The sequence below is a fragment of the Malaclemys terrapin genome, chromosome 7 (genome assembly GCF_027887155.1).
Source record: "Malaclemys terrapin pileata isolate rMalTer1 chromosome 7, rMalTer1.hap1, whole genome shotgun sequence".
In the NCBI taxonomy this organism is placed as follows: Eukaryota; Metazoa; Chordata; order Testudines; family Emydidae; genus Malaclemys; species Malaclemys terrapin.
The window spans coordinates 95,152,372-95,296,550 of record NC_071511.1 but is presented as its reverse complement, the minus strand read 5'-3'; the positions used below and the strand labels follow the sequence as shown (position 1 = coordinate 95,296,550).

The window sequence follows — 144,179 nt, the reverse complement described above, 5'->3', positions numbered from 1 at the left end:
ATCCAAGGCCAGCCAGCCATCTTAACTCAGCACTAGCTCATTAATCTTTAGATTACAGTCAAATCTCTGCATAGATGATCAAGAGGCCAAATATGAAATCACAGCAGTGATTTCTGGGCCTCAATATACACTTTAAGAAAGAAAACTGTGCACATTTGTTTATATACATGTGTTGGGTGGAGAAATGCTGCTCATAGTCACATATTTACACACAACAAAGTAACAAGAAGGACTCAGTGTACACAATACTGTTCAGCCATAGTAACATTAAGCGCTCAGTACAGTACTTTGAGAGCTATGGTAGCTCTTAAAACAATTTAAAAAAGTGGGTAAGTATCATTACCATTTTACCACTGGGGAACTTGAGAAATAGAGACATTAAGACCTACATTTGCAAAAGCACTCACTAATTTTGGGTGCTGCAGTTTCTGGGTGCCCAGTTTAACCTGCCTAACCACTGACTCTTGATGATGCTTTCCTGAGAATGTCTGAGCTTGCCCTGCTGATGTCATAAATTAACCCCCAGTTGGGTCTCCTGGAGTTTAGGCTTGAGGGAATTTATAGGAAAATTGACTCTGACTAATTTTCTGAAATTCTTGGATGAATGCTGAAATCCCAGAGGAGCATCTAGGGGAAGGGAAGCAAACTGCCAAGTGCTTCCTTTGGTGCCATGAGAAAAACTCTGGGTCTAGGTTGACTTTTCTAGTGTGGAGCCACCAACTTCACACTGACATGGTGAAAAGGCCAGCCCTAGTCCCAGAACTTCTAATTCATTGGGGGTGGCAGAGAAGGGAGCTGGTCCCTCCATCCCGGAGACCCAGCTGCCTAGAGCAGTGCCTAGAGCAACCTTTCCAGAATACGGTACCTCTTCCTGGAGTCTGATTTGTCTTGGTACCCCAAAGTTTCACCTCACTTAAAAACTACTTGCTTACAAAACCAGACATAAAAAATACAAATGTGTCACAGCACACTATTACTTACTTTCTTATAAATTGCTTACAGTACTTTCTCATTTTGTCTGTATGAAATTTTAATTTGTACTGACTTCACTATGCTTTATCTGTAACCTGTTGTAAAACTAGGCAAATGTCTAGATGAGTTGATGTACCCCCTAGAAGATCTCGGTGTACCCCCCAGGGGTATGCGTACCCTTGGTTGAGAACCACTGGCCTAAAGAACAGGGAGAAAATCCCACTCCTGGCTCCCTGCTGTTGGCTCACTTTCCATTAGAAGAGAACAATGTCACTCCAGAGCAAGAGCTCAGCTCTGCCCAAATTGGGAAGGGAATTGGTTGCCAGCTGCCTGGTCAGTTCTGGACTAACTAGAGAAGACTGCAGGCTTGGGTAGAGAGTACACCATGCTATTTCTGCTGCTGGGAGCAGGCCCAAATACACCCTGAACTTTGTGCTAAAAGGCTGATCCAAGAGCAAGCCGGGGACTCAGCCACAGCCAGTTGCAGAAGCCCTGACCAGCATGGTGACTACTGGGATAGATGTTTGGGGATACAGCAGGGACTGGGATTCACCACTCTGAGCTCTCACCATACCCAAACCTGAGTGACCACCGCAAACTGTTTTGGGACAGAGAGGGGAACTGGGGGACTGGTTGGAGTCTATCGGGTAAGATATTAGTACTTTGTGTAATTAAGCATGCCGGACTCAGTACATTGTACAATTATGGGATGGTAGGTATGACACCCCATAGGAGACTCTGAATGGTCCCTTTTACCAACTGAGGTTTTGGCCCTGCCAATCTAAAGTCATTAACATTATATCTGAGTGCAGTATTTGTTTATGGTGTTAATTCCTGCCTCCCCAGAAGTTGGGCTTTGGGAGGCAAGTGTGGTTCTCCACCTTCAAGCATAACTTGGAATTTGGGGTCCACTCAATTAACCAGGGTGCCCACACCACACTAGTAATGATTTTAGACTGTTAGTCACTCTGCTGGCACCTGCTCCTATATTTGCACTTCAGATAATTCACCAATGATCTGTAGGAGAGCTTTCCCTTTTAAGAGAAAATGTGGGAAGTCTGATTTGTCCTGTTTGGTTACTGAGAGGAAGCACTTATTTTCAGCTAGTTCTTAAAGGTTTGTTTCAAGGTTCCATAAAACACCTACTCTCCCCAAGAAACAGACAAGTAGTTGTGTCTAAGAGTCCCAGGTCTAAGGCACGGTACCATTTTGTAAATCACATTAACCACCATGAATATGCAAAAACTTTGAGGAAAAACCATGACTGTGTCAAATGCAAACTGAGCTCTCCATGAGATAGAAATCCAACAACTTTTAGTTTCCTGGAGAGATGCCTTAGGGAAATAGCTAAACAACAACAGGAGGAGGTCTTGAAAAGCAAAGGGCATGTTAAGCTGCGTGGAAGTAATTTTAGGCTGTAAAAATAATTATCTATTTCTTTGTGCCTAGGGTCAGAAGGAGATACATCGCCTTCCTATGGGATTTTTTTATAGCAGAAAACTTAAGAAGCAATGTGGAGCTCAACTTTGTTCTTTAGGAAATGTGTGAAACTTGGAGAAGGACATAGGGAAGCTGAATTTAGCATCAGGTGATGCTGAACTTTAGTCACAATCTTATCAAGTCTGCTAGAATAAGAAGGGTCTTAATCCTGATGATAGCCTCATGGAAATATACCTTGGAGATGGGAGCCTCAGGAGTAGCTCTTGCTAGGGCTACCACCCTAGAATTTTCTCTCTAAAACATCTCAGGTCATAAGGACTGAAGTGTCTGATTTGTTGAGCTTCACCCTTAGATCAGCTATAAAATGAACCAAAAGTCACTTACAAGCTGTTATTTAGTTGAACAGCTGAGGAAAGATTTTTCTCTTTGAGTCTAAAAGATTAGATGGATTTGGATTCTACAGTACCCCTTTGGTCACCCTTGGTCATCTTGGTGTGGTCACATGAGGCTAAGGGTGGGTGGATGGGGAAGAGCTGATTTCATGCTTAGCTGCTACTTATGTCCTTTGCTACTTATGCTGCTTCAAGAAGCCCAATAACTAATAGCTCTTCCCACATAACCTCTTTTATATGGCTGTGGGTTAGGAGCTGGCGCTGGCTTTTGAGGGAAACTTCCATGGGGGAGAATACCAGGTGGGAATATCGTCTCTGGAAATAGGTTTCAAGAAAAAGCCTTATGTGGCATCTTCATCTGTCCCAGCTATACCTCAGATCTGAAGTATCTGATCCATAGCTGGACTGGTTGGTGTCATCTGACATGCAACCCTCAAGTCTCTGGCAGTCAGGGGTGGGCTGCTAGCCCTGGCAGAGAGGGTAGTCCAGTTGGTTTTGAGTGAGATCGGATTCACAAAATGGACACTGTGACAGTGTACCCCATAAAGTTTCATGGAAATATGCTTATGAATGTATATATATAACTGAAATATGTTTTATGCTACATATGCCATGTAACATATCTATGAAAAGGTTATGATCTACTGAATACATTCCTCCTCTTTGTATGCATGTGTCATTTTTGTACTTGAAGTTAGGAATAGTGGCTGTATATTTGCTTGATTTCTAAGTAGCCTTTGTAAAGCAGTTGGTCAGGTTCTTGAGAAAGGAATGTGCAAATTAAGTGCCCAATCAAGAAGCACTTAAGGGACAATGGATCTTGGGAGGCTCCACTCCACATAAGAAGTCTACATGAGGACGTTCAAGGTAGCAGGTAAGCAATGGCTGCTGCCTGTAAAAACTGAGTCATGCATGGACATGTGACTTGCCCATGTTACTCCAAAACTCCATCTTGGAGCTGGACTTTGCATAGGAGAGACGAGGCACCCCAAGAGAAAGTCTATTTAAGCCTGTGGGAGACCCTTCCATTTGGTCTTCAGCTGGCTAAAGAGATAGCCTCTCCACCCCCAAGGATACCTGAAAGAAACTGGAACAAAGGACAGTAACTACAGGGGGTGTGAGTGATTTCTGGACCCAGACTAGAAGGAGACTAGTCTGTAAAAGGAAGCTTACTGGGTGAGGTTTTTATCTATATTCAGTTTTCTTAGACATAAGAAAGACATTGCATGTTCTATTTTATTTTGCTTGGTAATTCACTTTGTTCTGTCTGTTACTACTTGGAACCACTTAAATCCTACTTTCTGTATTTCATAAAATCACTTTTTACTTATTAATTAACCAAGAGTATGTATTAATACCTGGGGGGAGGGGGGAGACAACCAGCTGTGCATATCTATCAGTGTTATAGAGGGCGAAGAATTCATGAGTTTACCCTGTATAAGCTTTATACAGGGTAAAACGGATTTATTTGGGGTTTGGACCCCATTGAGAGTTGGGCATCTGACTGTTAAAGACAGGAACACTTCTGTAAGTTGCTTTCAGTTAAGTCTGCAGCTTTGGGGCACGTGGTTCAGACCCTGGCTCTGTGTTGGAGCAGACTGGCATGTCTGGCTCAACAAGACAGGGTGCTGGAGTCCCAAGCTGACAGGGAAAGCAGGGGCAGAAGTAGTCTTGGCACATCAGTTGGCAGTTCCCAGGGGGGTTCTGTGATCCAATCCGTCACAGACACAATCTTGGCTTTTTCTTTGGCGTGATGAATGATGAGTCTGACTACGCATTTGTTGCCCAGAATGCTATTGGAGAACTCTGCTGAGCCAGGCAGAGCTGACACAGGATCTATCCTATCAGACATTCACCCAACCTGGAGCTGCTCACCAGAATGTTTCTGCTGATGCACTGGGCCATCTAGGTATAGCAGCCAAGATGAGAGTGGCAGAGCCCATAAGTCCATTTTAGCACAGCACTGAACAAAAATAAAAATGCACTTTGTGGTGTCTGATTGGGACATATAAACAGCTTGGTGTCAATGTATTAATCATAACATTAACTGGAACTTCTGTTATGTTTTAAAAAGAACAGGAGTACTTGTGGCACCTTAGAGACTAACAAATTTATTAGAGCATAAGCTTTCATGGGCTACAACCCACGAAAGCTTATGCTCTAATAAATTTGTTAGTCTCTAAGGTGCCACAAGTACTCCTGTTCTTTTTGAGGATACAGACTAACATGGCTGCTACCCTGAAACCTGTTATGTTTTAGGAATGTATTAGTCATATCTTTAGAAGTATTTAATTTGCTGGTTTTCTTTCTTAGACAATAAAAAGGAGCTTAACGTTGGTTCAAGAACCTATGGGGGCAGACTCAGAATACTCTTGTAGATTAAATCTTTGAGAGATTCTATGAATTTAGGTCCTTTCAATCTTCAGTGGCATCAGGGCTCTAAAATTATGTCGTTAAACTAGTAAAATAGTACTTTACATTAGAACTGTGAGATTAAATTAAAAGTTAAAACTATGGGGCATATCCTCAGGTAGTGTAAACTGGCATAGCTCCACTGCCTGTTCCAATTTAAACCAGCTGAGGATCTGGCTCTTGCTATAAATATAAATAGCTGACTTGGCTCATAGGCTGCATTTGCCACGGTAGCACAGTGAATCACAATCGGTGAAGCTGACAATATACATGACCTGAGCAAGCTTCCCAAATTCCATGCCAATGTATAAAAGGCATTTGCTGGCTTAAACAAGGACTAAATAGTTTAGAAGATACTTGATGGACACCCACCAAGACAGAAGTGTTTAGTGGACAATAGAATGCTATTTCAGACTAAATGAGAGAGAATTTGCACAGACCCCTTCACAGAAGTGGAACACCACGGTCCAGCTTCACTAGGCCCAAAGACCAGTGCTGCATAGATGCTCTGAACAAGTAATATTTACTGACAGTAAAATGAAGCTCTACCTTTTCAACCAGTACTTTCCCACATTCTTCTCATACCACCCCTCTGAACTTTGTAGAGATTCTGTCCACAGATTGTAAGCTGTTTTTCACTAACAACCAAAAAATATGACAAAGTACTTGGTTCAGAAGTTAAACCTTAGACATAATTGAGAACTATGATACCATAACTACACTGTGTATCTTGAAAAGTGACCTTCATTTAGAAATGTAAGGGGCCGGCAGCCACCTTTCCACCCTACTGATATTCTGCTGGTAGGATCCAATCCTCGCAAAAGCAAGGATCTCCATCTCACTTTTGACCCTTGTGTGGAAGAGACACTTAAGGCATAATTTCACCATAATTCACTAGTTGTCTAGTTAGAGTCAACTAATGTAAAGTACAGATATATAAATGCAAGATCTAGCACACCAGAACATGATGTTTGTTTATGACACTCCCAGGACATATGGGAATGAATCAATGATGCAGCTTTTAAAAAAGGTTACTTCTCAGCAACCAGAGCTCTCTAGATGTCCTCTCTCTGCTGATCCTACCACAATGATCACGAGCTGTATGAGCGCCTATTCAAACAGCTGGCTACAAGAGAGGCATGTGGCTGTTTGGCGTGGAAAGCCTGGGAGGGAGGGAGGAGAAGCGGAGCTGAGCGGTGTGCTCGTAGGAGGAGGAGGAGGCAGCGGCGGAGCCGAGGTGAGCTGGGGCGGGGAGCGGAGAGTGGTTCCTCTGCGCCTCCCCTTACTTGCTGCGGCCCCCCTACCCCAGCTCACCTCCACTCTGCCTCCGCCTCCTCCCAGGAGCATGCGGCAGCTCCGCTTCTCCTCCCTCCCTCCCAGGCTTGCCGTGCCAAACAGCTGATTGGCGCAGCAAGCCTGGGAGGGAGGGGGGAGAATGGCGGCGGAATGGAGGTGAGCTGGGGCGGGGGGGCCCCGGGGAGGGCCGCAGCAAGTAACGTGGGTGCAGAGGAACCGCTTGCGGTAACACGAATTCAGATATAACAAGGTAAAGCAGCCCCATCCCCCGGAGTGCTGCTTTATTGAGTTATATCCGAATTCGCGTTATATAGGACCGCATTATATTGGGGTAGAGGTGTAGTCAGTTTATAGATGAGCAAAGTAACCAATCTTAACTAAATCATATGAAATTGAAGAAAATATTTAAATCAGTTACTTAGTCTTGAGACATGCCCACTACAAATATTAATTTTAATCCAATTAAATCACAGTATTTCTCCACTTACCAATGTTTAGCCCCTGTCTCCTTTCCAGGAACACGTTCTAACCATCTGGTGAGTAATAGGAGAACTTAGTATCTTAAGTTACAACAGCACTTCAATATCACAATAAAATCATTACACAAGTTTAAATTTAATTGCTGGGCAGCGTCTTAGTTAACTTGCTCTCACCAATCCATGCTGAAGTCTGGGGGAGGTTTTCCTTGGTTTCATTTCTTCTTGACTCTTCTGTTTTTCTTTTCTGTCAGTGGCAGCTTGTTCGTAGAGAAGGACATAAAGAGTTGTGGAGTGCTTGCTGTCTAAGCAGTGTAGCAGAGGGGATGTGTGTATGTGAGGGGCACTCACTTCAGAGTTTTATACTCTTCTCATCCTTCCTATTTCCAAGAAACACATCTCTTTCAGGCACGTTTAGATTCAAAGTTGGATGCTGTCACTCCTTCATTGGCATCATGGTTGGCTTAGTTCCTGAATATGCAACATTTCTAATTGCTTTTGTTCTTCTTGTGGCAGGAAAATATCAGGTAATGTTTAAAGTTAGTTTTAACTTCCTTTTTGTTCAGTACATTTTGTGAGATATTTTAAAATTTTATTAAGGTTTGACATGAAATGAAATTCTGTTTTCCAAGGTCCAAACTTCTCAAATCAGTCAAATCAAATAACTCATACAAAGTCTTAAGCTTTAATAATTAAAAAGTTGATTCTTATAATAATTTTTGGAGAGAGGATTCTTGTCTTCTGGAGTTGAGTGAGGGTTTGCTTGTGCACTGCCAGTAATTAATTAATTTGCTATTAACATAAATATTCTATACTTAAAAGGCTTCTTACATTAGTAACTAGGTTAGCATTAAATGACATTGCTATATTTGTACATAAAACATCCTACTACTCATATAACAATATCAGGCAGTTATTATATGAACGGTTGCATTTAAATACAGAATATTTGCAAATATGCATTTAAAGAGAAGCTTATGACATCTTAAGCATTTGAGAAACAATAAAAGATTTCACTCAAGTGGAAATATGAGTTGGAAGTAATCAGTATCTTCTGTAAACTAAGATTTCTCTTTGCAAAGATGAGGGCTACAAGACTCACTTTTATGACTTGGTTTATAGCTCTGGTAACACATCCTAAGCATTACTTCTTTTGGAGTTTTTTGAATAAAAATATTCTTGCATTCTTTTACACAGCAAGGGCTTTTCCCCTCAAACAAATACACTACAAAAATCTATTTTATTGAGATAAAGATCATATCTACACTAAACTGATATCTTATACAAGACAGATGTGTCCTAGTCTTTGATAAGACACGCTGATTGGCTTGTTTGCTTTTTGATCAAATGGTTTCTAGATTTATAACCCACGATTTGCAGTATACAAATGTAATTTGTAATTACAGACCAAATATTCTATACAAAGCCTGAATCACAGTAATTACCTTATATACATATTTCAAAACATGGTATACAATATTAAAGTTAAATAGAAGTTATAAAGCTGCATCCCACAGTCTGTGTAAACACACTTGGAATAGTAAACATTTTATGACTAAGGAAGGGTTATATTGCGAACATTTGCTTGTCCTTGGGAGACAAAAAGCATAACCTTTTTGAATTTCATTGATTAGTCTGAGCACTTTGTACATAACTAGCTAAACATAATATATATTCTTATATTTTCAAGTATCCTGGCTATAACATACTTGTAACTTGTGGCACCTTTGAGACTAACAAATTTATTTGAATAAAGACTGGGAGTGGATGGGCCATTACACAAAGTAAAACTATTTCCCCATGCTTATCTCCCCCTCCCAGTTCCTTATATCTCCTTGTCAAGTGCTGGAAATGGGCCATTTTCATTACCACTACAAATAGTTATTTTTCTCTCCTGCTGACAACAGCTCACGTTAACTGATCACTCTCCTTATAATGTGTATGGTAACACCATTGTTTCATGGTGTGTGTGTGTGTGTGTGTGTGTTTTCCTTCTGTATTTTCCACTACAGGAATCCGATGAAGTGAGCTGTAGCCCACGAAAGCTTATGCTACAATAAATTTGTTAGTCTCTAAGGTGCCACAAGTACTCCTGTTCTTTTTGCGGATACAGATTAACACGGCTACTACTCTGATACTTGTAACTATATCTCAATATTCAGTAAAGGCGGAAACAAACTTGTAGAAACCTAAAAGAAAAATAAGTTATATTCATTTTAATATAATTTTTGCATCAATATTGAGGGTTCTCTCTCACAACTTGTAACCCTATAGTGAAAATAATAAATGATATTTAACATATACTGTACTTGAGTTTAAATTATAGCCAAAGAATGTATAGGACCATCTTGGATTACACAGTAGCAGAGTACAGTAGCCACTGATGGATAGTTCCACGCTTTTCACATATTAAGTGTATGATTTAAGGCTAATAACCCTGTGTTGTATATTAACAGCCTTTTCATCTTCTTTATTTGATAATATAACATGCTTTTAGACAAAGACATTAATTAAAACTTTGCTGTGTATATCACATGTTGACTTTGGAATCTAATTCATTTTGATGCAATGGTAACTCATAACCTAGGGTGTAGAAAGATAATCATACACTATGCTCACTGGAATTCTCTAGATGCCTTTGGCTTTAGACCATTTGCCAGAAATCGAAGTTGGGGTGGACAAACTTGTGGACAGTAAAATGGAGGTGGAAGTATGAGATGGCTAATATGTCACTTTTGTGTAACGAATATTTTATTTGCTTGAAGGACAGTACTTCGTTAATGTCAGTAATTAAAACCAAAAAGATTCAAAGAGAGACACAGTCCTGCACAAATTTAAGTAATCTGGAAAAGTGGTTGCAGGCCTAAAGATTGGTATAAATGAAGTTGGTTGGATGGACATTCTGCAATATGAAGGCTAGATTGTCCTTGTCTAAAATATAAAGGAAATTCATACTAATAGTATGTCTAGGGAGGCATGACTGTTGCATGTGTAGACATAGCCGAGCTAGCTATGATCAAGCTACTTCATTAAAAAAAACAGTGTAGCTGCAGCGGCATGAGCAGGAGGAGTGGCTAGCCACCTGAATACAATCCTGTCTAGAACCTTAGCTATTTACTCTCATGGCTATCCCATGCCATCACAGCTCCGCTATTTTTAGCCAGTTAGCTTGGTCACAGTTAGCTCAGGTATGACTACACGTGTTGTCCCAATGGCAGCGTAGACATATCCTAAGTTACTGCCATCCATTGTAATAACACCAACAATGCTTTGATAGAAAACTTGATTATTATTGCACACTGTATTCCTTCAGGAATGTTGGAACTTAGTCCATCTGCAACACATTCAAAGAACTTATGACATTTCCAAAACTTTGTAGAACACAATTAGACAACAGCTAAGCTGTTTTAGGAGGGTTTACCAACAGAGGCTTCTTCCAGAACTAAAGAAATGCCAACTCTAAATATATATTGTGCACCCATCACCAGACCTTAATTCTTAAATCTGTACTTCTCACAGTAAAGTGCTGTTCTCAATCATCCAAAGATGAAAAACAGAACCATCCACTCTGGCTGCCGGGGAGAGCGGAGCCCCGGCTGGCTCGCCGCCCTCCCCCTGGCACTCTGGCCGCCGGGGAGAGTGGAGTGTAGGAATGTGTTGCTCCCTAATCACAAGCCTTGAAGAACGGCAAACTGTTCCCTTAGCAATGAGGCAGGAGTGACCTTGTTCTAGCGCCTATGTTTGAGAAACTTATTTGGCTGATTTGATTGTTTCCTCGCAGCTGGTGTTCACGCGCTCAAGAGATGGGTTCGTTATCTTATGTGCATGTATACTGCCTGGCCTTTCTATGCGCAGGAATGTAACCACTAAGAAGTGTTGTAAACAAAGCAAGGAGAGAAATAAAAACCCCAGGAAAAGTTTTCCTGGGAGGCTTTTTGCAAGAGGCTTGTAAAGCTCTCTGGCTACCAACAAACCTGGCGTTCTGTTTCCTGCGTCGTCACCACAGCGGAGCGCTGGCCGGGCTCGCCGCCCTCCCCTGCCGTGCTGGGGGGGGGGGGGGGGGGGCGGTGGGAGGCTTTTTTGCTTGGGCGGCAAAAAAGCCAGAGCTGGCCCTGGAGATAAGGCACTACAGAGACTACGTTTGCGCCACAGCTCAAAGAGCCAGGAAGCGATGGCCTCAGCTTCTCTTATTGCCCAGGCCTAATTGTTACTGAATGGGGTAAAATCAGGAGTGACCTTTGTACAACTGGCCACCACACACACGCAGTCGCCCCTTTGCTGACTCCCAGGCATCCTCAGTGGTGTGTGCAGTGGGAAGGAAGAAGTTGTGTGGCAAGAGCCTGCCACAAATGTGGAAAAGGGGGCAGCATTTGGGATGAAAAAGGACAGTTACCTGTTCCATAACTGACGTTCTTCGAGATGTGTTGCTCAGGTGTATTCCACTATAGGTGTGCGTGCTCGCCCCGTGCACCGGTGCCGGAAGTTTCTCCCTTAGCAGTACCCATAGTGGGGGAGCACCGCTGCAACCCCTGGAGTGGCGCCGGTATATCACGCCATAAAGGGGGCCGCGTGCTCCCCTCACCCTCAGTTCCTTCTTGCCAGACAACTCCGACAAAGGGGAAGGAGGCCGGGATGTGGAATACACCTGAGCAACACATCTCGAAGAACGCCAGTTACGGAACAGGTAACTGTCCTTTCTTCTTCGAGTGATTGCTCATGTGTATTCCACTATAGGTGACTCCAAGCTATACCTGATGGAGGCGGGTAGGAGTTTTAAGTCTTAAGTTTTAAGGGTTACCCGGGTGGAGTACTGCCCTACCAAACCCTGCGTCATCCCACGTTTGGGAGACGATTGCATAGTGCGAGGAAAAAGTGTGGACAGAAGACCACGTAGCAGCCCTACAGATGTCCTGAATAGGGACGTGAGCTACATAGGCCACTGATGAGGCCTGAGCTCTCATTGAATGGGCCTTCACTATAGGAGGCGGGGGAACCCCTGCCAGGTCGTAACAGGTGCAAATGGACGAGGTGATCCAGCAGAAAATCCGCTGAGTGGAAACTGGTCACCCCCTCATGCGCTCGGCCGATGCAATAAATAGCTGGGGGGACTTCCTAAATGGCCTGGTTCTGTCCAGGTAAAAGGCCAGCGCTCTGCACACATCTAACATGTGCAGGTGGCGTTCCTCATTAGAGGAATGGGGCTTAGGGCAGAGGACCAGGAGGAAAATATCCTGATCCATGTGAAAAGCCGAGACTACCTTCAGCAAAAATGCGGGGTGAGGGCACAGCTGAACCTGGTCCTTATGGAAGACCGTATACGGTGGTTCAGAGGTCAGGGCCCTGAGCTCGGAGACCCGGCAGGCTGAGGTGATAGTCACTAAGAATGCCACTTTCCATGATAAGTGGGACCACGAACATGTGGCTAAAGGCTCGAAAGGAGGCCCTGTGAGGCGGGAGAGCACTAGGTTCAGGTCCCAGAGCGGGACTGGGGGTCTGGCATAAGGGAATGCCCGATCTAACCCTTTTAGAAACAGGGACGTCATGTGATGTGAAAACACCGAAAGGCCCTGCACCAGGGGGTGGAAAGCTGAAATGGCCGCCAGATGCACCCTGATCGAGGAGGGCGCCAGCCCTTGAGTCCTAAGGGACAGGAGGTAATTGAGGACAAGCTGGATAGATGCAGACGACGGAGCTGAACCTCTATCCCTCGCCCACATAGAGAACCAATACCATTTGGCCAGGTAGGTTCGACGTGTGAAGGATTTTCTACTCTCCAGCAGGACCAGTCTGACATCCTCAGAACATCTCCCTTCCTCCTCATTCAACCACGGAGCAGCCACGCTGTCAAGTGGAGTGGGGCCAGGTTGGGGAGGAGGAGACAACCTTCCTCCTGGGAGAGGAGGTCCGGGCGGAGCGGCAGCCTGCGAGGGGGGCCCGCTAGGAGTTGTAGTAAGGTCCCGTACCAATGTTGATGGGCCCAGTCCGGGGCTATGAGGTTAACCCGCACCCCGTCTGACTTCACCTTCTGTAGGACCCTGCCTATGAGGGGGAAGAGCAAGAAGGCATACAACAGGGGCCCCAACCATGGAGAAGGAACGCGTCTGATATCGCTCTCTCGCCCTGGAGCAGAATCTGGGACACAGGTGATTCTGGGCGGTGGCAAACAGGTCTACCTGGAAAGTGCCCCACTGTAGGAAGATCCACCTGGCCACCTCCCTGTGCAGGGACCACTTGTGCTGCTGGGAGAAAACTCTGCTCAGCTGATCTGCGAGCGTGTTGCTCTTGCTGGGCAGGTAAAAAACCTGCAGGAGGATGTTGTGGGCTATACAGACTCCCACAGGAGCTGGGCTTCCTGGCATAAGGCCCGGGAGCACGTGCCCCCTTGCCTGTTGACATAATACATTGCGGTGGTATTGTCCGTGAGGACTCTGACCACCTTCCCCTCTATGCGCTGGCGGAAGGCCACGCACGCTAGGCGCACTGCCCTGAGCTCCCTGACATTTATGTGCAGGGTCAGTTCCTCGGGTGACCATATACCCTGGGTCCTGAAGCCCCCAACGTGGGCTCCCCAGTCCAGGTCTGAGGCATCCGACACTAAATCTAGTGAGGGAGGGGGATCTCGGAAGGGAATACCCTGAAGCATGTTGCTCGGGAGAGACCACTATTGCAGGTCTGCCACCACCGTTGGTGGCACCGTGACGACCTTGTCCAGGCCGTCCCTGGCCTGGGAATACCGGGAGGCCAGTCAAAGCTGAAGGGGTCTCATCCTGAGCCTGGCACGTCGCACCACAGAGGTGCATGCTGCCATATGGCCTAGGATTTGAAGGCACACTCGTGCCGTAGTTACCAGAAAAGCCGTGACCGAGGCGATGAGAGTTTTGAGCGTCTCGAATCTGTCCCTTGGGAGGGAGGCCGTGGCTACCCGGGAGTCTAACAGCGCTCCTATGAAGTTTATGCACTGAACCGGGACTAACGTGGATTTCTCCTTGTTTACCACTAAGCCTAGAGCTGCGCAGGTGTTTAGCAGGAAGTCCATCTGCTCATGCACCTGAGACCGAGACTTGCCCTGGAGCAGCCAGTCGTTGAGGTAGGGGAAGATCTGCAGCCCTTTCCTCCTGAGGTGGGCCGCCACCAACACCATACACTTTGTAAAGACCCTGGGGGCAGTAGAAAAGCCGAAGGGGAGGACCGTAAACTGGTAGTGGTCCTGACCCACCAGGAAACGGAGGAAGCGCCTGTGACTCTCAAAAACGTGGATATGAAAGTACGCATCCTGGAGGTCTAGAGCCGTAAACCAATCCCCCGGGTCTAGGGACGGGATAAGAGAGGCCAGGGACATCATGAGGAATTTGCAACCAACCAGGAACTGGTTGAGATTCCCAGATCGAGGATGGGCCGAAGTCCGCCCTTCGCCATCAGGATGAGGAAGTACCTGGAGTAAAATCCCTTGCCCTGGAATTCCCGAGGTACCCTCTCCACAGCTCCCAGGGAGAGCAGGCGCTCTACCTCCTGGCTGAGGAGGAGGGCATACTCCGGGTCCCCGGCCGGCTACCGGGACGCGGGATGGTGGGGAGGGGGCGAAACGAACTGCAACCTGTACCCTTGGGAGATGGTGCTGAGGACCCATCGGTCCGATGTTATACGGGACCATTGCAGTTGGAAGGCAGATAAATGGTTGGTAAAACTCAACTTTATTAACTGGGCGGGGGGTACCCTGGCAACAGGCCCAGTGACGCCCTGCAACGAGTCAAAAACGCCGTTTCCCTGGCCTCTTGGCCTTCGAGGGCCCAGGTCATGGGGCCGAATGGGATTGGCGTTGGGACCGACGCCTCTGCTCCCTCTGCCTCTTAGGCGAGGGTTCGTATCTGCCCCATGCCGTGGGAGCCGAGGGCTGCAGTCTGGGCTTGTCCTTGGCCGGTGGGACATACAGACCAAGTGTCTGCAGGGTGGTGCGGGAGTCCTTCATCCCGTGCAGACGGGTGTCTGTCTGGTCTGCAAATAACGCTTTGCCATCAAATGGCAGGTCCTGCATTATAGACTGGGACTCCACCGACAGCCCTGACAGGTAAAGCCAGGATGCCCGCCTCATGAAGATAGCCGTGACCATCGAACAAGCTGCCGTGTCAGCTGCGTCTGAGGCGGCCTGGAGAGCTGCTTTCGCTACCGCTGTACCCTCGTCAAGCAGCGCTTTGAACTCCTTCCTGTCTTGCTCTTGGAGGGAGGGCTCGAATTTTGGCAAAGAGCCCCACAAGTTAAAGTCAAAGCGACTCAGGAGGGCTTGGTGGTTTGCCACCCTGAGTTGGAAACTGGCTGAGGAATAAACCTTTTTGCCAAACATGTCCAGGCTCATGGGCTCCTTATCCTTCGGGGTCAGTGCGGGCTGACTGTGCCGCTCATGGTGGTTGACCGACATCACCATCAAAGAGTTTGGAGAGGGGTGGGTGTAAAGATACTCATGCCATTTTGTTGGCACGAAGTATTTATGTTCCGCCTTCTTAGAGATAGGCGGGAGGGAGGCCGGGGTTTGCTATAGGCCCGCGGAGATGTTTGCCACCCCCTGGTGAAGTGGCAGTGCCATGCGGCCCAGTGCCAAGGAGGAAAGGACATTGAAAAGATGGTCCGATAGTTCCTCCATTTCCTCCGCCTGCAGGTGTAGGTTGGCGGCTACACGCCGGAGGAGCTCCTGGTACGCCTTGAAATCCTCTTGAGAAGGAGGAGGCGGTGCCGCTATGGACTCATCGGTGCCTGCAGGGTGACTGGGACGGTCCTGAGAGCATCGGGCGGTGCTGGTATGCCACAGTCCACGTCAGGGTCTGGTTGCAGGGACTGCCCTCGGTGCCGAGGCAGGGATGCAGAGTGGCCTTGAGATGCCCCAGCCACGAAGCGGGGCCTCGGTGGTGCGGGCGCCTGGGGCTACGGTGCCCACTGTCCTTGCCAGGGTGTCCCTTGCCACTGCGCTGCCTGGGGTCCCACCAGGGTTATCTGTTCCTGGGGAATAGTGCGGCCCGGGGAGGGGCATCTGGGAGCCGAGGCAGAGGTGGCCGAGGATTGCACGGTGCTGTAGGAGTGGCTCGACTGGTGCCGTCCCCGTTGGCTCCTGCCACGGGACTTCGACCTCAATGACCAATAGGAGTAGACGTCGGAGGTCGTATCCCTGGACTCCCTACGGTGACTCCGGGCGCAACGTTGCGGTGCCGGCGAGTGCCGGGATGCATTCTGAACATGACGATCATCGCGATATGATCGGTGGTGCCGTCGGTGTCGAGATCCGCTCTCACTCGACACTTCCCATGCCTGCACCTGCTGCCTCTGTGGGTCGAGGACGACTCAGGCGATTCACTCCCAGGCGACCCTGACAACGGAGTGGATGTATGTCTGGGGCTATGGGAGGGCCCGGCAGACCAGACGGAGGTCTCCACGACCGACATAGCCGGTGAGGGCTGGGAGCCCAATGGTGGTTTCCCTTGGGACCGGGGCCTCACCTCGGATGGCCCGCTTGGTCCCGGCATGGCAAGGACGTCACGCGCCACCTGGGTTGCCTCCGGCATGGAGGGGACCTGTATCAGCGGGGAGGTATGCGCAGACAGGGCTGGACTGCTCTGCTCTGCACGAGTCGGAGGTCTGGGCCCCGACGGGGATCGTGGGCTGGCCAACTCAGATCCAGCCTCACCCCTGTCCTTCTCACAGTGTTGCTGGGATTTGCCCTGCTTCTTGGCCGGGAAGCGGTGCCGACTGGTGGACGGGGCTTTGCTCCGCACCGATGACACGGTACCCGGGGCCGGGTCGGGTCGGCGCGGCGATGCCGGGGCCAATGCCGATTCCATAAGGAGGGCCTGGAGATGGATCTCGCGTTCGCGTTTAGTCCGGAGCTTAAATGATTTGCAAATTTTGCACCTCTCACTTATGTGAGACTTGCCCAGACAGCGAAGACACTCGGCGTGCGGATCGCTTCTGGGCATGGAATCGCGACAGGAGTTGCACGACTTGAAACCTGGGGCACGGGGCTTGCCCCGAGCCAGGCTACTAACTAGAGAAGCTGTCTATTGACGAACAAGTACCACTAAGGCTAGAAGCGCTGCAGCCAAGGCTGGAGCACAAAGTTCCGACTACCTTCACTGGCGGCAAGAAGGAACTCAGGGTGGGGGGAGCACGCAGCCCCCTTTATGGCGCGATATACCGGCGCCACTCCAGGGACCGCAGCGGTGCTCCCCCACTACGGGTACTGCTAAGGGAAAAATTTCCGGCACCAGTTGTGATGTTATTGATATAATCTGGGACCATATAGAACATGGTTGCAACCAAAGTCCTGTAGTGGCACCACATCTTGTATAAAGGGGGGGGTCAAATGAGGTGTCTAAGACAAGGTTATGGTTTGCTGGTTATGATTATGCTGCCTAGCTATGTGTATCAATTTTGTAGTTGAAATTATAAATATTGGCTCTGTACTGTCTGTATTTCAAACTTATGCTATGCTTTTGGGAAACCTCCCAGACAAGTGGGTGTTAGCTCTGCCTAGCCTGCTTGATGGCCCATTAAGGACCATCAGCTATACAATTGACCCATGGAGAGAAGGCAAATATGCCTTGTAACTCAGCAAAGTATGCAGGAACTTGCCCATGTGACTCCAGACTCCATTTTGCTGTAATTTTCCACAGTAAGAACAAAGAGGTGTTCTTACACCTGGAGAAAACTATAAAAAGGCTAATTATTTTTTTAAACCCAGTTATACACTAACTCCCCACTTAATGTCCTCTTGCTTAACGTTGTTTCAATCTTACGTCCCTGCTCAATTACAGAACATGCTCCATTTGAAGTTGTGCAATGTTTCGCTATAACGTCGTTTGGCTGCCTGCTTTGTCCAAAGCTGGCAGCCCCACTATCAGCTCCCCTACGCCCCCCCACAGCACCTCCTGCCCACCGGCAGACCCCGCGGATCAGCACTTTCCCCCTCCTCCCCCCGCCTCCTGCCCCTTCCTCCCCTGCCTCCTGAACACCGCAAACCAGCTGATTGCCATGGGCAAGAGGTGGGGGGAGAAGGGGGGAGCCTGCACGCCGAGTCCTCGCTCCTCCCCCTCCCTCCTGCCCCCTGAACATTGTAAGCCAGTGGATTGCCACAGGCAGGAGGGAGGAGTGAGAATGTGGCGCACCTCCCCCCCCCCTTGCCTCCTGCTCGCAGCAATCACCTGGCTTGTGGGGTTAAGGAGGCAGGGGAGAGAGGGGGAGGCTGCACACCATGTCCTCGCTCCTCCCCCCCTCCCTCCTGAACGCTGCAAGCCAGCTGATTGCCGCGGGCAGGAGGCAGGGGAGGGAGGGGGGAGGAGCGAGGACGCGGCATGCGGAGTAAAGGGGGGGGGAGAAGAGGTGGGTTAAGGGTGGAGGCTTGAGGGAAGGGGTAGCATGGGCAGGCCGAGGGTTGAGCCCCCCGCCCCGGGTGCTTGCAGAGTAGGGGAAGCGGCCACTGCTGTTGTGCAATGTGCTTCTCCTAGCTGACAGCACTTCCAGCCTCCTTGCCTGCCTCATTGTCTCCAGTGCCAGTGGGCTGTGCCTGTGTGGGGTAAGGCAGGGGCACCTCCCAACTATAGTACTGTACTGTATAGCAAAAAAAAAAAAAAAAAAAAAATCCCTGGAACTTAACCTCCCCCCCATTTATATTCATTCTTATGGGGAAATTGGATTCGCTTAACATCGTTTCACTTAAAGTCGCATTTTTCAGGAACATAACTACAACGTTAAGTGAGGAGTTACTGTACATAAGAGTGGCCATACTGGGTCAGACCAGAGGTCTATCTAGCCCAGTATCCTGTCTTCTGAGAGTGGCCAATGCCAGGTGCCCCAGAGGGAATGAACAGAGCAGGCAACACTTTTGGCCGTCACATATCTCTGGGCAATGAGTTCCACCTCATTGACTGTGCGTTGTGTAAAACAATACATCCTTATGTTTCTTTTATACCTGCTGCCTATTAATTAGGTGACCCCTGATTATGATATTTCGTTTTATTATCTATCCCTTTCCTAAGGATTCCAAACATTCTGTTAGCTTTTTGGACTGCCACTGCATACTGAGCAGACATTTTCAGAGAACTATCCATGCTGACTCTAATATCTCTTTCTTGTGTGGTAATAGCTAATTTAGACCCCATCATTTTGTATGTATAGCTGAAATTATTGTTTCCAATGTGCATTACCTTGAAAGGTAAGGTTGCACCAGAATATTTCCCTCTACTCAAAACTGTGAAAAGTTAAAGGAAAGTCTCCTGCATTCCTTGACATTTTCAGATTGCATACACCACCACTGATAACAGAGAAAAGCAGTATCTACCCCAACTTCATCAAACTTGTGCTCTAGCACAAAACCTTAATAACAGACCTCATTAATGTTAAGGCAGAATAACTTCTCATTTGTATGTTACACGTGGCAGATGTGGCAATCAGTTGATAGAAGAGCCTGTGAAACTGCTGTTAAGATTTTGTGCTAGAGCACAAGTTTGAATCGGGGGGGAGGGGGCATAGAGGGGGTTTTTAGTTCTCAGATTATAGTCATAGTTTAGAGTCAAAGTACTGTATACACAAGATGACCTTAGACAAAGTCTGGTCACACATCTACGTGATCTGGCACCACTTTCTTAGGGAGGAAATATTTGGCAGGAAAATGAAAACAGACTCCATTTGTTTATGCCACTCACTACAGATTTCTAAACATACACATCAGTGACACTAGAAACTAGCTATGTAAGCAAGTACTGATTTATAATGGTGAAGCATCCAAGCAAATGCAACTGAACTATTAATCTGTATATTTTTATACAATTTTGTTTTTCTCATTTGTAGGGTCTTACCAAATTCACAGCCATGAAAAATGCCTCATGGACCGTGAAATCTTATCCTCCCGTGATATCTGGCTATTGTAGGGGTGGGGCATGGCTGGGGGCACCTACCATGCACTGGGCTCCAGCTGCTAGTCCCAGCCCAGTGGTTGCCCACCCATAAGGCTGGCCCTCCCCCCCCCCCACAACTGACAACACCCCCATACCCTGCGACCCTCATTTCTGCTCTACTATTTGCGGTGGTGCTGGCTTTACAGCTGGGCACTGCTCAGCTCTGAAGGCAGTGCCCCGCCAGCAGTGGTGCAGAAGTAAGGGTGGCAATCCCACAACCCCCTATAATAGCTTTGTGACACACCCCCACTATCCCCTTTTGGGTCGGGACCCCCATGATTACAACACTCTGAAATTTCAGATGATAACATCTGAAACTGTGAAACTGACTATTTTTAAAATCCGATGACTGTGAAATTGACCAAAATAGGTTGTGAATTTGGTAAGGCCCTGTTCATTTGTATAAAATTAGATACAATATACTCTGTAATTATTATTTAACATTAGTATTGCAGTAGTTCCCAAAGACTCTTTTTGCTAGGTGCTGCCCAAACACACAGTGAAGGGTTTGCTTACAAAAACAGACCACTCCTCCATCTTCTCCATTTCGCTCCCTCCCATGCATATGTTGTAGAATGAGATATTTTTCGATCAAACATTTTCTATGGCTATGAACACCTTAAATCTGTGAATTCGGCTATATTAGTAACTATTACACTGTAACACAGTCATCTTACCATCTTCCTTTTATAGTCTTTAGATAAAGCCATTGTATTTTAAGCAATTGAAGCAGGGCCGGATTAAGACCTTTAGAGGCCCTAAGCACTGAAAAGATTATGGTGCCCCCGATATGTAATTCAAAATAAAAACAATACTATACCATAAAATAAAATTTTATTTTTGGAAATGACACAAAACTTACATGTACTCTGAAATTAAAATAGCTTCTTTCTAGATTTTCTGATCGCAAAATTCTGGATAAGTTCATTGAAGCTGACTCGACGAAGCATGTACGCTTCCATACACAACAGGGAAAGTGAATCAAGTCTGTCTTGACACATTGTTGTTCTCTGAGGGTTTTTTATTCTTTTCAGCTGAGAAAAAGAGCGTTCTGTGGAGCAGTTAGTAATCATCAATGTTAGAAAAATACGTAGTGCGATCTCTACATTTCGAAATATACATTGTATTCCGTCTTTCAATATTGTGTCATGAAGATCAATGTGACTGAATTTCATTTTTCCTGTTTCATTAAACTTTGCGCGCATATAACAGTGGAACTGCCGTACTTCTCCACAGAGATTCATGTTCAAGTCAACTAGCTTTTGGGAACCTTGTGAATATTGTTCGTCAGATAAGTCCATATTCTTTAGAAAAGAAAATCCACTTGATACTTTTTTGTACACTTAACCTCTCCTCTTCATATGAGCTTCAAGAGGATCAATTATAGCATAGTAAGTAGATATGCGAAATTTGTCTCTAGGATTCAATGCTGTTTCTGTTGCACTATCATTTGCTTGTTTTTTCCTGATTCGCTTGTGGGACTGGGCTTCTTTGTAGGTAGTATCAGGCAAGATATCTTTTGATATGTCTTCAAATCTTTCGAAATCATTCCTCAAAGTGTGTAAGTGGTCTGCTAATAATTGACAGAGGTCTGCACAGGTTTTCAAATCCAATTCTTTTTCTTGGAGAGTTTGACTTGTGTGGTAAAAGTATTGTAAAATTTCATTCCACATGGTCAACATGAATACAAACTCTAATTCTTGCATCTTGTTTGCAATGTTTTTTGCCTCTTGTATAGTTTCTCCCTTGTGTGACTGATCTTCAGCTATACTTTCTAACGCATCCACAATCTTTGAGTAGGACTCCAGAATTGCACTTGTTGCCACTGCATGTGCCTCCCAGTGAGTATTAGAAAGAGATTTCAACACACGATCATTGCCCAAATATGTTTTAAGAATTGCCCATCGGTGTGTGGAGGCAGAGAAAAATGTATGAAGTAACTGGACTGTTGAGAAAAACCTTACTGCCACCGGACAACTAAAAGCTTCTTCTGCATTCCTTGACAATGCCCTGACATGTTGGTAGCATTGTCATAAGATCGACCTCTGCACTTTGAGAAATCTATTTTGCAAACTTGGCACAGATAATGCAGTACTTGATTTGCCATTTCTTCACCAGTGTGGCTTTTCAAATTGAGGAATTTTATAAATCGTTCAACTGGTTTTCCATCTGTGGGAGACACATATCTTAGTACAAAACTCAATTGATCAATATGTGAAAGATCAGGTGTAGAGTCGACAGAAACTGAAGTACCCAGCAGTACTTATTTCATCCACAATAGCTGAACGAACTTTGTCACTCATTAGACCGATGAGTTCATCACATATTGTTTTGGATAAGTATGATGGGTTACCTTTGCCAGCATTCCCATATTTTGAGATACGGCCTGCTAAAAATGGGTCAAAATGAGCCACAAGCTCCAACATCCCAAGAAATTTCCATTCTGCAATGATCCAAATGTGTCATTTGAACCCCGGAAAGGCAGACCACATTCAGCTAATGTTTGAATAACACCTATAACACGCTGCAAGACATGTTGCCAGTATTCACGCTCCCCTTTAATTTGTTCTTCCAATTTGTGTGTCAATCCAAAGAAAGAAAAAAAACTAATCAAGTACGTATAACTCAGAAGAATATATCAATAATAAAACATAAATTTATTGCAATACATGACAGGATCTGATTTCCTCGTATTATTTCGATCTACATTAGTAGGACACCCTTCTGGTTTAGGTGGGGATAAGTAATAAAAAGAGAACAGAAAAACGGGGGAAGTGTGTGTAATGGAGTGTAAGGAAGTCTAACAAAGTTCCGATTTTTCCCATGATGACTACTTCAATGCTTTTTTAAAAATATAAAATATCATTTAAAAAAAAATCATTTTTTTTGGTGCCCCCTGCTTTGCTAGTGCCCTAAGCACATACTTAGTCTGCCTATTGGGTAATCCAGCCCTGAATCAAAGTAAGAGTCTGAGTTAGCAACTGGAATGCTGTGTCTCCTGTGGGGGACTCTTTTGCTAGCCATGGTGGGAAGTTCCAAGTCAGTAGGTGGTGCATGATGCCCTGCTGTGTATGGTGCAAATCTCCATCTTGTTACCACTTGGCTTGGTGACTAAAAACTGTTAAGAGCTTAGAATTTTCACCAAACATTATGAAAATGAGATCCAGGAGAGAGAATCCTGGTGGATTGGTCAGATAGGTACTCAAAAGGTACCAACAGAAAAGGAGAAACCATCTTGGAAAACAAATATCTTAATCATTAACATGTCCTGATGAAAAATCTGGCAGAGACTCTTGCAGGGGGGGAAAAAAAACCAGCAAAACCAAAACCCTATGCTCCTATATTCTCCTGGCCAGAAGATCAGCTTTAAGAGTCAAGATCCCTCAGAACTTCTTTAGGTGTTCCGAAGGAGATTCTGAGAATGTATTTAGAACCACTGAGATAGAACAGAGATTCTATTCTTCCTCAGCTTTAATAATAACCCAGCCAGCCAAAAAATCTCACCACTTCTTGCTCAGAATCCATAGAAGAATGCTCCGTTTTGCTTTTAAAGCCACACTAGCAGCCATTTGGACCTAAAGAGAACTCATACTCAGGCAAAAGTGTTAAAAAATTACATTTTTAAAGGATTTAAATTTATATCCTTGCATTATGCTGTTAAGGGGCCCAGATTAACATACAGGGAATGTAGACTACTTATGCGCAAATAGCTTGTGAAGACCCCCCTTCTATAAAATCCTCCTAGATGAGTTTCACTTCATAAACCAGGCCAACTAACATATTTGAACACAGTATTCATGGTGGACTGGATCTTAGGCCAGAATGTCCCATTTGAAGGGAAGAATTAAAGAGTGATCTAGGCAGAGATTCAGCCAGTCTCATAACCAAAACATTGTTGGCTATCAGGAAGACTCGACTAATTGTGTGCTCATTTGATAGAGAGGTAGAACAGAAGGTATGCTGGGTGAAACTTCCAAAAAGAGAACACCCGTATTCCTAAAACTAATGGATCCCGGAGAAGACGACATTTGTCTTTATGTTTGACCATAAAGCCATCAGACTCATCTGACACCATTTGTGGCAAATTAGGAGGAATGCTGACTGGTGCATTTCCTTCCCTTGTTTAGTTCTAGAAGTCTGTCTGCTCTGGAGTTCAGAACCCCTAGTAACCACGGGGAATACATAAAACTCCTTTTTGCTGAAAAGAGGATTTGGCTACCATGCTCTTACATTGTGCTCTCTGACCTACTGGTTATGATACTGGAGAGACAAGGGGCAGGTGAAGTAATATCTGTGATTGGACCAACCTCACCAATCTTGTCTCTCTAAATTCTTGGGGCCAACACAAGTTACAAATGGTTATGCTAATATCTGTTTGAATCTTTCCTGTCTAGAACTTTGGACCCTAGCTGAAGTGGTAAATTGCCTACCAGCTGTACTACTTTCTAGACAACTGATCAGGAGAATCTTCTCTGTCAGCAGCCAGCAGTCCTAGATTACAGGGTGGCCTAAGTGTCTATTTCTACTAGGCTCATGTCCATAGTGAGTACCATCAATTGAGAGGATCTAAAAGTGACCAATGGTGAAGATTAACAACCTGCATTCACCAGATGAAAGACACAATGAGAGGGCTGAGAAGCCAAATTTGGCAAGGTAAATGAAAGCAGGTACAGGATACTAGGGCTAAGCAAGTCATCTGCCATCTCTCCCTCTACAAAGTGATGTCAGAAGAGAATTGCTCCCCCCGCATCTCCATTTGCTGGAAGGAGGATTTATACCTACTGGCTGAGCGATCATAAAGAAACAGCATATTTAGAAAATAAAACATTTCTTCATTGTATATAGACCTAAAAGTTAAGTCACAGTTAAGAAGGAACTCTGATGTTTATAATAAATAGTTCAGATATTGGTCCCTGATGTCCCCTGTGTGCCACTCAAGTAGTGCAAAGGGGATGGAAAGATGGCTTTAACAGCTGGTTGGAAATTATGCCTGCATAAGGGAATCCTCAGGCAGCACAAAGCCAGAGAACCTAGTTCTATAGTTTTTGCTCCTTATCCTTATTTCCCCCTGGTTTAGGGGTCACTGTGAGACTGAGAGGCGATATGGCTGGAGCATGATAACATCTGAGCCAGTTTCTATCACCACAAATTAGAACAGCCCTGAAGCTGTGGGATCAGGATTGTTCCTCAAAATAAGGAGAAATAGGTTCAGGATCAATACTATTTTACATTCTTGTGTTTCTAGCATGGTATGCATTGCAACATTGGTAGTTCAAGATAGAATATGGAATATTATTTTAGGGCTTTTTGGTGAGCATCTCTGTATTAGTAAGTCAAGATTTCTTATTCATTGAAACATGCAGAGATTTAATAGAAGATTATGAATTGCTAGTGCAAAGAAAATGTTTCAATGGAAAAAATACTGCACTTCAATAGGTCAAACTCGGAAATTGAAACGTGTTTGATTTAATGACTGCACAATTTCAATACATAAAAATAGATACCCAGTAATGAACAAATGTATACAAACCAGATTTCCTTAGGTAATGTACAAAAAAATTGTAGAGAGAAAAAATGGGGGGAAGGTTTCATTGGATTACATTGCAAGACAACAAAATAAAATGTAGTTGAGCAAACAATGTTAAATGAGGAGATCAGAGGCTTATTTCATAAATACTGTGCAATGCTTTCATTTAACAAATACAAAAATTACAATTATTTAACTTAATGTCAGGAAATATAAAATGTAATTCAATGACAGTTCTCTAGTTTATTTAAAAATGGATGCAAATATAATAGCTTTTAAAATTTTGAGGTAATATTATACAGTAAACCCAAAAAGCTTTTAATAATTAAAACTAAACCAAGGCAAAGTGCAATTTTGTGATAAAAGATTAAAATGTAAAGCTTTTATCTTAATGATAGGCAGAAACAATGCTTCAGTTATTAAATGTGGGCTTGAGTCATAAAAATATTGACTTATGTGCATTTTTACATGAGAAACTGTATAGCTATTAATTCATAAACAAAATGCATAAGACAACTTTCCATGAATCACCCCCTTTAGAAACAAACATTTTGTTTCCAGTTTACTTAATAAAAATATACATAATTCTGATTTCTAAAATACACTCACATTTTTGTGCTTATTAATATTTTACCCATTTAAAATGTTTCTTTAGTTCAGGCAGTACAGTGATGAAGCAGTGTGATTTGTTTAACTGATTCATTTTACATTTTCAGATTAAAAATATAATTCTAGAGTTGTATTTTTAAAAGCACCAATTACTGGTCTAAATATGCTCCCACTGAAGTCAATGGTAGTTTTACCACTGACTTAAAGAGGAGCTGAGTTAAGCTAATGCTGAATGCTTTCAAAAATCCTACCACTAATCTCTATTCCTAATAAAATAAAAATGGTAAAATATCACTACCTTCTTTAAGGATCAGAACAGAATGAAATGTGTAGTTATTTACTACAGGATTAATGGCATTAAGGTTACAGGGTAGCCAGATTAGTTTATTAACCAACGTAGAAATCTGCTGGTTGTATGTAAGTAGTATAGAAAGGAAGAAATAGCCAGAATAAGAAAAGTATCAGAAAAATTACTGTATATTTTGTTATTGCAAATAAGTTCTGTTGCAAAATCTATAGAACATACAGTAGGTATTACTTGATGTAAAAAAATACAATATACTATACTGTATGCTGCTAACTGTCTCAGGTTGTGAATAAAAATGGATTTGTAATTATGCCTGCATTTTACAATCAGTTTCTTCCCCAGCTCCAAATTTGCTAAGACTTGCAGACAAGAATATCTTTACATTTACTTTATTAGTGTGCAGTGAAAAAAACAAAACATTGTCTAAATACTGACCTTCAAGTTAAATGAAAGCTACAGCATTTTGATTTGTTCTTGTTTTCACTTTTGTCATAGCTTACTCTAATAAACTTTTAGTAAAAGATTTCTAGCATAAAGTTGTTGATCAAATGACAGTATGGTTCACAAGTTAAAATTTTAATATTTTTCCATGTGATGTGGATATCACTTATTTCTGAAGTGATTCAAAGAGATTTAGAATTTACCTGTCAACATCCAATTTCTTTAAGTAAGCCATGGTTACAAAACTACAATATCTACAGTCAAACTGACTAGTTTTCTGCCAATTTCATAAAATGAACATGCAGGTTGTTTAATACTTAAAGTTTGTCCTTGAGTCCAGTTATACTGAAAATAGTACTTTTAACATCCCTGTACAAATCAATTCTGTTGATCTGTAAAAGCTGAATATATAACATCTAAAACTGTGTATTTGTAAAAATAAATCTTTAGCAATTAATGGCACTATCAAAATCCTATTTTTCCACAGGCAGTTATTTACATGCTTTTTAAATATCCTACTTAATTATTTGATAACGAAAGCCAGAACATTAAAACTGTATACATTTTATCCAGGCTAAAATTGCTTTATGTCTCAATATGAAAATATGGCCCCATGTCTCACATGAATGGCAGTTATACACTTTGCTACTGCGTGTATTAATTAAAGACATTCTGCCACTTGGCTTACCTAATCAAGAAACCTTTTGTGTTTCCTTTCCCAGTGGAACATGCATCATGATGCAAATTATGATTAATTATAAAGTGCTCCAAGAATAATCAGAGACAAAACTGTAACCTGGAATTTGTCACCTCTGTCAGCTTTCTTCTGTCAAGTAATGCAGCATTCTGTATTTTATGAAAATTACTTTCTGAAAAAACAAGCAGTAAATGTATTGCCATACAGCAAAAACAAATGCACTTTGCATTTAATTAAAAAAAAAAATGTTTTAAATTGGATAAGACTGGCACAGGATCAAGAGACAGAAACATGAAAAGCTTAAAGGCACAATAAGAGGAGAGTGAGTGCTACATAAAAAATCCTGTATTTTAAATCTTTCATCTTATTCTAGACCAAAACCTTCTGTATTTGAAATTCCAATGATCAGCTTCTGCTTCAGTTCTTTTTTGCTCTTGTAAGGAGGGAGGCAAAGCTGGTTGAAGCAGGTGTGGGCCACAGGTAACCTAAAAATATTTAAAAAATAATGCACCATTTGTTTTTAACAGAAATATAATAGCACTAGGATATTACCTGTATGCTTTTAATTTATGTGCATTACTTTTACAAACCAACACGAAGAAAGTGTTACTTACCTCACAGTAACTGGGGTTCAACATGTGTTGTTCATATATATTCTATGGTTAGTGCCCTTGAGTTTGGATTCTTTTTGTCCAGCAGTGTCCTTGTGCCTCCCACCTCAGTGCACAAAGGGTGAGGAAACCCCAAATAACCCTCAGACTCTTTGCCAATACAGAATCCAGGTATTATGAGACTCTGTAGTAGTGAGGAAGGTGGGCTGTGGAATATAAATGGATAACATGTGGGGGAAGGGATAGCTCAGTGGTTTGAGCATTGGCCTGCCAAACCCAGGGTTGTGAATTCAATCCTTGAGGGGGCCACTTAAGGATCTGGGGCAAAATCAGTACTTGGTCCTGCTAGTGAAGGCAGGGGGCTGGACTCGATGACCTTTCAAGGTCCCTTCCAGTTCTAGGAGATAGGATATCTCCATTAATTTAATTTAATATTTAACACATCTTGAAGAACCACAGTTACTTTAAGGTAAGTAACAATTTTCTTTTTGGTTAGTCGTCCATATATATTCCATGGTTGGTGACTCACAAGCAGTGACCTATAGCACAGGAGGTGGGTGCTTGGAGTCTAACAATAAGATAGCTCTGCCAAAAAGGAGCATCAGATCTTGATGCTTCATCTATGGAGTAATGTTTGGTAAATGTATGCATGGAATTTTGAAGTTGCTTCCCTACATATTTCCACTATCAAAATGCTTCTTAAAAAGCTGCAGAAGCTGCTTAAACCCTGGTGGATTAAGCTGTAATTTTTCCTTGTTGGCATACGGCTTGGGAATGAACACAGGCAGGTGTATTACGAGGTTGAAATGGAAGTCAGAGACTACCTTTAGCAACACCTTTGGGTGAGGCCTCATTGAAATACTGTATATGGAGGTTCTGCAGTGAGCATATGCATTTTTCCTACCTTGATAACTGCTATTATTGCAATCTGGAAGGCTGTTTTGATGGACAGGAGGGAATGTGTAGCTAGGAGCTCAAAGGAATGCGGGAAGGAAGACTCATCAAACTTGTCAGCATTAGGTTAAGATCCCAAGGAAGAGGAGGGTACCTGATTGGGAGACATACCCTTATAAGGCTCTTCAGGAATCTACCTACTGTGGGGTGTGAGAATGCTGAATAGCCCTGAATCAAATGGGAAGATGGAAAGCTGAAATGGCGGTTAGGTGAACCTTAAGGAAGACAGAACTGTCTACAAGCTCCCTAAAGGACAGAAGATATTCTAGTATTATATGCAACCAGGCTTCCTGAGAAGTGCAGGGAACTTGCGGCTGAAGATAGTCTAGGTGGGCTCCCCACCCTAGACTGGAGGCATCTGTGACCAAGGCTTTCAGTAGCAAAGGTGGATGAGATGATGATGCAGCCAGAAGCTGATGGTTTCCTTGTTTGGAATATCTGATACTTCTCAGATGGGCTGTGCTGTGCGTGAGGGATGGTTGCCAGGGTACTGGTATGAATATTGAACAGGGAGCCATGAGAGTGGATATGACTGCCAGGGTCCTGGTATGGATATTGAACCATGGGGGTCAAGGCATAGTGTCTCTCCCAGAACTTTTGGGCCTTAGATGGTAGTAGTGCACCCTAGAATCCTTTTCTGGTATGTAGGGATCAAAGCACTCCAGGGAATGAGATGGTGACCCCTCCCTGTTATTGTCTGACCAAGAGGAGGAGAAAAACTTATGCTCTTTTAATGGAGGGGCAGTACCAGCTCAGGTGCTAGGCAAGCCTTTAGTATGTTGTCTACCTGGTACCACAGATGTGCTCAGTACTGAAGAGACAGAGTAGTGGTTGGTACTTCAGAAGGAAATTAGATGAACAACGAAATGGTACTGCAGAGAGTGTGAGGTCTGTTGATGCAGCAACAGGTCTTGGTACTGAGCATGGTGGTATCAAGTGAATGGAAGAGATTGGTACCAGAAGCCTCAGTGACAAGTCAGTTCTGGATGATATAAGATGCTTTATGGGAGCTGGCACTCGGATATGGTGACTGGTGTGGACTGGGTGCCAGAGGGACACCCACTCATTTGAACTACCTTTCTCAGTAGCAGAATGAGAGGACCTAGTGAGGGGGGACCTAAATCTGTGTCCCTTAGAGGTGCAATGCTCCTTTCTCCCCCAACCTCAGATATTTTACCAGCCAGAAAGGAAGGTCCCTTAGACAGGTGCCTCAGAGAGTAGACTGAAGAGCTGACTGGAGCTCTTTTGGAAGAGGACTGCTCAGGAATTTCATGTCCAGCCACTCCAATATCTGAAGAGGCACAGACATCTCCAGTAAAAGAAGCTTCTGGAGAATCTCTCTTCCCTTTGCTTCAAGAACGATTTGCAAAATGGCACCTCTCTCAGGAACGTGCCCCTTTGCTAAGGCACGTTCCTGAGAGAGGTGCCATGGGACCTGTATTCCCATCATTAAGTGGCATTACTGCCTCACAAGGACAATTCTTAAATCGTGGAGATTTCTATTCTGTTAAAAAGACTAACCCTGGTTCCAGGTGAAGTCGTTCAGAGAAATTTTTTTTTTGTTTTCAAAGAGAAAGGAAACACCAAGTAAAAAGCTAATCCTAACAAGAAGATATTTACAAACAACAGAAAGGGCACAGTGATCGAGAGGCTCAGCCACTGTCAAAGTTCCAACTCATAGCCACAGGCACGGAGAAGGAACTGAAGGATGGGTAGGGTTGTCTTTAAATCCTTAGGTGGGAGGCACAAAGACACAGAGCACAGGCATGGCCCCATATGGATATTGGTAGCCAAAAGAATCCAAAAATCAAGTGCAGGGGCTGCATATGCATCAACAGTGGAATATGTACGGAATTACAGTTCAGCTCAGTTTGAGGTATGAAACTGACTGGACATATTGGCAAATTTCCAAAGCTCGATGTCTAAAGTTAAGTTTCTAAATTCATATTTGGGATGGGATTTTCCAAAGCTCTTAGCAGTGGCCTAACTTTTTTTTGAAAAATCACAGCCTTTAGGCCAGTGAAGACCAGGCTCCAGATGTCTACAAGCACTGAGAATCCATGCATTTCACTAAAGTCAACAGGAGCTGCAGCACCTTTAAAACTCAGGCCACTTTCACTACTAGGTACCTATACAATGGATCTAGGACTATAATATTGGGCACTCAGGTTTGAAAATTCTGGCCATTACTACTGCCTGGATCCTGTAATATGAGCCACGCAGGTGGATCCTTATGCTTATGAAGAGGCACATGGAAGTCAATATGGCTCTGCATGGGTGCAAGAATCTGACTACAAAGATGACACTGTAGGAATAGCGCCTACATTATTCTAATATTTACCTTTTACTTAAAAACTACTACTCCATTTTTAAATTGTGCCACTGCACCAGACAACAGGAAGATATGTGTTGCGTGTACCCAAATATATGTAAGATCATATACAATTCTGAGAATTTAAAAATGAGACCAAGTTAAGATCAGATTAGCAGTCAGTTTTCTTGCCTTGATATTCCTTTAACATATTATTGGATTCATGAGTCAGTTGATCTAAAAATCAGTAGAAGCATTATAATATTATGATAAGGCCAATTACAATAAATGAATTTTTGAAAAAAAAAAAAAGGTCTCATGTACTGTACTTATTTCAGATCTATAATTAGTTGTGATGCTGAAGACTTGACAATGCAAAGTGGAACCAGGAATTTCTGGTGACAGTACGCTCTCCAAATTAACCAAGCTGAATTTCTCCTAACCTTCTGGAGAAAACAGCCATCCAAAAAACTAGCTTGATAGTAAGGAATGAGAAACTTCCCAGATGAGTTCAAAAGGATATAAAAGGTTCCAGCGGAGCACACAAATATTTAACCTTTAATTTCATGTTACAGACTCTCTTGTTTCACCTACAGAGAACATCTATCCATTTACTCTATAGAGATCCCAAAGCAATGGTCAATCTGTTCAGGACTCACACACTAAAAAGCTTGACTCAGATCAGCCATAAGAAACAAGGGCACTCTGTCAGCTGCAGAGACCGGTATCCAGAGTGATGAACACCCAAATGGATCCAGCAGAACTCTTGGTAAATATGGTAGTTTATTTTTCACCAGTTCAGCCCCAGTCAAGGACTAAAGCAAACTGCTTCTTTGAATTGAAGCATAAGGACGACTTGTATTAAAAAGCAGTAAACTGGATTTCAGATTTACACATTGTTCAGAGAGCTGGCTCTGTATTAGATGAACATCTGCTAAATTTGTGTAATCAATAAATGGTTTTAATAACATTTGTAAAGCAAGCTAAAGGAACTAATATAGTTTCTCAATCAGTTTGCTTTTTTATACTACATACACAAATTACAATAAGACACTTCTGTTAAAAATATTTAAGAATACAAATGAAAATTATTTACCAGTTAGTGGATGTTTCACTCTTTGAAATCTTGAAATTCAAATCAGCCATCCCTCCCACAGGTACTCTGTCACTTCCTGTAGTAAAATGCAGTAGCTTCTTTTGGAGATCAAGAGGAAATCCAAGTACTACCTCCCAAAAGTATCTACAGTATTAATTAGGGAAGGGGATAGTTAATAGCTTGATAAAAGCAATGTAAAGTTATCACTATGCCCTATGCTCAGATATTGTCACTTAATATAAAAATTCCTATCAACATATAGTTAACAGGTGAACTTAAAAGCATAAAGTATTTATGTACATTTTCAAACACCGTTATCAAAAACGTGCTAGTGACACTCTTCTATACAACTTCTCCGCCCCCCCCCCCCCCATTATTTAGGGCCAGATTTTATAACTGGCATAGTGGAACAAAGGAAAGAGATGTTTTGGCTGCCTGTATCTTACAAACCCTTATTTTTCAAATGTTGGTTTAGTTAAACATACACATAACGTCTGAAACTTTATTTAAAACCTATTAGTTACAAGAAATGCCTAGGGGTACTAGGTATTACAGAAAGATCAGATGGAAATATTTTCTTCTCAATTTTTTATGCATTTTACATTTTGTGTATAGACAGTTGCCCCAGTTTGTGTGGATCGTTCACACATCATCATCATCATCATCATCAGAGAAGAGAGGTAACATTTTAAAATATAGGAAAATATTGTAAAACCACACAGTAGCTTGGTGTAGTACCTGAAACTGACTAGACTTAAAGCGATTGTGTCCTTTTAAAGATACTTGGCATAGCTAAGGAGGTTCAACTAATATAACTTTTCCTACTTAAGGAGATAAGACTACAGTATTTTTATCTCATTTTGAGATAACCTTTTAAAAACTTAGTTATATCTTAGTACTTCAAGACTATATTGAAATTCAGATTTTAATTGGTCCCATTAGTGCATCAGTCTATACTGTTCTTCTATATGAATATTAAGAAGATTAAAAATTAAGTCTACCGTATAGTGAGATCAGTTTTCAGGTAGCCATCATACTGGGTGTTTCTCTGTAGAGCATACATATCCAGTTCAGGGCTTCCACAAACAAGAATTTCAACTTCTTCTGGACGAAGTAGCTGCCAAAAAGTCATAACATTTGCTGGCAGAACACTTTTTTAAAGATAAATAATGATGCTAATAAAGATTCAGACTAAGAATTGAAAAATTAAATTGCAAATGTTTTGTTATGCATTGTAGACAAAGTATGTTATTTTCTTAAGAACATTTTTCATGGATAAAAGTTTATATCTATACTCCAGTATTTACTATTTTGCAGGAAGATCAATTCCTCAGCGCTTAATTTTAAAATTGTTTACTAACAAACAAAATAAATGTGGGTAATATCCATTAGTGTGTTATTACTATTCCCCTTATTCCCCTTGCCTCCTAATGTTTACACTTTCTTACTTAGAGACAGAGATTTAGGCCATCGATTCTGACCTCCTGCACACATCCACAAGCCCTAAACTGAACCCAATTATCCTGTCCTGAGCCCAACACCAGTAAACTATTGTACGCCACAGCCAGAGAACAGGAAGGAGTGAGGAGCACTAATACTCAAGGCCTCTGCAATGGCAGGGAATTGATTAGGTGAGATATACTCAGATGATTCTAACAATCGCCATGCACGCCATGCTGCAGAGTGAGGCAACTCTTCCTCCCCCCCACCCCCCCGATTCCTGCCAATCTAATCTGGGGAAATTCATTCCTGAAAATAGAAATGATGATCGGTATAACACTCAGCATGTGAGCAAGACCCACCAGCCAAGCATCCGAGAAGGAATTCCCTTTATGCCTCATAGCACTGACCCATCCTGTCCAGTGTCCTATCTCATACTTCAGAGGAAGGAGGGAAAAAAAAAAATATACAGAATACACCTCAGGGCCGCTATGCCCAACCCCCATCACAGCATGCAACCCCATCATACAATCCCACTCATAAATTTATCAAGCTCTATCTTAAAATTAATTAGATTGCTTTCCCAATCTACTCCTATTGGGAAGTTCCTCTGATGGTTAGCAATTTTCTAATTTCTGAGCCTTAATTAATTCATAATAATTTGTTCTTGTGTCAACATTTTCCTTTAACTTAACTAGCTCTTCTCTCTCTCTGGTGTTTACTTCCTCGATATATTTGTGCACGCTCACATCCCCCCTCAGCCTTCATTTTGCTAGGCTAAAGAAACTAAGTTCTTTCACAGCCTCCTCTCATAAGATAGGCCCCACATTCCCTGATTTTCCTAGTAACCCTTCTCTGCACCTGTTCCAGTTTGAATTTCTTTCTTTCTTGAACATGGGTGAACAGAACTGCATGCAGTATTCCGTGTGAGGTTTTACCACTGCCTTGTACAATAGTGTTAATATTTCCCAATCTCTACTAGAAATACCTCACCTGATACATTCTAGGATCACATTCGCCTTTTTCACAGCTGCATCTCATTGCTAGCCATAGCTATCCTGGGATGAACCCACACACCCAGGTCTCTCTCCTCTTCTGTTGCCTCCAAAGGCTGCTCCAAAGAAATTTGTATTATAATTCCCCAAGTGCATGACTTTGAACTTGATATTATTAATTTTCATCTAATTTCTATTACCACAGTCCTCTAGGTCATCTAGTTCTTTCTGCATAATATTCTGATGCTTCAGTTGTTGAGAATGGAGACTCTTCGCCCTGAAAATGCTACTAGTTTTAAATCTCTCCCCCTTCTTCCTGAAGTACTAGTGTGGTGCCTGCAAACATAGGGAGCAGGGAAGAAGTATGTATGAACCTGCGACACCTTAATTTCAGGACCAGAAAAGCTCCCAATCAATCAGAAGCAAGACCTTGGAGCAACTCATTGACATGCTGTTGGTCAGATTAGGAGCCACACTACCATAAAGTTGGTTCCAAGCCACCTTAATAATTCCTTCCTGGACAGGGAAGAGCCTAACTGTCCCAGTGACCAATGGGCCTGCTGCCTCAATCTCACCAAATTCACTGCTCTCTGGTCAGTAAGTGGGAAGGATATACTTCTTGATTAGGATTTCTGGTTGTCGATCATATTCATTCTCCACTGATATCGTAAAACCCATATAACCAAACCCGTTAACGAAAATCCTTTTTCTGTACTTAAGTTAAACTTTATTGAGTAAGAAAATAAAGGAAAGCGTGTACTCAATAATGAAATGTGTATAATTTAACTCCTTTAATCTAATCCAGATGTCCAGGAAGGGACTCCTGGCACTAACAAAAGATACTTATTACTATAGAAATATGATATAATGAACAAGATCGGATAATTGATAAGGGGTGCTTACAATCCAGTTATGTTCTGTGATTAATAAGAGGTATTTGTGAATACAAATATTTTCTGTAATTTATAAAAAATGACACATTCAAAGATGTTTTTAACTCCTTTGGAAGTGCTTGCTGGAACAGATGTTCTTAATAACAATAACTGGTGTTAGAAATCCCTTTAGTGGGCCAATCATGCAAATTAAAATACCATAAAAATTCCATAAGTAGTTAAATAAATTAAAATATTAAAACAAAACACACACAATCAACTGTGGGAAAGTAGTTTTTCCCCTCCCAACAAATAAACTTTCTTTGCTCTAAACCAGTATATAAAGGAATAAATTTTGGCAAGTTAGTTGAAGAGAACAAGTTGCCATCTCAGTTATTTTTTATATATATATATATATATATATATACACACACACACACACACACCCCTCTACCCCAATATAACGCAACCGGATATAACACGAATTCGGATATAACAGGGCTCCGTGGGGGAGGGGGAGGGGCACGCTCCGGCGGATCAAAGCAAGTTCGATATAACATGGTTTCACCTATAACACGGTAAGATTTTTTGGCTCCCGAGGACAGCGTTATATCAGGGTAGAGGTAGGTGTGTGTGTGTGTGTGTGTGTGTGTGTGTGTGTGTGTGTGTGTGTATATATATATATATAAAAATAAAAAGAGAACAAGCTACCATCTCTTCACAATTTACAGAGGATAGTAAAGTATACTTTCTGTATTCTGTATCATGCTGTATGAATATTTTACAGAGGATAGTAAAGTATACTTTCTGTATTCTGTATCATGCTGTATGAATATTTAACTAATAAGGTCTAATTAAGTAATTCCAATTAAGACAATTGTCTACCATCTAGTGGTGGTGGTATTATTATTTTATTCAAACATGCACCACTTCCCTGTGGCTATTTGCAAGCTATCTGGCTGAACTATCAGGTTGCAGAAGTGGTGAAAAAACAAATGGAGACTAAGCTCCAGTGTCAGCTCCTTTCCCTGCCAGTTTCTGATTGGCTTCATGGTTCATGAGAAACGGGATGAATGTAGCAACTGGAAAGGCCAGCAAAGACTGGAAGAAAGAAGAAGTTGTGCTGGAGAAGTTGTCCGATTCCTGCCCCCACTGTGGGCATGATCCATAAATGGGGGGTGAGGTGGGGGGGGCTGAAATTGAGGGACCCAGAATTGCTTTTAAGATGGCTACCTACCTCTTCTTCATGTTCTCTTTGAGTAACGCTGTACCCATAATTTACTGTAAGTACACAAGATTGTGTGATCCTGACAGCCCCCTCCCAATGATCCAACTAGAAATGGGGGAGGGGCAGAGGAGGGAAGCCAGCAGTATATCTGCCATTAGTCCTCATTTGGTCAGAACAGGCCAGGCTTTAGAAAACCTGCCCAAGGTAACTAAGGTCCTGGTCAGCATCGCAGGTGTGTGTGACAGGCAACCACTCTTTACTCTACTACCTGCTGGCAGCTTTTCTCACTTGCACACAGTGGTGAGCTGGAGCCGGTTCGCAAGAATCGGTTGTTAAATTTAGAAGCCGGTGTAGAACCGGTTCCTAAAGAGGTGTGTGGGTGAGCAAACTCTGGTCCGCAGGCCACATCCAGCCTGCGGGACCGTCCTGCCCGAGCTCCCAGCTGGGGAGGCTCCCCCAGCCCTCGCAGAGCCCCAGTGCGCCGCGCTGCCGGTGCCAGTGCTCTGGGCAGCTCCTGCTGCTTTGAGCAGCATGGTAAGGGGGTGGGGCTGCGAGCTCCAGTGGCCGCGTGGCATCCTTACACAGCAGCATGGTAAGGGCCCGGGCTGGGAGGAGGGGTTGGATAAGGGGCAGGGAGCAGTTGGAGGGGGCAGAGGCTCTGGGGGGGGTGGGGCAGTTAGGGGACGGGGAACGGGTGGTTAGGTAGGCAGGGGTCTGTCAGGGTGGGAGTTCCAGGGGTCTGTCAGGGTGGTGGTGGATGGGGTTGGGGCAGTCAGGGGACAGGGCGAGTTGGGTAGGGGATGGGGTCCTGGGGGGCAGTTAGGGTGGGGGGGGTCTCACGAGGGGGTGGTCAGGGGAAAAAAGGAGCGGGGGGGGTTTGATGGGTTGCGGGTTCTGAGGGGGGCAGTTGGGGGCAGGACGTGGGTTGCGGGGGAGACAGGCACGTGGGGCTTGTACTCACCGCGCGGTTCCCTACCCGGTCTTCAGCGGCACATCGGTGGCGGCGGGGGAGGAGGGGGTGTCTTCACTCGCTCCGGGTGAAGTACCTGCCAGCGAAATACCGCCAAAAACCTGGAGCGAGTGAATACCCAAAGTGCCGCTGAGGACCCAGTAGGGAACCGGTTCTTAGGATTTTGGGAGCTCATCACTGCTTGCACATATTGGGCTTCCAGTTCTGATCCTCTCTAATGGTCTAGAGATGCATTCAGCTCAGTAAAGGGTTTAGTTTGGAGCCAGATGCTGCATGCACTGAAAAGAGGTAGCCAGCAGGGAGGAGGCACTGAGCAGCCATGAGGCCCTTTTTGCAGCCAAAACAAGGTAGGTCACTAGGAAGAGAAGCCATGGGGAGAAGTGAGGGAGAAAAGGGAAGTTTCAGGAAAAAGGGGGGAACAATATTATTTTCAATGGATGATTTTTCATGTCAGCCAGCCAGTGGTGTGGGGTCTACTGAAGGATTTTATGTTTATTCTGCTGAGTTTTGGGTGACTTCTCTTTGCTTTTTCTCCCATTACTTTCTAAGATGAAAATAACCTAAAATTCACCAAAAATGCCCACAGAACTGTTCATTAACAGACCCTAGTAGTCCCACCTTGATTATAAGGATAGAATAAGAATAAGGATAGAGCGGGAAAGAGAATGGACCACACTGACACCATCTGGGCTATATCACGAGTAGATTGCCAACTTTGGTTGCACGAATTCCTGGAGGTTTAATCACATGACATTATCTTTAATTAAAGTTTAATCTTTAATTCCTGGAGACTTCAAGACAATCCTGGAGGGTTGGCAACCCTAATCATGAGAGACAATGGGGGCACCTCTGCAAACCTGCCACAGAAGAGGGGATCTAGCTCAGCACACCTGGGAATCACTGGCTTAAAACTAAAGACTAAAGTGAGGAAACAGAGGTTCCTTTTGTGGTTTTATTATATATTTGCAATTACTTAAGACAAAGTTTTAAAAAATTGGTATCTAAAATTAAGGTTTCGAGTTTACATTTAGGCACCCAAATAAATGGCCTGATTTTCAAAAGAGATGAGCAGCCATTAAGTTTAGTGAATACTGCTGGGTGATAAGCACTTTTGAAAAATCAGGCCACACTGAATCCTAACTGTTAAAAATCCTACCCATTGGAAAAAAAAAAATCTTGGCATTAATCTGTTGCAATTATCTGTCTATAAAAGGGGGATCATACTGGTTACTTACTAGCAGTATTGTGAGAGGAAATACATTAAATATTTTTAAAGACCTTTAAGATTCTCCAATGAAAACACTATACTTTCCAACTCCGTAATATTGCAGAGTCCTAAATACTAATGCAATTATATACTGTTTTTCTCAAATAGTTTTCTGGTCATAAGAACATAAGAACTGCCATACTGAGTCAGACCAAAGGTCCATCTAGCCCAGTATCCTATCTTCCAACAGTGGCCAATACCAGGTGCTTCAGAGGGAATGAACAGAACCGGTAATCATCAAGTGATCAATCCCCTGTTCACCCATTCCCAGCTTCTGGTAAACAAAGGCTAGGGATACTGTCCCTGCCCATCCTGGCTAATAGCTATTGATGGACCTATCCTCCATGAATTTATCTAGTTCTTTTCTGAACCCTGTTACAGTCTTGGTCTTCACAACATCCTCCGGCAAAGAGTTCCTCAGGTTGACTGTGCACTGTGTGAAGAAATACTTCCTTTTGTTTGTTTTAAACTTGCTGCCTATTAATTTCATTTGGTGACCTCTAGTTCTTGTGTTATGAGAAGGAGTAAATAACATTTCCTTATTTACTTTCTCTACACCTGTCATGATTTTATAGACCTCTATCATACCCCCCTTACTTGTCTCTTTTCCAAGCTGAAAAGTCCCAGTCTTATTAATTTCTCCTTATATGGACGCTGTTCCATATCCCTAATAATTTTTGTTACCCTTTTCTGAACCTTTTCCAATTCCAATATATCTTTTTTGAGATGGGATGACCACATCTGCATGCAGTATTCAAGATGTGGACATACCATGGATTTATATAGAGGCAATATGATATTTTCTTATTATCTATCCTTTTCTTAATGATTCCAAACATTCTGTTAGCTTTTTTGACTGCCGCAGCACACTGAGTGGATGTTTTCAGAGAACTATCCACAATGACTCCAAGATCTCTTTCTTGAGTGGTCATATTCAGCAAGGCACATTGATCTCAGTGGGCCTACTCGTATGCTTAAAATTAGGCATTTGCTTAAATATTTTGATGAACAGAGCCTCTATGAACACTGAAAAAAGTCAGTTGAATTATTAATGTTTATTTATATAATTCAGATCAGTCATTTTCAATTCTTTGTCACAGATTTATAATAGAAGTAAACCAAACAAACTTTATTTAATAATATCTTAATTATAAAACTTCTCATCTTATTCTTACCATCAACGCATATGAATCACAGACACTATGGAATCCATAATAAAAAGCTGCAAATTGTTTGTAGATTGATTTGTTGAGAATGAAGTCAACATAAAGCTGCACATATTCTAAAAGAAAAAAAAAAGCATTTGATATCCTTTATATTAGATATTAAATACAATTATTTCAGACTATCATTTATTGTATTGTCTTAAACAGAGTTGAAATAATTTAAAACTTCTAAAATACATTTTACTTTACGTAGCATTATAAATAGAAAGTATATTAGGAAGTTCATTCTGAATTTTATTTTTACTACTCAGCTAAATAACAAAATCTATAGTTATAAGTGAAGTTTGGTACATTTCAATTGGTATATTTATATCTTTAGTGTACCTTTCCTATTCTGAGCCGTAACTGGAATTTTATCACCACCAGGCTTTAGGTTATAAGATTTTATGACTCCAAATTCTTCTTGAAACACCTGGATAAAGAGAGAAGATGCTATAGCACATGTAACACCTTTGGTCCATTATGGCAAATAAATCACTTATCAATAGTTTTGCATATTTGTGAGAGTTTTTTTAAATTGTGTGTTATAGTTTTTAGTATTTTTCTTAATAAACAAATACACTATTTAAAATGTGTTAGTTGTGTGGTAAGACTCGAATACCATGATGGAGAAAGATGCAGAAAAGGATTTAGGAGATTAAATATATTAGAAGAAATAAACTCTCTTTTAATTGTAGGTCCCACAGAATTGAAAATAATTTAGGTTATAAAGATTCTCATACCACTTGATGACAATATAATTCCCAGCAAAAGCAAAAAAGCCTTGAACTAGAACCAGGGTTACCATATTCAAACATTTAAAAAAAGAGGACACTCCACGGGGTCCTGGCCCCCCCGGCCCCGCCCCAACTCCGCCCCTTCCCCGCCCCCGGCTCCACCCCTTCCCCACCCCCATTCCAACCCCTTCCCCAAAGTCCCTGCCCCAACTCTGCCCCCTCCTCTGAGCACCCCACATTCCCCCTCCTCCCTCCCGCTTTGATCTTGGTTGGGGGTTGCTAAGTGCTTCCCTGCTCCCAACTTGCCCTGCAGCCCCTGCACCGCCCCCCCCCCCCCGCCACAGCCTCTGTGCCCCTTGCTCCCCACTGGCCCTGGAGCCCCTGCACCCCCCCCGTCCCTGCATCCTCTGCACCACCCGCCTGCCCTGCCCCTGCGCCCCCCTACCCCTGCAGCCTGTATGCCCCTGTCTCCCCTGCTCCTCCTCACCCTGCAGCCTCTGCACACCCTCCCCCCCACCTGCCCTGCTGCCTTGGCAGCCTCTGCCTGGTGGGGGCTTCGGATGCTCAGCGGTGACCGGGGCAGCGCGGGTCCCTGCAGCCCCGGCACACGCCGCACTCCTGCCCCGCACCGCAGCCTTTTTCCTGCCCTGCGGGGTGACGGGGCCGCAGGAAGGGTCCCCCAGTGGCCGGGGAGTCCTGGCCCATGAGGGAAGCCCGGGCCGCTGGCTGGGCCTGGCCTCCCCGTGGTCCTGCGGGCTCTGCTGGGGCGCGCAGTCCGCCCGGCCTCCGGGGGCAGCAGCGGCCCCTCCGCTGCCTTCTGTGGCTACACCCCTCTCCTTCCCCCGCCCGAGCTCGCTACAATGTAGCCAGGCGGCTGGGCTGCGGTGCGGACCCGGCGGGTCCTGCTAGGGCTGGGAGGACCCTGTCTTATGCTGCCTCCCTATTTCCCCGGACATGTCCGTTTTTTTGGCAATTCCCCCCAGACGGGGATTTGAGCACCGGACATGTCCGGGGAAATCCGGACGTATGGTAACCCTACTAGAACAAGCCTATGTCAGGCCTAACAAGTGTTTTCAGGCTGGTGCAGGCCTAAACCCAAGCTTCGTTGGCTAAGCTAAATCATTCCAGATTAGAGCAAGTCTCTGCTTAGTTTAAAACTCCCATGGCAAACCAAGTCTTTCATAATTGGATCAGGATTCTCTTTAAGCCAGTCTTTCAGGTTGGAGTATATCAAATAGTTAGTGCAAGCATTTGCCTAAAAACTAGCCCCCAGATTAGGTAAAGTCTTTCAAGTTAGGTAGGCCTCTGCCTAAATCAGGCTTCCAGGCCAACTTCAATCCAAACTTACCAAGTTCTCCAAAGCCTCTGTCTGGGCCAACCTCGCAGGCTAGACTGACTCTTTCAAAGCTGGGGCGAGCTTTATAGTTCTTTAACCCCAACCCCAGACAATCAGCAATCACTCTCTATGATGGACTACTCTACCTATTGTTGCCGGCACAGAGGCCCGAGGATAGCAACAGCGGGGTTCGTTGCCCGATGTGCTTCACGTCAATAAACATACTGGGGTGGAGAAACAATCAAAGTTTATTTGAGATCTCAAAGTGGTGCAAGGAGACAGGCAAGTCTCAAATCAAGCACACCAGCAAAAACAGTTTCTCTCTTCTTATACATTTTACAACTAAGCCCCTCCTCTCTACCACCCACCCCTCTCTACCACCCCCCCCTCCATCTACTCCCCCTCCCCTCCCTACTGAAGGCATGTTTATACATTTAAGCAATTAAATCATCCTAGGGCTATAAATCTAGCTTGTTAGTAACTTCTCTCTAAACTGTTACCTGGTCTTGTTTACCCTTGGTTTACTACCTCTTCAGCCAGAAACATGCAAACCTCATCATTATCGCTTGGTACTTGGTATGAGGGGGGTGGGGGTCGTAACTGATAATTGGCTGTTTACACATTCCAATTTCTGCCCTTGGCTTTTGAGGCTGATTAGAGCTAAACATGGAAGGACAGAGTTTAAACATGGAAGAACTTTGGCTCAGGCAGGCCTAGTGACCCCAACACTATGAATAAATCTCCTGAGATGGATCAATAATTACTATAAACTGTAGATTTTGTGTTCCTACAGTACCTGGAAGGTTGAATAAAAGTCTTCTTCAACGTTGTCTTCATAGGATAGAAGCTCACTTAGTCCATGGGCCAACTCCTGGGGGGGAAAAAATTACTAAATTAGCTACAATTCCACCTTGTCCTTTTAAAGTACAATAACTTACTACTGAGAAACACCTTGGGCAAAATTGCATATTAAAGCATACTATACATAAAGCAACCTGTTACTCTGCATGTGCAGAAATGATTTTTCAACTACTACTAACTACATTTTGAATTTTTTCCCTCACCAGGCAACAGAACTTATTTCCAATATGTTCATACTGAATTCCATTTTTCAAACATTAGTTACAAATGGATCTAAAAAAGCCCTGTTAGATTTTTTTTAAACAAATGGAAAAAAGGGAGATTATTTATCAGTAACTGTTCCCCAGATGTTACCTCTGAAAGAAAGGTACAACTAAACAAAGAGCTTAGAGAAGGGGCTGCTTCTGCATTTTGCCTACCATCATTATATCACACTTATTCAAGTAGATTAAATTTAGTATCCAGGTCTGTTATAAGCAAGCTGGAGTCCCAGTGCCACAGAGACTAAACTCTTGTTCTACCAGGGGAGTGGCCGCTTGGAATGTTTGCATCCAGAATGCATGTATTTTGCAAATTTGTAGGGCTGCTACTTGAAGTTTAGTTTCCAGCTTTATATTGTTTAAATAATCATGACACTCTTGACATTGGAGTCAAGATCAGATGCTAATATTGGGAGAGCAGCTCTTCAATTAAAAAAAAAAAATTAGTACTCCTTTGACACCACTTGGTTCTGTTATTGTATGTTATCCTTCTACAGTGGGGATTCAGAGGCATTTTACTGAGGGAGACATGTACTTCTCCCGAAATGCCCAAATAACTGATGAGCCTGAGTGAAAGGCTCATTGTGTCCAGATGGTAACTAAATAGCCCATTCCATGTCCAGCTTATGCTTATGTAACTTCTCTTTGTGGCATGAAGACACCATAGGCCAGATTTACAAAAGTACTTAGGTACCTAAAGATGCAGCTAGGTGCTTACTAGAATTTAGGTACCTAGCTCCCACTCAAAGTCAATGGGAGTTAGGCACTTAACTCACAGAGTGCTTTTGTAAATCTCACTAGGCGCCTATCTGCATCTTTAGGCTCCTATGTACCTTTGTAAATCTACTGTCTGGCCTGCGTATGTGTATCTGGAGGAATGCTTTGCCTCCCCCTTCCTCTTCAATATGAATGCAAGAGGACCTATGACGCTCAGTATTCAAAAATGGAACCTACTGATAGATAAAGTGGTTTCTTGCCAGGCAAAATAAGATCTGAAGATCTTGTCTTCAATTTACGATCTGATGGTTTCTTTGTTGGAGAAGCTGGACCGAAAGATCATCTCTGATTTCAAAGTCGAAGATTCTGAGACTTCTGAAGAAAGGAGTTGAGCAGGTCAGACTTCAATCCAGGGGGAGAAGCTTAAGACTGAGCTCATGCTTCTTACCCCTACCCTGGAATATGGTGCCACACACAAAAAAATAATACTAATGCAAGTACCCATCAGCATACGAAGTGCCTTAATGATAGGGTAGCAACATCTTCCAACTGCATGGGGCACCTTTTTTTTTGATTCCCAAACTCTTTTTAGGATATGTCATCTTGTGCTGAGGCAGATTTCAGAATATTGCTACTCAATTGTAGAAACTAACCCCACTAAAATTACTAGAAATGAATCTGGCCATTACAATACTTTTAAGGGCTTTTTAAACCACAGGAATGAAGAATGAATGATCTAGCAGGTGGCTATAGAGGAACTGAGGTCAATTAAATGGCTGAGGCCATTTGTAACTTTGCTTGGAATGTTTAGATCCAGAACTGACTCATGTACACCGTTGAGAGTTTTACTGCATCTAGTGATACCATGGATTGCAAAGTATAGCACTGGTCTCTTAGAGTGGAGTTCTGCATAGTACATTTCTTAGATGTGAAGTTTCATGTGTTCGTGTGTAGTTTTTTTTTTTTTTTTTAATTCCCATAACTTAATTGGCAGAAGGGAAAATTTTGTTCAGTCTTTTACAAGCAAAAAATAAATAAATAAGATCTTCAAGAAGAGAGAAAACGGTGAGTGGTTTGGAAAGCATATAAAAAGGGGGCTTATAATGTGAAATGTTCTGCAACATTTAAATGAAACAGAAGCACCCAAGCACCGATACATGAAACCAATTATTATTTAAATAAACAATCCTTTAAAATACTGCTTTTTTACTTACTGGCATAATATGACACAGGTCATCTAATGAAACACCACTGATGCCTACAGGTGTGTTCTGATCACAGGGAACAATGGGAGGACTCAAAAGTTTCTTGTAACAGCAAGGTGGGAAGCGAATATCCAAGGTGATACTGTTATACACGGCAAGTCCCATAAGCTATACATATCAGACGTTAAGTAGAAAATCATATTCTTATTATTCTTTTTTAGATCACTTTAGAAGAATATTTTACACTGTTACTGAGAGTATTCTGAAAGTATTAAACAAAACTGAAAAGGCAAGAAAATATGTTCCTTTTTCAACATTGCCATCATTCTTTTAAGAGTCTATTGTCTAATGTAAGAATTATTAAACTAAAAAATATTAACATGATCAAATCATGCACTTCTTTTCAACACTTGAATTCTTTCATACTTAAGATTCTGTACAGCATGAAGCATTTTTTGAACTACTATAATATGAAAAAAAAGTTAAAATGAAACTATAGATATGGGTATCTTTAATCTAAAAAATTCTAAAGAGGTCTTAACACACCAATGTTTCCATAAAAATTAAACACATTAAGACAAACTTATGCTGACAGTGTAGTTCACCAGCTGGCCTATTCAGGCATATTTGGTGGGACTGCACAAAGATCCAGAGTTTTGGGGAACTATTAATGAGAAATCAGGTTTATTTTAGTCTTTTTTGTACAAATCAGTATGATTATTGCTGTACCTGAGAAGTTAATTATCCATCAAGAGAAGCTGCCCCTTTTTTGTGGTTGTTACCGGTTACTGCCAGATTTGTTATTACACCCCATTAGTTTAACCTTCCTATGCCAGGCAGCCAACTGGGTAATGCATGGGATATTTTCCTTATATAAAACTTAAATATAAGACCAGACTATTCGTTTCCTTTGACTAAATATGCCAGTTCTAATAAACAACTATATAAACCATCCAATTTGCTGCCTATTGAACCAGGCTGTTTTTCTTTTTGTATTTAGCAGATTAAATCCTGTTTACTGTATGTATTCATTCCATTTGTAATGACTATACTGTTTAATGATTTTTAAAAAAAAATTCAGTTTATCTATTGCTAATCATTCTGTTGACAAGTTATGTCATTTATAACAGCAGTGTGAGTAATCTATTCTAGATTATATATCAGTTGATTTAACAGTCACCAAGAAAATATTTTTTTCCACCAAAGATTCAATTTTAAAGATGAAACTTTATAGTCAATAAACTATTATAATAAAACAGATTTTAAACTTGTTACTAATAGGGGTTCCATACTTTTAAAAAATCTAATTCTTAATTTCCTAACTTTGGAGTGCTTGATTTTGCAAACTTAACATTATTTTAAATGTATTTTTTGTATGTAATATATATGTATACATACACACAATATGTATTTTCCTTATTTTTAATTTTCCTACAAGAATCACTGGTCAGTGTATTCTGTTTAGCTTTTTAAAGCAAAAAAAAAAAAAAAAAAAAAAAAAAAAAACTTACTGAAAAAGAAAAGCATAATAAAAACTAATTCTGACTTTGTATATTTATACTTCAATCAGAAGTTCCTAGCTTTTTGTTTTTACATTTAGTAACTGATTAAAATACTATGCAAATAACAGGTTCAAGTGGACAGCAAAGGATACAGCTCCAACCAATCGGAATTCAGAGTAATCATCACATTTATAGCTGCTAAACCAGTGACAGTGTGAATCCTTGTGATATGTAAACATACCTGTGGAATGTAAAAATTATTTCACAACATTATTTTTAATTTTATATTAATTAATTAACATTATATTTAATTTTATTTATTTATCAGCAATTAAAAATATCCCCCCAAAGCATATATTTGTCTCACGCTTCCTTCATCCTTTCTTAGCTAATAGAGTGTGTATACCAGTGAGTGCCTTCATTCTAGATACTTTCCTTCCCTCCCACAGCAATACAGGTAGTTGTTTGGCAATCTTGAAAGATGCTGGCACATATTCACTGACACTAATGTCACAAGCTGTATTGCCATATAAGGCATGGTTGTGGGGTGCATCACAGAAATCACCAAACAATAGTGAAATTGACAATGTTAAAGTTAATTCGCTAAAGAATTGTATTTAAGATCCATATTAATGGAGCCAAAAATTAGTGTTAGAGTGAGTCAAAATTGCTGGAAAAAACAAAAGTAAAATATGTTCTAACAATGGCCTCGGGATATGTGGTTTAGAAATTGAGGAGTCTGAGACCCACTGGATAGTGCAATACTGACTACCGCATTCACAATTCTCAAGGAAGGAGATGGCCCTCATGCAGGCAAGTCCCATATCTATACACAGTTAATGTGCTTCAGTTTACAGACACTGAAGGTATGTTTACACAGCAAAGAAAAACCTGTAGCTGGCCTTTGCCAGCTGACTCGGGCTTGCAGGGCTCAGGCTACGTGACCCAACAGAGAATATTAAAAAAAAAGATCCAAGGTGGATGGGCTAAACATTTGAAAAACTAAAAATGCCTCTCCATCCCTGTTTTTAATTAATCTCGTTTTTAATTTGTTAATCTTAAAAAAGAAGTAAATTATGAGGACTCACCATAGTCCGGGTGAAAAATCTGGCGAATAAGGAGAAGAAACCATTCTTTTGTCAAGCCACCCATATCAAGACCAGCCTCCCCTACAAATGTAACTTTCAACTTTTTTTTCAAATCTGCCCTCTTCCGTGTCAGCTATTAAAAAATAAAAATTACAATAAATCAGACTCACAACATATTTAGTATTACAGAACTACTGGATAAAACAAATGTGCTTATTTTATTTCTATAGCTATTAGTTGAGTGAAATATGAATCCATAAAGTTACTGAATTCTAATTCATAATTCAAGTTTATATGCAAATAACTGTCTGGATTGGGAGAGTTAGCTAATCATAATTGGTTGGCCGCTCTCCCTCCTGACTCATGGGGTCTCTGTCCAGGCTTGGAGCCATCTTGGGAGTCAAGGCATCAAATAGCTCTCATCCACATTCTCTCTGAGTAACTGGGTCCTGGGTATGGCAGCAGTGGGTTAAAAATTTGGGTAAGAAATTGGAAGAAGAAAGACTAAAGTATTTAATAATCTTGGAGCATGTGTCATTCTGTGGGCAAGTTAATGATAGAAAGGTAAGGGAAGTGTCATTTGAGTCATTAAAATCTACGGAATCATAATTTCAATGGTATCACCTTTTTAACTGATGATGGTAATCAACTTCAAGCATTCCTTCCATTTATAGTAATCTGCAACCTTAAAAAATATTAATCCGGGTATCACATTCTGGGCATTAACTGATAACACATTATTGTCAGTCAAGAGCCTCAATAGAACTTTGTGAGGGCTGCCACGTTTGACATGTTAAAGTATAATTTTTAAAAATTTTCTTCAATGTATAGCTACATAATTGTTCCAGGCTTTTCCTGCTTAGTGCCATAGTGTTTGTGGGAGAAAGGACTTTCGAATGATACCCAACTTGACCAATTTCCAACCACACTGTATTATCAAAATGTCCACCAACTGGAGGACCTGGAGTGGGGACCCGGGGAGAAGTGAGCCCCCCTGCCATGCCACTGCAAATATGATTCTGTAGATTTTTTTAAACAACACCTCCCTTTATCTTGCTAACACTAGCTTGCCCACCACAGAATGAGATTTTACTATATTGTGCTCCTAGACTATAAAGCTTGAGGAGAGAAGGTCATGAAGGAAGAAATCACACAGTATCTAAAGAATTAGTTAGAAGAAGCTGGAATTCCTACCTTGGAATATGATACAATATAATCTGATGATTATGCACAGTATTCTTAATGGGTTAACTTTATATTCATATTTTTAAAATTTCTTTTTAGTTAGCATGTACATACACAAAATCTACATAACTGTGTGTGTGAAGTGGGTAAATGTGCAGGAGACAATGACTGAAAATATGTTTTCTCAGCTATCATTACAAATGTTTTAAATAGATTCACTATAGAAATCAGTTCTATCAGACTGAATTAAAAATGTTACAGATACTTTTCAACAAAACATTAATTTCCATTTTCTGTACCTCATCAAGTGAATCACTAACAAGGTGCATCCTTCTCACTTTCAAGTTCAGGAATAACATATTCATGTCAGGTCTCTGCCTGCGAGAGACTTTGTCCACTAGGCTTTGCTATTTGGAATTAAAAAAAAATATATTTTACACACACAACATTTTTGCTTAATAAGCCAAATCAGCCCTCAGTACCTAGTACCATTTCCTCTTAACAGTCACTTCTCCCTTATATCCAACACCTTGTCCTGTGACCTGAATAGGTACTGTTGTATTCCGATCTATCATTAACCACCTTAGCAGAATAAAATCGACAATTAACAAGGCTTTTCAGGGAAATGTGTTCCTTCAAAATTATCTTCCTCATTACTCTGTCTTGCCTGTCACTCATGGGAGTGGTGAAGAAAGATTCATATATTGCAGAAGACTAACCAGCTCATTATACTGTAGAAACACATTTATGAAGCTACTGCCGCCCTAAGCAAACTAAAACAAAAATACTGTGTAAGCATTCTTCGTGGCCTTTTGCAGACTAGAAGTTACAGAATGACCTAATTTTTTTTAAGAGGTTAGCCCTAAATTTCAGAGATTGCAATGAATAATTTTACAGAATGTTTAACAGATTAAAATGTATAACATTATTTTTACATGATCATTTATCACAACGTGACTTACCCGTGCCATGCTTATCATCTGTTGTTCTGAGTCCCTTTGAATAATAACTTTTTTTGCTGCTATAGAAATAATGAATGGATACTGACAGAAAGAAAACCTGAATGGCAAAATAGACAGGAAGTTAAATAAGGTGTAATTTTTACTAAAGATAATAAAACAAGAATCAATCTTTGTATTACTGTTTAGTAATTCTCCCCTCTGTTAATATCTCATTTGTAAATAACTCTTCTTCTGAAATAGCTATTGTTCTCTCTGCATTGTGTGCACAGATGTTAATTTAATCTTGTGCAAACCATTTTAGTGTTAACAAGGACTTAGCATTCACAGTATTTGTATGTACTTTTTCACAATAGACCTTTAATCTTTATTGTAGTATCTACCATCATAGCCCTTTCATGTGACTGAAGAACAAAGCCAGCCACTATAGTATGCAAACAGCATCTTTGGTGTTAAATACTAAATGTGAATTGTTAAGCAGAGCTAATGAATAAAACAAAACTTAACTTTTACATTATTTTGATTGCAAAAAAGATGTCATGTCTATTATTTTCCAGTCAATTAAAGCACATAATGGAAATACTTGTATTTTATGCTATTTGCTGGGGCCTGATTGACATCAGGAGCTGCAGGTATCCAGCACTTCTGAAAAAATCAGGCCATTAGTAACATTATTTTTCAATCAATCAGTAATAAGGATGATAAACACTCAAGAATCCCAGAAGTGACAAACACCAATGGTTCCTTTGTTAGTTTTCTTTGTTAAATTTAAGCTCTCATGAAAGTGAGGGAATAGCAGCACTAGCTTGAGCAAAGAACAGAGCATGTAGATGCTGTCCAAGCTTCCTCATGTGGCTCCGCTAGTATTCAGTCATTACATGCAATAACGTTATTTGTCTCTTTAGCCTATTCTCTGACAACTGTGTAGAACATTATACATATCATAAAGCTACAACAGTGAAGTATGACACTCCCTCCCAATACAAAATTTGCCTTGGAACTTGTGCAGGAATTTGGACTTTGGGCCCCCAACATGAAAGGATAGTGTTAGTCCATTATACTATCTGTCAAACAACTAGTGTCATATTTCATCTAATACCTAAAGTTTCTTTCATCCTTCACCTTTGACAACATTATATGGGCCACAAGTCAACAGTTAGTATTCTAAGGCCTGGTCTAAACTAGGAGTTTATGTCGAATTTAGCAGCGTTGAATCGAATTAACTCTGCACCCGTCCACACAACAAAGCTATTTAGTTCGACATAGAGGTCTCTTTAATTCGACTTCTGTACTCCTCCCCAACGAGGGGAGTAGTGCTAAATTCGACATGGCTAAGTCGAATTAGGGTAGGTGTGGATGGAAATCGACGCTAATAGCTCCGGGAGCTATCCCACAGTGCACTACTCTGTTGATGCTCTGGACAGCAGTCCGAGCTCGGATGCTCTGACCAGCCACACAGGAAAAGCCCCGGGAAAATTTGAATTCCTTTTCCTGTCTGGGCAGTTTGAATCTCATTTCCTGTTTGGACATCGTGGCAAGCTCAGCAGCACTGGCAACGATGCAGAGCTCTCCAGCAGAGATGGCCATGCAATCTCAGAATAGAAAGAGGGCCCCAGCATGGACTGATCGGGTAGTCTTGGATCTGATCGCTGTCGGGGCGATGAGTCCGTGCTTTCGGAGCTGCGATCGAAAAGACGGAATGCAAAGATCTACGAGAAGATCTCCAAAGCCATGACAGAGAGAGGATACAGCCAGGATGCAACGCAGTGCCGCGTGAAAATCAAGGAGCTGAGACAAGGGTACCAGAAGACCAAAGAGGCAAACGGACGCTCCGGATCCCAGCCCCAGACATGCCGTTTCTACGAGGCACTGCATTCCATCCTAGGTGCGGCCGCCACCACTACCCCACCACTGACCGTGGACTCTGAGGATGGGATATTGTCGACGCCCGCTTCCTTGGAGATGGTAGTGGACGGGGAAGATGAGGAAGGAGATGAGGAGGACGAGGCAGTCGACAGCGCTTACAACGCTGATTTCCCAGACAGCCAGGATCTCTTCATCACCCTCACACAGATCCCCTACCAACCGTCCCCAGGCATTAACCCGGACCCAGAATCAGGGGAAGGATCAGCCGGTAAGTGTTTTAAACATGTAAACATTTATTTAGAACAGAACATTAATATTAACTGTGGGTTTTTCATGATTAGATTGTCATAGGCATTTAAAGTTTTAGTCTTTGGCAGTGCAACTGCTTCAAAAAAATATAACAATGTCCGGTATATCTTGATTGGTTTGCCCTAGGCGCGCTACTGTTTAGTCCTTGCCAGTGCAGCTACAGTAAAATTCGATCTATATGTCCGGAGATAGAGCAGAATCCTCATGGGACATCTCCATGAAGCTCCCCTGGAGGTAATTGGAAAGCCTTTGCATGAGGTTCCTTGGGAAAGCGGCCTTGTTGTGTCCTCCGTAGTATGAAACGTTTCCGCGCCAGGCTATCATCAAGTACTCAGGTATCATTGCCTTGCACAGCATGGCGGCATACGGCCCTGGTCTTTGCAGGCTTTCACGAAGCATGCGTTCTTTGTCGCTGTCTGAAATCCGCATCAGAGTGATGTCGCTCATGCTGACCTGCTTTGAATTAGGGGAATGTTAGCATTGGGACTGCTTGCCTGTTCCTTTACAGAACTGTAACCGGCAGTTTACAGCCATGCGGTGGAGGCGGGAGAGGGGCAGCATAGAGGGATCTTTCCCGGGGACAGCCGCGAGGGGGTGGGACAGGGGCAGAGTTCATGCTTGCCGGATTGCTGGCAGCAGGAACTGGCCAACACTAAGAGCATTGCTTTGAACGTGAAAGTAGGGCAGTGCTATTAGTAAAGTTTTAAGGTGCCACAAATCTATGGCTCACCATGTCAGCCTGCTACCCAAATTCTGCTGTCCTGTTCCGCTTCTGTGATCTGCACTGCAAGACCCCAGGGACTGAATGCGAAGGCCGAAAATTCGACCTTGTCCTGAGTGCGCATGTGATCGGTATTGTGAATGGTCTTGTTCACAGAGAAATACTATTTTCTTTGTTCACCAAAAAATTTATCTTTCTGAGGAATTCACTCCCTTTTCCCCATCCCACAGCTGTGACTGTCTCCCGACCTGCCTGGTCATCAGACTCCCAGAGGCTGGCGCAGATTAGGCGTAGAAAGAAAAGGACATGGGACGACATGTTCTCAGAACTTATGGGCTGCTCCCGAGCCGAGGCAACCCTGCAGACTCAGTGGAGGGAGAACATGTCCCAATACCAGCGAGCACACAGCGAACGGGAGGAGAGGTGGCGGCAGGAAGACCAGCAGGCGACTCAAACGCTGCTTGGACTAATGAGGGAGCAAACGGACACGCTCCGGCGCCTTATGGATGTTCTGCAGGACCGGAGGCAGGAGGACAGAGCCCCGCTGCAGTCTATCTCTAACCGCCCTCCCCCGCCACCAAGTCCCATACCCCCCTCGCCCAAAGTACCAAGAAGGAGGGGCTACAGAGTCCGTGAAAACTGTCACTCTACCCCCGCAGACTGCTCAAGTGGCAGAAGGCTGTCATTCCCCAAAATTTGATAAGTCCTTTCCTTCCCGCCTCACCCAAGCCCCCATCCCAGTTTCATCTCCTAACTGTCTAGTTGCTAATAAAAAATACGTTTCTGTTAATTACTGTTTCCATCATGTTTTTTTAGAAGACAGTCTGTTTGAAGGGGGGGAAGGGAGTTGGTACAGACACGGGGACAGGTTAAGCAGCAGGTCACACACACAGTGCAGTCACTAGGCACCCTGGTCAGTCTGGGAGGTGGTTTTCAGTTTCTGCGTGGGGGGGGCTATGTGACTTTGTGGCGGGGGAGGGCGGTTAGAGATCTTACGCAGCGGTCCTTATCCTGGATCACAGAGCCACGCAGCAGCGGATCTGTAACCGTCCTCCCCCTGCCACAAAGTCACATAGCCCCCACACACAGAGTCCTGAACAGGAGGGGTGGCAGGCTCCGTTGAAACAATCAGTCCACCAGTGCGGACCACTGTAGAAGCAGGAGCCTGTCATTCCTCGAGTTTAGAAGCGTCCTTTGCATCACTACACTACACCCGCTCCCCACCAGAGTCTGCGTCCCAGTTTCAACACTTTACCGCGAAAACAGTAATAAAGAAAATGTTGTTCATTAACAAATTTTCAGTGATTTTATTTTTAAACGTGGGTTGGAAGGGGGTGAACGGGGTGAACGGGGTATGAAACTGGAGAGAATAGTGAACACTCACTGGGTAAAGAAACGGGGGCAGGTTCAGCTTCTCTGTAAACAAACTAAATAGTCAGAGGTTATCCTGCTCACTCAGGAACCTAGCTTTCAAAGCCTCCCGGATGCACAGCGCATCCCACTGGGCTCTTCTTATCGCACGGCTGTCTGGCTGGGCGTAATCAGCAGCCAGGCGACTTGCCTCAACCTCCCACCCCGCCATAAAGGTCTCCCCCTTGCTCTCACAGAGATTGTGGAGCACACAGCAAGCTGCAATAACAATGGGGATATTGGTTTCGCTGAGATCACAGCGAGTCAGTAAGCTTCTCCATCTCCCCTTGAGACGTCCAAAAGCATACTCCACCACCATTCTGCACTTGCTCAGACGGTAGTTGAAGAGTTCCTTTTCACTATCCAGGGCGCCTGTATAGGGCTTCAAGAGCCAGGGCATTAGTGGGTAGGCTGGGTCCCCGAGGATCACTATAGGCATCTCCACATCCCCAACAGTTATTTTGTGGTCCGGGAAGTAAATACCTTCCTGCAGCCGTCTAAACAGACCAGAGTTCCTGAAAACACGAGCGTCATGAACCTTGCCCGGCCATCCGACGTTGATGTTGGTAAAACGTCCCCTGTGGTCCACCAGTGCTTGCAGCACCATTGAAAAGTAGCCCTTTCGGTTAATGTACTGGCTGGGCTGGTGGTCCGGTCCCAGGATAGGGATGTGAGTTCCATCTATAACCCCACTGCAGTTTGGGAATCCCATTGCGGTGAAGCCATCTATGACCACCTCCACGTTTCCCAGGGTCACTACCTTTGACAGCAGTACCTCAATGATTGCGCTGGCTACTTGCATCACAACAACCCCCACAGTAGATTTGCCCACGCCAAAGTGGTTCGTGACTGACCGGTAGCTGTCTGACGTTGCAAGCTTCCAGAGGGCTATGGCCACTCGCTTCTGGACAGTCAGGGCTGCTCGCATCCGGGTGTCCTTGCGCTTCAGGGCAGAGGACAGCAACTCACAAAGTTCAAGGAAAGTTCCCTTCCGCATGCGAAAGTTTCTCAGCCACTGGGATTCATCCCAGACCTGCAGCACTATGAGGTCCCACCAATCTGTGCTTGTTTCACGTGCCCAGAATCGCCGTTCCACGGCATCAACATGACCCAGTGCCAGCATGATGTCCATGGCGCGGGGTCCCGTGCTTTGTGACAGGTCTGTGCCACTCTCAGACTTCATGTCCTCATCGCGCTGCAGTAGCCTCCTCGCCCGATTTCTCAGCATCTGCCTCTGGAAAATGTGGCTGATAAGGTGCGAGGTGTTGACAACAGCCATAACTGCAGCGATGGTCGCAGCGGGCTCCATGCTTGCAGTGCTATGGCGTCCGCGCTGTCACTCAGCAGAAAAGTGCGCGAACTGCTTGCCTGCCGGTGCTTTCAGGGAGGGAGGCCGGGAGTGATGGCTGGATGACGACAGTTACCCAAAACCACCCTCGACACATTTTTTTCCCCAGCAGGCATTGGGGGCTCGACCCAGAATTCCAATGGGCAGCGGGGACTGCGGGAACTGTGGGATAGCTGCCCACAGTGCACCGCTTCCAATGTCGACGCTTGCCCCGTTAGTGTGGACTCACACAGTCGAATTACTGTCCTTAGTGTGGATACACACATTCGACTTTGTAATATCGATTCCACATATTCGATTTAAGTGAAATCAAACTACTCTCGTAGTGTAGACATACCCTTAGTCATCGGAGGCATCATTCACTAAAGAAGACAGCAGAAACATTGATTCACCATGTAAACTAAAAATGAACTTACTAAATATTCTACACCACTCATTAAAAATCAATTTGAAACTAAGACTAAGACTGATGAAGTGGTCCACATGTCCTGTTACAATACAAAAATTTATAGCTACGTTAACAGACAAAAAAAATAAGAAATGTATGTGAACCACATCAGCATTTCTATCAAGAATTTTTATAAAGCCTAACAAAAAAGATTACTTACCAATAACGTTAAGTTGAGTGTATTTCTTTTGTTCACATTTATAGGATGTGTGGCCTGGTACTGCTGAGTTTCAGGAACTTTCTTGAAAGCACTCCACTGTTCCTCTGAACACTGAGAGTCAAGCCTATACAAAGGATTATGGAGTCCACAACCACCAAGTAAACTCCATAATTCCACGAGAACAAAGTTGTGAAGAAGAGAGAAAGGTGGGAGCAGGGTGTGAATATACAGAGGCAACCCTCCTAAAGAACTATATTTGCTGGTGAATAATCATTTTCTTTTCCAAGGTTTGCCTCTAAGGCCTGGTCCACACTAACCCCCCCACTTCGGACTAAGGTACGCAAGTTCAGCTACGTTAATAACGTAGCTGAATTCGAAGTACCTTAGTCCGAACTTACCACGGGTCCAGACGCGGCAGGCAGGCTCCCCTGTCGATGCCGCGTACTCCTCTCGCTGAGCTGGAGTACCGGCGTCGACGGCAAGCACTTCCGGGATCGATCCGGGATCGATTTATGGCGTCTAGACAAGACATGGTAAATCGATCCCAGAAGATCGATCGCTTACATCCGGACCAGGAAGTAAGTATAGACGTACCCTTATATTCCTGATCATGAGGTATAAAACATGATGATGAGATGTGCTCTCATGTCATTCTTGTTTGGAGAATGTAGCTGGCAGCTAACTAGTGCTGCAGTGGCTTCATTCACACGCAGGGACCACTAGGTCCTGTGACAAAGGTGTAGGAGGCCACGAGACTTACCCACTTTAGAAAGAAACTCACTGACATTTGATAATTTTTCTTTAATGGAATAGTACCTTAGAAAACATCCTACAATCTCTCTTCGGGGGAAAAAAATGGCTTGCAAAGAGTCCAGGATTGCACAAATATAAGATGATATCTTTTGAGTAGGTACCAGAGAAATGAAGCAACACCCATGTCACTTTCAGGAATTCTTCTAAAGTTTGTGGTATACAAATGCAAACCAGCCAGTTCTCCAAGTACAGGTAAATTGGAATATCTTAATGCCAGAAGTATGGGCAACCACAGCCAAACAACTGGTAAATCAGAAAATAGTAATGTCTGTTGCCTTCATTTAAATATTTGTGTTGAGTATGTCTGAATGAGATATGTAAGCATCTTTTAAAAAAGTTGATAGCCTTGTACAGACTTCATAGAGAAAGGATAAGAATGATGGAAGCCAATATCAGCATTTGTAATTTAAATTTATTCATTAACTCTGTTAATTTTTTTAGCCTTCATATCATCATGGATCTATCCTGATTTTTTTACATGAGAAATGATCTTGAATAGATAGTACATCCCCTTTGTGCTGATCAGGCACCTTCCTTCTGTAGTTTCAAACTCTACAGAGAATTCTCCTCTGCTCTGAATAGTGTTTAATTAGAAGAAACCCTTATAAGCATATGGGAAGAGAGACTGGGTTGCCCCATGGAATTAGATTGTGTGGGCCAACCAAACTTTAACCACCAATGATCCATGGTAATTTCACTTGACATTGCAAGGAAATGGACCAAATGGTCCCCAACTGACAAAGACGACTAGAAATTAATGAATGGCACAGGTTTCTCAGGCAATTTGTTAAATATGTTGCTTAGTGGATGCAGAAGCCATGTGAACATCAGCAGTCAAAAATGAACTACTAATTTTTTCCACCTCCAAGCCACGCAGATCATCACAGATATTAGCTGAAGGGAGGAGAATATCAGAGTTACCAGAGCTGGTTGTGATGAAGACTACACACACAAAAAATACAGCTTGAAACTGGTATGCTTGTCCAGATTAGCTACAGTGTTCTGTTTTGAGGCCCCATTGGGGATTTAGACTACGTAATATTGCCAGGGCCGGCTCCAGGCACCAGCTTAACAAGCAGGTGCTTGGGGCGGCCAAGGGAGAGGGTCGGCACCTGCGGCAATTCGGGGGCGGCAGGTCCCTCACTCCCTCTAGGAGCGAAAGACTGCCGCTGCCGATCGCGGCTTTTTTTTTTTTTGGCTTGGGGCGCCAGAAATGCTGGAGCTGGCCCTGAATATTGCAGAAATAAGGGAAAAACCCCAAAGTAAAAAATAATTAAAATTACACCAAGAGTGATATAGCTGGACTAAACTACACTACGATCAAAAGCCAAACAAAACATGTCTGGCTATAGACAATAGGTCCCGATGTCCACAGCTAACCAAGAAAAGGAAAGAACTGAGGTGGGGTGGAGGCCAGATAGCCCTACTAAAGGCTTAGTTCTGAATGTTCAGAGCCACAAGAAGGCACTCATGTGAACCCAACTGGCATTGTTTTCTAGAAAGTTCCTAAAGCTCAGCAGCTCTGGGACATACATGTGAATATGCAGATGAAATTCTGTAGTTTTCTGAAGTTATTTGTATCATAAGATTCCATGATACTAGAAGTTTGTAAAATGCTTTTATATTTCCAAATCCAAATATCAGGCATCACACTGAAGCCTGATCTAAAATACCTGTAATGGTGCGAACAAATTCTGCCCTTAAGGTTTTCTTCAACTCCTACTAAAGTCAATACAAATTGCACATATATAAACACAAGGCCACATTTGGTTTTTAGTATCTTTAACTTATTGAGAACATTTCAGCGTACTTTGAAATAAAAAAATAAAAAGTAAAGTAAAGAAAGATGTAATTAATCTCTCATGATTCAAGCCATCAAGGTCCCTTCAGAAATCCTTAATGAGATGCTATATTGTTTAATCTGATCCAAAATTTTCATTTTGTAAAAATAAGCTTTTGTGAAATCAATGAAAATGTTTTCATTAAAGATTTTTTTTAATTCAAAGGGAAGTTTTAATAAATATTCCTCTTCTGTTTTCATAACCCAAACATTGTGCTGATTCATGAGACTCTAAAGTCTTAATTTCACTGTACAAGCTGAGCAAAATGCAAAAAATAAAAACAGCCTAACAGTGAAAAATAAATTGAATGTTACATTTTCTTCCATTTTAATAACCTGAAGTATTACTTAGAACAGGAGACTTGTTTCCAAAAGTGACAGTTAAAAGACCCTAAGCCTTCAAAGGCTTACACACATTTATCTTTATGCACTGAAAATAGTCCTGTTGACTTCAGTGAACTTGATCACAGTCTGTAAAGTTAAGCATGTGTTTAAGTCTTGGCAGGATCAGAGTCAAATTCTGGAAGGACACATATATTATATGAACATTTGATATGTTTTATATATAAAATGGTAAATGCCACTTGATATTAATAGGTGTCTCTCATTGTGTGGCAGACAAAATAATTTGTATCATGATAAAAATAATTCATATTAAAAATTTGTACAGTAGAACCTCAGAGTTACATATACCAGAGTTACGAACTGACCGGTCAACCACACACCTCATTTGGAACCCGAAGTACACGCTCAGGTAGCACTGTATTAAATATAAACTACTAAAACATTAAAGGGAAAGTTTTAAAAAAAGATTTGACAAACTAAGGAAACTGTTTCTATGCCTATTTCATTTAAATTAAGATGGTTAAAAGCAGCATTTTCTTCTGCATAGTAAAGTTTCACAGCTGTATTGAGTCAATGTTCAGCTGTAAACTTCTGAAAGAACAACCATAATGTTTTGGTCAGAGTTACGAACATTTCAGAGTTACGAACAACCTCCATTCCTGAGGTGTCTGTAACGGAGGTTCTACTGTAATTAGACTTCACTAGCTGCCTTTTGTACTGTCAATATTAGCAAACAATGAACTTATATTACTGTCTACAATTTTTATCTTTTATCCGATTTAAATCAAAGTGTGAAATTCTGGCCCCACTGAAGTCAATGGGAAAACTTCCAATGACTTCAATGGGGTCAGGATTTTACTGAGACTGTCAAAGCTATCTATTTGAAAAAGACATGATGCTGAAATTTAAAATAAATAGACAAGCCTATAACGAACAACAAAAAAAGCGTAATCTATTTTTATTCATTGTTAGACAAAACCTGACTCTTGCCAGTTTCTCTTTTACCTGTGAGAGTTTCCATAACACTGCCAGTTATGATACTCTTCCATGAGATCAATATGATCCAAAGTAGAATTATAAAAATCCGTATATGGAATAATAGCAGGATTAGCTAGGCTATTTGCAGCATCTACAAAGAAAACATATAGAATCAGTATCAGGAACTCTCTCAAACTACTATCCCAATGAGGCACACCCATTTTCAAGTTGTGTGAATGTCAGAACACTTAAAAAAAATCAGCTGTTATACAGTCATCTTTTTTGAACCTTAGGCCTTGGCTACACTTGTGAGTTACAGCGCTGTAAAGCTGCCCACAGCGCTATAACTTACTGACCAGCTACACTGACAAGGCACGTAGAGCGCTGTATTTCCCTGGGTACACCGCTGCAGGTACTCCAACTCCCTGAGAAACCTAAGAGATACAGCGGAGTGGCTATGACTCTCCTCTGTGAGCGTGTACCAGGAATCAATCTGCAGCGCGTACTGATCACCTTGTCAAGTGGCCAATCCTCTCCATTGTTGTGACCGGCTGCAGGAACGCGGAAGTGCTGGTTTCAAAGCTCGTACCACAGAGAAAAAGCAAACAGTTTGCTGTTTGCTTTGAGTGAGTGAATGAATGAGCAGGGGGCCAGGAGTTCGGAACTTGCAAAATAGAGTGCTGACACGCTCCAAAAAGCGCTCTCCCCCCCACCCTGTTTTGAAAAGCAGACTGCAGCGCTTTCCCTACTCAGCTGTACGAAGACAGGTTTACTTCACAGCGCTGTACAGCTGCAACTGTAGCCAAGCCCTTAGCTACAGCATTGCTATCACTCTGCTAAAATAAATATTGTTATGCTGGCACACCAACACTTAATGAGAATACTTTACAAACCACTATAGTCAAAGAGAAACTGGACAAACAAGTGCTAATCTAAAGATCATTTTAAAAATATCTTTATTTTGCAGTTTGAATGTTAAAAAAAGTAAGTCTAGGGACTCAAATTGCTTTTTTGCTATCTCAAACATGTCTCTGACATATGGAAATTTGACATGCAATTAATACGTATCATTTAATTTACTTTTTTTGATATTTTATGAAGCAACAGATTTTGTCATTGAAATTAAAGTACCAGCTAATGCTTATGATCAGTGACTTGAAATAGGGAACAAAATTCCAAGGTAATTTTTTTCTGCTTCCATTTTTTCCAAATATACTTTAAGAATTTAAGAAAACTGAAATTCCAATGGAAGTCTAAAAAGTATTTTACTCATCAACAACAGAAGACTGCTTTCCTGAAAAAATATCTTAGCTTGACTGTATCTCAATAGGGTGAAATCTTGCCTCATGAAAGAGTAATAAAACTCCCATAGACTTCAGCGGGGCCAGGATTTCACCAAAGAGTAGTCTATTCATATAAGCCATAAATAAAAAGAGTAAAGTATAGTCACCAGAACAATGGACACCTATGATTAAGGAATCAATTGATTACTTATCTTATTTTTCAACTCCCTGAACTCTTAATTTATCCAGATATTTCAAACAGATCTATTGACATAATATGTTTTTAAGTTATACATGTATAAGTTCAGTGCAGTCTTAATAAAGGGAAAAAAGACATGGATGCACCCCAGGCCCTGCCTATTTCCTTTCAGGGTTTCAATTCTCTATCACCTTATTTGAGCTTCATAATGAAATAATTAGATACTAAATGAGGACGAGATTTAGCCAAATTGTCATTACATGGGGATCTGATTTTTAATCAACTGTTGTCTTGATGTAAAAAGAGGGCCCACAGTGTAGACTTGAAACCACGCCCCAAAACTGACCCAATATTTATGGCAAATAATGACTCCTTTCAACAAGCCCAAATTTATGAGTCACAATGTATTTATTGCGATCAGTCAAGCAATACATTTGGGATTGCTAATCCAATGCAATTCTAAGGTTTATAAATATCTGTTCATTCAACAATAAAAAACTTGTATAAAATGCTGCACTATAACAGGAGTTCTGACTTTCACTGGATGCGAAATAAGTTGAATGCTGCATATTGGAAATTTTTAAGATCTGCTAATCCACATGCTTTGCTAACAGGTTTGTGCCAGTGGGACTGCTGAATTTATATGTCAGCAACTTGTGGGAAATATCAGTGAGACTGGTATGGGCAATCTCACATTCATTTGATGTATTTTCTTTTAAGGGAAAACAGGCTAAATGCTGACCATTCACTTTGATTTGTGTTCAGACTACCTATATCTTTTTATATGTATTTATGTGGTAAGAATATATGTATCCTTACTACAACATTACAGTCTTATGCAGTTGCTGAAGCAACCTACTGTATAATCATTTATATCAATATATTCATACTCACACCTGTGAGCTTTGACTACCGTATATACTCGTTCATTAGCCCGTTCGTTTATAAGCTGACCTCCCAAGATGGTTAGGTAAAAATAGCAAAAACTGTATGACACTTTCATAAGCCAAACCTATATTTCAGGGGTTGGCAAACTTTGGCTCCTGGCCCGTTCGGGTACGCCGCTAGCGGGCCTGGACGTTTTGTCTACCTGGAGCATTCACAGGCATGGAGCCCCTCGGCTCCTTGTGGCTGTGGTTCGCCGTTCCCAGCCAATGGGAGCTGCGGGAAATGGCTCTCATTGGCTGCCAACGGCAAACCGCGGCCACAGGGAGCCGAGGGGTTCCATGCCTGCGAACACGCCAGGTAAACAAAACGACAATGTATTAGATATTCCACAGAGTTTATCATCATCAAATTTTGGTGTAGACCCATTTATAAGCCAACCCCCACTCTTTGCTACGTCACTTTTTTTACCAAAAATATTTGGCTTATGAACGAGTATATACAGTAAATCTTAATTGGTCACAATTTTGTGGGAGAAGATCTCATCCCCTGAAGTGCAAGATAAGATGGCACCTTCTCCCTAAATATACATACAGGATTAGGAAAGAAGTGATAGTTATGTAGACTAGATCACGTCTGGAGGGAAAATCTGCTTTTGGGTACAGTTTAAAGGCATTCTTTTAGGATAATGGAAAAAGCATTTGGTAGGTGTAGACAGGGGTGCATTCTCATTATGCAGTGGCAAAAACAGAAGTGCTGTGGGAACATCATGATCCCTTGCAGAATCTGTTTTGTCAGTTACCATTTTATGTCTCTATGCTAAAAAGAAAAAGCGCATATATCCTAACAGAATTATGAACTAAGAATAATCAATTTTAATTAGAAAAACTTACTGAATAAAGACAAGACTTTGGTTGCTGATGGAATCCACCAAGTACATTTTATCATGGGTGGGAATTCTTCAGGTTTTGCAGGGAACAGACGTAAAGAAATAAATTGCAGCAACCTGTCTACTAACTGCTTAAATCTCCTCTGTGAAATCCTAGAAGAAACACACTGAAGTTACTCTTAAGTTAGTACTGCCTCCACTGAAGCCCACTATAATAAATTACCACATAATGGACAAAATTCCAAATACAAAGCTTATTGACATCTGCATACTTCTAAACATTGACATGTGGCAATATTTTTCTTTAAAGGATACAGCAATTCTATTGAATGCATTAGGCATACTATAGATATGCTTTAATCTCTACATTTTTTTAGATTACTGTATCAAAAGTTACATCTTTCCTAAATAGTTAATTGGCTCTTTATTAAAGTGGTAAATAGAAAGATAGAAATTATCTGCTCTCTGTGAAGTTTGTCTTTTAAATCTGACAGCTTTTTTGAATTTTCTATTTAGAGATATTTTGTTTCATTGAAAAGACACTAAAAAGAACTTCATGCTCTCTTGCGTATAGATTAAGTATTCTACAAACACTTTTTATGTTGTACAATACATAGCTTCCACGTATGTAGTAAGAGAAATGCACCATCTTTTAAAAGATAAAAAGTTCAAATTTTTAGTATTGTTTGGCTTTTCTATCCTGGCCGTAACAATGAAAAACATCAATCTTCATGTTACTGTCTTAACCAAGATTACAATCACCCTTTCAAACAGTGAGCCAAATCAATTATAGCTGTTAGAGTTTTTGGTAAACTAGGACACATCTCAGCTTGAGGGGGAAATTTTACCTCCTCAGGGAAAAGCTGCTCCCAAACCTAGCAGATAACCTGCAAGGCCAGGCTCATTCAGACAGAAGCCCTGTATCCAGATGAGGCTACAGTCCCTAGTGGCCCCTACTAGCACACCTCCAACAGGGCCACACTTCCACTAATGGGATCTGTGCAAAAGTTAACATAGCCTTGTAACTTCCATGAGTTTAGGAGAACTATGTATGTACCTCAGAGCCTGCTCCTTCCTGCCAGACTCCATATATGTTTAAAAAAATAAAACTTTTCAGTTAATATAATTAAAGCTTGTCAGAATACAAAAACGTTCATTATCAATGAAAGTACATTAAAAATTGTGATCCTATATGATGGAAAGTTTGTTTTTTTTACTTTTTAAACCAGTGAGCTAGGAAATGGTGGTCAGCTTCTGCCAAGGTTGCTATCTGTCTTAGCAAGTGAGCATAGATGACATAAGTAGATGTGTTACTAAACTGAGGATTCTGCAAAAGATATTAAAAACATATTGTTAGTACCAAAATTAGTATAAAGAAAAAAGCCATTAGACTTTTCCAACCATTACAATCATGGATGAAAATATCATTCTGAACATTGGTTTTAAACAGAAATCAGACGTTTGTTTATTTAAGGAAGACTTTGCTATAAGTGAACATCAATTAAAACATATTGGATAAGCAATACTTATGTAAATTTCAATATTCTTATGGCTGTGGTTAGCATTGACCCTACAGCTCAATATTATATACAACTATATTTCTCCACATAGATACTAATGATTGACATCTTCCAGGATTAGAGCATTAGTCTTAATTTCTATCACCCCTGCACTGGACTGATCACATTCCCACTATCACAGCAGGTTACATTTCACACAATTCACAGCTGCTTCCCCTCCCTGGTGTACTGAAAACCTTTTCTCCTACATGAATTAGATTCCCAGCTGACTTTATCCCCAAATACTGGTGAACTGCTCTCTTGTGTACAAAACACACCCAACAAGCCTCATCTACGTTAGTAAAATTCGGACTTATTATTGATCACCGATGCAACTCCACCAGTAACAGCAACAGTCAAATGCTAGTATAAATAAGACTCAGGCATTCTTACCTCTGTATAGTGATGCATTTATCGATAATATTTGTATGTTTCCTGCAACATTACAGCCTTATTTAATTGTTGGAACAAAACTCTGCTCAAAATATGCAGAATGTAGCCTGTTGGGAAAGTGGGCACAAGGGCAGATCAATGCAGGAGAGCTGGGGATGGGGAGGAAATAAAATAACCCACTTTGCTCTCTCATCCTGCAAGATGGCAGTTTCCAAACAGTAAAATTTGTATTGTTTTTTGCATGTAAATTAGAAAGAAAGCCTTTATTTTTCATATAAATTTAAAATTTTAAAAGAAAAGACCCACAGCAGTAGACTTTTCTGTAGAATAGCTGTAAATATTTCAGTACATAGTTTCCATACAGAAGGAAATTAAATATAAATCCATTTAATGTAAAGCCTCTCAACGTATATTTTTAATTTACAGTACACTTTACTAGTTACACTTATATTGCATACAGGATTGTACCTCATGCATTAAACAGATTATGTGTTTTATTAAAAAGCTTCTATTTTTCTTACCTGTAAAAGTATACAGTATGCTCTCAGATCATCTTTTGTTCGTGACCTAAGAACAGATTTATACCAAAATCATATGTAAGTATAAAAAAACATTAACAGTCAATGAAAACATGTATCTAACTTCTCAGTTTTGCTTCTCCAAAGATACCATATCTGATGTTCTTCTACAATCTATACATACTCTGGATCCCTTACATTGATCGGTCAGGAGAAGCAAAATTAGTCTATCATTGTAAACCATAGGCTGAGGAACCACAATCCACCTACATTCTGCCATAAAGAGTACTTCCAAAGTTATTGTAGGCAAGAAGCATGTTACTGTAAATAACTATGTACACAGGGAAAATGTCTTTTAAAAGGATCTCAATACGATCCTGAAGAACCCTTTGAAGATACACCAAGTTGACTGACCCTACGTATTCCTGCAATAATATAAAGAGCAGCAGACATGCCCAGATAAGAGAAATTGACAAGAAAGAACATTTCTCTTATTAGAGATACTTGTCCATTGATCCTTTGCATAAAAAGCATAGCCAGAAGTGAAAAGTAGACAGGCAGGGAAGAACAGGTTAGGTCAGAAACACTGGAAAGCACAGAAGAACATTGCTGAAGCACCACTTCACTGAATACCCTCATATGAAACACTGTATGAAGAGATACCCAGAACTCCTCTTTGGAATCAAATGTTTGCTTTATACATTTCCTTGATTGATGCTCAAGATTTCTCTGCCCATGAAAATGAAGCTGATTCAGAGGAGTGTGTCCACAGTCTCTCCAAGGAGAAACCTTTGGCCTTCAATGTTTTACTAAGAGAGCATTTGATTCAAGAATAGACTTTGTCCTTTTTGGATTTTCTGACTCCTATGTTGAAGACTAATCAAAAAAGACAAAAACTTGACCATCAATACTGCTCTGTTCTCTTAAGATAAATATTGAGAACAAACCAAAAATCTGAGATATCAATTTTCTTTTTGAGGGCATTTTAGATTAGGGTAAAATAACAGGATACTAAAACATGAGATACACTTCTAAGTCTGAAATCCTGAGGGTTACTTTGTTCCCTATGGAATGTGCAGTAATGAGTCTCAACTAATAGGACTTTTGATAATGATACACTCTGAGGAAGTGTTAGCCAGGAGGTAAATCCCACAAGGTAAGTCCACGTAAGAGTCTGGAAGTAGAAGTCTCTAATGAATCCCTCTCATGAGAACAGAAAGCAGGAATCAGTCTCAAAATGTCCTTGGTATTACAAGCATAATCAAACTGCCCACTTGTTTCTGACATAGGAAATGTTGCAGAGATCCTGGTGTGCTTTTTGTAATCATTGGCTTTCATAGTTTAGAAAAAGTGAATTCATTCTTGTAGCATCTGTTGGAGCTGTGTGAAGAGAGCCTGCATTTTCTGAATGGTCTATATTTCTTGGGTCAATTGTCTTCAAGAGATTTTAATCATGACCTTGTTGAGAGCTTCACCAAATGATCCTCCTCTATGCAAAGGTGTTAAAGGGTTACAAATTGCTTTGGTGGTTAGCTTTCCATAAACACAGCTATGTTTGTTTCCTGACAATGGTGGTTGGGATCTACTATGAAAGAAGAGATGAGAAGTCTTCAAGATGGACTGCATTATTTTGTGTTTGAAGGCTGTAGTTTTTCAAGGATGGAATTTTCAAAAGCTCTCAGCATTGGCTTACTTCTGCTTCCATTTAGGTCAATGATAAAACTCCCACTGGATTTAATGGGACTAGAGAAGGTCAATGCTGAGCACTTTTGAAAAGTCCACCCTAAGTTTCCTGAACTATAATACAGCAAAGTAGATGGCAGAGACAGAGGGCTGGAAAAATAGGACTGAATTTCCTGGAGGCCTGAATTTCCTTAGAATGGTGCTTTGACCTTCCTGTCCAACATAGTGCTTAAGAAAGAAATCTTTCTTAATGAAGAAGATTGTTTCCTTCATCATGCCTGTCAATACAGCATCACTCTTGGGCGCTGTGGACAGTTCCTTTCTTTGCAGCTTATTCAAAAGTTATTGATCTGCTAGTTTATGCAATTGCTTTTTCATGGCTGCTCCCATTCTGAGTTCCTTAAGCAATCATTTCAAAGGAAAGTCCATGTGCTAGGAGGAAAATATATGACCACCTAATTTTTAATGGATTCTTTCTTGCCTTCTTTTGGTGAGGACTCCAGAGCCAAAATAATCTTTTTAATCATGGTGCTGCAGAATTCCATGGGACAAAAAGTCTTTCTTGGGAGCTTAGTTCAGATTTTAAAGAATAGTTGTTCTTTGAGGAAAGAGAATGAAAGGAAGTGGTTGAGTTGGAGGAGGACTCATATAGCATTTCCAAAGCTCCTAATTTTTTCTTGTATTTCTTTAATCTTGGATCTTAAGATGCAATCGTGGATCTTATGTCCATGACAGAAAGTGTCTACGGATTCAGAAGGAGACAGGGGGAGGAATAAGCTCTTTTAGTGCTCATTGCATATAGGATCCCATTGCTCTCCATTAAATAATTGACTGAAAGAGACCTTTGGGACCTTACCAAATTCTGGCTACTCTCTAAGTGAGGGGGACCTTGAGCAACAGGAACAATGTCAGCCAACTAGCTATCTTAGCATCTTTTCCATATTTGTACAGCACCCATCACAAGGGACCCAAATATTAGTTAATATAAATATTTATTAAAAACCATCCCCACATCTTAGAGGTGGGGGGAATCTTATGGAATGGGAGATGCATGAGGAGCTGGGAATAGTGTAGGAAAAGAAGGAGTTCCTCACTCTTCTTTCTATCTTAGAGGAGCATGGATGCTCTCATCGCCCTTCATGGTAGAGGATTTGCCTACCTGCCTTTTTGTATTTTGTGACTGGTATATCAGTGTGGTTTTGCTACTTCTTGCTGTTCATTTACTTTCTTGCTGCTGTTACTGTCACTGCTGAGACTTGCCTCCCTCACTGAATTTTTTGTGCCTCTCTTCAGGCTGTTCTGTTTTAGGCTACTGCTATTTGCTGAGCCACTTTGGTGGGAATTGGGAAGTAGCTTATCCATCACATTCCCCTCTATCCAGCAGAGATCTATCAACCAAAAGAGGCAGTAATGACCAAGAATGGAGTGGGGAAAATAACTCTGTCTGGAACACCATCGTTCACCATCGTAAACCACTAGTCTAAGTGCTGCCCTGGCAATAGAAGAGCAATTTGCATTGCGGAGAGGCAGCAGAGAAATGAGATTCTGAAAGCAAAAATCTGAAAAGAAAAAGAGGGCTTCCAGCTGAAAAATAAAGGTTTATTCGAAAAGCATGAGGGAACTCCAGAGCCGCGTACCCATTTCCTAAGAAATTTCTAGCAAGAAGTCGGAGAGACGGCCTCTTGAACCAGTGCCCACTATGACTAAGGATATATCTATATTGTAAAAAACAAAGAAAGGATAAGAAAAAAACCCATGTGTTCTTAACTTCAGTTTGCTAACCCACATTGGCCAACTTGGGTTAAAATAGCAGTGAAGACATGGTTAACCTGGTTTTTAACTTGAGTTAGCAGCTTGAGTTCGAGCCTTAGAGGGAAGCCTGGGGTTGAACATGAACTGTATGCTGAGTTTGCCATGTCTTCACAACCTGAGTTAGCTAATGCAGAAGTTGGTCCAATCAAAGATAGTATGTCACCTTCCTTGTCTCTTCTACCTAATTTAAGTTTTTTTGCAGTGTAGTAATACAATGAGAGCTCCAGCTATTTCTAATCAATCACTCAGAGGGGATTTGACTAAGATTTAGATGATCAGCGGACGTGTCTCTTCAAATGAGAAACTTCTAAAGCAAATAAGATGTAACACAAATAATTTTTCATTCTTTGTCTAAAAACATGCGAGATCCTTGTCATGTATTAAAGAAAGATAATATACTAGTACAATAAACCTAGATTTTCCACTAATGTAAATGGGTGCAAATGCTGGTTATAATTACCCTTTCCACTCCTGTAACAGACCATTAATTATTCCTTTTAGGACAGACTTCTGAATATCTTGAGGCTAGGGAGAATGTAAAGAAAAAAACAAATAGCATTAGGTTAGAGTTCACTTCTTTTTTACAGTTCATATAATACAATTGTTGAAACATGACAGTAGGATAACATTCTTATTTAAAGGATTAGGAATAGTTTTTACTCCACAATAAAACTCAACTTTTTATTTTGTCTACTTTACCGAAAACATATAACTAAAACAACCCAAACTAATTATAATACAATTAATATTAAGAGGAAATTTATATGCATTCTATTCTGCTACCTTCATTGAGAGAAATGTCCAGGTTAGTTCCAACTGGGACTACTCAGGTGCATAACATTATTCACGTGTAAATGTTTATTAGATTTTGCCCTTTGTTCACAATGAAGTAACATTAATAGATCAGTAGAAAAATTTGGGCTTTTACTGTTGAACAAAGAAACTAGGAGAAAATGTTAAACTTACTTTTGGTGCCATTAAAAAATGGTGCCATCAAAAATTTGACTTTACTACACTACTGTATTTGTGGTTCTCCCTATACTTAAAATGGGAATACTGCACATACAAACCTACACTGAACTACACTGAGCAGTAAATTTTAAGATTCTAATTCTACCCACTCTATGGGAGAAACTGATTTTAAAGTAATCCGTGAGAAACTTTCAATGAAAATTGCATATGTAACATTATTTTACTTACAACTCTCAGATGAATATTTAGTTCACTAGCTGAATTTTGAATACTAGGTCTATAGGTAAATTAGATTCGGCAAGATTTATTAAATTGGTTATTAAAATTCTCTCATTTTAGGACTGACAACTAAATATGTATGTATCAGATTTAATGCAGAATGAATAATATTCAATTTCTTAATGAGTCACTGAATATGTAATAAATGCTACCTTTACTTTTCCATATTTCCAGTCTTCAAGTTTCCATGTTACTAATTTAGAATTAAAATACTAATTTTCTTATAATGACCTTATACTGCTTTTAGTACTAGGTTAATTGTATAAGAAAGCTGACCTAATTTTTTCCTTCATGCAAATTACCTTCTCTACAAAAGCTAAATGCCCAAGGTCTACTGAATACTTCTTGATCATTCTAGCTCTAGTCAACAGAAGCTCTTGTTTAATAGCTTGATTACATCTGTAAAAATTAGGAAAGGCAAATCCCATCAATCTAGTCAATCCAGAAAAAGTTCAATACATATTTTTTTCTTTTCATATATAAACTTAAACCTTTTAGTTTGCAGACCATTCAAAGCTTTGCTTGGTAATACCACAAGCAGAATTTGAAATAGAAAAACAAATCAGGGGAGCAAGTGTGTTTTCACTATAGCTAAACTTCCCAATCAAAACATTATCAGTTTATTACATTTTCCCCAAATCTTTATTTAGATGTGACACCATAGGAGGATTATTAAAGTAATATAAATTATCAAGGCTGGATGCGTAGGAAAAGAAACAAAAACAGAGACCACCCTAGACAAATCACGGCTAGCTAGGCTCTACATTTGGTTAAATAAAATATTGTTTAGGTTACCAGAAGACCTTATCTTAAATTAAGCCCTATTAAATAGGCACAAAACATTTCAACTGGATGCAAACACGGAAAAAAAATGTTTAAAAAAAGCTACATCATCTAAAAAGTATATCACCCAAAATTAAGGAGATGGATTCAGAGTGGGAGTCCAGTGAAAGTGATGAGATAAAGATTGCACAATTGTTTTGAATCAATATATGTTTTTCTGTTGCACAACAAAGTTTAACTTTTGGTATCACTAGTGTCTCTTACATATTCTATATTATCTTATAGGTTCTTTTTCTATTATCTTGTTTTCCTGACTACTTGTTAGTATGTAAGATAAGACTCTTTCTTTCTACTGTCCAAGTCCCCAGTCCTGCAAGAGCCGTATGCTGTGCAGGGCCCTTCTAACTTCACTAGAACACTGCACAGGTGGACCCTTATACACAATGTAGAGCCTGTTTGAAATCAGTGGTGTCCTGCACAATCACAGGAATCTACCTGCAAAAGCTGTTTTCAGGATCTATGCCTCAGATGTTGTGAGGAAAACACCCTCATTACCATTTTTTCTTTCATACCTCTCAAAAGAGACCAGTTCAGTGCCATGCAAACAGATAGCCTAGATACAAACTAATAGTTACACAATATCCTTTACTGAACAGTAATATTAAATTCACTATAGCAGATACAAATATTTTTGTCCAGCAAAACACCAAAGGTCACACAAAAATAATAAATAATAAAAAATTGGCTAAATTAAGAAGTGGTCAAGAATGCCTATATTGGGCACTTGCTCCCCTGATTTGTTTTTCTATTTCAAATTCTGCTTGTGGTATTACCAACTTTCAAATTATTTGGAACCCATCATTTGCACATGTAACTTGCCTGTGCATATTCATATGATTGTCACCCTCATTCCATCTGCCCCATTGTTTCCTACACTCATTTCTGTATCTTTTTTCAATCCAGATTGTAAGCTTTTCGGGCAAGGAAGCATGCCTTGCTATGTTTGTGCAGCATATAGCATGGTGGGGTCCTAGTCCTGACTGAGGCCTCTAGACGCTACCAAAATATAAACAATATTATTAACTAAAAGTTATTCTATCCGTAGAGTGCAGTTTTCAGGATTTTATGGTGATTTCATGTAACCTTGCATAGTTTTTGCAATTTCAGCAGATTCCTCAGTTCATAATTGTGAATCTTTTAAAACATTTTAAAAACATCTTTTTTACTTTTTTACTTACAGTATTTAGTAAGGCATCATAGACAGCATTCACAAATTTAGCATTGATTCCAGAGTCTTCAATGGTACTGAAAGGGAGACTGACATCTTTCTGCAAATTCAAATCATAAACATTTTTTACTCAAGTTATTTCTAATGTCATTTTAAAAAAATTCCCTTCAAAATAAAAAAGTTTTGGTGTGCTAACATTGTATCAATTTTAGAAAAAAGTATGTACAGAGAAAAAAAATTGATAATTTTTTGTAACAACAAAAAAGAAACCAGGTCAGATATGATACTGTATCTTTTTCAAATTCTAATACAAGAATACATTATGTTAGCGAAGTTCACATGGGTTCAATTTGTCAAAAAAGTCTAAAATAATGAGACTACATTAGACGTGTCAGCTGATACATGATGAGTGATTTAGTCTACCATTTCTAGTCATTGATTCAAATTCAAATTCAGCAACAGTCAAGAGCAACAAAATTACTACCACACAATATCGGTTTGATAGCCTGTGGGACATGAATTAATTGCCTCAATTCAGATCCCACTGTTCACAGCAAATAGCACAATCACATTTTGCACTGACACACACAGATTCTGAAAAAATACGAAGGATTTATTGGGCATGGGGACTGAGGCTCATTAAGAAGGCAATGCAAGGAAGAATGCATTGCCAAAAACCATACTGTATTTCATTGGGGAATTAAGGGCTTCAGTCTCCAGGGCTGTCAGATAACTATTTTACTAGCAATGGAATGTACATCAACAATAGCCTAAAAAGATAGTAAAGCAACTCCATAGTCATAAAGTATTACAAATTTTAACAGAATAATATGTCTATAGTTTCACTTACTATAATGCAAAGTTAATCTTTCAGAAACGGGTTGTACAGAGACAGCTTTTATAAAGTCTTTGCATTTTCTTTAATTCTCAGGACACCAATTTTTGTATTTCTTTTGTTTTAAATCCTACAAATGAGCTTGAAACATTGGTTTACTAATACATGAATAATGAACAAATGGTTTGCTAAAAACAAATAATAAATGGAACTAGTAAATGAAACAATGAAATGCTATAACTACAAAGTGTATGGGTAAGGTAAACAAGATAATACTATGAGTCTCGTCTGTTTAAGTAAACAAAGATAAATATAAATGTTATGTGATGGATATATAGCATCTTGAAGATATAAAACCTATAAGAGCTAAGCAGCATTCTGAATTGTTTTCTACCTTAAATGCAGCATTTAGCTCCAGGAAAGAATCAAATGTTGTTAAATAAAAATCATGTACAGCTTTCCAATCTCCTGATGACTTAGCTTTTTCCATATCCTCCCTAGAAGGAAAATTCACAAATAAATATATAATCACACAAAAGTTTATGTACAAATATTAAACGCTTTATGAAATAGACTTTGTACTTAATACTTCACTATTCAAAATGAATAGTGTCTTTCAGCTCTAAACAGATTTATGAGAACGGTTAATTTAAGAATTGATGTGTGCAAGTTAACTTCTACTCGAATATTTTACCTGAAAATCTAGAAACACTGACGCTCCAAAAGAATGGAAGCATTTGGAATTGGTTGTGCAAAATATATTTCAACACTACCTGATCATAATATTTATTAATTCAGTGGATTATGATTTCAGTATTTTAAAACAAATTAGTAATAGAATAATGTATTATCAATTCTTATGCAATGTGTAGAAATAATTTAAAATAGTAAGTAACCTCCTAAAACTGTTAATTTAACATTACAGGTACTGATCTTTGCTTGTATTACAAGCTTTAAAATTCCTAAATTTTACATAGCATGTGTAAGATCACATTCATTGTTTTAACAATAAAATTCAGAGATTCTAATTAAAAGCTGGGAGTTGGATAGGTTATGTGAACATATTAAACACCCATAAAGAAGTAATGTCTGATATAATGGAAAACTCCAAATACCTTGAAAATGGAAGTAAAAACATTTATGCAAAGCCAATCTACAACTTATTTTCATATTAGTAGGGCCAGTGTTCTCCAGCAATGAAAACAGTAATTTCGGATTTTCAAAGCTATATATTTCAGACATTTTTGATATGCATTATATTAATAAAAATACACTTATTGACAAACATGAGCAATATGCAATCCTTTACAATAATGGTGCCCAAACTTTTCCAGTCGCATCCTGCTCCTTACCAGTAATGGAATCTATCTGCAACCCTCTCCCCCACCATTACTGCATAGCCAAGACTTCCTCAGCAGCAGAGCTTGGGCAGAAGGTGGAGAATTGGGGATGGGGGAGGAGCTCGGGCTAGAGGTGGAGCTGGTCTGGGGGCGGAGAAGAAATGAGGGCAGAGCTGGGCCTGGAGGCAGGGCAGGACTGGGTGAGGGCAAAAAGGTGTTGGAGACGGACCTGGTCTGGGTGCGGAGCGGGGCTGGAAGTGTGGCGCTCCATCCCTGCCCCCACCACGCATCCCCTGAACAGTCCTCTGCACTAGGGTTACCATACGTCCAGATTTTCCCGGGGACTCAAATCCCAGTCCAGGGGGGAAATCCCAAAAAGCTGGGGGTGCTTGGCTGGGGGCTGGCCCGGGGCCACGGGGCTGGGCCGGGCCCAGCGGTGCGGGGCCGGCAGTGCTGGGCCGGGAGCCGGCGGTGCTGGGCCTGGGGTGCTTGGCCGGGGGCTGGCCCAGCGGTGCAGGGCTGGGGGTGCTGGGCCGGGGGCTGGCACGGGCCGGGCCCGGCGGTGTGGGGCCGGGGGCTGGGGCTGGAGGGAGCCGCTCAGTTGAGGGGGGGACAGACTGGGCCGCGCCTCCTCCTCCTCCTCCTCCTCCCCCCCCCCCGCCCAGCTTACCTGCTGCCTGCTTCAGGCTTCCCGCGAATCAAATGTTCGCAGGAAGCAGGGGAGGGGGCGGAGTTGGGGCGGGGACTTTGGGGAAGGGATGGAGTTGGGGCGTGGGCGGGGCTGGGGGCAGGGCCAGGGCCCTGTGGAGTGTCCTCTTTTTGGACACTCAAAATATGGTAACCCTACTCTGCACCCTCCGATGGGGGCGCACCCTACACTTTGAGAACCCCTGCTTTACAGCACAAAAATGCTGGGCACTGAGGGCTAGAGCCAGCTGTGCAGAGGGGTGGGGGACAGACGCTGGGTACGGAGGGCTAGAGCCAGGCAAGCTGTGTGGCAGGAGGAAGGAGCCAGCGGTGTGCAGGGGAGATGAGTGGGTGACAGGTGCTGTGGACATCACCCTGCATGCCCTGCTCACCCGCTGAATGGCAATTCCAAAAATTAAGGGCAATTCCAGAAATGAAGAGTCATTTAGGAAAAAAAATAATAAAAAAGTAGTAATAGCGGCAATTTCCAGAAAACATTGGCCCTACATGTTAGTGATACAAATCACAAATTTATTTTTTCTTCTACAACATAAAATATTTTTATATAGTCACTCATATGATAAACTTGTGTATTTCAATGAAACACACTGTAAATGTGAAAATAGACATAATATAATCAAAGTGCTTAAAGGATTTAGGAACATGCCTTGCTGTAAGTCAATGGGGCTTAGGTTCCTAAGTCATGGACACTTTTGAAAATTTTATAATTAATAAATTAATAAAATGCGTGGTAGATGGGTTTGTCACGTTTCAGTTTTTTGACCACTTGAGTTCTAGACAAATATTCTCTTTTACCAATTCCTTTGGGATACCTGACTCATTCTGCACCAAGTAAAGAAACACCTGACAAATCAAAAAATCTGTTACTTTTAACCTCCTACTAAAAATGAGAAATCTCAAACACACAAAAAAAGCAACCAACTTGTTAAAAGAAGATAAACTCATATGTCACTAAGAACAACTGTGAACTTTTCCTTGATAAATGAGATCAGTTAGGTTTGTGTTCTGACAGAGGGAGTAAACATGAAAGTGGAACAAAGCCAAATTGATTTGGCACAGTGATCATATTGTCCTTTTGCTAAATTGTAAGAGGACAGCAGTATAAAGCTCACCTGTACGGACTCTGATCTAAGTCCGCAGAATAAAAGGCCTATTAAGAGTAGTGCTTCTCACATAAGGGAATTAGCACTAGAAAGAAGGGATTTCCCCAATATGGTTTCAAGCTTACTTACACTAGTTAAAATAGCACTAACATCAATAGAAAGGAAAATAAAATAAAAAAAAAAAAGGAACTACAAAAAGAGTGAACTACCAACACCAGTGTCCTTTGACATAATATGAAAAAAAAATTCTACATTTTAAACATTTAAGTGAGAGGTGGCACAGCCCATATTATTAACTATTGTCAAAGGTCCAAAAATATAGGAAGTTACAAATTAATGGCCTGGTACACAATGTCTTCAGTCAGAGTTGAGGATCTCTGATTGAAAATAAATATCCACTAAATATCAGTAGTTCTTTCCTCCCATTTCCCCCCAAAAACGTTAATGGTAGAAAAAAAATGCATGTGGCACTGAGCTGCTGATGGTGCTATCTGTTAGGTGATGCATAAAACCCAAGCTGAGCAAGGAGTCATGACAATTTCCACAGACACGGAAGTATTAATTCCAGCATCCTAGCCAAATTAATGTACATAAATACATTCTATCTAGCATTCTGTTATCTTGTACTGATCCCATCACTAGAGGTCAGCCAGAAAATAAATATTACATACATAAACAAACATACATAAATAAAATGGAAAGTCAGTCAATAAAAACCAAAACAGAGTATACAGTTAAAACCAATACAACTTACTGGAAGTCTTTCATAGTTTTGGTTCGGATGGGAAGGGAAGGTTCTGGAGGGACTGGAGCTTTCAGTTCCGGTGGTAGTGTATCTATAGAGATGCGCTGCTTTTGCCTAACATCAAGGCAAATTGGTGGTAGATCTCTCACTTATTGAAAAATTTTAAAGAAGTGTTAAAATATATTGTAATCGTGTACATAATTTACAAAGAAAGATTGATTTATTTAGCTTGCAAAACACAAAGGCATATGAACTATACAAAAGGATTAAAGTTTACATTGTAATCTGTAAAAATAACCTAAACATTGTTTTTGTAAACTAGGAACTCGTATATATGTGAAACTGACGGAAAATGCCTTTTCAACCAATATAAGAACTAGCTTAATTTTTTTCCATATTGCTCAAAATTTCATTTTTTGAACAATATCAAAATTTAAAATTTCACTGTGAAAAAACAAACACGTTCTCGCTATTTTACTTTCCTCCTCTTACCTTTTTGCAGTGAAAATAAGTAAAAGGAGTGAGAGAAAATGGTATTTTCCCTTCCAAATCTTTTCAAAAAAATTCATTTAAAAATGTAGAAAAAAAGAGAAATAAATCACTTTTCAAATTAAACCAAAAATTTTAATTTCTTTTGACTGTTTTAGTGAAGCTTACTTACTGCCTGACCAGCTGCAATATTTATATATTAGGGCTGTCAAGTGATTAAAAAAATTAATCACAATTAATCGCATGATTAATCATGCTGTTAAATAATAATAGAATACCATTTATTTAAATATTTTTTGATCTTTTCTACAATTTTAAATATATTGATTTCAATTACAACACAGACTACAAAGTGTACAGTGCTCACTTTATATTTATTTTTGATTACAAATGTCTACACGGTAAAAAACAAAATAAATAGTATTTTTCAACTCACCTAATACAAGTACTGTAGTGCAATCTCTATCATGAAAGTTGAACTTAAAATGTAGAATTATGTACAAAAATCACTGCATTCAAAAATAAAACAGTGTAAAACTTTAGAGCCTACAAGTCTACTCAGTCCAATGTTTAGCACATCTGGCTCGTAAAGACCTTGCAATGCCAGCTACAAAAGTGCCATGCGAATGCCTGTTCTCACTTTCAGCAGCATTATCTCCCATAAATATAAACAAACTTGTTTATCTGAGTGATTGGATGAACAAGAAGTAGGACTGAGTGGACTTGTAGCCTCTAAAGTTTTACATTATTTTGTTTTTGAGTGCAGTTATGTAACAAAAAAAAATTTGACATTTGTAAATTACACTTTCATGATAAAGAGATTACACTACAGTACTTTTTTATCATGTGTATAGTGCAAACATTTGTAATAACAAATAATAATATAAAGTGAGCACTGTACACTTTGTATTCTGTGTTGAAACCAATATACAGTAAAAGCTGTTTTATCCGGCACTTCACCATCCGTAAAGCTCTATAAACCAGCATTTTTGATCTTCATTGAAATTCCGGTTTATAAACTGATTGGTGCGGGGCAGGGTAAGGGGGTTGGGGCACAGGAGGGCCTGTGGCACAGAAGGGGTTGTGGAGTGCGGGCTCAGGCAGGGCATTTGGGTGTGGGAGGGGGCTCGAGGCAGCGGGTTGTGGCACGGGGTGCCAGATCCGGGGGGGGCGGGGGGAGGGAGTTGCTCACCTTGGGCAGCTCCTCGCAAGTGGCGACTTGTCCTGGCTGCTCCTAGGCAGAGGTGCGGTAGGCTGTCCCCGCCCTACCCCATGCATTAGCTCTGCAACTCCCATTGGCTGTGGTGGCGGCGCCTGCAGGCGGAGGCAGCGCGCACCCACTCCCACGCCCCAACCTGCTGCCCTGAGTTCCCTTCCGCATGCAAACTCCCTCCCAGAGCCCGTGCCCCGCCCCCCTCCCGCACCCAAACTCCCTCCCTCTTAGTTAACCGGCATTTTTCAGTTACCAGCACCCCCACTGCCCCAACATGCCAAATAAAACAGCTTTTACTGTATTTGAAAATGTAGAAAACATCCAAAAATATTTATAATAAATTTCTATTGGTATTCTATTATTGTTTAACAGTGTGATTAAATTGCAATTAATTTTTGAGTTAATCTCATGAGTTAAAACTAAGATTAATTGACATCCCTATATTGTATTATTCACAGCTCTACCACAATTTTTCAGCATAAATCTGGGAACACAAAATAGTAAAATCTCATTCGGTGGGCAAATTAGTGATAGAAAGGTGATGGAGGTGTCATTTGATTCCTAAAAACCTACAGAATCTCAGTTTCAATTGTGCCGCCTTCTGTGGCATGGTGGGGGGGGGCTTACTGCTCCCCTGGCACCCAGCTTCAGGTTGTCCGGTTGGTAGAAATTTTGATAATGCAGTGCTGTCAGAAATGGCTCAAGTTGGGTATCATTCGAAAGCCCCTTTCCCCCATCAACACAATGGCACCAAACATGACAAACCTAGAACAATGATGTGTATATATATATATATATATATATATATATATATATATATATATATATATATATATATATATATATATATATATATATATATATATATATATTCGAGAAAATGTTTAAAATCAACATTTTTAAAATTATACCTTAACAGAGGGATGCATTGCTTACATAAAAAAGACATTGATCTTTTGTAATCCTAGGGAAGTTAGCCTTGACATGTAGTACTGAAAACATTTATTTATCAAAGTCATCATCAATGTCATCTCCATCTAGGGCACCATTGCTAGACATAGTCTCACACTGATCCTTGTCTGAGTTGCACTTGCATATGTCTGTGCAAGGCAGGCGGCTGGCCAAACATTTGCAGAATGGTAAGCATCTGGTCTTTGAACATGAGCATTTGATTAGCTGAAGTACTGACTGGGACCACATGGTATTTCACACAACTGGTGTGATCAGTTCATTCTCCAAGACCCAACCATGCCCAATAGGGGAGGGTAGTTCTGGGTATGGTCGATCATTCAAGAGCCATTCCATTGCTTGATAATTTGCCCTCATGACACCAAGTATAAATTGCCCTCAGCAATGGCAATTTTTCTCCGTTTATCTGCTTCTTGGAAAACATCCACCAACGTAGTCCTGCAAGTGTCATAATGTTAGTCTTCAAATGGTAAACCTGGTATATTAATGCTTCCAGTTCATTTATGACCGCATCAGTGACTGTCTCACGCGTTCCGAGAACTTTCAGAGCGAGGAAAGAGTCTTTGGAGGCTGAATCAAACACCTCCCAGTAAGATATCTTATTATCATACTAACAGAAGGTCAGACTTTTTATATCTCTTATTTCAGCGAGGTAGCAGGCAATCATCCCAGAATAGTTGGTTAAATCTAAAGCAAAAACGTATTTTGCTATGTCTTCCAGTGTGAGATGCAAATTCTAATTAGCAGATCGAATAAAGAGCAGCAAAGACTCAACCATCTTCATGTATTACTGCACTAGTCCAAAAGTTGGCTTTGTCACCAATTCAACCTCATTAAATGTCATGATCCATTCTGTGATATTGCAGCTCTCCATCATGTACAATAATAGTCACTGAATACGGACTGTACACTGGATGTGTGGAACTCGTCTTGAAGTCCTGTACCCTTTGAGAAACAACTTAAAACACATCAGTATGCTTTTCAAAGATGATATCTAGTTAGCATTTTTGAAGGGTAACAAGTGTTTGGGTGTGTGATTCTACAGCACGTCACAACTTTTTCCCTGCAAAAATTTGGTTCACAATGCCAAGTGTTGTGTTCAATCAGGTCCTCCGGGGTGATATTCTCCAAAGATTCTGCTACTAGTTGGTCTTTGTCTCCCCCTTAATGCCTAAAAATGATTGAGACCAAAGTAAAAACAAGGATACTGTAATAAATTACTCTAGGATTGTAATTAAGTAATGTAAGTTATGTAACTATATGCATACCATTTGAAGATGGATTCCAGTTATTTCTGGATGGATGCTGATGTCTTAACTAGTGCCTCATTACAACTCCTTTGGCATAATAAATAAAACTGATAATCAATACCACTGAACTGCTTCTTTTTTGCTGAAGATGGGAAATCAATCTGAAGTACTTCTTCCATGTGTAGTAATCTGTAACATTAAAAAAATGAATCCAGATATCATCTTCTGAACATTAACTGATAGCATAGTACTTGTCAGGATTCTGGGCGAAGGTAGGCAGGATTAGTGGCAGGAGCCTGAGATTCCGGAACTGAAGCCAGGAGTCAGAGCCAGTGTCAGGGTCAAGAGTCAAGCTGAGAGTCAAACCAGAGTCAGGAGTTAAGACAAGGGTCAGAGACAGTCAGGAATCAGGCTGAAGGTCAATACCAGGTACTAGGGTCTGTGTGGCAGTTCTAGGGGTCAATCGGGAATCAGAATTCAAGTCAGAGCTGAGGTAAATACTGAGAGTTCAGGAACAGAGAAGCAGGGTAGTCATGACAGCTAGCTAGGGATCCACGTTGAACCTCTGTGGATTATGGGTCACAGGGAGTGGGCAGGTAGCAGCTGCTGCTGGGTGGCAGTGAGGGAATAGTGTAACCCAAAGTTATTATCTCCACGACCCCCTTGTCTGTTGTAACATGCCACAAGGCCTGCTGGAAATGGTAAAGGCAATCTCCAAAAGTGGGCAAAGGGTTGCAGCTTACAAACTATAGGTGAGGGAGGAGTTGAACCCTTGACCAGCCCATGAAAATTGCTGTTTTGATGACGACTGGATACTTGATGATGGAGGGTGAGATGCTCTTCTCCTCTGGAACCTTTGTCTTTTTCTAGCAGGTTTGGTGGTTCAGTGAAAACTAGAGAATTGAGCTGGAAGCGATCACTGGGCAGTTTAAGACCCGCTAAATCTTCTGTTTTACCTTTGTGCGGCTTGTCTTCGTCCGTCCCTCCACGAACGTAAGTCGACGTCAGACCATTCCATTTTGTTGCGAGCACGTTCTTTCCATTTATGGCCAAAGAGTTTTGTCATGGGATCAGCCCAGCGTGTTTTCGGTCTGCCCAGCAGTTGCTTGTAGTCTCTGGGGATCCAGTCACTGATGTGGGTTGTGCACCTATTGTCTTGCCTGTGGACTACATGATCCGCCCATCTCCACTTTGCATTGTACATTGCCTGCACTACATCTGTTGTTTGTGGGGGTGTATATACCCAGACACTTCAGTGTGGCCCTAGAATCCTTCAACATGTGCAGAGACTTGTCCATAGTTCCTGAGAAGAGTTTTTGACCATCAAACAGGAGGTTTCCACCAGTACACCTCTACCCCGATATAATGAGACCCTATATAACATGAATTCGGATATAACGCGGTAAAGCAGCACTCCGGGGGGGCAGGGCTGCGCACTCCAGTGGATCAAGGCAAGTTGGATACAACACGGTTTCACCTATGACTCAGTAAGATTTTTTGGCTCCCGAGGACAGCATTATATCGAGGTAGAGGTGTATTCTGAACTACTCTTGGAAACCCTGATGACTGGAGCCAAGATGCCCTGTGCATGACAACTGCTGTGGAAATGATCCGCAGCATCTAAGGACACTTGAAGAAAGGTTTTGGCTAATAAGTAAGGCTATGTTTTGGTCACAGGTATTTTTAATAAAAGTCATGGACAGGTCACAAGCAGTAAACAAAAATTCATGACCTATCCATGACTTGTACTATGTACCCTTCACTAAATCTTGGGGGGGGGGGTGGCCCAGGGGTGCCAGGTGTGCTCATGGGGGGGGCAGCCCAGGGGGTGCCATGGGTGCTCAGGGAGTAGTCTGGGGCACACCACGGGTGCTCGGGGGGGGGGGGAGGGAAGCAGCCTCGGACCCCTGCTGGTGCTGGGGGAGGGGGTTGGCAGGGCTGGCAGGCTTCCTACCCGGCTCCTCGGAAGCGGTGACGTGTCCCTCCCTCAGCTCCTAGCACCGCATGGTGCCCCTGCCCCAAGTGCTGGCTCCGCAGCCCCCACTAGCTGCGGGGGTGGTGCTTCTGCGCGGAGGCAGCACGCAGAGCTAAGGGAGGGATATGTCGCCACTTCCGGGGAGCCCCCAAGGTAAGTGGTGCCCAGAGCCCTCACCCCCTCCTACATTCCAACCCCCAGCCCTGAGCCCCCTCCCACAACCAAACTCCTGTTGCTGCAGAGGGGTAGGGGACGGTGGCCTGAGACTGCCCCAGCAGTGGCTGGTGCGGCTGGCCCAGGGGCTGCCCAAGCTGCTTTACTAATAAGAGACCCTCCTTAATGATGATCTGGAATGCTTCTGTGGAAGATATTCAATAAAGGATGCAAACTTCTTCTAATTTGTGTAATCATACTTGTCCGTGATCACCTAATAACTTGCAATCCAAAACTGGAGGGTCATGGATAAATATGCCTTTAGACCTGCTATTGACCCCAGTCATTTACAGCATTCACCAGCAGTGAACTAATCTAGGGGTGAGAAAACAAAAATTCTTAGTCCCTTGTAGGAACAGAATATTTCTTATCCACCAATTTACAAATCGGTGGGATGGAGGCAGGAGTTTGCTACACGGTTTTTGCTGGATCCAGGAGCACTTCATTAATTGGTAGCACAACCTGGATGGGTGTTGCTGACTGCAAAATGTCCAGGCGCTCATGTTGAGAGTCTTTATCCTCCTCAAGAGGTATCCGGAGGGCATTAACCACCCTCTTCACAAGGTGCTGGAATTGACAAAAATTGTTGGTCATCAAGGGTGGTGGAGGCGTGACTGCCTTGTCCGGAGATGAAATAGGGCCTTGAGGGGTGGCCTCCTTGTCCACCCTAGCCTCCTATTCCTTTAAGGTCTCTTCATGGTGGCGGTTTGGTATAGGGGACTGTGTGGCTCTAATCTCCCTCTGTAATGGAGATGGAGGTCTGGCAAATTTTTGCCGATACATCACCCAAGGATCCCAGTATAGCCACTGAGAAAGCCCATGCAGGATAGGGGATATTACTCAGGGCTGATTCCACCATTCCTGACATGGATGAGGGTCCTTGTCAAAATATGGGTTCCTGGAATGATGCGGAGGTGAATTCTGCACTGAAAAGGAGGAGTCTGATTGAATGTTCCTTCAGCCTCTCCATTGTTATCCAATGGGAGGGCCCCATCAGAAAAGGGCAGAGAATTCTGCAGTATTGGGAAGTGATGGTAATCTGGAGACTGGGGCCTCAGCACCAAGAGTTGTTCAGTCCCCAAAAGCAGTGGGGACTCCTGCTCATCTAACACTGACAAGTCCCTGCTGTAGCGGAATTTCTGAGGTACCAAGTGGGTCAGTACTGACACAGCAGATAAAACAGTTGGTTTGGAGCTTGTAGGCACTGATGCCAAAGGCTTCAATTTTGTTGACAATGATGGAATTGAGTATGAAGGTACCGTTGGTAAGGCTGAGGTAGACAGTGACATTGTGAAGGAATGTATGTCTTGTACCTCCCTGTCCTTCATTGACAGTACCGGGGCCGTGCTGGAGCCTTGTTTCTCTGAAGTGCTCTGGGCTCTCCCTATTTCACTGGTACTGGAGGAAGAGTTTGACACCATGGTACCACCTTGAAAGGTCAAAATTTCCAACACCATAGACTTAGTGAGAGATCAGGGCTTGTTGGGAGCTGACTCCTTGTGATGAGAGGCAGAGCTCTCCTTTTTTGGAGTCTTCCCTGAGTTCTTTCCCTTCCTGGGAGATACCTTAGCTGAAGATAAAGAAGCCCTGGATCTTTTCATCTAACTCCATATTTTATCTTGATTTTTCAATCTGCCCTGCCTTTGCTAAGATTAGTCAGATCAAACAAACTATAACACATCATACTTAAAAAACGTTTCGTTGACTCTCTCTCTCTTTTCAAATATCTTGTTTCTCCCTTATTTATACTACTAATTTTCCCCCTCTTTTTATTATTAAATTATGTACAAGAATTTTGAGGTATTGTTTGGATGAAAGATGCTATACAAAAAGATGTCACATACAATAAATGCATATTAAACCTATGCTCATCTAAAACTTTTATCTGCAACCCAATAGGTATCCGGTTTCACTAAAACTTGTTTGAGAGTTAACCAAACACCAAAGTATTATTGCTAGTCTGCTGCCAATTCCACTAATCCCAGCAGGAAGCTGCATCTGAAGAAAGGATGTCAGTTCTTTTCACCGACATTAATGACAGAGTCAAACTACTGATGTGACTTATTCAGATACTACTCATGAGACGACAATAGATGAAACCTGACCTCAGACCGCTGAATATCAGTAGCACTGATTTTCGAGAGTGTTTCTTGCCTGTTCTCACAGCTGGACTTTTAAACAATCTGAAGGCAAAAGTAGTAATCAGCAACAAAGAGGACAGTGAGATATTAAATTAATCTCAAACTGATGTTCTAAACACTTCCACCATGCATAACAAACGCACAGTTACTCCACTGTACACCATATCATAATGCTCTGTAAAGGTACAAAAATATTCATAGTTAAAAACCTGGTACTTGAGTTCCATTCAGCTAATACTTGGAACTTTATGTGCTGAATTGATAAGCAGCAATAATGTTTTCTTTTCTTATACTATTGTGTTACCATATTTAGCTGGTTGCTTAGTTACATTAGGTAAAACCTTAACCAATATGTAACAAGCAATGTGAAAACTCTGAGGCACAAAAACCTTACTGGTATGGGAGGGAGTGATTATTACAAAGACATTAAAAATGAATGGGTCTAGAACACTGGCATTTCTGAAATGACTTGACAACCATTGAGCAATCAGCCTTTCCAATCAGTCAAAGTGAAAAAACCCTATCCATATTTTAACTATACAGTAAAACTAGAAAAAACAACCTGATTAAAAAGACTTTTCATTATAGATATTTATTGCATTGTATTGTAATACCAATTCAATCTTTGTAGCTGCTATTATACCAACTGTACTTAAACATAACATCAAATTATCAATAGTATTTGCCTTATCTCATCTTTTTCATGGTATATATTGCATTCCACGAACTTTAATTTATCAAGGTTTTAACGTATTCATTCACTTGTATTTTTTTTTAAATGCCATAATTCTCATTAAAATAAAGGAACACAAAGGAAACACTTTTAAAATTTTGGGTTTATTTCAATGAGCAATTTCCCAAAGCATAAAGTTATATATCAGTATCTGGTACAATCTATGAAAGACACAATCAAACAAGTTTTGAAAAATTTTCTACTCCTCATCATAACAGAATATTATGAAATTAGGTCCTGATACTGCAAATATGTGAGTACTAGCAAATTCTGTGAGACTACTCAAGTGTTTGCAGGATTGATTGTATAATACGGAGATAATCTAGTCATAACCAAATTAAGTTTTTCTGAATGAATACATACATGCATACATACAAAATCACTATTGCTGTGGTAATAACAATAACCAGGCATCTATGTTCCCTTCAAAAAGCTGGACCTAAATTCTTCTGGCACTCAAGTGAAGGACAAGATATTCTCTGGCAACTACAGATAAATTGAAAATTTGAGATTTTTTTAAAATTGAAATATGGACATGAATTCTAGAAAAGGTACTATATCAATTGCGTTACTTATTTCAATATTAAATTTATTTTACTATTCCAACTTTCAATGTGCTGCAGATTTTGGTATTGACAACACAAGATTGCATTGTACAATTTTTCACGATGCTGGAGTTTTATAGTTGAAAAGGAAACAACTGGGGTTTGTGGCATCAGCAAGACAAAGAAAATAGTTTGGGATTGTGGAACAAGCACATTAACTATACATTTCTGTTAAAAATGATTACCAGTGAATTTAATATTGACCAATTGTCATCATTAGCTTCCAGAGTTAACAGTGCACTGATTTGAATGGATAATTTTACATTTTTCAGAGCTCTTTTCAGATTTAATGGCACTGCATCAGTTTATACTCAGTTTACATTTGAAAGGTTTTATTTACATTTATAAGGGTGAGAGGGAGGGCAACGGGGAGTTGGTTGCAGCTTCTTGTTTCAGGACCCCTGGCCCTGGTTTAAGCTAGGGCTGCAGAGAGGAAGTGTGAATTGACCTATGCCAGTGGAGCAGAGGGCACAGCTCTGACCTGATTCATAAAACACCTCCCCTCTTGGCTTTACCCACATGCTGTCCCTGACACACCCACTCCCAACTCTACACTGGGATAATCCTCCACTAGCCTTTTCTGACTACTTTCAGGCTACTTTGCTCTGTTTGTATTGTGCAAAATAACCTGAGCAAACTGGAGAATCCTCCCCAAAATATCTAATTTAAGATGAACTACATGATTTATAGGTTCGTAATTGCCTTGCCTTTTGCAGTTCAGTGATCTGTGATTTGAAGTACTTGTCTACTCAAAAACAGCTATGAAATGTAATGTTACATTTATTTTAATACACCTAGCACCGTACTCACACTATAGCCAGCATGGATACAGATAACATCATCATTAAGTAATATAGGGCCCAATCCTGCAGGGTATAGTCCACTTTCTCCTGCAGAATATCTCCATTATTCTTTTTCAAGTACCTCTTTAAATCCTATCTTTGCCATGATGTCTACAAAAATCTGCCATCTAACGATAGATAGGCAGGTGTCAAGCTGTGATTACTGCTACTGACTGGCTCTGCAATTTGTGCATCTAGAGACTCTACACTAAAACTTCTGATTATTACTATTACTTTGTCCTCCATTCTCCATCCTCTGACCCACTTGTTTGTCTCACTCACCTGTTAGGTCTTGTCTTGTAGAATGGAAGCTCTTCAGAGCATGGGGCTGTTTAATATATGCTGGTACAGTGCCTACCACAATGGAGACTCAACATAGTTAAGGTTTGAAGGCACTATGGTAATACAGATAATTATTGCAGCATATTGAACGTTTCCCAGAGTAATTTAATAACTTAACTAAATAACAAGGCATTTTATTCTCTTACCATTTTTGATGTTGGGTATAACAAGTTGTGTAGGTGAGCTGCTGCTTCCGGCTGCTTCTTTCTTTTGGTTGATAGTGGAAATAAAACTGCTAAAAGTAGAAAATTGGCTTTTGGTTCCTCTCTCCAATCCCTGTAATTAGGAAGGCAGTAATAATAATAAAGCACTAATATCTATTACTGCAAAAGTAATTTTACTCATAAATTATTCTATGGAACACTTAAACAACATGCCTCTTGAATGAGGAACAGATCCATGAGTAATACTTAAATATTTTTGAACAAACTGAATAACAAAAGCCACTGTAAGATTCCTTCCCATTTTCCTCATGTTTTAAAACGCATACGGTAGTTTACAGTATTTAAGAGTTCTGTAGATAAATTGGGAGTAGCAGATAAGACTAAAATGATTTCAATATATTATTCTAACTCACTGTCTCCTAATTAATAATTACCTTTGTATTTCTTATTTGCATGCAACTGAGTTTATATCCAACAGTGCGTCTCACATTCCTACATCAAAATACTTTTATGTATTACTACTGTTTTTAGAGCAGAAATCTAAAAAAATCTGATGTTTAAAAATGTCCCCAATTTCAGTGTTCAGTCTAATTTTAACCACCCATGTGTGGAATGAATTTTGTTATGTGCCCACCAATATGGAGGTGGTGTGTGACACATCACCTTTATATTGGTGCACATAACAAAATTAATGTGGCGGGGTGGGACCAAGGGGTTCGGAGTGTGGGAGGGGGCTCAGGGCTGGGGCGGAGGGTTGGGATGCAGGGGTGTGAGGGCTCTGGCTGGGGGTGCGGGCTCTGGGTTGGGGTCAGGGATTAGGGGTACAGGAGGGTGGTCCGGGGCTACAGCATGGAGAGAGGACTCCCCCCAGCTCTCTTTCCCCGCAGCAGCACCTGGGCTTCGGGGGAGAGTCGCCTCTCCCCACCATGGCAGTTCCAGGACAGGGACCACAGGACAGGCGCCCTTCCCCCGGCAAGTCCAGGCCAGGGCTGGGTTCGGGCCGAGGGAGGGGCACCCCTACCCCAGCAGGTCCACAGGCAGGTTCCCTGAGCGCCTGAACTTAGGCATGTGGCCATGAACTGTGGGCTGACTGCTGGTAATGTTAATCTACAGGCCAATCAGAAGGTCAATAACTTGAGCTTTCAATGTTGGCTGCCACTCAGCTTACAAATAAAAGGTTAACTATTGAGCATTCTCTAAGACAACAAGAGAAGCTGCTTGAACATCTGATGCCAGTGAGGAACCTGCATAAACCATTGCCATCAATGTTGTATGCAAATAAACTTTAAAAATCAGCATCGAGCCTACATGAACCAGTATGATGGAACATGCAAATAACTATTTATGTCAATTCATTTGAAGGGCGAGATTATTATTTTTGTTCCCTTGAGAAACAACACTTCTATAGAATTTTACAAAGGTGATATTATTCCTATTTTACAAACAAACAAAGTGAGTCTCAGAGAAGCTAAGTGACGTGCACAAGATCACACAGGACGTCAGCAGCAGAGTAGAGATTATTAGAACTTTCAAGGCTCAATTCACATTTGGCATAGGCAGATTCAAGGTCTTCTCACTTCAAGAATTTACTCTTCTTTAATTTCACTCTTTTGACAGTGACAGATTTGGCCCACAAGCCTTGCCAATGCTCTGACCACTACAAATATGGAGTTGTTTTGTGTTTCTACATTAAATTATAACCTTTTTTATAAATCTTCAGAACTCCAAAACTGTAATTCTAAAAATAATAATATTGAAAATACATTATTCCACCCATTTTTTAAAATCCATTATAAATGCTGGAGGCAAAGCAGAGTTCAGGGTAGAGGGCTGTCAGCTCGCGACCCCCCACATAATAGCCTTGTGACCCTCTGAGAAGTACCGACCCCCAGTTTGAGAATTCCTGAGTTAAATTCTACATAAATCTGACAAGAGGCTAGACAGACATCAGCCTACCTTCAAGGAATTCATGACAGACCGAAGAAGTTACCAATGTACATATAAGTGTGTATAAATTAGACTTTTAAGACAAGTGAAGAAGATAGCCCAGCGCTTGTGAGCAGCAAATAAAGGCATCCTTTTGAATCTAACTGTACTGCACCACAGGGAAGGACAGGCAGATTTTAAGAACTTTCGGAAAACCTGATTCTGCAGATCCAAACAATGCTCACGACTCACATATCTGAGGTGAACATGGGCCACTGAAGATAAAATGCTCCCTATCCTCCTCCAATCAGGAGGTCCTGACAGACTATTGGTAAAGGCAGGTGGACTCAACACTCTTGAATCTCTGTCAAGGTTTTTTTATGGAACTATGGAAATAGAAATAACAACATTTGCTGAAAGAGGGTTTAGGACACTTAAGTTTCTGGCATCAAGGCTGAACTCCCTGCAAGAGGTAAGGCACTCAGCTCCCTTGAAGCCTGCCATCAATGTAATACCTATTTATGAAGCAGAGCCCTTCCTTTTCCTCCCTTGAAGAAAGAACAGGAAGGTGAAACAGGCCCCAGAAAATGCAGAGTGGCCTTTGTTTCCTTTGCAGAGGCCACCACCTGCTCCTCAAACAAATTATCTTTAGTGAAAGGCAAGTTCTTAAACTTTCTCTTGCTGGAATCTGGATACCTACAGCCAAACAGAACTATTGATATCCTAAGGCAGAAGCCCTGATGCACAGAAAAGGTCTGAACTGACTGCATGGTCAGATCAATGCACTCATGTACAAGTTTCTTAAGTGCCCAACATTTTTCTTAGGTAAGAGAATAGGTCATGATGGAATCCTCCTTCCATAGTTCCACTTCACCTATGGCCAAGAAGGGTCACAATGCAAAGGGCTACAGCCATGTATAAGTAAACCTTTCATCCAAATGATTCTAAGTGCCACAGTTCAGGATTCTGTGATATACTACCTATGTACTGACAGCCTTTCCTTGAGCCCTGACACCTCCATCACCAAGCTTTCATGAGAAAAATGGTAAAGTAGCAGACAGCAAGGTATACTTTTTCTCATCAACCATTGAGACCAGGAAGCTGGATCTGCTGCACGTTCATAACTAGAACAGTAACTGGTTGATGTACATCCAAGGAGTTGTTTGGTTCATCAAGGAATAATTACAAGACAGTCTAGTCAGGTCAGTTGTACAAATATATAGTGGTTGTCTAGCACATTGCCATAACATATCAAGTACAGGAAAATCTAGTGGAGTATTGCAGAAGGAGTATGATGCTCATTTCACAAGCTGTCAGGTGTGTTAGTGTAAGAGCATCACATAAATTTGGACAGATCATATATACAGGGATACAGCAGCAAAGTTAATGCTGTTTAGAGTTAGTTAGCTGCATTTTCACATTTACAGTGTTTGGGGGGTTTTTTTGTTTTAAAGCAAGGAGACTGCAACTTAAAAATTCCTTGCATGTTAAGGTCAGTGGTGTTTTTTGTTTGTTTGTTTGTTTTTTTAAGTAAAACTACAAGTTCTAATAAGGATTTTTTTCTTAAGCTGTTATACAAACTTGCAACTTTCATTGTAACTTAATAAGGTTGGGTCTGAGAATTCCCTTTTTCTTTTACAAGTGTTTTATAAGACCTGATCTGCGTTTTATAACACTGATCTTGATGCACCAACAAGAAATTTGGGTTTAAAGAACTTGTAAGGTGCACTGGATCTGATAGCACACTATACAAGCTCCTGGAACCAGATATCTGGGTTTAGTGAGCACTAGGGTGCAGCAAAGCAATTTTCCAAGGTTCATCAGCTTCATCAAAGCAGCTTATAAAGTACTTGCTCCATAACCAGTGACCTTAGCAGCCTTACTAATTTTGTCTATTCAGCTTGAAAATGTCTCTCCATGCTTACATGAAGAGAAATCCAGGGCCATGGAGAACACCAGGCCTTGTACAATGACTTCTTTTGCAAACTTAAAAGTCCCACCAACTCTCTTTCCATAATTAAAAAATTCATGTATCTCCAGGGTTTGAAAATCCCACACATGACTGACGAGAGACAGCTGCAGGCCCAGAGCTCTACTCCTCAACAGAGCTTTCTGCAGGAATGTTTGGACTACAGATGCCCACTCTGCATTGACCTCTGAGCTGCTGCTTAACGTCATATTCAGTGGTGAGATCCCCAACATTGTTCCCTTGACTGTACACAGAGGTAAAGTTCCTCATGACTTCATAGCTTTACCTGATCTCCACCCCTACAATCCTTAGGGAAGCAGGAGTAAAGTTGTGGATTCCATGGTCTTCTTTCTTTATATTGTTAATTATTTTAACACGCTTTTATTACACCTTCTCTTACTAGTATGAAGAACTCAAGTCTTCTGATTCACTCTTCATATAAGAAAGGCACAAAGTGGATGAAAGCATAATATTAGGAGTCAGGAACTCTTGAGTAATGATCCTAGGTGTGAAACCAACTCCCACTACGTGACAACAATCTAACTGTTCTGCCTCAGTGTCCCCATATGTAAAATGAGTAAATACCTAACTCAAGACTACTGTAAAGATTAATGTTTTAAGTAACTGAAGATACAAAGTGCTAAGTAAATGTATTATTTATAAAAGCCCTTCATGCATCTACTAAAGTGGGTTTATTGCTGTAGATCAACCTATTTAAATCTCTTTTATACCATTTTAGAAACAAGGCAATCAAAACTGAATGAAATATTAAAAAGTCACAGACATATTTACATTATCTCACTGTAATGTTTTATGCTGTTTTAACCGGACAAACAATTATTCACTTTTTAAAAAACTTCTGCAGCATATTGACCTGACATCTTCCTTGAATTAACATTAGAATAATAGAATCATAGAAATGTAGGACTCGAAGAGACCTCGATAGGTCATCTAGTCCAGTTCCCAGCAATGAGGCAGAACTAAGTATTATCTAGATCATCCCTGACGGGTGTTCGCCTAACCTGTTCTTAAAAACCTCCAGTAATTCAGATCTAGATTCAAGTTATAATATCTGCACTCTGACAATATCAATTAACCTCAGCATAATACTCTTCAGACCTGATATAACACGATTTTGATTTTAAACTATAGATGGTACAGTGTACTAGCTTTTCACCAGTTTTCCCTTGGCCAGAGGAGGTTGAGTGGGCTCCCTTGATTACCTGGCTGTGCCTTTTCCTCCCCTCATTCTGCCCAGAGCAAAAGCATGTGTGGTGCGGCTGCCAGCCAGGAGAGCACATGCATATGGGAAGAAGGGATAGGATGAAGGGGCAAGGCAGAGGCAGCCTGCAGTAGCAGCTTCTGGAGCCAGAAGAGGAAGGGTGAGTGATTCCCAGCAGGGGCAGGTTGGCTGGGCTCCCCACACCACAGAATGAGTGGGTAGCCCCTTGGGGGAAAGGGAAGCTGGCTCGCCTCTGGCCCTCCCCCTCAGTGGGGCAAGAGCACATATATGTGGTGGGGGTGCAATTCAGTGCAACAGCTGCTTCTCCTGAGTGTATGGCTCCTAGGGGGTAGAAGGGCTGGCTGGGCTCTCCCACATTACAGCGTGAGAGCATGCACAGTGGTGAGGTAGCCAAAACAATGAAACACACACAGCTGAGTGTTGCTGTGGCTACAATCGCAGCCAAAATTGAGGCACAGCTGAGTGTTGCTGTGGCTAGAACTTTAGCTGGAAGGGGGAAACTGGGGCACAGCTCAGAGTTGCTATGGCCAAAAAAGATCCCAGCTGAAACTGGGAGCCTAAACTGGGAAATTGAGGTACAGCTCAGTGTTGCTATGACTAAAATCTCAGCTGAAAGGGGAAACTGAGGCTCCTAAGGAGTATTACACAATATGGGATATCTACCAGAGGGTAGGAAAAGTATATATGCAGTAGCTATGCTTATAATAGTAGACCTTTTACAGAGCGTGACTATGGATAGTGAGGGACACTTCAGTCAAGGGACCCTGACTTGCAGCCCACATGGAGGCGGGGAAGAGAGAGGAAGCTGTCCCTGGGGAAGGAGCATAAGATTAGCCCAGAGAGGGTTTACTCATATACACATACACAGCACAGGGATAGGGACAGACCCGCAAGTGAGAGCATGCCATAGCTTGGGGGCAGGGGTGGCAACGGGAAACCTTTCCCCACCTGACACTGGGTAATTGAAGCACAGATGTTACAGTTGGGTTAAGACCAACTTTGCAGCTGGTGGTAACCTGGATACTCTTATTTGCAGCAAGGGTGAATTCAAGAGAGGATACAAGCCCGCTGAATAATACCAGCAAAGAAATCACAGTGAGCCTCCAGCTGGCTTGTCTGGAGTCTGCATCAGAGACAGGAAGATCTCTCTACTTGCTGTTAATAAACTGCAGTATTGTAGGAGTTGGCTATGGAGGACTGGGATGTCCAAGATTAATTTGCATGAACTACAAGCCTGGCCATCTTCAATTTCACACCTTAGGTGGTGCCCTGGGAATGGATATTTTGCACTTAGTAGCTGGCTATTTCCTCAGTTATGGCCAGATCCTATTTATTTAGGGAAAAGAAAGAGATGGAGGTTTTGAGTGTTTGAAAATCCCCTAGTCAGTGCAATAGGATTTCCATGTAGGGAGCATGGATGACAGTTGGACCTGAAAGTTGATTAGAATATACTTGGGGACATCTGTTCTGGGGTTTTCACCAGAGCAAGCAGTGCTCATTGGATCTGGGGGAGGATGAGAGTATAACCATACAGAGCTCTCTCTCCTTCCAGTGGCAGAGACTACTTGCAAGAATTAAGTCAGAGACCAGAGAGGTGATTCAAGCAGAAGTCCGCATTAGTAACTAGCCATTCGAGTTGCTCAGAGTATGAGGAAGGTGGAATTTGAGAGCTGGTGCTGGCAGCCAATGAGGAAGCCATTCTGGTGCAGCTAGACCTCTGGCTGCTTAGTTCTTGATTGACCATTTTGTCTTAGTGCAACTTAAAGCTTCAATATCAGGTGTACATTGAAGATGTGGAGGAATTTACTTTTTTCTCGATCAGGGATATTAAGGAGTTCTGCAAGGAAGGATCTACATAGGTCTTCAGAATTTAGAGATCTGCAAAGGGAATGAGGAGGGAAGCAAAATGATGGATCTCACACAACAACTTTCAGTGTGTCAAAAATCAATTAAAGGATGGCAAGGTGAAATAATATATTTCAAGAGTGTGGGGAAGCTGAGATTTGCCCAATCAAATCACTAATGAAGGTGCCACTCTTTCTTCACAGAGGAGTTATCTTGGGAAAGGATTTTCAGTTTATGGCAATGTCAAAGCACATGTTGTTGAGGATCCCCTGATAAAGTGGGAGCCCATTCTGTCAGGACTGGATTGGTTACATCAGAAGCAGAGCTGGGCAAATTTTTATGGATTCACAGTACTGTGCCTCTTTTGGGTAATGCTGATTTCTAATTTGGCTCCTGAACCAGTGAGGTCTGAATATCACTGGCCTATAGCATAGGGCTTAGGGCAGGAGTGGGCAGACTTTTTGGCCCAACGGCCACATCTGGATATGGAAATTGTATGGTGGGCCATGAATGCTCATTAAATTGGGGGTTGAGGTGTGGGAGGGGGTGAGGGCTTCGGCTGGGGGGTGCAGGCTCTGGGGTGGGGCCAGAAATGAGTTCAGGGTGGCCAATGGCATCTGCGGGGGCGATGCTTGAGGCAGTGACAACGTGCGGAGCCCCCTGGCTGCCCCTATGTGTAGAAGCTGGAACGGGGACATGCCGCTGCTTCCGGGAGCTGCGTGGAGCAAGCCCCCCTACCCCGCTCCCTGGAAGGAGCTCGAGAGCCAGATTAAAACGTCTGAGGGGCTGGATGTGGCCCTAGGGCTGTAGTTTGCCCACCCCTGGGTTAGGGTATTCACATGGGAGATCAGAATTCAAGTCCCTGCTCCAGAGTGGGGATTCAAACCTAGGTCTCCCACCTTCCACATAAGAGCCCTAAGCTAAAGGTTATAAGAGGAATGGACACATGCTTTTCTAAAGGTGACCCACATAAAATAGACTTTTCTGATTTGCTGACAAATTCTGAACATTTTCAGAACCAAACCAATAGTTCAGTTTATTTTTTGGTTTGCTGGCAAAACTGAAAAATAAACTCTTTGCCAAGCTCTAATCCACAGCACATCCTGGAATAGGAACCTAAGAGATTATGCCTATACTTGGTGACATCCAAATGCATATGAAAGTATGGAGGTTCCTATTGGGAGGATAATTCAGTGGTTTGCACACTAAACCTTCAGGATCACGTGACTGGGTCACAGGAGTTGGTTACTAGATGTTCAGAGATAAGATTGTGTGTGTGGCACACAGGCAGATGGCTAGTTCCTCCAGGAATATGCTGCTGGGCATCAACGGTGAGACAGTTGAATTAGCATGAATGCAGGGATGCTCTAGAGGGAGCTGGGAAATGGGTCATGAGAGTCTGTCTGGATCTGTGCAAGCAGACAAGCACAGTTCCCCTGGAGGTTCAAAGGTGGGTCTTGGTGGAGAGGCAAATCTGAATTGGCATGGCAAGAGGGACATGCTCTAAAACCAACTTATAACTCTCTCATACTCTTTTGCAGTGAGGAAGCAGACACCTAAAATGATTCTAGTACATTTGGGTGAAAACAATTTGGGATTTCATTAGTGGATTGACTTCCTAATTGGAGCCCAAAGAGATATAGGGCAGATTCACAACATTTGCCCAGGACGTGACTGTAAACTTGTCTGAAAAGCTTCAGTAGGTATGGTGGCGAGCCACCTGGCCTGTGCAGCTTGACAAAGCCAGTAGTCATATGAAGCATCTGGAATAGGATCTGGGAGGATTGGTAATTATCCACCCAAAATATATTTGGTACCTGAATTATTCAGGTAATGGGGTACACCTACTCGGCCACTGGGGAAGGAACTGTTAGCTATTTGGGAACCCAGCTTGGGGTGTGTGGGCAGTCAGCCAATCTAATTGCTGATGTCCCCTTAAGGCTGGTGACCAGTACAGGTAGTCATTCCATAGGAGGACCAGTTCCTTGATGAAATGGAATTGGATGTAAAGAAACTGGGTAAATGGGCTGGGGGCAGGTAACATCTGGTAGAGCAAAGAGACAGCCCCTTTCCTCAGCCCCATAACCTTTGTATGAAGGGAAGGTGGTGGGGGTCCTCACAACTAGCTGTGGAGGCGTGGGGAGCTGATGGCAGCCCTCCAACAGGCAGAAGTAACTTAAGGAATCATGACTTGCACTCTAACAATTTGTTCCCAGATGAGTTAAATAATAAAGCTGTGGCCTTACCTAAGCCACATTCCTTGCTCTCTGTCTTTCTTTTCATGTGTCCAGGCCAAGTGGCAGTTGGGTGACTGACTCCAATTGACTTTCAACAGGAGTTAGAACTGTCATTTGTGCCTCTGATTATCTCCTAGTAATTCTGACTTGAGTTCACAAGTGCAAATAAATCTAGCAATCTTATCCAAGTCCATATTTGTGCAGATTAGAGATTTGCAAAATTGACAATATTTTTAATGAACCAGAGGCCTTGAATTTGATTGTACACAAAGACCAAGGTGCACTGGCAGAATTGTACAGAAAAGTTTACATAGTCTGCCTTCACTAGCTGGTCTTTAATACTGTCAGTGTCATAAGCATTGCAGTCACTCAGTTTAAAAATTAAATTGTGTAAAATGATGAGTTCTAATAATTCAGGCATCATTTAAATCTACTCAACTAAAAGATCTCAGAATTCTGACACTAGAGGATTAGTGAAACTATTGTTTGCTCCTTTATTCTATGAAAATAGTCCCCAGTTACTTGAGCTAGTTAAAAAATGGCAAATTATAGCAAGGAAATCAAGGTTAAATTGTGGGAAATGTTATATATTCATCAGAAATAAACTTTAAAATTCCAACAAGTACAGAGATTTCACTAAAATAATAAGGTTTATTAAATGGAATTTTTTCAGTGTATCTATCTTTCTTTATCTTCAATTTTATTAGATAACTTCATGGAGGATAGGTCCATCAATGGCTATCAGTCAAGATGGTCAGGGACACAACCCCATGCTCTGGGTATCCCTAAACCTGAGACTGGATGACAAGGGAAGGATCAATTGATAAATTGCCCTGTTCTGAAGTATCTGGCACTGGCCACTGTCAGACGACAGGATACCATTGTTCTCACCCAATATGGCCATTTTTGTTTCACACATTTATAAGTTTAAAGCAATCTCCATTAACCCATACAGCAGTAATTCTATCACCAAAAATATTTTGTCATCTTTGTTTAAGCAGACTGAAGAACATAAAAGAATCTTCTAAATAAATTCTTTAAATACTACAGACAATACAATGGGTTGAAAATAATTAGCATTACATTACTTTCAAGATGGTAAATTTACCATAAGTATACTATACTCTGAAAAAGTGTTTTTAAATCAATTTGCAGTGCTGTAGACCTCACTCATGTCCAACAAAAAATGGAAGCATCACTATAAAACAAACCACATGCAAATTTAAAATTCACAGCTACATCACTGATTATTGGTACACTTTCTAAAAAACAAAAAATTAAAACACATCAAAGCAAGTAACATAAAAAAAGAAAAAAATGTCTATCTATTAAGAATAAAATAAAATAAAAAAAACTTTAAAAATTAATCATTTTGCTTCCTGGTTTTCAAGCCCTTCTTTAAAAAATTGGATTAAATCTGAGTTATGCTCTTTAACGAAAAGTGGCAGGTCACACAATCCCCTTCATAATGATTCACAAAGCATCTGTGTCAAGAGCCTTATGGCATCAGGAAAAGACACTTGCTCTCCACATACCCCAGCAGCAGTATTAGATGCGGTCAGGATAGGAGGCAATTTCTCTTTCTCCTTTTCTTTCTCCCCGTCTTCCTCTTCCTCCTCCACTGACGGGGGAACAAAACTGTCCTCGCCCATTTTGTAACCCAGCAAGGACCCTTTCTCGGTAACAGCGGGGAGATCTGAGCCGGCTGTGGCAGCCTGCGGGGTCTGCAGTGACATCGCTACTTCGCCCAGCCAACACGCACCGGGTCTACGACACTTCCCCGCCCCCACCAAACCCACAAACACCCCCGAGTAGCCCCTACACCCCAGTCACCCCCTCAAACTCATCACCCCCAACAACCCACGGCCTCCCCACGCGCGCCCACAGCCTCCCCCAAGGCACCAGCCCCCGGTCACCTGCTCCAACCGGGTCGCCCCCAAACACCCACCGCCTCCCCAAAACCACTGAGGCCACTCAACACCCCAGGGAACAGAACCAGTCACCTCCGCAGCCCCCCGGGACCCTCCAACCAGCTCCCCTCACGCCCCCTGCCCAGACCGCCCGGCGCACTGCGGGCACAAGCTGCGGTGCCGCAGCGGGCGCTACTCGCGGGCTCACACACACCCCCGCACGGCTCGGTGGGGGGGAGCGCGGCCCTGCCACCCTCAGTGGGCCCCACCGGCCAGATCTGTCGCGCTCCCCGCTCTCGGAACACTGCCCGCTGCCCTCAGCGCTCCAGGCGGCCGCAGCTGCCCGCGCCCCTCTTAGCCGCCTACAGCCCAAGAGTTGGACAAGGAGCCGGCACAGCCGCCATGTTGTTTACGGGCTGCTCCTAGAAACGCGCTTGGCGACACACGAGCGAGGCGTGGAGGCAGCGGGGGACACGGCTACGGAAACTCCGCAGCGTAAGAAATGCCGCGGTGCCCCGGTCACGTTGCAGGGACTGCCCGCTCGCTCTGCGCAGCCGCAGGCTCGAGCGCTCTGGGAGGGCGAGCGTAGGGGAACCAACCCTTTACGTCATGGGCGTACAGCCCGCCCAGGGACTCCGCAACACCCTCCCCCGCCCGAGGGCGGGGTCTCACAGGGCTCGCCAGAGGGGCCCGCGAGGGGTTTTTCCGAGCCCGCCATGGGGCGTTCCCGTGAACGGAGCGCTGTGCCTCGGGAGCGAGCATCGTCTGCCCCTCCCCCGCCCGCACACAGAGACTCCTTCCCGTCACCCCTCCTCACAGTACAGCGGAATTTCTCCTCCTCCCCCGTATCAAACCAGCCCTTCCTCTGTCGCAGCCCCAGGTAGGGTGACCAGACAGCATGTGTGAAAAATCGGGACAGGGGGTGGGGGGGTAATAGGATCCTATATAAGAAAAAGACCCAAAAATTGGGACGGTCCCTATAAAATCGGGACATCTGGTCACCCTACCCCCAGGTGGAGGTTAATTCTCCTCCCATCGAGGGAGTCTCCCTAGCTCCCTCCCCCAGCATTTCAAAGCAATTCGGGGATCAAACCCCAGTCAATTTCCAGCTTTGAACCACCGCCATAGCTGCCCTTCTGAAGCGTATGGGGGCTGGGAACAAAGCTTTCCCCATCAACCGCATGGCGGTAGGCAACAAACATCCCCAGGAGACAGGGGAAGCCAGAGCCCTCACCAATGACCATAGGGTGGCCAACTTTCTATTTGCAGAAAACCCAACACCCTTGCCCCACCCCTTCTCCACAGCCACATCCCCACTCCCTCCATAGCTCACTCTCCCCCACCCTCATTCACTGTTACCAGGCTGGGACGGGGGTTAGGGTGTGAGAGGGGGTGAAGGCCCCGGCTGGGGGCTCTGGGGTGGGGCTGGAGATGAGGGGCTTGGGGTGCAGGAGGGTGTGAGGGCTGCAGCTGGGGGTGCAGACACTAGGGTGGGGCCAGCCAGAGATGAGTTTGGGTAGGGTTACCATATCTCATAAATAAAAAAAAAGAGGACCCTCCACGGGCCATGGCCCCGCCCATTTCCCCACCCCTAGCCCCGCCCCAACTCCGCCCCCTCCTCCCTCCCACTCCCAGCCAGGGGGAAAGGGCTGCCCCAGTGCTACCAGCATCACGGTTTCCCGGGCAGCCCCCAGACCCTGCGCCCCCAGCCGGCGCTTCCCCAGCGCAGCTGGTGCCCGGGAGGGGAAGCGCCCAGCCGGGGGCGCAGGGTCTGGAGGCTGCCCAGCAAACCGTGAAGCCGGTAGCGCTCGGGCTTTGGGCAGCCCCCATGCCTCCGGACCCTGTGCCCCCGGCCGGGCACTTCCCCTCCGGGGCTCCGGCGGCTCTGCGTAACTTACACTGTATAAGTTACACAGAGCCGAAGAGGAGCAGAGCCCCCGCAGCTGGAGGCTCTGCTCCTCTTAGGCTCTGTTTAAGAGCCGGGCTGCCCCAGCGCTACCGGCTTTGGGCAGCCCCCGTGCCTCCGGACCCTGCGCCGCCGGAGCCCGGGAGGGGAAGTGCCCGGCTGGGGGCGCAGGGTCCGGAGGCAAGGGGGCTGCCCGAAGCCGGTAGCTCTCGGGCAGCCCGGTTCTTAAACAGAGCCTCCAGCGGCTGGGGCTCTGTGTAACTGACCCTGTGTCAGTTACACACAGCCCTGGGGGCTGGAGGCTTTTCTCCTCTTTGGCTCTGTGTAACTGACACTGGGTCAGTTACACAGAGCCCCGGGGGCAGGAGGCTCCAGCCGCCCCCGCTCTGTTTAAGAGCTGGGCTGCCCAAGCGCTACCGGCTTCGGGCAGCCCCGTGCCTCCAGACCCTGCGCCCCCAGCCGGGCACTTCCCCTCCCGGGCTCCGGCGGCGCAGGGTCCAGAGGCACGGGGCTGCCCGAAGCCGGTAGCGCTCGGGCAGCCCGGCTCTTAAATAGAGACGCGGGGACTGGAGCCTCCAGCCGCCGGGGCTGTGTGTAACTGACACAGTGTCAGTTACACAGAGCCGGGCTGCCCGAGAGCTACCGGCTTCGGGCAGCCCCGTGCCTGGAGACCCTGCGCCGCCGGAGCCCGGGAGGGGAAGTGCCCGGCTGGGGGCGCAGGGTCTCCAGGCACGTGGCTGCCCGAAGCCGGTAGCGCTCGGGCAGCCCGGCTCTTAAACAGAGCCTCCAGCGGCTGGGGCTCTGTGTAACTGACACTGTGTCAGTTACACACAGCCCCGGCGGCTGGAGGCTCCAGTCCCCGCGGCTCTATTTAAGAGCCGGGCTGCCCGAGCGCTACCGGCTTCGGGCAGCCCCGTGCCTTCAGACCCTGCGCCCCCAGCCGGGCACTTCCCCTCCCGGGCTCCGGCGGCGCAGGGTCTCCAGGCACGGGGCTGCCCGAAGCCGGTAGCGTTCAGGCAGCCGGGCTCTTAAACAGAGCCGCCATTTTCCCGGACATGTTCCGCTTTTTGGCAATTCCCCCCGGACGGGGGTTTGACTGCCGAAAAGCCGGACATGTCCGGGAAAAAGAGGACGTATGGTAACCCTAAGTTTGGGGTGCAGGAGAGGGCTCCGGGCTAAGGCAGGGGGCTGGGGTGTGTGTGGGGGGTGCAGGCTGTGGCTGGGGGGTGTGGGCTCTGGGGTGGTACTAGGATTTAGGGTGCAGGAGGGGGCTCAGGGCTGGGGGGGTTGGAGCATGGGATGGGGTGCGAGCTCAGGGCTACGCTTACCTCAGGTGGCTCCTGGGAAGCAGCAACATCTACCTCCAGCTCCTAGGTGGAGGCGCCACCACATGACTCTGCGCGCTGCCCGCGTCTGCAGGCACCATCCCCTCAGCCACGGTTCCTGGCCAATGGGAGCTGCTGAGCTGGTGGGGTGGGGTGGAGACAACACACAAAGCCCCCATGGCCGTCCCTCCGCCTAGGAGCCAGAAGGAGATGTGTGGCAGCTTCTCAGGAGTCACACGGAACCGGGTAGGGAGCCTGCTTGTGCGCCAGCTGGACTTTTAACGTCTCGGTCAGCAGTCGAAATGCGGATGTCGAAAACGGGATACCTGGCAACCCCAAATGACCATCTTCAGGAAATAGTGCAAAAACTTTCCTCCTCTTCCAAAAACGCTGTCCACCTTAAGAATGATACAACATGGACGCCCCCTCTTATATCGAATAAATCCTGACGGACCCACCAAAGAAAGGGGAAATAAATAAAATCTAAATAAACCCTAACCCTGCAGAGTTTTTATCCTGAAAAGGGAAAAGTACCACAGATGAGGAAGTCCACTGGAGATTTTACATGGAAGCTCCTTAGCTACTACGGTGATGGGTGGCAGTATAAAACAGTTAGGCAAATCAATAAGGTAGAATGGAGGGAGAGAGGTGTCCACCAATAATTGAATCTGTTTTGGCTTGCTACAATATTTTAAATTTTTTAGCACAATAAACAGTGAGGGATAGGTTTGCCCCCAATTTCCATACATTCTCCCCAGCCTATTAAATTTATTTCCAGGTGTCTCAATAATATTTCCTTATCAATCAATCTAAAAGTGTTACCAAATAGCTGCTGCATGATTGCCAACTTCTCTTTTCCCATCAGAATGGACAGCATTTTTTAAAAAAAATAAAAACCAGGAGTTATTTCTTAATATTGTCAAATGAAGTATTGGATGGTTTGGAAACTGGGAGCACATTACTTCAAACAAAGTACCTAATCCCTCCCCCTGACCCCTCTTTTCCTTGACAACCAATACCTGTACCAGGCTCTGAAGCCTAAAGCCTCCTACTGCCTAGAGTCACCCCACCACATGCTTCACAGTTTTAACTTGGAGCCTACTTATTTATGTTCTAGGCCCACACTGCAATGGCACTACATCCCTGATTCTTGCATGGGCCAGAAAACACAAGACTGGGATTTGGAGCACTATAGATTCAGTGGCATTCTAAAACTCACCACAGTTCAGTAGAGAGTTCCCCAGAGCCCATCATCAACACAGCTATCTCAGGTTCAGTTTGGGGGTGGGAACTTCAAATGGAGCTGTGGACTGTCAGGTGCAGAGAGGTTGGACAGATGGCTGATTATACTGAAACTAACATAAAGCACTAGTTTCATTATAAAGAGCCCAATAGGGTTGTTTAAAAAAAAAAAAAAAAAAGAATGGGAGGAGGGTATTCCAGGGAGCTAAAATTTCTGTCATATTTAAGCTTTCATTTAAGGAGAAAAGTTCTAGCCCTTGTGGTTGTAGAGCTTCTACTCCAAATGTGAACAATGCACTGTTCTCTGACAGCTTCGGTTACACCTAGGTTTTCCAGCAGCTTGAAGTTGATGAGACTGGTCAGTTTCATTAATATTGATTAAGGGCAGTGGTGAGCTGGAGCTGTTTGCAAGAACCAGTAGTTAAATTTAGAAGCCGGTGTAGAACCGGTTGTAAAGGGGCCGGCAGGTCGGCAAACTCCGGTCCGCGGGCCACTCCTGTCCGGCCCACCTGAGCTTCCAGATGGGGAGGCTCCCCCGGCCCCTCCCCTACTTCCCTCCCCCCCTCGCAGAGCCCCAGTGCGCCGCGCCGATGGCGCCAGCGCTCTGTGCAGCTCTGCATCTTCTGCTGCTTTGAGCAGCCAGGGCTGGGAGGAGGGGGTTGGATGAGGGGCGGAGGTTCTGGGGGGGCAGTTGGGACGGGGAACGGGGGGGGTTGGGTAGGTGTGGGAGTTCTGGGGGTCTGTCAGGGTGGTGGTGGATGTGGTCGAGGCAGTCAGGGGACAGGGAGCAGGGCGAGTTGGGTAGGGGGTGAGGTCCTGGGGGGCAGTGAGGGTGGGGGGGTCTTGGGAGGGTTGCGGGTTCTGAGGGGGGCATTCGGGGGCAGGAAGTGGGTTGGGGGGAGAAACAGGCACATGGGGCTTGTACTCACCACGCGGTTCCCTACCGGGTCTTTGGTGGCATTTCGGCAGTGGGGGGGGAGGGGTGTCTTCACTCGCCCCGGGTGAAGGACCCGCCGCCGAAAACCCAGAACGAGTGAAGGTCCCCATCCCCCCGCCGCCAAAGTGCCACTGAGGACCCGGTAGGGAACTGGTTATTAGGATTTTGGGAGCTCATCACTGATTAAGGGTATCTGTGAAACTGTCAATTTCACTTTGCGACTGATTGGGAAAACTATGAGCAGCAGCAGAAGCAGACAGGCTAGGTCTTCCTGCAGGCAGGGACACAATAGCAGTCCCTGTAGTTCTGGAGACAGTCACAGTGTTGGGAAGGGATCTAGTAGGACAACCTCCTCAACATTCTGGCAGCTGTTGTGGGGACAGGAGGAAAAGAGGGAGAGGTTTGATGCTCTAGGCCCATTTATTATATCAAAATTAACACAGAGTAACCTCTTTCTGTCAGCTGCCAAAGAGAGAGGGGGGAATTCAAATTTATATCAGACACCCATTAGCCATAGGCTGATAGATAAAAAAAAATAAAATCCCGGAGCAAGATGAAGCGGAGGGTTAGAAACGTAATTTTTTAAAAAGCAGGATCTAAATCCTTCAGAAACTGATGGGACCTCAAAGAGAAATGTTGATACAATACTACTAATACAAACTCAGTCTTACTCCTGCTTGTTATTATTCTGTACTACAGTTAGCGGGAATTACAATTTTTCTTTAGAGTATTGTTTCTCAAAACTTACAATCATGTGTAAAAGAAAAATGCACATACACATAAAGAACAAACAAAAAAATAAAAATAAGGCAGGCAGAAATCCAGCAGCAGGGTGGGAGCTATCCAATTTATTGCACTGAATGCAATACGTATGGTTGCTGTATGTATGCATTCAGTCCAAGCAGCTCATGGCCCTCTGAGACAAGAGTTTGGGCTCTTGAGACCAGAGTGGCTGAACTGGAGAAGCACATAGATAACACTTTTCAGGACACAGCACAGTCCCATCCCCCATCTGACAGCCTGTGTGCTGTTGAGGAGTGTGAAAGGAGAACTTGGAGTGAGGGAAATGATCCCATAGTTGGGAACCTCCTTCCAGATGATGTCCGGGTAACCTCTCACACTAAGGACATCTCTCCAAGGGAGGGGACCACTACTATTAGGAAGAGATGGTAATAGTAAAAGGGGTTTCATTCATTAGAAATATAGATAGTTGCGTTTGTGATGACCAGGAGACCTGCATGGTGAATTGCCTGAAGGGTGCAAAGGCTGCAGACCTCTTGAGACGTCTACCAAGGCTTATGTGCATTGTTGGGGAAGAGATGGTGGTCATGGTAGATGTAGGAACCAATGACAAAGGAAAAGGTAGGAGAGAGACTCTGGAGGCCAAATTTAGGTTGCGAGATAAGAGAGTAAAGTCCAGGACATCCATGGTAGCATTCTCTGAAATGCTACTAGCTCCAAGCACAGGGCCAGTGCGACAAGCAGAACTGCAGAGTCTCACTGTGTGGATGAGACAATGGTGTTTGGAGGAGGGATTTAAGTTTATTAGGAACTGGGGAACCTTTTGGGAAAGGAGGAAGGATAGGCACCTAAACCAAAATGGAACCAGATTGCTGGCAGGTAAAATTTAAAAAGTCATAGAGGAGTTTTTAAAGTAAGGGAAGGGGGAAAGTCGACACGTGTGGAGCACATGGTTCTGAAGACACATTCATTAGGTGAGGATTTATTAAAGAGGATATTCTATATCCTAATAAAGAGGAGAGAGGATAGAAGTTATAAAGTACAGGAACTGAAGAGAAACAGTCAAATGAAAGACAATCTGATGAAGCTAGACAACAAAATATTGACATATTTTATAAGTGCTTGTTTACAAATGCAAGAAGTCTAAATTCTAAGATGGGTGAACTTGAGTACCTGGTATTAAATGAGGATATAGATATAATAGGCATCACAGAAACTTGGTGAAATGATGGTAACCAATGGGACATGGTACTATCAGAGTATAAAATATATAGGAATGACAGAGTTGGTCGTGCTGGTGGGAGAGTGGCACTATATGTGAAATAAAGCATAGAATCAAATAGAGTAAAATCTCAAGTGAATTTCCATGGTTGAATAATAAGAATATAGCAGTAGGAATATACTGCCGCCCACCTGACCAGGATGGTGATGGTGACTATTAAATGCTCAGGGACGTTAGAGAGGCTACAAAAACAGAAAATCCATTGATGATGGGGGGATTTCAGCTATCCCCATATTGATTAGGTAACATGTCACCTCAGGATGGGATGGAGATAACATTTCTAGACACCATTAATGACTGATTTTTGGAGTAGCTAGTTCTGGAAACCCAACGGGAGATGCAATTATTGATTTAGTCCTAAGTGGCACACAGGATCTGGTCCAAGAGATCAATATAACTGAACCACTTGGTAATAGCAACCATAATGTAATTCAATTTAACATCCTTGTAGGGGGGGGAAACTACTATAGAAACCCACCACAATAGAATTTAACTTCAAAAAATGGAACTACACAAAAAAGAGGTGGATAGTTAAATAGAAATTAAAAAGAACAATCAGAAGAGTGAAATGCCTGCAAGCTGCATGGAAACTATTTTAAAACTCCATAATAGAGAGTCTCAAACTACCTGCATACCCCAAATAAAAACAAAAGTGTAAGAGGACCAAAAAAAGGCCACCATGGCTAAACAACAGAGTAAAAGAGGAGGTTAGAGACAGAAAGACATCTTTTAAGAATTGGAAGTCAAATCCTACAGACAAAAATAGAAAGGAATATAAACTCTGGCAAAGAAAGTGTAAAGTATAATTAGGCCAAAAAAGAATTTGAAGAGCAACTAGCAAAGGACACAAAAAACTAACAGCAAAAAAAGAAAAGTTTAAGTACATCACAAACAGGAAGCCTGCCAAACAATCAGTGGGGCCACTGGACAACTGAGGTGATAAGGAGCAGTCGAGGAAGATAAGGCTGTTTTGGAGAAACTAAATGAATTCTTTGCCTCAGTCTTCACTGCAGAGGCTGTGAGGGAGATTTCCACACATGAACCATTCTTTTTAAATGACACATCTGAGGAATTGTTCAAGATTGAGGTGTCAATAGAGGAGGTTATAGAACAAATTAATAAATTAAACAGTAATAAGTCATCAGGACCAGATAATATTCAGTCAAGAATTCAGAAGGAATTCAAATATGAAATTGCATAACTACTAATTGGCATGTAATCTGTCACTTAAATCAGCTTCAGTAGAAGATGACTGAAGGATAGCCAATGTAATGCTGATTTTTAAAAAAGGGTTCAGAGGTGACCCTGGCAATTACAAGCCAGTAAGCCTAAATTCAGTACCAGGCAAACTTGTTGAAACTATAGTAAAGAACAAAATTATCAGATGCACAGATGACATAATATGTTAGATAAGAGTCAACATGGCTTTTGTAATGGGAAATCATGCCTCACCAATCTATTAGAATTCTTTGAGGGTGTCAACAAACTTGTGGACAAGGGTGATTCAGTGGATATACTATACTTGGACTTTCAGAAAGCCTTGACAAGATCCATCACCAAAGGTTCTTAAGCAAAGTAAGGAGTCATGGGATAAGAGGGAAAGTACTGTCATGGATTAGTAACTGGTTAAAAGATAGGAAACAATGGATAGGAATAAATGGTCAGTTTTCAGAATGGAGAGAGGTAAATAGTGGTGTCCATCAGGGGTCTGTACTGGGACCAGTAGTGTTCAACATATTCATAAATGATCTAGAAAAAAGGGGTAAACAGTGAGGGGGAAAAGTTTTCAAATGAAACAAAATTACCCAAGATTGCTGGCAGTTTTGGACAGAACTAAGAGTCACAAAGATCTCACAAAACTGGGTGACTCGGCAACAAAATGGCAGATGAAATTCAATGTAGATAAATGCAAAGTTACGCACATTGGAAAACATAACCTCAATTATACATACAATGTTTAATTGCCAAATGAGAACATAATATTGCCTATTGACAAGCAATTTCTCATCTTCAGTCCATTTAGACAAACTAGAAGTATGTTAGTAACTATTCCACAGCCTTTACACAGTTGCTAGCAATCCTGCACTATGAGAATTCATCTTCATGACACAGGACACATTGATTGGGCTATATCCTCTGATGCAATGCAGCTGCTTTTCGCTACAGTGCTGGCAGATTCTGCCTGTAAAGGTGGTGGGAGCACAAGGGGGTGGGAATCCTTCAGAGTCAGAAGGGATCTGTGGCTGCCATGTCATTCAGCTGCACAGATTGATTTTGGCTCTTTGAACTATTAGCAGCCAGTCTAAATTAGAATTGCCCTCAGGCTACTCTAGTTTATGCCTGGAGAATGTCCCGACATAGCAGCCATATCAGGGGAGTGCATAGATGAGCTATGTGTCACTTTTTAAAAATCTTTTCCATGTGTGACTTTTCAGATGAAAACAGAGCATATACTTTTTCTGAACACTGTCAATACTCAAATTACCCCATGGTGAGTGGGATGGGGTGGGTGGTGGATGTAAAGAGTTATATAGGCTCCATGTAAGGATTCAGTGAGCAGAGACTGAATTAAATTCGCAATAGATACTGAAGTGGTAGAATAACATTTAAGTTTTTGCTTTCCTTTTTTGAGTTAATAGGCAGTTAACTCAAAACTTAAGTTTATTAGATTTAATTAAGAATGTGCTTTTCCCCGCTCTTTCTTACTTAGTTAAATTTAAATTTCATTTAAGAGTTGGCTTTACTAAAAGATAACTTGTTTAACTTTCAGGTTCGATTTCTCACCATGTTTGGTTCGCAAATGCTTCCAGTAGTTTGTACAAATATAAATAATCAAGCACAGCTGTACGAACACCAAGCATTCACGTGCTTATCTTTTCCCTTTTGTTATCAAGAAATCACATAATCATGGGCGTTACAACTAGGGTTTCCAACTCTGACTGAAGCTATTCCAGGAGATTTCCCCCCCCAATATGACGTAATGTCATTTTCTTAAAATATCCTATTAAAATCTTCCCGATTGCTTTCAATAGTCACTGGGAGATTGATGATGATTCTGGAAGATTCCAGGCCAATCCTGGAGGGTTGACAACCCTAATTACAACAACTTCAGTACTGGAGTTTATGCTCCTATGGGCAGGGCCTCAGCTAGAGTAAGATGGCACTGATGCATTGTGGAGCTTTCCCAATTTACATTAGCTGAGGCTCTGCCTCCATCCTCCACCCCCACCCCAAGACTGCAAAAGTATAAAAAATCCTAATAAAATGAAGCAAAAGGAAACAAACACAGAAAGGAAAGTATTCAAGTGAATTCACACTATTTACTTCATCTCTATTGAGATATAAATATTCAAGTTTAGACTCCTTCAAGAGCACTGAAATAATTTCCTACCAATCTCATGTTCACAAAAATCCAATGCAATATTAAAATGAAAATTCCTTTCCTATTGTCCATAAACAATTTGACCCAGATCCTCAGCTGGTGTAAACTGGCGTAGCTCCATTGATGTAAATATAGCTATACTGATTTACACCAGCTGAGGATCTGACCCATTAGATCTGTGGCGACAGACACAAAACTTTATCCCAACTTTGGTTTTTCTGTTACGAAAGGGGGGAAAAGATGATTTACTCCACTCCTAAAAAGTTATAAAAACACTTTTTAAACTGAACATAGTGTATATCTACAATCCAACTATGAATGTTTGCCAGGGCCAGCTCCAACGTTTTTGCTGCCCCAAGCGCCAGGGGAAAAAAAAAAAAAAAAAGCCACAATTGGTGGCACTTCTACCGCCGCTGCTTCATTCTTTGGCGGCAATTCAGCAGCAGGTCCTTCCCTCCAAGAGGGACCGAAGGACCCGCCACTGAATTGCCGCTGAAGACCTGGACGTGCCGCCCCTTTCCGTTGGCTGCCCCCAGCACCTGCTTGCTGCGCTGGTGCCTGGAGCCGACCCTGATGTTTGCGATACAATATGTGTCCCAGAAAATGTTCCCCAGTTTCATAAGAGGACAATCCTACCTGATTTGGAGTGTTGTTTCCAGTTCCTTTCAATTCGAAGAAGAGATGCTTGAATAATTCAAAAAATAATTCACAAATATTTTTCTCCTGTTTAAAAAGTTTCAGTCATCCAATAAGGGAAAATAAATCATTCCACATAATATAGGTGACCAGTCACAAATTACCAACAGCAAAGTATGCAAGTGAGGTGTTTGCAAACAACCAATGGGCTGAAATATGTTCACAAAAGTATTTATCAAATGCTTACGAATAAATATATTAGTTAGTAGAAGCCAGTATGTGTTTAAGATTCATGAATGGGGAAAAAAAGCTAAATTCACTGGATGATTTAGTCAAATTTATAATTCAGCCGATTCTGATCACAAGTTACTTGACAGCCATAAACTGAAAATCAAAAGGGGTTCAATTCACCCCTAATTTAACTCCACTAATGCTGATGGAATAAGTCTAAGGATGGATTTGATCAATTTTGTACTTTTGCTTTCCCCCACTTGCTTTGCTACTGGTTGCAGTGATGTTGCGGATCCTGATGCAAACTGGAGCATCACCATGCATCTCAGAAGTTGATGTGGACTCTGCCCTAAGAAGTGTTAGTCTGGGTCTTCTGTTCCATTACTGATGTATTCTTATTTTACTTTTTGAATTATTGTAGTACTCTGAAGCCCAGTCATGGATCCAGACCCCGGTGTGCTAGGAGCTGTACAAACATATAATAAAAAGACAATCCCTACCCCAAAGAGTTTATAATCTAAGTATAAGATAAAAGACAACAGATGGCTACAGAGAGACTGATGGGAGAGTACAAGGAAACAATGAGACAATACTGGTCAACATCATAGGCTGTGGTCACAGCACACCATCAGACTCGTCCTTGTCAAGTTTTTTTGTAAGTGTCATGGCAAAGGAGAGTTTTGAGGAAGGATTTGAAGGTGGACAATGAGGTAGCTTTGTTGATGTTTACAGGGAGCTTCTCCCAAGCGTGTGGGGCATGATGGGAGAAAGCACAAAGGTCCTTGCCTGAAAATTTAACAAGTGGATGATGGAAGCAGGCATCATGGGCCAGCTGGAGGCGGTGGGGGTTGACCTTTTGATTTGATTATTTCCTGTGTTTCTCTCTCTCTCCATGATGATTTTTCTTCTTCCTCATATTTTGATTGGTGTATGGCTAGGTCTCTTACAGTTCCCAGTACAGAAAATGGAGGCTTAAAATAATAGATGTGGACTTAGTGAGGTGGCCCCTGAGAAGAGTAGGGAGAAGAGAGGGTAGAAGCAGACTAGTTGAAACAGGAAAGGAGTGCATGCTTCAGAAAGCTCTGTTCCTCTTTATTCTGCATAAAGTTATATAGCACTTTGTAAGCTGTTTTCAAAGATTCTTATTGCTGCATGATTATTTGTGGCTTGGCTTTCTTTCCTTGGAGTCACAAGCTGTCTTCAGTTCAAGCTTTCAAACCAATTCCTTATTTTTTGTTCTGGAGGTTTACATACAGCTGCAAGGTGGAAACATCCAATTAATTCTCTTCTGCACTATTAAGTATTTGATAATTATTTTCCCCAGTCTCCTAGTAAAAAAAATTAAAGGGTTAGAGGCTATTAATAAATAATGGACCATATTAATCCCAGGACTGTGCTTGCTTCGGTTGATGTAGACCCTGAAGAAGGCCCATGACAAGATCAAATCCATCAAAAAGAGACAGTGAGGTGGTAGAAAGTGGTCAGTCTTTCCCCTAATAGAGGGCCCACAAAAGGCCAACTGTTCCCAGAAAGCTGATGCTGTCTCAGAATGGGGCATAGCTTGGAAATGTGCTCACTCAGTAAATTCTCCATCCACCTTCAGCAATAAAAAGTCTCAGGGAGAGTGACAGCTGTATCACAGCCTACTTGTCCCCAGGGTAAATCCCTCAATAAAGTGCAGGAGGAAAGATAGTGCCAGCTTTGGTGACTCTGACCCTGCATCTATTTTATTTCCTTGTAAATGATACTTCCAGATTTTATGCATGGTCTTTCAGGCCAATTCCTACCTGAGAAGTGAGTAAAAAGAAAGTTTACCATGATGAGGAAGATACCTGAGAGTGCTGGTCTGTAATAGTTTGAGGCAGGAAATCAAGTCACTTAATTGTTTTGTATTAAGGAGTTTGCTTTGGTTTCCTAAATTCTCCCTAGAAAGAGTTATGAAGGTGGATAATGGCTTATTAGGATACGGACTACTGCCTAATCTTCACTTATTTACAGATTAGTAAAATTGCCCAATTTTTGGTTTAGGAAGCAAAAATGTTTGAACTGATGTTACTACACAGTAAAATGAGAAAAAGAGAGTCATATTAATAAGCTCTATTACTTTAAAGGAATCTTAAACTGAAATATCAGCACAGTCAGTAATAGGAATTAAACAAAATGTGCTAGTCACGGTGTCAGTGAAACACTATCTATATTACAGTTGTTCATATAATGTAACTGTGGCTATGGCTCCCTCTTGTGGCTGTCCAGCAGTATATGCTAATAGTAACAATGTCCACATTATAGTATAGCATCTTTCATAAAAGTAGCATTACAAACTGCTATAGTCTTATTTCCTGACTATTTTTTTAATTCTTCCCTACTTCGTAGGCATGATGACAAAAATAGGAGTTCCCAAATGTTGGGCCCCTTTTTAATAATTATTTATTTAGGGTCAGATCATGTATGTGCTTGTTTTTATTTGTAGGAATAATATCTTTGAAATAAACGAGAGTACTCACATGAATAATTTAAACACATGTAAATCTTTGCAGGACTGGGGCCTTCACACTGCTAAAATATTGATAATTTCAGCATTTACATGCTACATGGTTCTAAACATTAAAGGTACAATATCTCACCCTTCCATGGATCTTGGTTGCCATTTAATGAAACATTCCAGTAAATAATAAATAAATACATAAATAATGATAATACTTAGCACTTATATAGCACTTTTCAGTGCTATATAAGAGCTAAAGCAATCCTAAAGCAATTTACAAAAGTGGATAAATATTATCCTGATTTTACATATGGGGAAATAATTTTGGCACAGGGAATCCTTTTTTTAATAATATGCATGTGGAATGACACATTTGAAAATGTTGGCAATTTCAAAAGAAAATAAACAATGAAACATATTACTGATTATTAATTTGAATATAGCCAGTCATTAATATTGTAGAAGGAAAATCCATATTATCAATGGATATAATGTCCTGTGTTGCTAACAAAGTTCTGAAAAGAATGTTTTCTTTTAGATAAATGTAGAGACCATATGAGAGAAGCAAAAGCAGTTTTCACATCAGCCTTAGCTGAAGTGGGTCAGACACCTTGGCAGCAGAAAGACACATTTTAGTGACCCATAAAAACATTGAGATGCTGAACTAGCTTATCACAAACTGGTACTCACCCAGCTAAGTCAGGACTTTCAGCTATTTTATCCTTGGTTATTGTCTGGGATGAATGTAGGCTGCCTGAAGCATTTAAGCTGGAACAGCATATGGTATATGGTAATATGGATCTGATCTAACACCTATTGAGGCCTATCGAAAGACTTAGATGGGAGCCTTTCCATTGACTTCAATGAGCTCTGTGAGCCTTACGGGTTTATTTTGTAGACTTTTTGTGCCACTCCAATGCAGCTGTAACTGGCAACCTTCAGGCATACTACTTTGGATTCAGTTCATGTTTCATCAAATCCTTCACATTTTGGAGGGAGGGTTTATTATTAGAGCTGATTGAATTATTTGTTAAGACCAAATTGCTCTAAATTGTTTAGATAATTATTTAGCCCTGCTCTCAAATTATCTTCAAATTGATGAGGATTTTCTCAAAATTGTAATTGTTCAACAAACTTTAAAAAAGGAACAGATATAAATCTACATGGGGATTTGCCAACCCTGGGGTAAAGTTTTCCTTTTGGTGTTCAGACTTTGGTATTTTGTGATTGCTGATTAGTCACCTAGGGTATGTGGTATGGATTCTGCTTCCTGAACAGGTGGCCTTCTAACCTTTATAAACAGGAGGGATGCCTGAACAAATCACAGAGGTTTTGAATACCTCAGGGTAGATAAGCGGAGTGCACACTTTATCTGTGATCTCCCTCTCTCTAACTGCTTGCTGGCCTCACATTTCTCTCCAACAATGGCAACATGGATCTGAGAGTAGCAGCCGTGTTAGTAATCATGGGTCTGATTACTCTCACCCCAGTTAGCACACCTGTTATGTATCAGGGGGTAGCCATGTTAGTCTGTATCCACAAAAACAACAAGGAGTCCGGTGGCACGTGTTACGTTGCAATGGTGGCCACAGGTCCATATACATATAGAATATAAGGCATTTTGGTCCCGGGTCCTGATCTATCTCCCACCCCTGCTTCTGCATAGGCTGCAGATAGCTTGCATCATGCACTGGGTCTAGACTACATGCAAAGTGCCTCTAGAAGATAACAGACTTTTCTGATGCTTAACTGTGACAGTGTACCCCATAAGGCTTTATGGGGAGGGGGTGCTTATAAATGTATGTATGACATAACTGGAATATGTTTTGTGCTGCCTGTGCCATGTAACATATCTCCGTAAGGGTTATGATCTACTATATCTACTCATCCTATTTGTACATATATATCATTTTCTACTCGAGGTTAAGAATATGGGCTGTATGCTTGCCTGATTTCTAAGTAAGCTTTGTGAGGCATTTGGTCAGCTTCTTTAGGAAGGAATGCGTCAGGTTAAGTACCTGATCAGGAAACACTTGGAGAACAATGCATCGTGGAATGCTCCAATCCACATGAGAAGTCTTCCTGGAGACATGCAAGATGCCATGTGGACAATGGCGTCGGCCTGCAAAGACTGAGTCATGCAGGGGCATGTGACTTGCCCAGGTGACTCCAAAACTCCATCTTGGAGCTGGGCTTTGCATAGGAGGGAGGAGGGGGGTCTCCACCCACAAGAGAGAGTCTACTTAAACCTGTGGGAGACCCCTCCATTTTGTCTTCAGCTGGCTAAAGAAGGAGCCTCTCCACGCCCCCCCCAGGATACTTGAAGGAGACTGAAACAAAGGACAGTAACTACAGGGGGTGTGAGTGATTGCTGGACCCAGGCTAAAAGGAGATTAGCCTGTAAAAGGGAGCACTCTGGAACTGGTGAGGAAATTATCTGCATTCAGTTTGATTAGGCATAGATCTGCGCATTTTATTTTATTTTGCTTGGTGACTTACTTTGTTCTGTCTGTTACTACTTTGAACCACTTAAATCCTATTGTCTGTATTTAATAAAATCACTTTCTATTTAGTAATTCACTCAGAGTATGTATTAATACCTGGGGGAGCAAACAACTGTGCATATCTCTCTATCAGTGTTATAGAGGGCGAACAATTTATGACTTTGCCCTGCATAAGCTTTATGCAGGGTAAAACGGATTTATCTGGGTTTAGACCCCATTGGGAGTTGGGCATCTGAGCGCTAAAGACAAGCGCACTACTGTGAGCTGTTTTCAGGTAAACTTGCAGCTTTGGGACAAGTGATTCAGACCCTGGATCTGTGTCTGGAGCCAAACAGGAGTGTCTGGCTCAGCAAGACAGGGTGCTGGAGTCCTGAGCTGGCAGGGAAAACAGGAGCAGGGGTAGTCTTGGCACGTCTGGTGGCAGCTCCCAAGGGGGTTTCTGTGATTCAACCCGTCACATTAACCATCACCTGTTATGCCTGTCTAGCCCTCTCCTCCTGACTGAAGCTCATGATAATGTACTTATTTAGTTTGTTTGAAAAAGTCAATGATTTTAAAATCTGTTCTGAATCTCTCACTGCCTTTCTAACACCCAATTCCAAACACACAGGGTCTGTTTACAGTAGACTTCCTTAAGGTTTCCCACCTTTGGTGTCAGAAGTGGAGCTCTACAGAGAGTATAACTGTAGACCAGCTGGCCACGTTTAAAACAAATTGCTTAGAAGTGCTCTGAGCACCATTAGACTACACAGAGAAGAATCAACACTACTGCTCCCCTTGACAGAGCTGTACCAATGCTGGCACCAGCCCACTGGGGGCCCTACGCAGGAATATTCCCCCCTCCTCGCATGATACATACTAATAATTAATAGGGGGCCCCCTTGAGCTACTCGGGGCCTTAAGCAATTGCTTAGTCTGCTTATGCCTAGCACTGTCTCAGGCTGTACCAATAGTAGCAACAGAGAATACTCAGAAAAAAAGTCTAGTGTAGAGACAGCCCAGCCAAGGTGAGTAACATGCTAGCACTTTTGACAGAAATACCCACCAACACACATGAACATGCTCATTCATACACAAATACCAATATTCACGCTAATAAAACCTGTTCTCCAAACATTTTTATAAATTAAGTAGTCACCCAAATATTTGTGAAATTTCTTATTGTCAAATACCTTTGTCCATTATTAGACAGACTATATTTAATACCCTGTATGTGCATTTCCACGTCCATCTTTTCCCGAGGAATTGTTAACCCTTAGTTCTTCATTACATTTTCTGCCATTTCTCCTCACAGAGTTTTTTTTTTTTTTAAAGAATTATAGAATCAGAGACCAGAAGGTACCACTATATCAGCGAGTCTGCCCTCCTGTATAGCACAGGCCACCACCAGCACCACCCAGCACTCACACACTAACCCAACAACCAAAATGAGATCAAAGTATTACAACCCACAGGAGACTAGACTATTATGTGCCAGTGGCAGAGGATAGGAGGGACTGAGATACACCAGTGCCCAAGTCCCCTGCGCTGGCAAGGAAATTATTACGTGAGATACAACCAGATAATCCTGGCAAGTGACCTAACTCCACATGCTGCAGAGGAAATTAGAAACCTTCTAATTTCCAGCCTGAATTTGTTCATGACCAGTTTGTCCTTCTTGAGCCAACATTGTCCTTTAGGTTAAAAGATCATCGCCCTCCCATGTATATATATCCCCCCTAATCTATTTATAGAGAGCAATCATATCCCCCCTCAGCCTTTGTTCTGCTAGATTAAACAATCTAAACTCTTTGTCTCCTCTAGTAAAACAGACCTTCCATTCCCCTGATCATCTTAGTAGCTCTTCTCTGCACCTGTTCCAATTTAAATTCATTTTTCTTGAACATGGGTGACCAGAACTGTACACAGTACTCCATGTGAGGTCTTACTAGTGCCCTATACAATGGTATTAAAAATGCCTCAACTAATGCATCCTAGAATCACATTTGCCCTTTTTACACCTGCATTATATTGGTGGCTTATAGACATCCCGCTGACTCACAAACCCAGGTCTCTCTCCTCTTCTGCACTTCCAACTGATGACCTCCCCCTCCCATCTTGTAACAGAAATTCTTGTTACTAGAACCTAAATGACCTTGCACTTTGTACTATTGAATTTCATCCCATTTCTGTCACTTGAATCGTCAAGATCATCCAGATCTTCCTGAATAACATTCTAATCCTCCTCTGTACTGACAATGCCTCCCAACTTAGAATCATCAGCAGATTTCATTAGCACACACCTACTTTTTGTGCCATGGTCATTAATAAAAATATTGAATAAGGTTGGTCACAAGACTAATCCTTGAAGAGCTCCACTAGTAACCTCCCTCCACTCAGATAATTCAGCTTTCAGCACAACCCATTGCCATCTCCCCTCTAGCCAATTCCTTATCCACCTTACAATGCTTGTATTGATTCCCATCTTCCCTAATTTAATTAATAATTTCTAGTGTGGCACAATGTCAATGCTTTACTGAAGTCTAAGTCTATTCGTTCTTCTGCATTTCCCTTATCTAAAAGAAAATTGGTTATTTTCTCAACGAAGGAAATTAAGTTAGTCTGGCATGATCTATTTTTGATAAATGCATGCTGTATTGCATCCTCTTTACCATTTCATTACATTTTCTGTCATTTGTCCTCACAGAATTCTTATTTTTTAACAATTATGTGTTACACACCTCACAAATACCTCTTAAGTGTAGAACTGATGAATATTAAATCTGTTTATCTAAGTGGTTTATTCCTGAGTAATTTCCTTTAAAAGCAACATTTCCTGCCACACACCCACACACATACATACTCCAAAAAAGGTCAAATTTTTCACACACAAGATCTCCAACTTCCCCAGTCCTTGAAATAATATCTGACAGTAATATACTCCTGGACTTTTCCACTGTTTATCTAAATGAGGAATTTAGTTTGGGTTACAAAATACTTGTAATAATTGAAACCAGAAATTGAAACTAACGGCTGTTCAAAAACCTCTGTCACAATTATTACCAGTCCTGAAATAGAAAATTCCCTGATCCTAAAAAAACCCAAACCAAACCAAACCACCTTTTAGATTTTGTTCTTGGAAATGTTTTGAGGTCACACAAAATTTTGTTGGCTGATTCTAGCTGGGTGGATAGAACATAACTTTTTAAAGATAGTTAGTGAAAAGCTAAACTCAGATTGTTCCTCCACTCCACCTCACCTGACCTTGAAGGAAAAAAAGCAAAAAGAAGAGAAAACTTCTTGCAGAGCTTTCATTGAATCATGCTCTCGAGGTGGTGGGACATAGAGTACTATGGAATAAGTAATCCATTAAGCCTTCCACTCCCACAGATCCCAGCAACTTGCAGAAAAGGGCAATCCTAGATCTGTTGAAACACCTCCTGCATTGATGACAGCTGCGCCAAATGGCTGGATTGGCCCCTCTCCCCAGCAATATGATTCCAACAATCCATCTGATCATTGGCTGAGTCACCTTTTGGCTTCTTAGTAATAGCTGTGGAGCGGACTCTTCAGGAGTTAACATTCATCTAATTCAGATATGCTTAGATTCTTTTTGGCTACTTAGTAAAAACTGTAGAGGGGACTCTACAGAAGTAAATAGTCATACAGTTCAGGTAGGCTTCTGGACCCCCAACTCAGACCTTTTTGTGATACACCAGTTTCTCCATTAGAAGTAGGACATTGTCTGAGTGCCTTTGCAAAGTAGTCAGATACTTTGAACTAATGAAGGACAAAATTTACAACAGTGCAGAGGGTCGGCACAGGCCTGTGCCCTAGTTAAATCCAACTTTACACCTATTTTGCAAGCTTATGTGAGATTTAAATGGTGCATTGACTTTGCGCTAGCTTGCTGTAGCATGGGGTGAATTTGGGCCATCATGCTTTAGATCTTCAAAATAGGGCATTCAGATTAACTAGGGTAATTAATCCAGGCAAACCCCCTAAAGCTGAGGTCAGTATTATTTTTGTATATGTTAGAAATGGGGACACTATCACAGAGGTTCCTGGCTGCAAGGGGCTGTTAGAGGGTCCTGGATCCCTCTTCTCTCCATTCTACTTGCGCACCCAAGAAGGGGTAAACACAATCTGGCAGCCTGTATATATGCTCCATTATTTTCAGCTAATATTACAAAATATCCTGGTATTACATGTGCACCATGAGGTATGGATATAGCAATCAGTGTTCTTCCAGCTCCCTTCAAAGTCAGTGGTGTTGCCAAGTTATTATGTAATTTTATTCAACCAAGTTAAGTAGTGCTATTTATAATAACCTTTCATGTGACTGAGACACATTCTTGGTAAACACATTCTAAAGAAGATTATTTTATATCATACAAATGTGTGATGTATAGTATCATAAATACTGTGGCTTAACTATGGTATATTTTGAATGTCACTTAAGATCAGGTTTTCATTATAAACTTCCAGTTATTCAGTAGTTTTCATCATGGACATTTTAAATGTACATCAAGCTGAAACTTGGCTTTCAAGCTGTTAGCCCAGATGCTAGTTTTATTCTAAAAGTAGTGTAAGTTAAAGCTTTTAAAGGTGTCAAATGGTTTACTTATGCAGTGGTTTCAGATGTTTTATTTTTCAGCTGCTCTAACTACAAAAGATTAAATAATATTTTTAATTTCATATCCCAGCATTTAGAGTCTTCAGCAATGAAGAACAGGAGGCAAAATAACAGTAATGGAATAACTGTATTCTCTGAGAAGAATCCAAACTAACAATAATGTGGCTGAAATATAGTAATATATATGAGTTGAGTCCCCAGAAACCAGGTGGGGAAATGCAGAGACCCCTGTGATGGATATAATATAATTGTGATGACCAAGTATTACAAATTAGTACAATGAAACAGAAGGTAAGATCCTTACCCTCACAAGGGTCCCTGTACCCCTGGTAAAAGGGTTAGAGTAGAGTAAACTGGCTCTAAAAACCTCAGTCTGAGCTGAGGGAGAATTTCCCAGGTGCAGAAGACAGCTATAAAGCTGCCTTCTGAGGACCCCCTCGCAAGTCCTGGCATTGGGGACATGTAGGGTTACCATATTTTGTGCCTCCAAATGGAGGACACTCCCAGGGGCCCCGGCCCCGCCCCCCGCCCCGCCCACGCCCCCGCCCCAACTCCGCCCCCTCCCAAAGTCTCCGCCCCCTCCCCTGCTTCCCGCGAACATTTAATTCGCGGGAAGCCTGAAGCAGGTAAGGGGCGGTGTGGGGGGAGGAGGCGCGGCCCAGGCTGGCCCCCCGGCGGCTCCAGCCTGGGTCGGCTCGGGCCCTGGGGTGCCGGCCCCGGCCGACCACCTCCAGCCCCAGCGGCCCCCCCGGCCCCGCGGCCCAGCGGACCCCCCGGCCCCCCCGGACCCCGGCCCCCCCGGACCCCCCGGACCCCCCGGCCCCGCGGACCCCCCGGCTCCCGGCCCAGCGGACCCCGCGGACCCAGCGGCCCCCCCGGCCCAGCGGACCCAGCGGCCCCCCCGGCCCCGCGGCCCAGCGGCCCCCCCGGCTCGCGGGCCCGGACTGGCTCCCGGCCCCGCGGACCTTGCGGCCCCGCGGACCCCCCGGCTCCCCGCCCGGCCCCGCGCCCACCCCGGCCCGGCACTGCGACCCCGGCACAGCACGGCACCATGCCCGCGGCCCCGGCCAAAGAGGCCCCGGCCGAGTCCTCCCGATTTTCCCGGACATGCCCGGCTTTTGGGGATTTCCCCCCGGACGGGGATTTGAGCCCCCAAAAGCCGGACATGTCCGGGAAAATCCGGACGTATGGTAACCCTAGGGACATGCTGGGGTGGAAGGATGTGTCAGAGGCTGGGCAGCACCATGCTGGGCTATGGAGATTCTAGGCAGTACCACAACCCAGAGAGCAGCCCTTGGATGTTGCCATACACTGTCAAAGTTCAGCCCCTGGAGCAGCCCAGGATAGGAAGAGAACAGAGGTGACTTAAAGCCTGAGAAGTGCAGCACAGTGTCTTCCTTAGAGTATCTCTTCCAATGTAACAAACATGGCAAACAAAGAAAAAAAGTCATCAAAATAACATAATATCCAAGAAAAGGAGAGTTACTTGGGGGCGGGGGGGAGGGAGGTGTCCAGATTCTGATACCTGTCCTCATGCTGAATATTACCTTACTCTGCAAGTCAGTCTATTGAAGTCAGTTGGACTTCTCTAGAGTAAGCATTAATAAATGTGGCAAAATGTGGTCCAGAGTAAAATACTACTTAATGTGAGAAAAGGTTGTCCTTATTTATTTAGCAGCACCTATGTCAAAGTCTAGGGCTTCACAATTTTTAAAACAATATTATTGAGCACAACATTTTAATAATCTGTAACACTCATTGAGCTTCCCATACATATAGTAAAAATCAAACTAGCCCCCCCCAATAACCATCCAAACACAAACACAACATATTCCAACATCTTAATCTGCTTGCTCCCCTATGCCCAAGAAAAGATGGGTCTTACATCACATCCTGGAGTTAACAAATCTGAGCTCTGGTGGGGAAGCAAATTCCATAGCTGAGGACTCCTCATAGAGAATGTCCTGCCAATGCCTACCTCTGTCTCCTTTAAACCAGGTGGGTTCTAGCTACCTCCAATTGGATGAAAGGGCAGACCAGTTCACAGATATTATGCACCTTTTTGTGAAAGAAGAGTCTCATTTAGTTTGACTGGTAAGGGGCTATGCTTTTGAAGTCATGATTTTAAGACTTGGCCATAGTGGACAGTACAGTGATTATTGTAATCCTGGTAAGTCACAGGTCTGTTACAATGGATTTAATCTAGGTCTCTAAGGCTCCATTTTCAAAGAGTGTGGACAAAACGCATGTAAATATTTGCGTGTGTGAAAAGTATATTTACATTTTCAAAAGCTGTAATAGTTGAGCAGTAGATTATAAAAATACTTATCTATATTCATCTGTGTGTGCTTGTCCCCTGGCACTCATATTTTTGTTGTTGTTGTGATTTTCCAAGTTTCAAGATTACCTGAAGACGATAATGATGATGAAAAGGTTTCAGTACATGCTTTGCCTGTTTAGCATGAAGTTATTTCTCCAAGTTCCTAAATTTTTATTTTTTCCAAGTAGGAAATCATTTTTTTGTGGAATTACCAGTGCCAATAAAAATTAATGTGCATTGCTACTCCTTTGTTACCATTCTCTGGGTGATCCACTGCATCTGTACAGAAAACTAAGAGCATTCAACAAACTGGCAATGTGCTTACACTTTCAAAGCCAGATCCTGTGATTTCACTGAATCCAGCTGGACCCCTCTTGTGCGGAATGGCTATTCACAAGATGAAAGAATTGTAGGATCGGGTCTATACATAAAGTCAAATGTTCACTGTTTAATAATTTTGCCCCTTAAGAACTGTAATATTTGAATATTCCTTGTCTATATTGTTTCATAGTATCTCGTTGCCCCTTTCTCCCTAAAAACATACTTTACTATATTCAGTAGCGGCAAATTCATGGATGATAATGCCATAACAATCTCTTTACTGGTCAAGATTTAATAACTCATCTTTAATATTCAGTGAAATGAAAATGTTTCTAGCCTTCAAAATTTAGCAGTATTCAGCCCTTTCTGTTAGGGTGAGAATATGCGAGGAAGCTGAGTTAATTTATCTGGCTTTCAGGCAGATGTTGATGAAGAATAGTCTATGGGTAGGTTTTGAAATAATGCCAACTGGAGCATACACTGCCACCAGTCTTCGCAATATAGCTGCCATACGTTATTGGGAAGGTCACACATTCCCCATCATTATTTGATGAGAAATTTGGCATTAAGTCTCCTCTCCTCCCCCTACAACTGTCCTTGATGACAAGAAAACATGTTCTCTATTTCACATGTGCCCTTTGGAAAACTTGTTTCATAGCTAACATACCAAAACTTAGGAACCCACTTTCTCATCTAATCAAGTGTGGTATTTGATCCAAAATGTTCATGTTTTGGGAAGAAATAGTTATGTGTAGTACAAACATTAAAAGAATTTGGTTTATTATTTCTAAATGCTGGATTCCCATTGTGACTCCAAGTGACAGCGGGTTCTCCTCTACTTAGTCAATTCTTTCTCAGTAAAAAGTTTCTAGTGCAGGGAAAATGAGGTAGTTGTTATATCTAGAAAATGCGGGTTTGCACACTGGACAAGATAATATGGCCAATGCAGTACAAGTAGAAAAATACACAATTTTATTGACATTGGAATGGTCCATCTCCCTGGGATCTGAAGGTGTATGGGGTCTTCATATCATCACTCCATCTTCCTCTCCCTTCCCAGAAGGTGGTGAGGTATGCAATGTCACCTCTGTAGCACCTTGCTCCCTGTGGAAGGGGTTCCCGGAGGTTTGGCGGTGGAGGGGAGGAGCATGGGACTGGTCAGGGCACTCTCACCTGCAAAACCCTTACTCATTTCTGCATGGAATTCCAGAGAGAGAGAGTTGGTACAGCTCAGAGCTGTACTAACCACTTTGTCTTTTTCATTTCTGCTACTGATCATCCTCTGGGCTATCTAGCCAATTGTTACATGCTTCCTGAAGAAGTCATACTGCCAGGGAGAAGGGGACTAGTGGAGCAACATAGAGGTTGGAGACATGGTGCATCCCCTTCCCATTCTAGGAACTCCAAATCCCCTGGAGAGCATGAATAACAGTAAACACTATGAGGTGAATCTCTCAGTTTTCCTGTCCATCAGGAATCTCTCTTGTGGGTTTCTCCACAGAAGGGGAGAGTTGATCTGTATGTTATCAATATTGATATAGATTCATAGATTCCCAGGTCATAAGGGACCACTGTGATCTCCTAGTTTAATTTCCTGTATACCTTAGGCCATAGAACTTCCCCTAAATACTTCCTAGGGCATATCTTTTAGAAAAAACATCCAATCTTGATTTAAAAATTGTCAGTGATGGAGAATCCACTACAACCCTGGGTAAATTGTTCCAATGGCTAATTACTTTCCCTTAAAAATGTACACCTTATTTCCAGTCTGAATTTGTCTAGCTTCAACCTCCAGCCATTGGATCATGTTACAACTTTCTCTGCTAGATTGAAAAGTTCATTATTAAATATTTGTTCCCCATGTAGACACTTATAGACTGCAATCTAGTCACCCCTTAGCCTTCTCTTTGTTAAGTTAAATAGATTGATCTCTTTGAGTCTATAACTATAAGGCTTGTTTTCTAACCCTTTAATCATTCTTATGGCTTTTCTGAGCCCTCTCCAATTTATCAGCATCTTTCTTGAATTGTGGGCACCAGAACTGCCCACAGTATTCCAGCTGTGGTTGTAGCAATGCCAAATCTAGAGGTAAAAACTTCTCTGCTCCTACTAGAGATTCCTGTGTTTATGCATCCCAGGATCATATTAGCTCTTTTCATCACAGCATTACATTTGGAGCTCATGTTCAGCTGATTATCCACCACAACCCCCAAATCTTTTTCAAAGTCACTGAGTGCCAGGATAGAGTCCTCTGTCCTGTAAGTACAGCCTACATTCTTTGTTGCCAGGGATCGATGTCAGGCTGAGAAACCTATAATTACCCAGGTTATTCTATTTACTCTTTTTAAAATAGTGCTCCAAGACTTATTGGAAATCAACATTACTGGTCCAGGAAGCTCTTCAACCAGCACTTTTCAAACTCTTGGATGCAAGTTATCTGTACCTGCTGATTTTAAAATGTCTAACTTTAGTAGCTTCTGTTTAACATCTTTCAGAAATACTAGTGGAATGGAAAAAGCGTTATCACAGTATAATGAGACTATATCACCTTTCCCCCCCCCAAAATACAAAATAGAAAAAAATTGAACACTTCTGCCTTTTCTGCATCATTATTGATAATTCTACATTTCCATTTAGTATTGAACCAATATCATTGTCAGGATTCTTTTTGCTACTAATATACTTAAAAAAATCATTATTGTCCTTAATTCTGCTGGCTATAGATTTTTCCTTGTGTCCCTCGGGCGTACCTCATCAATTTTATACAATTCCTAACTTCTGATTTGTATTCGTTACTATCAACATCCCCTCTTTTCCATTTGTTACATTTTTCTTTTAATTTTTAATAGCTGCCCTCACTTCCCCTCTAAACCAGGCCAATTTTTTAACCAGCATGACCTTCTTCCTCCATTGTGGCTTTTGGAGCATCTAGTAAGGAGTTCTTAAATGATTCCCAATTATCTTTCATATTTTTCTGATTAAATTCTTCCTCCCAGCTGATTTGTCTCATAATTGTTTCAGCTTTGTGAAACTGGCCCAATTAAAGCATCAAACATATATAATACTGATCTGGACTTTATTCTGCTTGCACATTATAAATGTGATCAAGTCATGATCACTTGTACCTAAACTACCATTAATTTTTAGTTCTGTGAACAGTTCCTCTTTGTGTTCTAGGACAAGGTCTAATAATAATTCCCCCATGTTGGCAGCAACATTTTTTGAGTTAGGATATTGTTATCTATTACATTTAGAAATTCCAAGGATGTTTTAGTATGTCAGCATGAGACCTCCAGCATGTGTTATTCAAAAGTCCCCCATGATCAGGCAGCTTTTTTTCCCTATCCTTTATAGATAGGTTATAAGGAGCCAGTCATCCTGTTTTCTAATGTGATTTAGTACAGGTCGGTCACATCTTACGCGCATTTAACATGCGCGATTTCAGCTTTACGTGGTCGGCAAAAAAAAAAAAAAAAAAAAAAAGAGAGAAAAATAAATTTGAATTGTACCTGTAGTGCGGGCAATTCCGCCCGTCATTACACTCAATGTAATTTTGACTATACGTGATTTTCGCTTTATGTGCTGACTGCGGAACGTAACCCCAGCGTAAGATGCGACAGACCTGTAATCTGTAGCAGACATCAACTAGTATCCATTAGGACATTGATTCCTAAGCATTCAAGCATTTTCTTCTGAGCTATCAGTGACTTGGAAAGAGAAAATGCTATTTTTGACATAAAGTGCCACTACGCCCACTTTTGCCCAGTTGATCCTGCCTAAATAGGTTATAACCACTGTTTTTAACATTCCAATTGTGAGACTCATCCCACCAGGTTTGAGTAAAACCAACTAGATCAAATTTATGTTAATAAATGAACAATTCCAATTCCTCTTGTTTGTTACCCAGGCTCCTAGCATTGTGTATAGGCAATTCAAGAATTTCTTCTTTTTGTGTCCTTGGTTCCTTGATTAATTTTGTTCTCAACATCTCAATTTTGTGCGGAGTGCTATCTTCCCTTTTTTACCCTACCTTTTTGCTATTAGTTCAAGCCTCTTCTGACTACTCTAGTCAGCCTGTCCTCAAGAAGATTGGTTCTCCTTCTACTGAAGTGTAGGCCATCCAAATTATACTGCCCCCACTCCCCAGAGAAGGTGGACCAATGTTCCACAAAACCAAAACTCTACACAACTTACCTAGCTAACGATCTTCTGCCTACTGTCTTCCTCCATTTGTAGGACACGAAAAATCTCAGAGAAGATCATTTCAACGTTATTCTTCTTCAGCATGCTTCCAAGTTCCTTGAAGTCCTCTACTGTCTGCAAAATATCCTGCAATGCAGTGTCATTAGTGTCGATATGAACAATTGCCAGTGGATCCTAACGTATCAACTTCAGAAGCCTATCCAGTCTTAGAGTGGCATCCTGTGTCTTGGCTCCAGGAAGGCAGCACACTGTCCTGTTGTCCATCTGTCCCTTGCTGAAGGTTCTTTCGATTCTTCTGAGTATTGCATCTCCAAGGTGGATGGTTGGAGAACAGACAAGCTTGATTTTCTTGGAGGAACAGTTTTTGTGCCTTATTGAACCAACGGAGGCCTAATCTGTAGAATCATGGAGATATCACAGAGACAATCATTGAGGCACAGGAGACCCTGTGGATGTACATACATTCTACTTCAGGATCGTCTATTCACTTCTGCTTTAGCATAGAGGCTCCCACTGCAGGTAACCTCATAAAAGATCCCAAAGACTGTCCAGTGTGAGGCACTGTCCAAGAGTGCTCCAACTCCTTTAGAAGTTCCCCAATTCTAGTCCTTTACAAGAGCTGGGCACTGGCACAGGAATTCCCTCCTCCCCTGCAGACAGACATGCCTCATCCTGCAGATGTGAAATCTCTGCTCTTCCTAAACATGTGTGTGATTTTAAAAATGAAAGACCTACATGAAGACTAAATTCTGCAGAAATTCTCCAAGCTTGAAAGTTTGATTAAAGCTATTGGATTAATGATTTAAAAAAAGTATTGTGTAACTCAGGGGTAGGCAAACTTTTTGGCCCAAGGGCCACACCTGGGTGAGGAAATTGCATGCAGGGCCATGAATGTAGGGTGGGGCGGGGAGTTAGGGTGCGGGAAGGAGTGTGGGGTCTGGGAGGGGGGTGCAGTGTGCAGGAAGGGGCTCAGGGCAGGGGGTCGGGGTTCAGGAGGGGTGTGGGGTGTATGAGGGGATTCAGGGCAGGGGATTGGGGTGCAGGAGGAGGGGGTGCAGAGTGAGGCAGGAGGCTCATGGAAGATGGTTGGGGTGTGGGAGGGGTGGCGGCAGGGGATTGGGGTACGGGAGAGGTGCAGCAGGGGGCTCAGGGCAGGGAGTTGGTGCAGAGTGCAGGAGGGGTGTGGCAGGCGGTTGGGGTGTGGGGTGCAGGAGGGGAGTGGGGTGCAGGCTGCGGCCCAGCGCCGCTTACCTGGAGCGGTTCTGGGGTGGCAGTGGCGCGCAGTGGGGCTAAGACAGGCTCCCTGCCTGCCCTGCCCTGCCCCTGCACCGCTCCTGGAAGCAGCCGGCACCACGTCTCTGCGGCCCCTGGGGAAGGGAGGGCAGAGGGCTCCGTCACTGCCCTCCCCTGTGGGTACCTTCTCCGAAGCTCTCATTGGCCAGGGTTCCCCATTCCCAGCCAATAAGAGATGCAGGGGGTGGTGCCTGGAGTCCAGGGCAGTGCACAGAGCCCTCGCCCCCTCTCCCCCAGGGGCTGCAGGGACATGGTGCCAGCTGCTTCCAGCAGCGGCGCGGGGCCCGCAGCACCATGGGGGTGGCAATCCAGCGGACTAGATCCAAAGGCTTGATGGGCCGGATCCGGCCCGTGGGCCATAGTTTGCCCACGGCTGGTGTAACTGAATGTGCAAGCACTAGGTCACCTAACCACTTACAAGAGTAGAATTTGACATTGGGGCCGAGATTCACTGGTACACTCTGATTACTTTGTGCCACTACAGTTCAACCAGCTAGCTAAGCTATCTTTACGGCTGCTTTGCATTGCAACATAAAGTATCCACAGCCAATTGATGAATTTGGCCCTGGATAGTCACAGTGAGTTGGCACTAATAAACATGAGTTTTTCTGTAAAAGTTGCACCTTAAGAAACATACCAGTTCTTAAAAGCTGTCAGAAGGTCTTAATTCATAAAACTGTGAGCTGTGGAATAAATATTCAAGAACTTCTAAAGACATTTTCTTAAAACAATGCCTTCTGCTGGATTGAATTTCAGATCTAGCTAGGTATTTGTAATTATGTTGCCCTTCAGTCTGTGACCACAAAATTGTTAACAACTGACTGACATTATAGGTCACACTATTCACAGCTTGCGGAGATTCTCTTTTAACCTGATTCTGCCATTGTTATTTAATATGTTTTTTCTCTTTTAAAAAATTCATATCACAACACAAACTCTAGATCTTTCAATGGCCATCAAAACAGGTGAGCTATTCTGAGCTGTTGTAAGCACTGATCATGCCCTTTATGATTTTTAGACTCCATCTCTAGTTCAAATCCTAGAAATATAAGGGTGATTTATCCTGTCTATCTCAGGGTCAGGTTACCTTCATATATGAAACGCATGGTTGGATATAGTAGATCAAGCAATACACATGAACAGGAGGTATTTTTTTTAGTAGTATTACATATTATAATATGGTTCATAATGTTACATATTAAAATTATGTGACTAAGTTAAGGTAATTCTTAGTGGTTATATCCAAAAAAGGAAAAGAAAACATTTTGTGCTTATGACTTGAGTTGACACATGACATATTGCAGTAACCTTCAAGGGCAAAGGATTATAGCCTAGTGTTCAACAGATATAATTAAGGATGTACCAGCTGAATAGCAATGGTTAGACATGATACCATTGAAGTGAGAATGTTGTGGTTGGTTTTGATTCCCATCTAGGGAGTTTTAACATGTGCCTAAAAATACTCTGTGCTGGGTGCATGTAAATAAGGAGTGTTATCACATGCAGAAAGGAAAGACAGACCGTAAGTCATCATAGGAGAGGAGGGAACCATAGGAGAGGGAAATCTTATAACCAAACATTTAAAGTAAACCTTTGAATAGCTAACAAAACAAGCCAGTACTTGGTTCAAATTCCTATCCCCCATCCCCTGGGATGAACAGTTATCTATAATTAGAAATGAGTCATATGTAAGTAGAACAGTGTATATATATTTGCACCATATAAAATTCCATTTTATTGCTACACACAATGCATGCTCATCTATTGAGGATGTTGTAATGGGACCTCTCTTGCCCTCTTTTGTTCTGGGGGATAAGTCATTTATTACTATCTTAATTTGAGGCAGTAGTTAAAGAGGAATCAATATTTTGACAACACTTTTCAAAAAGCTCCCATGGCCCGTTTTGTTATTGTGGTTAAGATCAGCAGTGTTCTAAATACATGAAATAAAAACCTTCATTTGGGATGCTATTAAGCTACACAATCAAATATTCAAAGGAGAGGAACAATTTAGGCACTTTTTCTAAGAAAATATATTTGCAATGGAGAAAAAGTAGTAAACAGGATACTCTGGAAAAAGGATTCTGAAACAAATATGATTAGATTGCAGAAAATGCTTCAGTCTGAGAGAGATACAGAGTTAAATCCTGCCCACTTCATTCACATAACCAGTCTCAAACTACTATAATTATTTGCTTTTTAAGTCACTAGCTATATTATTGAAGAAAATTAAATCTTCTGTTCTAATATTTCTACTGTTGAATATTACTTTAATAATTCTATTCATGACATATTTATTATTCTATTTAGAATATCAGATCAGGTGGATATGGGGATGAGGGGCTGGGTAGAGTGTTACAAGGTGAATGTCTGGATATAGGGATACAATTTAGTCAAACAGCAAAACCCTATGCTTTGAGATTTCCACGCTCTAACACACTCTGAACATTACTCTGGTAAATCTCCTCTTGTCTGTACTAATGTGAATTTAGTATCAACTAAATACACAGAGGAAAAGTAAACAAAAATTTATAACAGGTGCACAAAATGAATGAAGCAACTGTCTATTTGCTCTGCCCCTAGAAGTAGTATGGCATGTAACATTTTAGTCATGAGGGTGGATCCAGTAATCTGGTCTATGTAATTCCATGTCATAATGTTTACAATATCTGATATGTACTGTATTTTATAGCCAAAAAATATGCTGGGCATATACAATTGCTTATCTTGTTGAACATAACGCTAGGCGAACACTAGTGGGGTTAGATTTGCCCATAGTAATCACTTATTTGTCATAAATACAGTTGTGAAAGATCTTCTTAGGGATGGATCTGAAAGGAATGGAAAGATGTGATGACAAATGTAAAAGAATACAAAAGCTATATATGGATTAAACTTAAATGATTTTAATAATGTATTTCTAATAAATATTTTCCCTTTTATTATACAATAAATTTATTTGAGTAATTATTAAATATTTTAGTAAAGTAACTATTTATTATGATAGTTTCTTAAAACAATTTTTAAAATTTTCCCATTGTTATCTGTAATACATAAATAGTGTAATTATATATACTGTTACTAAAAAGAGTGATATTTATATCCAAAAGATACTTTTTAGAGTTTATTTTCTTTTATACTGTTCAAGAAGCACATAACCTAAATGTCTTAACAAAATTACTTATAAATGGGCTAAAACAATATTGTTCTCAGATGTAAATGTTCTCAGTTGTAAATTGGCATAATGCTTATAAGAACCTAGATGTGTAATCTGAAAAGACTCTTAAATGTTATCTCACATGTAGGCCCTCTCCATGAAGAATCATGGATTGCATCACTAATTCAGAAAAAAAAATGGATAGGGTTATAATGGAACTTTTGTTCACTGAGAAAATGGTTTAACACTTTTTAGTCCAACCCATAAGAAGGCTTACAGGAAGGGGTGCACCATCAATATATCAGCAGCTGTGTTAAGACAACAGAGCATAGACGCCATCTTTATGAGTTGCTGGGGGGTGCTCGACCCCCGCTTCACCCCAGACCCCGTCCCCACTCCAAACCCCCACCCCACCTCGTCCCACCCCTGTTCCACCCCCGCCTCTTCCCGCCCCTGCCCCGCCCCATTCCACCCACTCCTCTGAGCACACCCTGCCCCCACTCCTCCCACTAGCGCCTGCTGAATACCGCTGAACGGCTGATTGCAGTGGGTGGGAGGTGCTGAGAGGGAAAGGGAAGAGCTGATTGGCGGGGCCTGCCAGTGGGCATGAGAAGCTGGAGGGGAGGGAGAGGAGCTGATGGGGGGGCTGCTAGTGGGTGCTGAGGACCCTCTAGTTTTTTTCCTTGGGTGCTCCAGCCCCGGAGCACCCATGGAGTTGGCACCTATACAACAGAGTATAGTAAAGTAATAAGATGATCTATTGAAAACAAAATACATCTACTCTAGATGCTGACAATGTTCTCCTGTGTATGGCTGAGCATCTGATTCCTTCCCCCGCTGCCCCACTCTATTTGGGATAGAAAATGTAAGCCCAATAGCCAGAAGCTCCAGAGGGGAAATTGCTTTTTACTCCCTCCATTGGTGAAAGTGGAAAAGTGCTGCCATAGAGAGCTTCATTGGCTTAGGCTACAGGGAGTCACCATAACAATACACAAAATTTACTATTATTATTTATTTATATTACTGTAGTGCCTAGGAGCCCTAGTCATGCAGAAGGATCCCATTGATCTGTTTGTACAGTGCCTAGCACAAGAGCAACAAAAGGTTTACCCTGTGTCTGGCTGCTCAAAAATGGCTGCCATGCGATCTGTTTCAACTGCCCATTCCTACAGAAAACGTTTTCCCTTTTTTCACAGATATTATGGAGCACACAGCAGGCAGCTATAACCATGGGGATATTCTCTTCACTAAGGTCCAACCTTGTTAGTAAACTTCTCCATTGCCCTTTCAAATGACCAAAGGCACATTCAACCACCATTCTGCACTTGCTGAGCCTATAGTAGAACCACTCCTTACTGCTGTCCATGGGAGCAAGGGGTAGGCTGGGTCCCCCGGATAACTATAGGCATCTCAATGTTGTCAATGTTCATTTTGTGGTCTAGAAAGAAAGTCCTGGATTGCAGCTTTTTGAACAGGCCTGAGTTCCTAAAGATGCGCGCATCATGAACCATTCCTGACCATCCTACGTTGATGTTGCTGAAACACCCCCTGTGATCTACCAGCACTTGCAACACCATTGAAAAGTATCCCTTTCGGTTTATGTATTCTTTGGCAAGATGGTCTGGTGCTAAGATGGAGATATGCGTTCCGTCTATCGCCCCACCGCAATTAGGAAACCCCATTGCGGCAATACCATCCACTATGTCCTGCACATTTCCCAGACTCACTACTCTTCGTAGCATAAGTCGATTAATGGCCCTGTACACTTGGAGCACAGCAGTTCCCACAGTTGATTTACCTGCTCCAAACTGATTCCTCACTGACTGGTAACTGTCTGGCATTGCAAGCTTCCAGATAGCGATCACCACTCGCTTCTCCGCTGTCAGAACAGCTCTCAGGAGAAAGCTCTTCACAAAGTTCCTGGAAGGTGGCCTTCTGCATTCAAAAGTTCTGCAGCCACTGCTCATCATCCCATACCTGCAAAACAATGCGGACCCACCAGTCAGTGCTTGTTTCATGGGACCAGAAAAGTCGCTCAACAGAGTGCAGCTGCTCTGTGACTGCCAGCAGCAACTGTGAATTGTTTTTTTTCAATGGCTTGCAGCAGGACTGCTTGCAGGATATCGCTATGTTCCATGCAGCGGACCCTACTTCGGCTCTGGAAATACTGCAGGGGAAGACACGTGGTGTTTGAGATGCTCACAGCAAGAGGGCACAGCTGAGCAGGTTTCATGCTTCTGGGGATATGGCGTACGCGTGGCGGTTTTAAGGTGCAAAAACCACTGGGTTGTTTGCTGGTGAGCACCGTGCATCATGGGATGCTGATGCAATGTTCCCATTCTCCCCTGTGACAATGTTTTGGTCCCATGAGGTATTGCACAAACTTCCCAAAACACACTGCGGTAAGTTGCACTTTGGGATAGCTACCCACGATGCACTGCTTTGTGCATCAATGTAGGCACTGCTAGTGAGGATGCACTCCATTGAGACAATGAGCATAGTGTGGCCACGCACAATCGACTTAATTAATTTGGAGGCTCAAGGTAGAATTAGATGAAGTCAATAATTTTGCAGTGTAGACAAGCCCTGATGAGGTACAATTGACCTGAGGTAAGTGACTGGTGCTTTGGGTCTGGGAGTAACCTGAATGTTGTTATTTTTGGTGTAAGGGACCATCTCTTACAAAGACAAACTTACCTGAGTGGCAGGATAGATTGGGTCTGTAACTCCAAGTTAAGGCTGTTATAGTGCTTAACTAGTTCACACTTGATACTCGGTTGGTGAAATCCAAGTATAGAACACACAACCAATTTGGGGTTTGTGCGCCTCTTCTTAGCAGTCTGCCCTGAGGTTGTCACTCACAGTCATGAGTCACGCCAGGCAGCTTGACACCCAATACAATGGTAAATGAGAAACTGCTATACAACTTACAACAGAGGCCAACGGCACGAGATCTCTGTGCTTGCAGGTATCTGCTTTCTCATGCCACAAGTGTCTGCAATATCCATTCCATCCTTCTTGTGCTACCCTGCTCCAGTCTTGTGGGCAGACACGGTATTAACCTTTATAACTGTTACAAATTAAAGGCATTATAACATCTTCTCACATGCTAAGTCTGATTCCTGACTCATGTGAGTAGTCCCACTGAAGTCACTTACTTATATGAGTGAGAACTGTAGGACTGTGCCCTTTAATATCAGGTGTACAAATGATCCAGCCTAAAACTGATGGCACAATGGGGTTCCTGGTGAAAGGTAGCTTAGAAATGAGACAGGACTAGGGTAAGTGATATGAAGTAAGGCCATATTGTATAATACTTACCCTTATTTTTGTTTTTAAGGAAGCACAGTAATTCATGTCCTCTCATTTGGAACTACAGTATCTTTTAACTTTTTTAAATTAAAGTGATGAAACTTGCTAGAAATGAAAAAATGTTTCCTGTTCCTGAAATAGTGTTGAAAATCTTTCTGCTACTGCAGCAGTCCTGTGGATGACACTTGTTGACAGACGGTTACTACACAGTAGTACAAAGGGAAAGTTTTCAAGAATTTCCACAGTATGTGGGTTTTCAAATTGAGTTCTCACCACAATAACATCAGTCAACCAAGAAGAATTTCTCATCTTTGGGGAAGGTAATAAACCTTCCAGAACAGTGTTAACTGACACCTTGTGCCCCTTTTACTGGTTCATATTACTTTATATCCTACAGTACAAATTGCTGGAACAGAAGTATGAACTTAGGAATACATTTCAAACATTTCTTTCATAGTTCTGGTCAGTATCATATGACTGCAAGAGAGAAATAGCAATGAGGTCATTAATATAAAGAGTTGGCACCATCTTGGGTTTTAAGATAAAAAATAAAAAACCAGCAGTTATTCCCCTCTCACTAGCACATAGTCTCAGTGAAAAATCTTGAAAAATTTCCCCTTCCACTGCACTTCTAATTCAACCTACTTACTAAAAAATAATATGTATCCAGTGTTGTATCCATGTCAGTGTCAGAATATTACAGAGACAAGGTGGGTGAGGTAATATCCTTTTTTGGACCAACTTCTGCTGGTGCGACAAGTTTTCAAGCTTACACAGAGCTCTTCCTCAGGTCAGGAGAAGCTTGGCTTTCTCACCAGCAGAAGTTGGTCCAATAAAAGATATCACCTCATCCACCTTCTCTCTCTAAAAAATAATATTTCAGGCTATATCACAGAGCTATGTGCATTAGATTATACCCCTTCAGTGCAAATTACATCTCACAGCTTGTATCATGGGCATAACCTGTCACTTTTCTGGAAAGTTTGCATTAACATTATAAAATGAGCATCCTATGAGTTAAAACTTCTTGATTTTTTAGGCCAATAGTTTATTTGTCAAAAAATGCGGTTTCAGTCTATCCAAAACTGTTCACAAATTTGACACAAGTTCATCAAATAGTTTTGGCCAAAAAAAGTTTCAGGCTAGATTCACAAAATGGGAGGAGGAGGAGATGGCAGCAACAACCTCTGATAACTTTTAGCCCAATGGTTAGGCCACTGAACAGGGATGTAGGAACCCAGGATTCAATTCCCCCTCCGCTTGATTTGAACTTGGGCCTCTAATCTCCCAGGTGAGTGCCCTAGCCACTGGCTATGGGATATTCATTTTTCTCGATCTCTACACGCTGTATAAATAATTAAATATATAATCTATAGGTCGGACATAACTGCCCCACCATAACCCCTCCACACACTCCAGCCCCATTTTATCAAACTTAAAAAAATTCATGCAGCTCTAGTCCTGTATCCAATTTTTAAAGCATCTCCAAAATAGGAGTTACACAGTTTGTCTTGAACTTGAGTCATCCTAAAACTTGCTAGAGTTAGCCTCATTAGAAGAAAGAAAATAAGAGTAGATATCTACCAAAATTGAATCTTTCCTTTCTAGCTGCATAAGTCAACGCCATCTTGGATTTCTGCACAGGAAACTACCAACAGCAATGTGCACAAATGGAACAATGCTCAGAACTTCTGGTCCATTTGAAATACTGTACATCCCTTTCTTGCCCAGGCAAGGTCTGCCTACACACCAATAAGTTTGGAGGAAAATAGAGAAACTTTTAAAATATACAGGTCTCACCAGAGGCCTACTTCCTTTGCCCCACATAAAAAACAACTCACTTGTACACATTTTACACTAACGAGCCCATATTATGGTCAGAAAAATGATGTCTTCCAGAGCATCACAACACTTACACAAATGCAGATATCATTTGAGCAACTTGAAAAGGCGTACAGTACAAAGCCAAAGCTCTCTCCTTTCCCAGTATATGACTCCCAATGGAGATTATGTATGTGCCAATGCTTCAGCACAACAAGGGCTCCCCAAGGGCTAGGGCTAGGGCAAACTCAGTGAGAAATCCCATCCATATGCCCGGAGACATTGATACATAAATTAAAAACTGGGCTCTTCCCCAACCTCCTCAGAATCCCTGTTCCCTCCATTCCCAAATCATATCCTGCACAACCCCACACTTCTCCTCCACCCTCTCCCCCTCTCCCACAAACTTCAGAAGGGAAGAAGCCGGCCTAGCAGCTCAGCTCTGACAATACAGCTTTTTCTCCTTTTAAAAAAGACAATGCAATAGAAGTACAAAAAGCTACCCATGCAATTTTGGCTAAAACAAAAACTTGCCCAAACAGATGGAGCACTCTGCATATCTGGACAGCTCATACCCCTCCACAAAGTACCAAGAACAGAGCTAAGCCTTGCAACATACTCTAAAGATCAACAGGCCCAGGTTCCATTAGAGTAAGAAGAAAGGGGGAGAACAGAACCAGACCAAAGGACTTTCTTAAGGAAAATGCCCTACCACCACCTCCCTCTTCCAAATCAGTGGTGCTTGGCTTAGAGACTTCTGCTGGCTGTGGCAGCATTGCATGGGAAGAAACATGGCCTCTGAACAAAGCCAGCCCCCCGAAACCTTTGGACTTTATATGGTAGGTCAAGAACAACTTAAACTCTATCTGGAAGCAAATCTGAAGCTAGCATAGACCACAGAACACCAATGATATGTCTACTGCCTAAAGTACCGCAGCCACATACCAACAGCTTTAATTCCACATTAAGCTTCCAAACAGGGATAGTCTCACGTAAAACGCATTACAGTATTCTAACATCTAAGTGAGAAAGGCAAGGCTAATATGTAGCAAGGTCTCCACCTGAAAGGAATGGTCTCACACTTGTCACTAGCTACAGATAGGTAAAAAAAATCCCTCTTTGCCCCTGTTTCTGTCTGTTTCTGACTAGTTGAGGTTCTAGCATGACTTTCAGACTGAGAAAGTGAGTCACAAAGGCAGGTGTGAATGGCCTGATCTAGGAGCTGTCATGGTAGCCCTGTGTCACTGGAGGATTGCCCCATGTGCTGCCAGAGTGGTGCAAAACTGGCTCTGTGGATGAGGGGAAAGCAGTGGATGTGTTATTCCTTGACTTTAGCAAAGTTTTTGATACGGTCTCCCACAGTATTCTTGCTGCCAAGTTAAAGAAGTATGGGCTGGATGAGTAGACTGTAAGGTGAATAGAAAGCTGGCTAGATCGTCAGGCTCAACGGGTAGTGATCAATGGCTCCATGTCTAGTTGGAAGCCGGTTTCAAGCGGAGTGCCCCAAGGGTCAGTCCTGGGGCCGGTTTTGTTTAATATCTTTATTAATGATCTGGAGGATGGTGTGGACTGCACTCTCAGCAAGTTTGCAGATGACATTAAACTAGGAGGCGTGGTAGATACACTAGAGGGTAGGGATCGGATACAGAGGGACCTAGAGAAATTAGAGGATTGGGCCAAAAGAAACCTGATGAGGTTCAACAAAGACAAGTGCAGAGTCCTGCACTTAGGACGGAAGAATCCCATGCACTGCTACAGACTAGGGACCGAATGGCTAGGTAGCAGTTCTGCAGAAAAGGACCTAGGGGTCACAGTGAACGAGAAGCTGGATATGAGTCAACAGTGTGCCCTTGTTGCCAAGAAGGCTAATGGCATTTTGGGCTGTATAAGTAGGGGCATTGCCAGCAGATCGAGGAACGTTATCGTTCCCCTTTATTTGACATTGGTGAGGCCTCATCTGGAGTACTGTGTCCAGTTTTGGGCCCCACACTACAAGAAGGATTTGGAAAAATTGGAAAGAGTCCAGCGAAGGGCAACAAAAATGATTAGGGGTCTGGAGCACATGACTTATGAGGAGAGGCTGAGGGAACTGGGATTGTTTAGTCTCCAGAAGAGAAGAATGAGGGGGGATTTGATATCAGCCTTCAACTACCTGAAGGGGGGTTCCAAAGAGGATGGAGCTCAGCTGTTCTCAGTAGTGGCAGATGACAGAACAAGGAGCAATGGTCTCAAGTTGCAGTGGGGGAGGTCCAGATTGGATATTAGGAAACCCTATTTCACTAGGACGATGGTGAAGCACTGGAATGCGTTACCTAGGGAGGTGGTGGAGTCTCCTTCCTTGGAGGTTTTTAAGGCCCGGCTTGACAAAGCTCTGGCTGGGATGATTTAGTTGGGGATTGGTCCTGCTTTGAGCAGGGGGTTGGACTAGATGACCTCCTGAGGTCCCTTCCAACCCTGATATTCTATGATTCTATGAAAATAGCCATAGTGTGGATCGTTTGATCCTGTTGTTTTTCCAAAGAACATACAATGAACAGTACAAGCAGAAGCTGTACTAGCCTTTCCACACTAATCACTGTGTCTCTCAACAGCCCAGAGCTGGAGGGTCACTTCTAGAGATGAAAGGGGAGATCAGTCTGTGACTGTTCAGTCTTTGCCCTTGGCTGACCAGCAAACATGCTAGTTTTTATTTTTTGTTGTTTTTGAAGTGAACACCTGTCCAGGAGGAACTGACCTTGTCTCTCAATAAATCTCTCAATAGCTGTTACATAGTAACTACTTTTGACTGCTTACAGGCTGAGTTAAATTCAGTCCTGTGACTTCAAAGTGAGAGTCTTTGTATCCTGTTACCAAATCAGAGACCTCCAGTCTCCCAGTTACTGAATTCCTTTACTTACAGTAAGCAAACATATGAAGCTAGCAATCCAGCTCATGTTTTATGAAGTGACACTTTTCTAGGAGAGAGGAATTATTACCACAAGAACTATTTGCTGTTTAACATCAGTACCTTTAAATTTTGACAAACTTTTGCTATTTATTAGTTAAAATTCAAAATCTAAAACGAATTCCTATTCCTTAACTATTCTTTCAACGAATCTGGTTTATTGTACAGATAATAAACTAGATGAAATAAAATAAACTATTGTGGGATTAGCTGTGCTTAAACTGGACTCCTTTTTATTGTATCTTTTAGCAATTACAAGGACAGTGTTTGTCAGCCAATGCTACTGAAATAGCAAAACAAGTATGGGGATTTTTGGATATGTGGTATGACTAGGTTTTTTTAAGAAGATACCTCATTGTTGAAGTAACTGAAGCATAAGATTTTCCATCTGCCTGCAAAGGGTTTTACAATCACTCTTGTAGCAAAGTTGTGTTGGTGTAATTGTACAGTGATTGTGAGCTCTTCAGAGCAGGGATTTTGTTTTCAGATGTGGGTGGACAGTACTTAGTATGTTGTGGGTGCTACTGAACTACAAATAAATATTTCTCTATTTTGTATAATACATTTCAACTTAGTATGGGAAAGTACCAAGGGCCAAACAGTGATACCCGTACTCATGACTTCAATGGGACTTCTTGTGTAGTAGGATATTAGTTTGAATAAGGATATCCCAATCTGGCTGAAATGATAAATGAACATCAGGAATTTTAAAATTACATATACAATAGTGCAATATCATGCTGAAGAAAAAAATCAATTAAGAAGTATTTTTGTAAGGTTAAATGTTGTTGTATCGCAAAATTGGGGAAAATAGACACTGAACAGACACATATTAAGGAGATAAAGATAGTACTAAGAAAAATGATCCTTCATATGAAAATCTAAACACAACCACGGAGGAAAAGCTTTTCTAGCAAAAAACCCATTAGTGTTTATCACCTTCTATTAATACAATCATACTTTAGGGTAAGCCCATCATAAAACTTAAATGAACTGGAAAAAGGAACATTTTGTTTTGTAACATCAGATTCAATTGTCTGTTACAGTTTAGTTCTTTGTTGATTTTGGCAACAACCCTCAATCTTTCAATTCCTATGCATGCACATTCTACCCTTCTGTAACATTGGTTTTAACATGTCATTAATTTTCCTTAGTTTCCAAATGGAATGATGTGATATCGACAGTCTAGTGAGCAGTGTCTGAAAGATGTACCAAACAATGTTGTGCTAGATGTCAGAAGCTTTCAGATCTGTCAAGAACCAAAGATATGAGCTCACACTCTGAGATACATGAGAATACATCACTCACCCTACTGAGGATTTAAACGGGTTACAAATGCTTGCATAAGCCTGGCATATGGCCAAGCCTGTGGATGGACAAAGAATGTGCCAGCTATGAAGTATCAGCAAAATACGCCTACAAAGTGTTATCTAATGAAAGGATCATTATTCTTTCATCAGCAATGCTTAGGAAATAATTTCCCTTTTTTAAAAAAAAAAAGAAAAAACAAAAAGCTAAGAACTTTGAATCATAGATAAAAAATTCTTACTTCTCTAAAATTGGAAAGTTTTAATAGGAATATGCCAATAGCTCCAAAAACTGAATAAAAAACCCTCATAACTAAAATGCACTTATTTAAAATGGAACTTCTCTAATAAAACATAGAATAAACAAATGCATGATCCAGTTTATTAATTAAAATTGGCCTTACTGCAATTTGAAAATAATATATGCATGTTGGAGATTAACATCAGTTAGACCAGCAAAGAACTTGGTTCATAACTTTTCCCTTGAAATTTAAGTCTTTTGGGCTTTCCCTTATCAACATTCTTGAGAAATGTCTTTTCGGAGTCTATATGCAGAGATTTTATATAGCTGAGATTTTTTAAAAATAGGAGTCTAAAATTCAGCTACTAAATGCATGTTTAGGCATGTGACAGAGGATTAAGAGTCCGTCAGTCATGTACGTGTTATGGTGCCAGAAAGAAACCGGATGCATGCAGAGAGGAAGGATGGTTCCAGTGATTAGTGCACTAGACTGGATTCAAGTTTCCGCTTCACCACAGACTTCTTCTGTGATCTTGGGAAAGTCACTTGGCCTCTCTGTACCTCAGTTTCCCATCTGCAAAGAGGGGGGTAATAGTACTTCCCTGCCTCATGGGTATCTTCAGTGTATTTATTCTAAGATTGTGAGTGGCTCAAACTCTATGGTAATGGGGGCTATAAAAATACCCTAGATAGATAGAAGAAGGTATGAACTAGCACTGATAGACAGGTACCCAGAAGTCACCTACTACAGGACAGGCCCAACAAGGAAAATAACAGAACACCACTGGCCATCACATACAGCCCCCAGCTAAAACCGCTCCAGTACATCAACAATCTACAATCTATCTTGGAAAACGATTCCTCAGGCCTGGTCTACACTACGAGTTTAGGTCGAATTTAGCAGCGTTAAATCGAATTAAGCCTGGACACGTTCACATGGCTAAGTCCCTTTTTTCGACTTAAAGGGCCATTTAAATCTGTTTCTTTACTCCACCTCCGACGAGGGGATCAGCGATAAAATCGGCCTTAGCGGGTCGGAATTGGGGTAGTGTGAACGGAATTTGACTTTATTGGTCTCCGGGAGCTATCCCACAGTGCTTCATTGTGACCGCTCTGGACAGCACTCTCAACTCAGATGCACTGACCAGGTAGACAGGAAAAGCCCCGCGAACGTTTGAATTTCATTTCCTGTTTGCCCAGCGTGGAGAGCACAGGTGACCACGCAGAGCTCATCAGCACAGGTAACCATGATGGAGTCCCAGGATTGCAAAAGAGCTCCAGCATGGACAGAATGGGAGGTACGGGATCTGCTCGCCATATGGGGGAGATGAATCAGTGCTAGCTGAATTCCGTAGCAGTAAACGAAATAGCAAAATATTAGAAAAGGTCTCAAAGGCCATGAAGGACAGAGGCCATAACAGGGACGCACAGCAGTGCTGCGTGAAAATTAAGGAGCTACGGCAAGCCTACCACAAAGCCAGAGAGGCAAACGGAAGGTCCTGGGCAGAACCGCAAACATGCCGCTTCTACGCGGAGCTGCATGCCATGCTAGGGGGTGCAGCCACCACTACCCCAACCGTGTGCTTTGACTCCGTCAATGGAGAAACACACAGGGAAGAGGGTTCAGGGTACGAGGAAGATGAGGCTGAAGATAATGTAGATAGCTCACAGCAGCAAGGAAGCGGAGAAACCGGTTTCCCCAACAGCCAGGATATGTTTATCACCCTGGACCTGGAACCAGTAACCCCTGAACTCACCCAAGGCGTGCTCCCAGACCCTGAGGGCACACAGGGGACCTCTGGTGAGTGTACCTTTGTAAATTTTACACATGGTTTAAAAGCAAGCGTGTTTAATGACTAATGATTAATTTGCCCTGGCAATCGCGGCCAGTACAGCTACTGGAAAAGTCTGTTAACGTGTACGGGGATGGAGCGGAAATCCTCCAGGGACATCTCCAGAAAGCTCTCCTTCATGTACTCCCAAAGCCTTTGCAAAAGGTTTCTGGGGAGGGCTGCCTTATCCCGTCCGCCATGGTAGGACACTTTACCACGCCAGGCCAGTAGCCAGGGCCGGCTCTGACTTTTTTGCCGCCCCAGGCAAAAAAGCCTCCCGCCCCCCCCCCGACCCCAGTGCGGCAGGGGAGGGCACCGAGC

General features: G+C 42.4%; 1 protein-coding gene and 3 long non-coding RNA genes across 5 annotated transcripts in view; 2 read left to right on the top strand and 2 right to left on the bottom strand.

Annotated features, from left to right (window-relative positions):
* The window catches only part of LOC128840252 (uncharacterized), a 15,675-nt gene extending 12,577 nt beyond the window's left edge, over window positions 1-3,098 (top strand). Inside the window, exon 3 of the long non-coding RNA XR_008445620.1 lies at window positions 2,422-3,098. This is a non-coding gene — a long non-coding RNA (uncharacterized LOC128840252). The remainder of the gene's footprint in view (window positions 1-2,421) is intronic.
* Window positions 1-7,249, bottom strand: part of LOC128840251 (uncharacterized) — a 17,350-nt gene extending 10,101 nt beyond the window's left edge. The window contains exons 1-2 of the long non-coding RNA XR_008445619.1: window positions 7,166-7,249; window positions 7,001-7,045 (exon numbers count right to left, since the gene is read on the bottom strand). This is a non-coding gene — a long non-coding RNA (uncharacterized LOC128840251). The remainder of the gene's footprint in view (window positions 1-7,000; window positions 7,046-7,165) is intronic.
* Window positions 7,250-13,098: 5,849 nt separating this feature from the next.
* On the top strand, window positions 13,099-15,293 carry LOC128840249 (uncharacterized). The gene is made up of 3 exons (XR_008445615.1): window positions 13,099-13,131; window positions 13,990-14,075; window positions 15,012-15,293. It is a non-coding gene; the product is annotated as an uncharacterized LOC128840249 (long non-coding RNA).
* A 10,076-nt stretch (window positions 15,294-25,369) lies between these two features.
* On the bottom strand, window positions 25,370-99,679 carry HECTD2 (HECT domain E3 ubiquitin protein ligase 2). 2 transcript variants are annotated; one of them, XM_054034038.1, is made up of 21 exons: window positions 99,447-99,679; window positions 88,674-88,803; window positions 77,765-77,903; window positions 74,254-74,356; window positions 73,035-73,124; window positions 70,223-70,287; window positions 66,271-66,316; window positions 65,015-65,124; window positions 63,802-63,950; window positions 60,569-60,692; window positions 50,307-50,403; window positions 49,644-49,751; window positions 48,160-48,292; window positions 47,224-47,312; window positions 45,579-45,737; window positions 43,323-43,397; window positions 40,799-40,886; window positions 40,424-40,530; window positions 33,478-33,593; window positions 32,477-32,620; window positions 25,370-27,989 (listed from the first exon to the last, which is right to left on the bottom strand). In XM_054034038.1, exons 1-21 carry the CDS (start codon window positions 99,645-99,647, stop codon window positions 27,869-27,871), a joined length of 2,394 nt encoding a protein of 797 aa, XP_053890013.1. In that variant the 5' UTR covers window positions 99,648-99,679; the 3' UTR covers window positions 25,370-27,868. The 2 variants fall into 2 exon arrangements, with proteins under 2 accessions (XP_053890013.1, XP_053890014.1); XM_054034039.1 differs by lacking the exons at window positions 25,370-27,989; window positions 32,477-32,620 and adding an exon at window positions 34,910-35,027 and having other exon boundaries at window positions 33,520-33,593.
* Between the last annotated feature and the right edge of the window lie 44,500 nt (window positions 99,680-144,179).

Bases quoted from the DNA above. Each gene is read 5' to 3' on its own strand.
- HECTD2 (XM_054034038.1), bottom strand. From the start codon at position 99,647: ATGTCACTGCAGACCCCGCAGGCTGCCACAGCCGGCTCAGATCTCCCC. The intron at 45,738-47,223 runs GTATCCTTTGCT...TGATATGTATAG, and splicing joins AATTCCGATTGGTTGGAGCT to CTTATGGGACTTGCCGTGTA. The intron at 40,887-43,322 runs GTACTGTAGGAA...CTCTTTATCCAG, and splicing joins ACTTTTATTCAACCTTCCAG to GTGTTTCAAGAAGAATTTGG.